The sequence below is a fragment of the Podarcis gaigeae genome (genome assembly GCF_964106915.1).
Source record: "Podarcis gaigeae genome assembly, chromosome: 16".
Lineage (NCBI taxonomy): Eukaryota > Metazoa > Chordata > Lepidosauria > Squamata > Lacertidae > Podarcis > Podarcis gaigeae.
In genome coordinates this window covers 6,372,560-6,495,363 of record NC_139693.1, presented here as the reverse complement: position 1 = coordinate 6,495,363, position 122,804 = coordinate 6,372,560, and the positions used below count along the sequence as shown (strand labels likewise).

The following is a 122,804-nucleotide window of genomic DNA, read 5'->3' as shown; positions in this document are numbered from 1 at the left end:
CCGTTCATTCATTGTATATCTCAACCTTCCTTCCAAAGGAGTCCAGGGCAGCATAATATCACTTCTGCTTTCCTTATCAGACCAAAAACTCACCCAGCCCAGCATCCTGGTTTTTCACTGTGTCCAATCAGCTACCTTTAGGGAGCTCACAAGGAGCGCATGACTGCATTAGCCTTTTGAACAGGATTTTAAAATAAGTAGGTAGATAAATCTCCCATATATTTGTAACAGACATCACTCCCAAATTAGTTTACCAATCAATCCCTTTTCACAGAGAACTCTGGGAATCATAGTCCTCTTTGAGGGGAATAGTGGGGGTTTCCTAACAACTTTCACGCCCTACAGCTCCTAGAATTATTTGGGGGAAGTCATGGCTGTGAGTTGTGTTTTGGGGTTGTTGATTTTTTAATACTTTAAATGCATGGTGTGAATATCGCCTCTGTTGCGCTGTCATCCTTCCGTTTTTGAAAAGAGTGGGTGTGATGTAAGTTGTTTGAGCACAAGGTGGCACTGTGCAGGATGGTTAAGAATACAGCAGTACCTTGGTTCTCAAACTTAATCCGTTCTGGGAGTCTGTTCAACTCCTAAAACCATTCAGAAACCAAGGCGCGGCTTCCGATTGGCTGCAGGAGCTTCCTGTGCTTAGTTGGAAGCCACGTTGGGCATTCGGCTTCTGAAAAACATTTGCAAACCAAACTTCTGGGTTTGGGGCATTTGGGAGGTGATTTGTTTGACAACTAAGCCATTCAGGAACCAAGGTACGACTGTAATAGAATCATAGAAACCTAGTGCTGAAAGGGACCACACGGATCATCTAATCCAACCCTCTGCAATGCAGGAAGCTTTTGCTCAAGAGTAGATCCTAGGAAAGTTCAGCCTCCACCTCCTCCTGCCCCCAGAATACCCTATTTGGGGGCTTTTGCCAGCTTCCAGAGGCAGAACTTTCACCCACCTGAACATTTGCTAGGTGGAATAAGAATATAAGAAGAGGCTGCTGGTTCAGGACAATGGCCCATCTAGTCCAGGATCTGAGCACAAGAACATTCTCCCCTCCTGTGGTTTTCAGCAGTTGGTATTCACAAGCATTACTGCATTTACTTGTTTCTCTTGAAACAAGTAAAGTCAGTGTCTGATGACCCCATCTTTGAGCATAATAACCTGGCAAGACACGTTGCATTTTGGGTCAAATAAGGCCACAACTTTTATTGATTACAGATGTGAGAGGTTTGGCATAGGCATTGGGTATAACAACCATTAACAACCAGCCCACCTGCTGGAAGTAGGGTTTAGACTAGAGTTGTGGAGGACATTTGACCTACTTCAAATAGGCTTGATCGCTGCCTTGCTATGGCCATAACCCCCACCTGGTTGTCTGGACAACCAGGGATTCCTCCCAGATCCCTTTAAAAGGATATACCTGTCCTTGGAGGGGCAGGCAGAGGCTTACAACCTCCCCTCCACCAAGACTAAGGCCAACCTAATGCCTAAACTGGCCAAGTTGTGACAATTGCTATGAGGTATTCAAAACCCTCAGACAGGGCCAATTAGTCTGAGGGAAAATTCCTGCCTGGCTCAGAATACAATGACCAACTTTGTCCACAACAAGCTCATTCATGAAATATAACATTAGGATAAAAGGGGAGGGTTGGTGGGACATCCAATGAGGAACTGCACACGACAGAAGGAGGAGGGCCTCCATATGCTTGAGGAGCAGACCTAAGTGAAGCCTGCTAGATCAGTTGGTCCTGTCCCTCAGCGAACACCCATCCTTTTGCTTGCCTGCCGTTGGTCAATGACACCCCACAACAGACGCATGGTCTGTCCTGTTTGTTTTCCGCACATAAATGGAACGGTGTGTAAAAAGCTGGCTTTCAGTTTCAAAACATTTTTGTCCATTTGTTTCAAAATACCGTATTTTTTGCTCTATAAGACTCACTTTTTCCCTCCTAAAAAGTAAGGGGAAATGTGGGTACATCTTATGGAGTGAATGCAGGCTGCGCAGCTAACCCAGAAGCCAGAACAGCAAGAGGGATTGCTGCTTTCACTGCTTAGCGATCCCTCTTGCTGTTCTGGCTTCTGAGATTCAGAATATTTTTTTTTTCTTGTTTTCCTCCTCCAGAAACTACGTGCGTCTTGTGGTCTGGTGCATCTTATAGAGCGAAAAATATGGCATATCAATCATATTGCATCTCTTGAGTGCCTTATTTGTCCTTGTGAGGTGTGCCTGCTTCTAGGGCTGGGGCAAGGGAGGGCTGTGAACTGAGTCACCGGTGGAGATTAATATTTGTCGAAGTGATCCCAAGCTCCTCATAGCTAAGACAAAGGTCAGCATCAGCAACCCAGAGCATGTTGAAAGTGGTTAATATTGCTTCTTAAGGTTGCCACCATGTGGTTGCAGCATGTAGATGCAGCAGCAGAATGCATGGCTGTTGAGAGTATGGAAATAAGTTGAGATCTGTCTGTTGGGTCAAGCCAAGGCCCATAGCTGTCAACTTACAGATTTGAAAATAAAGGACCAGCAACCTCGAAAATAAGGGACCAGCAGCCAAAATAAGGAATTTTCCAAGCACAGGTATGTTCAACTTCTGAGCCCCTCCAAGCCAAAGGCAGAAAGCCCAGCCAGCAGCCAAACGAAGCCTCAAGTGGTGGTTCCCACAGCGCAGCAACCCGGCAAAGGGGATGCAAAAAGAAAATCCACCGTCACCTCTCCGCTGAGAAGCGCTGAGCAAAGACGAGAATCCAGGCAACGCAGACGATTTGATTGGCACAAGGCATGCAAGCTCCACCCCCCAGTCATTCTTAGACTCCTTATTGGGTGAGCAACACAGCCAAGCAACACAGTTGGAGCCTCCCTGCTCCCTCGCAGGCAGGGAGGGAGGGAGAGGAGCTGCTTCCTTTGAAACTCCGGAAATTTAAGGGACATCATCAATAAGGGACAGCAGCGGGACACAGTGCTGGGATAAGGGACTTTCCCGCCAAATAAGGGACGGTTGACAGCTATGCAAAGGCCCACTTAGATCAACTTTCTGTTCTCCATGACCAAATGCCCCAAAGTATCTAGGAACTTACAACAGACTGCCTCTGGACCTGGAGGTCCAGTAAAAGAGCCTAGCTGCAGGATCAGGCCAAAGGCCTGTTTAGTCCAGCCTTCTGTTCTCAGAGTGGCCAACCAGATGTCTCTTCTAGAAAGCCTACAAGCAGAAACCGAGCACAGCAGTGCTCTCCAGACCCAGATATGAATCAATGTGCTTTGTGTCAGAAGAAGAGCACCTCAAACCCTACTTCCCTGGATCCATTTTTGTTTGAAAATCTCTAGGGCAGGGATGGGGAGCCTCAGGCTCAGGAGCTGAATGCGGCCCATCAAGGCTCTCTAGTTGGCTTCTGGGAGGCTCTCCAAGTCACACCCACTTGCCTTCCTTCTCTACCCCCAGCTTCAGTGCTCCAAGGCTTCCCTTGGCCATCTCTAATGGAGGTGGTGACAGCAACAGTGGCAGGTGCCATTTTCTGTTTTGCCTCATGTGTTCTAAGCTGGTGTGGGAGGATACTAAACTTGTGAACAGCAGCATATAGATTCATTAAACAAATAGATGAGAATACATAGATGCATCCCCATTTGCAGAATGCTCTCTCCAGGGAGACTCGCCTTGTGCCGTCATTATACAGTGGAACCTCGGGTTAAGAACTTAATTTGTTCTAGAGGTCCGTTCTTAACCTGAAACTATTCTTAACCTGAGTACCACTTCAGCTAATGGGGCCTCCTGCTGCCACCACACAATTTCTGTTCTCATCCTGAAGCAAAGTTCTTAACCCGAGGTACAATTTCTGGGTTAGCGTAGTTTGTAACCTGAAGCGTCTGTAACCTGAAGCGTCTGTAACCGGAGGTACCACTGTATATCTTTAGGCACCAGGCAAAACCTTTTTTTAAAGCACGTGATTGTTTACTGGCCTAACAACAAATCAGTCTTCTCCAATCTGACGTACAGGTGGAGAACTATAAACGGTTCCTATGCAGGTATATAAGGGACGCGGGTGGAGCTGTGGTCTAAACCACTGAGCCTAGGGCTTGCCGATTGGAAGGTCGGCGGTTCGAATCCCTTTGATGGGGTGAGCTCCCGTTGCTCAGTCCCTGCTCCTGCCAACCTAGCAGTTCGAAAGCACGTCAAAGTGCAAGTAGATAAATAGGTACCACTCTGGAGGGAAGGTAAACAGCAATTCTGTGCGCTGTTCTGGTTCGTCAGAAGCGGCTTAGTCATGCTGGCCACATGACCCAGAAGCTGTACGTCGGCTCCCTCAGCCAATAAAGTTTGCTGAGCGCTGTAACCCCAGAGTCGTCCGCAATTGGACCTAACGGTCAGGGGTCCCTTTACCTTTACCTTTATGCAGGTATATAGGAAACTGTCTTATATGGAATCAGAACATGGGTCTGACCAGTTCAGTTGTCAGTGACTGTCAGTAGCTCTCAGGGATTACAGGGTGGGGACTTCCCCAGCCCTACCTGGAAATGCCATCCAGTAACTTCTGTATGCAAATAAGATGCCCTAGCACTGAGTCATAGTCCTCCTCCTAGGTGGCAATGCCCTAGAAGAACTATGATGTAGATTTACTACACAGTCGTACTTTGGATCCCGAATTCCTTGCAAGTCGAACATTTTGGCTCCCGAATGCCAAACTGAGTGTTCTGGTTTGCAAATGTCCTTTGGAACCCGAACGTCCGATGGGGCTTCTGTGGCTTCCGATTGGCTGCAGGAACTTCCAGTTGGAAGCTGTGCCTCGGTTTCCAAACGTTTTGGAAGTTGAACAGATTTCCAGAATGGATTTCGTTCAACTTCTGAGGTACCACTGTACATCGTTCTTGTACAATCGAAAATGCACTTGTAATTTTGCTGCTCCATCTTGGAACCTTGGGACCCTCTGCATGCAAAAATAAATAAATTCCCGCAACTTTTTAACTTAGTCCCCTTTTCCTTAAAAGAGAATGGAGCAAACATCTCAAGAACGTTCTGGAGGCAAAGTCGGCTGGTCCATCCAGCTCATTCTGGTCTACAACAGGCATGTGATCCACCACCTTCTGAGGGTGGATGGGTTCTTCTTCACTCTAGGTCTCCAAGCAGAAGCTGCACTGCCATCTTTTAAGGTCTGGATTTCCTTCATTAGGAAGGAGGTTGGATACCTTCTACTCTTGCATCCAGTGTGCCCTAAATAACTGCTGTTTGCTCAGTTTGCTATGGGTGTTTGGAGGGGATTTGGGTGGAACTCTGTGGTTCTCTGAAATAAACTCATGCAATTCATTTTAAATCAAGATTTTTTTTGTTCAGCTAATGATCTTTAACCCACTATCTTCCTCCTCTAAAGGGGAATAAAATGCAGAAAGATCCAGTGACTCAGTTTACCTGGAAGGTTTCAGTATACCTTGTGAATAGGCCCCCATGTGGTAATGGCTGGAATTGTTTTTTTTTTACAGACCAGCTTGAATTGAAGTGGGTGCAAAATCACTCTCAAGTGGAACCCTCATTTGGGTGCCCTTGAATCATTTAGTTCCTTGTTCGTGTGTCAGCCCAACCTGCCTATTTTGAAGTATGATGGGAATACAAACTAGACAGGAGGGAAAATTTTGTGATGCAAAAAAAAGCTTTAATGACAAAGAGAATGAAGAAACAGCAGCATTTTTTTTCGGCAGGGAAAAGGGTGATAAATTAGAATGCAATTGATTTTTCAATCTGCACTATTGCTTCATTGGTTGCGGAAACAGAGGTTTCACAATGCTTCAGTGGGCACAGTTCAAGACATTTAAGAATCTCTTCAAACAGGACATGCAAGTGCACGGTTATGTGTTGTTCATCATCAGAGCGGAGAAAAGGGGTGGGCTTATATGCTCTCCCCCACGCGTTTCAAGTCATAGTCGTAAAGTTTGTAGAAAGCAACATAGCCTGGAAAGGATATTACTGTGAGTTATTTCTTCTTGTGTGCAACTGTGGAACCAAAAATGCACACAGAGTTCAAGTATGGATTCTCTGATCATTCAGTTCACGAAGCTTGCAGCAGCAGGCGACAGAAGGCGGAGGGTTTCCCCAAGTCCACTCCTGCAACTTCAAGCTTTGGGTTCATCATCTTGTGTTTCTGCGGTTGTCCCGTGAGCTCTGGGTTGTTTCCTCTGGGTTCAGTAGCAGGTGTAGCATGCGGTACTAGGCAGCAGCGCCAAGCTTCCACCATAGGAGCCGCCATAAGACCTGCTGCTGTAGCCACCTCCACCATATCCGCTTCTGCGGCCTCCAGAGTATATAATTCTTCTGGTGCCATAACTTCTGCCACCATATCCACCGCTACCGTATCCACCACCATAGCTGCCGTATCCACCACTGCCATATCCGCCCATGCCATATCCCCCACTTCCACCATATCCTCCACTGCCGTATCCACCACTGCCACCATATCCGCCACTGCTGTATCCGCCACTTCCACCATATCCACCGCTGCCATATCCCCCACTTCCACCATATCCGCCACTTCCGTATCCGCCACTTCCACCATATCCGCCACTGCTGTATCCACCACTTCCACCATATCCGCCACTGCTGTAGCCACCACTTCCACCATATCCGCCACTGCTGTAGCCACCACTGCCACTGTATCGGCGTCCCCCGCTGATTCGGCGTCCTCCTCCTCCACCACCCAGACTGCCTCCAATTCCACCAGTGCCACCACCAACACTACCTCCAGATCCACCAAGACCGCCACCCGTGCTGCCACCACCTATGCTGCCTCTACGTCCGCTCACACTGCCACCACCTATGCTGCCTCTACGTCCGCCCCCGCTGCCACCACCTATGCTGCCTCTACGTCCGCCCCCACTGCCACCACCTATGCTGCCTCGACGTCCACCCCCAGTGCCACCACCTATGCTGCCTCGACGTCCACCAGATCCACCCATGCTACCCCCACCTAAACCACCCATGCTACCTCCACCTAAACCACCCAAGCTACCCCCACCTAAACCGCCCCCACCACGGCCCCCCATACTTCCACCCCCATAACCACCACCAATGCCCCCATAACCTCCTCCACCGCCCAGACTGCCACCTGCACCTAAACCACCAAGCCCACGGCCTCCCATACTTCCACCCCCATAACCACCTGCACCACCAAGGCCTCCATAACCTCCTCCTCCACCCATACCACCACCCATGCCCATGCCGCTTCCGCTACCAATAGCACGGCCCCCCATTCCTCTGCTGCCTCCATATCCACCGCCATAGCCTGCGCATGGGTTGTATTGCTCAATGCCAAAGTTTTGGTCAGGGCAGTAGAGTGCTGGTCCTGGGATATTTAGGACAAAGGGTGGTGGCTGTATTGTCACTGTGGATGCAGGACAGCTGGCATAGCACATGTTCCCACCGCCTCCGACAGACATCTTTGCAGGGTGAGAGCTGTTTCTGAAAGAGCACAACGAGAGATCAATGTGGTATGCAACATTTAATTCAAGAAACACGTTTCAAATCCCTACAGATTAAGAGAGAGGCAGATAAAGTCATGCCCTCTGCTGCAGCTCACACAGGAGTCCATGAACCCCACAGGTGGATTTATCCAATGGCCCATCGAGTCCTCTTTTCACATTGGCCAACTGGATGCCTACAGAAAGCCCACAAGTAGCCACTCTCCCCACTTGCCATTCCCAGAAACTGGTATTCAGTGACATTGTGCCTCTGGCAGTGGAGAGTGAACACAGTCATTGTGGCTAGAAGCCATTTATATCCTTCTCCTTAATTAATTCAATGGTTCTAGATTGCAACTCCCACCAGCACTGGCCATTGGCCGTACTGGCTGCACGGGCTGCTGGAAGGTGACATTTGTAAGAACATCAGAAGAGCCCTAAAGACTCTGGTCTATCTAGTACAACATCCTGTTCTCACAGTGGCCAATTAAATTCTTCCGGGCATGAATTTTATGTTACCCATAAAAAACATAAGAAGTACCTGACTGCTGAATCAGGCCAATGACCCATTTAAACCAACCTCCTATTCTCAAAGTGGCCCACAACCACTGCAACAACACTCTGCCCATTTATGATACCCAGCAACTAGAATACATTCTATTGTAGAAGCAATTACCTGCCAATTGCCCAGCTGGCATAGTTTACTTAGGTCACATATTAAGGAAATTAGGAGCAGTCTAACATGTTGGTCATGAAGTCACTTTGGAACAGGGTTCTTTAACCTTCAGTCCCCAGAGGTTCTTGGGCCACAGCTCACATCATCTCCAACTAGTTTAGTGAATGGTCAAGAATGATGGGAGTTGCCCAACGACATCAGTGGACTGATGAACATCACTTTAGACCTTAATGCTTCATGGCAGTATCTAACAGTGCAAACTATCATTGGCAGACAGCAGCCTGTGGAGACTATAATGCCCATGCCCTTCTTCTGATTGGCCGACTGTGGGAAACAGGACATTGGGTCTGGTGGACCTTTGGCGTGATAATCCAGAAGGTTATACAAATCTATGCTGTGGCCACGTTTGGAATACTATTTCCAGTTCTGGCTACCTCAGCTCAGGAAGGATAGTGTACATATCAAAAGGGATATTTGTAGAGCTGGAAAAGCTTCTTGAAAGTGCAACCAAAATGATCCAGGGGATGAAGGACAGGTTTGTCCTTTGAGGAAAGGTTGTAGCATTTGAGTCTTCTTAGATCAGAGAAAAGGTGACTAAGAGGTGACCATGATAGAAATTTATAAAATTAGACATGGCATGGAGAAAGTAGATAGACAGAGCTTTCTGTCCCTTTCTCATAACAGTAAAACTCATGACTGTCCAATGAAGCTAAGCATTAGTAGAAAATGCTTCTTCACACAGCAAATAATTAAAACTATGGAGCTTGCTCCTGCGGGAGGCCATGATGGCCACCAACTTGGAAGGCTTTAAGAAGAAATAATAGAGGATAATGTTACCAATGGCTACTAACCATGATGTGTTTGCTCTGCCTTCATGGTCAGAGGCAGTAATGCCTCTGAATATCAGTTGCTGGAAACCACAGGAGGGGAAGAGTGATGGTGTGCTCGAAACCCACTTGTGGGTCCCACAGGTGTCTGGTTGTCCACTGTGTGGACAGGTTATGGACTAGATGGGCCATTGGCCTGATCCAGCAGGCTTTTCTTATGTCTATAGGGATCTGACAGACTTTTGGTCTGATAATCCAGAAAAGAAGTTCCTTAGACAAAAGCACTGCGTTTAGTGGTTCTTGAACTGGGGTCAGATGAAATATATTCTGAATTAGTGCCATGGGAGTGGATTTGGCCAGATTTGTCCAGGTTTCATTATTTAGTCATTTGTTTTGGAAAAGGATTGATGAAGAAGACCTTTTCAGGTGGCAGTTATGATCACAGGGATATTTGTGTGGGAAGCAGGGATGGAACACTTTGGAAGGAAAATCAAGGGAGTTGGCTGCTCAAAGCCCGAACAAAGCGTCATTACTCAAAAGCAAGCCTTGCTGAAAACAATGAGTTTCCCTTCTAAGTGAACAGCCCTAATTTAATTGGCCATCAGTCTTCAGGATGGGGCGATCATCTTAAGCAGCACTGCAAGATGTTGCAACTTGCCCTTAGGTAAGCATGATGCAAATCTGAAACCAACTAAATTGACAATGAGTTTTAATTAAAACCATTAGAGTAATCTCTTAATATCTGACCCTTTAGCTATGTAGTGCTTAATGCAAAAAGAAGAAATATCTTGCAAACCAGCAGCTCAGCTCCCAAGCCCAGAGGTTCCCTACCTTCCCAATAGACTTGACTTAATGATAGGAGATCTCTTGCCTGGCTCAGGTTCAGATGGTGCAGAAAATAAACTGAATTACTCCCCCGCTGTCCCCAAATGGGAAACTGTAACAAAAGGCCATCACAGCCTATATTCCTGTCCTGCTACCAATGAAAGAGGATGAGGACTGCAGAACCCTCTCTTTGTGTGGTTAGAGGACTACCATTGCATTAGCTGCTAGGTTTTGTTTAAATGGAAGTGGATTGAGATTAGAGCGGCTGGTTGGGTTATTCTCTGGCTCAGATTTCAATTAAGAATTATGGAACCTTACAATACCCTTATTTTCTTTGAGGTGAGGATTCTAAGCATGCAAAGCTCATATCTCGTTCCAGAAAGCTTCATCTGCACCTGTATTTTGTATAGTCAAAACTGTTTCTCACAGAAGTGATTGTACCGTTTTGGGTAATGGCAAGCTCCTCCACATAATATTAAAAACAACGAGCACGTGTTGCACCTAAATAGCAAACAAGTCAACATGGGTCAATCACTTTTGCCAGAAACATAGTTAGAAAGCTTTCAGAACTCAAGGTTTTCATTGTGCGTGTTCTGCTAAGGTAGTCTCTCAGTATGTTATGAGCTAGGGTTAACAAGCCAACTCATTCCACTTTCAATCACGTATATGGAACTGAATACACACACATTCATTTGGGTCAAAACACATTCAGTATTGGTGCTCGCAATGTCTTGACATTAGGGATGCCCCCACAACATTCCATACCCAAAATTTAGGAAGGGTCATAAGATGCTGCTTTATACTAAATGGGACCATTGGTCCAAAGCAATAATCTGCAACCTAATCCTTTCCAGATGTTATGGATTTCAACTCACATTTGCCCCAGCTGAAATGATTGTGCCCAACTGAGTTGATGGGAGTTGCAGTCCAAAACATCTGGAAGACCCCACGTTGATGAAGTCTGAGCAACACTGATTGGCAATGGCTCTCCAGTATTTATAGCTTTCCCAGCTCTTCCTGAAGATCCTGAGACTTCTGCATGTGAAACATATTCACTACTACTGAGATTCATTCCAGGAGGACATTGTAATGCCACTGAGCTATGTTCTTTTTAACATAAGAAACTGCCTCACATCAAGTCTGACCACTGTCCATCGAGCACAATGTTGTCTAAACTGATTGACAGCAGCTCTCCAGAGTTTCCGACAATGGTTATCCTAGCCCAAGCTGGAGATGTTGGGGACTAAACCCAGGTCCTTCCACATGCAACTCTGAGAAACAATCCCTTCTCTGATTTTTTTCCTCTGGATTTCTGAGTCCCCGATAAACTCACCTTGTTTTGCAAGAAGTTCCAGCGAAATGAGAATTAATCACTGCTCTTCTATTGATCTCAAATATATATTGTATTGTTGTGTGTGCATTTTTTACACATCATTTGGTTCACTCAGGTTTCCCACCCTTCCTTTAAGGGTGGGTATGCATCACACCCCACACAGAAATAGGGTCAGTTTAATGGGGTTGGATCAAGTGCCTTTGTGTACATCGTTTTCTCAAGGTGCAGCAGCAAATTTTGCTCATTGGTGAAAACAATGTACAAAAGGAATCTTGATGTACAAGCCTGCAGTTAGACTGTATTTTGTTCTTTTATTTGTTTGCAATAATTTAGCAACACACATATACAATTTCAGGATGTGGAGAGGGATAATGCAAAGGAAGTACCATCTGCAGCAAATTAGGCATTCCAATACTGGATAACTTGCAACGCGCAAGTAAGTACTTGCATTACTGCAATGCACTCTACATGGGCTACCTTTGAAGGTGACCCGGAAACTACAACTAATCCAGAATGTGTTGCTAGACTGGTGACTGGGAGCGGCCACCAAGACCACATAACACCAGTCTTGAAAGACCTACATTGGTTCCCAGTACATTTCCAAGTGCAATTCAAAGTGTTGGTGCTGACCTTTAAAACCCTAAATGGCCTCGGCCAGTATACCCGAAGGAGCGTCTCCACCCCCATCGTTCTGCCCGGATACTGAGGTCCAGCTCCGAAGGCCTTCTGGCGGTTCCCTCATTGTGAGAAGTGAAGTTACGGGGAACCAGGCAGAGGGCCTTCTCGGTAGTGGTCCCACCCTGTGGAACGCCCTCCCATCAGATGTCAAATAAATAAACAACTGTCTGCCATTTAGAAGACATCTGAAGGCAGCCCTGTTTAGGGAAGTTTTTAATAACTGATGTTTTAATGTATTTTTAACCTTCTGTTGGAAGCCACCCAGAGTAGCTGCGGACACCCAGCTGGATGGGCTGGGTAGAAATGTTGATGATGATGATGATAATAATGATAATAATGATAATAATGATAATAATAATAATTATTATTATTATTATTATTATTATTATTATTATTATTATTATTATTATTATTTCTAGAAATTCTCCATATTAAATCAGAACTTGAGAGAAGTCTATTGCAATGTGGAAAGAATCCATGTTACACCAAAGGGACAAGGAAATCCTTTCCTCCCTAGTTTACTTGCTAGCTTAGAAGATATTTTGGAGTTCTGAATCATTCATTCTTTCCCCTGCTGCATCCTTTTTATGACTTGCTTATAGCCGTGCTTCTCTGTTATGCTATGCAGGCAAGAGGAGATTGCATATGGATAAGAACTTAAAAACAAAAGAATTGCAACAGTAAGGCTGGGAGGCAGGACTGGTCTCAAGGAGGGGCATAGGCACCTGCAGAGGGCCTCCATCTGTGGAGAGAACTTTCTTCTAAATGCTTCTCTAACTGGTAATGTTGATGGGAAGAGCCAGTGGTAAAGCTCCTGAATAGCATGCAGAAGGCTGAAGATTCAACCCCCAGCATCTGTAAGTAGGGTTGGGACAAACTCCTGTCTGAAATCCCAGAGATTTCTTGCCAGTCCATGGAGAAAATGCTGAGCTTGATGGACCAATAACTTGGCTTGGTAGAAAGCCACCTCTCCTATGGAGACTTCCAGCAAGTGGTCACTGCACTTACTGGAAGTGAGAAGATACTGAGACAAGACAAGGTGCTTTAGGTGGGTTATTTTGCTCCAAGGCCCACCAAAACCTGAAGACAGCCCTGGTGGCGAATTCCACTCTGCAGATTCCACGGCCTCAGAGTTCTAACCTCTTCTACGGCTCCACAGGAATGGGGAGGCCCATATGTGTGGAATTCAAGCTTGAAAAGAACATTTTCAAAAGAAGCCATAATCTTGTTGATACGGTAAGTTCTAACTTAACATTGGCATATTTGCCAACTTTTTAAGTTTCTCCACCCTCTAGAAATACTTGCACCTGTTTCCTTGATTCATAATGTTTAGCAGACAGGCAGAACATAAGGACATAAGACCATAAGAAGAGCTTGTTGGAACAGGCCAATGGCCCATCTAGTATAGCATCCTTTCCCTCACAGTGGCCAATCAGATTTCTCCAGGAAGCCTACAGGGAGAGCAGGAATGCAAGAGTCCTCCCTAATCCTTACCCATAAGAACATCAGAACAGCCTGGCTGCTAGATTAGGCCAATAGTCCACCTAGTCCAACATCCTGCTCACAGTTGCCAAGCAGATGTCCCAAAGAGAAGCCCACAAAGCAAGAACAGAGCACAAAAGCACCCCCCCGCAGTTTCCAGAAAGCAGCAAACAGAAGCATTCGTGCTTCCAACCATGGGGGCATTGCACAACCATCATTTGCTTTGCATGCAGAAGTTCCCAGATTTGCCCTCCAGCATCTCCAGGTAGGGTTGGGAATGTTCTTCAGCTGCAACCCCTGTTGCCACTCAGTAAAGCTCACACTGAGCCAAGATGGATCAATGGTCTGAACAGCACAAAGGCAGTTTCTCATGTTCCTAGGATGAAAATTCAGATTCAAGCAACATTAAATGGAGGGGTTGTTTGTGGGCATAATCAAGCTGAGAGAATCAGCATGAAGAGCTTAATTCCTCTCCAAATTCATTTCAATTGCAATATCAGCTCTGAAAGACACCCGCTTTGACTTACCTGCGCTTGTTATTGGAGGATGGAAAGAGTCAAGAGAGTCGATGAAGGCAGTCCTTGGGTGCCGACCTTTTTATACAGTTACATCCACCACCAGGTGAGTATGACACACTTTTGGGTGTGAATTAATCCATTGACACCTCCATGGAAATTGCTCTTAAGTAATCACCCACTCCCCATACTCTCCAGTGGTTGATTATCAAGCCGATAGGAATAATAACCTTATTGATTGTGTTTACTATTTTCTTTCCTGCGACTCAGCACACTATGGACTCCACCCAACAAGGTTGCCAAATTGAGGTTATGAACTCTTGGTCTTAATACCTTAAGTGGAAAGAAGTCCAACCTATGAACATCTGTGTAAACACTTTGCACACTGTTCCAAACGTGGAATCACATGCCTTGCTTGCTTGCTCCAGTTGTCCCTAATTATCAGGGAAGGTCCCAATGTTTGGGATCCTGCCTTGGAATATATATATAATCACTCTCTCTATTTTGTCCATAACCTAATGGGGTCATTCAACGAAACTAAATATTTCCCAACACATAGTTAAACTTTGGAACATGCTTCCATGAGAAGTAGTGATGGTCACCAACTTAGACAACTTTGAAAGGGGGCTAGACAAGTTTATAGAGGATAATATGACTATCATGGGACGCTGGTGGAGCTGTGGTCTAATCCACTGAGCCTTGGGCTTGCTGATCAAAAGGTCGGTGGTTCAAATCCCCACTACGGGGTAAGCTCTCGTTGCTTGGTCCCAGCTCCTGCCAACCTAGCAGTTGGAAATCATGCCAGTGCAAGTAGATAAATAGGTACCACTCTGGCGGGAAGGTAAATGGCATTTCCGTGCACTGCTCTGGTGTCAGTGTTCCGTTGTGCCAGAAGCGGCTTAGTCATGCTGGCCACATGATCCAGTAAAACTGTCTGCGGACAAACGCCGGCTCCCTCGGCTTGTAAAGCGAGATGAGTGCCACAACCCCAGAGTTGTTCATGACTGGACTTAACTGTCAGGGGTCCCTTTACCTTTAATATGACTATAAATTTCCAGAAATCATTATGGACATATGTACTACCTCCAAAATCAGAAACAGCATGTCTCTGAATACTGTTTGCTAGGATTCAACAGTAGTAGATGGCTACTGTATTTGCAGATTTTTTGGAGGCATCTAGATGTTCCTTGTGCAGAAAAGGTTGCTGGCCTAGATTGACCTTTAGTCTAATACAGCAGAGATCTTCTTACATTCTTAAAATCAGACTGTTTGTGATCTGAACAATTTTTGTATATGTTTTACTTCCACTACCTACAGAGATGGAAAAATCTGTCCATTTTGGTTTCTCTCAGTTTCTCATTTTTTCTAATCTTTAATTCAGTTTTTTTCCCATTTCCACACCGGTAAACGGACACAAGTCACCACTCACTGGACAGCTGGCCAATCTACACTCAGTGTTGACACACGATACATTCAGATACCATTGATTCTGTTTCTCCATTGTTTCCTCACCTGATGTCCACATTTTATGTGATCTGCCACATGACACAAAAATCACTTCTGGAAATCCAGTGGAATATAGTGGAAGTTTAGCCTCATTTCTGTATTAACTGTTTTCAGAAAAAAATCAATTTGCAAGCTCGTAAACCTGTAAAACCACAAGAGTTTTGCACTGAGATTTCCCCTTGATTTTCATGTATTGTGCTATGCAATGATATATGGGGTGGTGTTCCAGCATCTAGTTCTTCCTGCCATTTTCATGGGGGAATCATGGGGTGCACTTTAAGCACAGTGACTTGTCCAATGCTGTCTGTTGCTGTGTTATAACCATGGCCAGTGGTGTGAATGAAACTCAGCACAGCATCGAAAAGCCACAGTTCCATAAGGCAGCAGGCAATGCAGTATAAAAGAAATGTTAGGAACATGGGCAGTGTCACAAAACCGTGGTAACTTTGCTCTTTTTAAAATCCAGAGAGACAAGTGATATCCCGTATGCTATAGGACTTTCAACAAGACACGTTGGAGACCATATCTGGGTTTACACACCTTTCATGTAACATTTATTTCATATAGTCAAGTATGCATTAATACATTGGTACCAAGAGGTTCCAATGGGACGCGGGTGGCGCTGTGGGTAAAAGCCTCAGCGCCTAGGGCTTGCCGATTGAAAGGTCAGTGGTTCGAATCCCCGCGGCGGGGTGCGCTCCCATTGCTCGGTCCCAGCGCCTGCCAACCTAGCAGTTTGAAAGCACCCCCAGGTGCAAGTAGATAAATAGGGACCGCTTACTGGCGGGAAGGTAAACGACGTTTCCGTGTGCTGCGCTGGCTCGCCAGATGCAGCTTTGTCACACTGGCCACATGACCTGGAAGTGTCTCCGGACAGCGCTGGCCCCCGGCCTCTTAAATGAGATGGGTGCACAACCCTAGAGTCTGTCAAGACTGGCCCGTACGGGCAGGGGTACCTTTACCTTTACCTTTATCTTTACCAAGAGGTTCAAACACTCATCCATTCATCCGTACTCACAAGGCCCTTCATGTGGGTTGATCATGCCTCACACAAGAGTTGTGGCTGTCGAGCTGTAGCGCTAGTCCCGGCACACTGAGGTCATGCAAAGCGGTCCTTTTTATAGTCTTCTTTCCCATCTGCCAGTGGGCTCACCAATGGCTGAGTGGCTATTTGAACACTGATCTCCCAGGTCTTAGTCCCACATGTTAACCACTGCCCCACACTGGCAGATGGTGTTGGCTGCAAATGGATTTCACGATAATGCACCCTACCAATACTAACCAACCCTGCATTTCAAATCTACAATAAACAAGCAAGCCATTTCTAAAACATGGGCTGCAAGGAGATATTGTGCCACATCACACACATATATTCAAGAAGCATGTAAAATATTGCAGTGGGTTAGCTAACAGCCTGTTTTGCTTTGGGCTGTTAATTCTAGTTATAAACTCTATCAATGAATAGAAATTTCTTAAAATACAGTTATAAGAAAGGGATAGGATAGAGAATATATACTGGAGAGAGAAAGAAGGACAGGAATAGAAAAGAATGAGAAAATGTGTGTGTGTGAGAGAGGAGTGCCAACTTGGCCCTGCAACCATGGGTGCCTGGGGCCATGGGTGCCATGCAGGATACATGGCCCTGTCATCGAAATTTGTGGCTGTCCGGTCCATACACTGGGAATTTTGTGGGTGCTCAGGCACCCAGGGCCCCAGGGAGTTGGCACCTATGGTGTGTGTGTGTGTGTGTGTGTGTGTGTGTGTGTGTAGGTAGGTAGGTATTGAGTTCAATTTCTAGCATCTCCAGGCAGGGTGAGAATGTCCCCTGTCTAAAACATTGGACAGCCACTGCCAATCAGAAGAGACAATACTGAGCTAGATGAACCAATGATAAGACTCAGTATAAGGTATCTTCCTCGGTTCCTATATGTTCAGTACCAGGAGAACTGTAACCTTACAATTATTTTTCAGGGAAATGCCATAGCTCAGTAATTGAATAACTTTGAATGCAGAACCCCTTGGGTTCAATCTCCAGCATTTCCAGCTAGGGCTGGGAATGTCACCTGTCTGTAACCCTCAACAGCATTGCCAATCAGTAAATAAATTATTGAGCTTGATGGACCGATGGCAACTTCCTCTGCTCACCAACTGCACACATGCTTATAGACACAAATGATAGCAGGGACACTTTTGTAGACATCCCCCCTTGTTTATATATTACAGAGATTCTTCTGCCTGCTGTATTCATTCACTTTGCAGAAGTCCGCCTTGCCCAGGCTTCTGAAGCAAAAGATAGCTAACATAGTGATCAGAAGAGTTTTCGAAATAAAGAAAAAAAGCTTAAGAAGCATTTAATGCAACATGTAATCTCTCTACAAATCTAGTTGTGCTTATTTAATCACCGGGATGCTCAGTCAGCAGCATTTACTACGCTGAGGTTACAGGAGAGGAGGGAAGATGTATCAGTGCATAGTAATCACATTTTGCCAAAAAGGATAACGAACAACTCTTCCCTGGGGACAAAGTGGTCATGATGACTATGCTCTACCTCCACACTCAGAGGGAGTAACTTCTGAATACCAGTTGCTGAAAGCCACAGGAGCGAGTAGAGTGTTCTTGTGTCCAGGTCTGGCTTGAGGGCTTCTCAGAGGCATTTGGTGGACCACTGTGAGAACAGGATGCTAAACTCTCTGGGACATTGGCCTGATCCAGCAGGCTCTTCTTCTGTTCTTCTGTTAGGCTCCAAATATTTAAGGGACTCCCTCAGGTAGTTAAGATCAGCAGAGGGGGCCCTATGGATATTTCCACCACCCTCAGAAGTTTGAGTTGTAGCCTGGGAGAAGGCCTTCTCTGAGGCACCCCCTAAGTCCTCCCTCCCCACAAAGATGCATCTGACAACTTTGCTGTCCAGCTTTTGGTGAATGCTGAATATATACCACTTTGCCCTAGCATTTCACATCTGAAATGTTTGTTTTCAGAACCCACTTTATGCCTGTGTGACTACAATTTGTTTGAACAGTGGTAGAGTGTCAGGTTAAATGGTTATAACACACCCTGGGACTAGGTCAGGGTTTCCCAAACTTGGGTCGCCAGCTGTTTTTGGACTACAACTCCCTTCATCCCTAGTTAGCCAGACCAGTTGTCAGGGATGATGGGAGCTGTAGTCCAAAAACAGCTGGCGACCTACGTTTGGGAATCCTTGGACTAGATGATCCACAGGGTCCCTTCCAATTCTATTACTCTATGCTCTGGTTTTTTTTATTAAGAAAATAAATGAATGTTTAATTATTTTTAAATGCCCCCCTTATGTTTATAGCTGTTCTTATTTTATCTGCAAGCTGCCTTAAGTCCCCGACAGGAAAAAAGTTGAGGTAAAAAATAAATACATAATAAAACAAGTGAATTCTTTTTTCTTTAATGAATCCCAATGAACCAGGCCAGTCAAAGTTCCATCTTTTGCAGCCCTGTTCTCAGGCTGATCAACCGGATGCCCTGTTGTGAAGTCTGCAAGCAGAACAACTTCCATCTTCATAGTTCTAGCCTCATGAGAGAGGAAGAGAAACTTTTCTTTGCCATGTCATGCGTGATTTTTATAATATATGGGCCTTTTCTCTAAGCAAAACAGCCCAAATGCTGTCTAAAGTCTACCTAATTTAGAGCTTTCAGCCCTAGTTCAGGTGGTCCCTATGGTATGAGGTTTTGCTCGTTTATCTCAGTTGGCCTAGGTGGGGCTCTAAACAACATGGTTTACACAACACAGATCTAGTCCTCAATGAAAGGAAGATGTTGAAAAACACCCAGATCACCTGCCTCGTCTCTCAGGGTGAAGCCGATGGATGCACACGCCTTTTCCAGCTGCTATGCCTTTCGGCATGAATCAGCTGATGATTACAGCTTTATCTGAACAAAGCGATGCAAACATTAAAAGAAAGAACGAAGACAGGAGGACATGCCATGACCCAATTAAACCCATTTCCATTTTGGCACACTCGTCTCCACCCTTCCGCCAATAATTGGGTTTTGGGACATATCTGTTCACAAAAGTCCTACAATACAAAACAAGTCAGGCTGAAAGAGGTTGACCCATCACCATCCTGTTGGCATTAAGGCCTTGTTTATTTGTAAGCCTTTTCACCTGATCCAGCAGAGCTTTTTAAATTTCTAAAGTCCAGCACAGTTTCAGAATTTCCTACTTATCAACAACAGAAGAAAGGTACCAGTAGTAACAACTTTATTGCCCAGGCAGATGCAATCTGCGGCCTTGAAATCAGTGCAATGACTGACACGGGACACAGGTATTGGGTGAAATCAGGCCAGTGTTGGCAAGTTAAATTAATGGAATATGCTGAAATGGCAAAACTGACAATGAAACTAAGAGGAAGAGACGACAATGAATTTAAGGAAGATTGGAAGATGTTTATTGCATCGATACAGAAGCATTGCACACAGGTTAATACATTGAGTTTTAAGATTATTTGTAATTTTGTTATGAATGGATAATAGCTCATTTAAATAGGTTCAAAATTTAATAATGGGCATGCCATATGATGATAAATAATAGAACCAAGGAAGGGACTAGAGGGGAGTCAATTTGTTTTGTTTTGTTCTTGTATTGTTGTTTTTCTTTTTTGTTATTTTTGGAAAATTAATAAAAAGTTATCAAGAAGAAAAGAAAGAAATCAGGCCAATGGACTAGGGTGATTTCTTCATTCCCCTCTGCCCCTGCTGGTGGAGCACCACTCCACTTTGTTGGGGAAGCAATGTACCCTTAAGCAGGACCCAAGCACAACAAGTCTTTCTGGGTGACTGAGGTGAGAGATTCCAGGCAGACAGATATCCCAACCCAAGCTCAGGGTGTGGCATTGGTGGACTTTGGTCTTTGAAATTTCAGCAGCGCCCTCTAAGATGCAAAAACTCTGTGTCTCCCCTGCCTTGCATCTTCTGTTGTTGCAGTGCCCATCTTGGCTTGGCACTCAGTGCTCCTGAGAATCAGCCCTCTAGTCACAACCTGTTTTCTCCCATAAAGTTTGCCTGCCCCATTCCTAATGGTTCTTCCTCTTGTTTATGCTGAAAATGTGATGTTTAGCTGCTTTTTTTAAAGCTGCTAACAGCGTTTTATAGATTGTATTTTTAGGCTGAGATCTTTGGATGAAGAGTGGTATATGCATTTAATCAAGAAATAAATAAATCCCAATGGGAACCAAGGGAGGACTTGATAAACGTAGGTTTCTTCGCACCTTTAAGATTTATTGATTGTGAAAACCAAAAGAGGAAGGAGACAGGGAAACGCATAACAGGGTGAGGCTGCCCAGAAGAGAAATGTTTCAGAAGTGTGTTGGTTTGTTGGTAAAGCACCTGTTTTGCATGGAGATAGTCCCAGGTTGAAATCCTGGCATCTCCAAAAAGATTCCCTTTCTGAAACCCTGGAGAGCTATAGCCAGCCAACATGGGGCAATACTGAGCTGAATGGACCAAAGGTTTGGGCTTGATTAATAAGAACATAAGAAGAGTACAGTGGTACCTTGGGTTACAGATGCTTCAGGTTACAGACTCTTTTAACCCAGAAATGGTACCTCGGGTTAAGAATTTTGCTTCAGGATGAGAACAGTGCTGGGAAACTGTGTACGTGCAGCTACTCACACAGAAGCAATTAAGGTTTGGCAGACAGCCAGAAGGCAATCTGAAGAAGTAAGTTTGCCTGGTGGTAGCAAAGGTTGACGGATTGTAACCATCCTCTGCTACCACCAGGTAGACTTACTCCTTCAGATTGCCTTCTGGCTGTCTGCCAGAAATTGCGTGGTGGCAACGGGAGGCCCCATTAGCTAAAGTGGTGCTTCAGGTTAAGAACAGTTTTAGGTTAAGAACGGACCTCCGGAATGAATTAAGTACTTAACCCAAGGTACCACTGTATGCTGGATCAGGCCAATGGCCCATCAAGTCTGGAATCCTGTGCTCACAGTGCCTAAGCTGATGCCTACAGCAAACTCACAAGCAGGACACAAGGACAACAGCTCTCATGTTTAAAAAACACTTTTGTTTTAAAACCAGAAGCCTTTTTTTTATTGGGTACAATCGATAGGGAGATACCGAGACAAGAGAAAAAATTGTTCTTATACGCAACAACTGCGGCAAGACTTTTGTTAGCCCAAAGATGAAAACAACAGGAGTTACCAACAAAAGAAGAGTGGCAGATGAAAATGATGGACTTTGCAGACCTGGAGAAACTGGCGGGAAGAATCTGGAAACCAGCGTGACCAAGCATTCCAAAAGGACTGGAACAAATTTATATTATATTTGAAAGACAACTGTAAGCAATTAACAGCATTTGCAGGGTTATCTGAAGATTTGTAAGATGAAACTGCTGCCTGTTCAGGTTGAGTAATATAATATTTTAAGTAACAATATAACTAGGAAACAAAGCAAAATGGAACGATGCAAATTTTAATTTTGTAAACCATCAGATGGGAGGGAGGGAGGTCATTAGGCTCAGTTGAGCCAAAGAGATAAAATAAGAGGATATGATGTTACGTAATGTGATTATATGTGAAACTAATAATAATAATAATAATAATAATAATAATAATAATGACAACAGCTCTCTTCCCTGATGTGGTTTCCAGCAACTGGTATAATGCAGCTTCTTGTTTTCCTTTGGGGACGGGCTATAGCTCAGTGGTAGAGCATCTGTTTAATATGCAGAAGGTCCCAGGTTCAATCCTTGTCATCTTCAGGTGTTGTTGTTGTTTAGTCGTGTCCGACTCTTCGTGACCCCCTGGACTAGAGCACACCAGGCACTCCTGTCTTCCACTGCCTCCCACAGTTTGATCAAACTCATGCTGGTAGCTTCGAGAACACTATCCAACCATCTGGTCCTCTGTCGCCCCCTTCTGCTTGTGCCCTCCATCTTTCCCAGCATCAGGGTCTTTTCCAGGGAGTCTTCTCTTCTCATGAGGTGGCCAAAGTATTGGAGTCTCAGCTTCAGGATCTGTCCTTCCAGTGAGCACTCAGGGATCACTCAGGGCTCATCTCCAGGAAGGTCTAAGAAAAGACTTGCTGTCTGAAACCCTAGAGAGCTACTGCTGCTCAATGTATGCACTGCTGGCCTAGGATGGACTCGTGGCCTCACTCAGTATAAAAGTTTCCTATGATACTGAACTGGGTTGGGGGATGAGGGTAGTCTCTGTAGAGGACAGAATATGTGTATAGATATAGATATAATAATAATTAAATCAAAACATTAGTTTTATTGTTTTGTAACAGCACGTTCTACTGTTGTAACCCTCCCTAGGGCCTAATGGGGAAGGGGTGGATAAGAAACCCCATTCATTAAGTAATTAATTAGAACTATTGCTCACTTCCTGCTTCAGGCAACGAGGGTAGTAGTGACTCACATATGGAAACATCTTGAAGGAACCATAGTAGAAGCTTGACACACTTAGGTTTCTTTTCCTCTTGATACGAGAGAGATAAATTGGAGCAAAAGTTTTGCTTGCTTAGAGGCCAAATAAAACAAGGCACATTCCGTTCAGTGTTATTTGGTTTACATAGGGACGGGAAGAGTTTTGGAAAGGGCCAGTACGATAGGCACCCTTGTGAAATGGATGGTAGAGCCAGTTCTTTATTCCAGAAATTGTGTCAGAAAAGAAGGAACATATGCATACCAGCATAGTGTGCCAGGAAAAAAAAAGGGACATCCTGGGGGTTTTATGCGCATGATAGCAGTGGCCATTTGGGATGCCTTGCTATTGCTGCCCCATAAACCTGTAAGGAGCCTTAACAACTCTTCCCCAGAAAAAGGACTTGGGGGGGGGGGCATACCGCACAAGATCTCACACTGAAAAAGTGCTTTTTCGGGGTGGGATCACAATGCAGGTCATGTGAACTGACTCAGGAGCTCGTCCCAGCAGACGTGTGTCCCATCTGTTTATCTAAAAAAGTTGGACAGTATGCACATGCCATATGCAGCAAATACCCTGTGAATAGACAGGGTCTATTCCTGCATTGTAGGTTGTACCACACCCTCCAACATTTATCTGATGAAAATAGGGATGTCCTATTCAATTATTTGTATTTGTAATTTTACCTCACTCGTCTGACTGGGTTGCCCCAGCCACAGTGCAGTTTCCAACATACCGTATTTTTTGCTCTATAAGACTCACTTTTTCCCTCCTAAAAAGTAAGGGGAAATGTGTGTGCGTCTTATGGAGCGAATGCAGGCTGCGCAGCTACCCCAGAAGGCAGAACAGCAAGAGGGATCACTGCTTTTCACATCGCTGCAGGGATCCTTCTTGCTGTTCTGGCTAATGAGATTCAGAATAATTTTTTTCTTGTTTTCCTCCTCCAAAAACTAGGTGCATCTTGTGGTCTGGTGCATCTCATAGAGCGAAAAATAAGGTATATAAAAAAATTAATAAAACATTAAACAACTTCCCTATATAGGGCTGCCTTCAGATGTCTTCTAAAGGTTGTCTTCTAAAGGTTGCACAACTCCATACCCTACAACATTTCTCTGATTCTGTGTCAGTCCCTCAGTTGTGGCAATCCCTCCCCACAGCGGTGCAGCTGGCTTCTTCACTATCTGGCTTTCTGCAAAATGTTGAAGACACACCTCTTCCACCGGCCCTTTGAGACCTGAGATATGAATTTTCGGGAGCCACCCTATTCCCGTGATTGCAATCTGTTTTAACTGTCTATACTTCTGAATTGTAAGTTCTTGTAAGTTCTTGTAAGCTGCTCTGGCACCTGCTGGTGAAGGGCAAGAAATAAATGCAATGATTACAGTAATAACGATAATAAGAGTAGAAGCACGTTGTGTGTGTGTGTTTGTTTTAAAGAAAAGCTGGGCAAAGACATCTGTTTCTGAAAGTTGAAGTCAGCAATACAGTTTTGAGGTGCAAGGAGAATCATAAAATCATAGAATTGTAGAGTTGGAAGGGACCACGAGGATCATCTAGTCCAACCCCCCTGAAATGCAGAAATATTTTACCCAATGTGGAGCTCGCCTAGTTAGCATCACCTAGGGTACAAAATAGCCTGGTGCTGGCACAGTCAGGACCTCAAGTAGCTTGCAAGAGTGGACCAAGCTTAAACTGTTCAGTATACCAGTCCATATCAAATATGTCCATTTCGCCAGTTAGCATCATTTTTCTAAGCACCTAAGATTGGGCCCTCCAAAACCTTCTGGTCCACAATTCATGTAAGAGTCTTCTATCTAGTATAAAAGTAAAGGTAAAGAGACCCCTGATTAGGTCCGGTCGTGGACGACTCTGGGGTTGCGGCGCTCATCTCGCTTTATTGGCCGAGCGAGCCAGTGTATAGCTTCCAGGTTTTGTGGCCAGCATGACTAAGCCACTTCTGTTGAACCAGAGCAGCGCACGGTAATGCCGTTTACCTTCCCACCGGAGCGGTACCTATTTATCTACTTGCACTTTGATGTGCTTTTGAACTGCTAGGTTGGCAGGAGCTGGGACCGAACAACGGGAGCTCACCCCGTCACAGGGATTCAAACCACCGACCTTCTGATCAGCAAGCCCTAGGCTCTGTGGTTTAGATGACAGCGCCACCCACGTGCACTAACCTAGGCCCTTGTTAAGTAGAAGGGAGTGAATTTCCAACAATATTTGCAGAAAAAGGGGAAACTGCCTTATAGCAAGTGAGACCTTTGGTCCATCTAGGGCAGTATTGGCCATACTGAGTTGCAGAGGCTCTCAGGGTTTCTGGGGTCTCTTCCAACCCTACCTGGTGATTGAACCTGGGACCTTCTGAGTGCAAAGCAGGTGTTCTTCCACTGAGCTACATCCCCATACCCTCTGGAGCAGAAGTTTTAGACGTTCATAGGGGTTTAGTTGAAAAGTAGAGTCGATAAGGTCATCCCCAAAACTCTTCTGCTAGTGAATGAAACTGCTGGATCCAGAGTCCTTGCATGAATGAATATAATTTAAGAATGTTGGATAAGGCCAATGCCCTTCTAGTCGACCATGCTGTTATCACAGTGGTTGCAGTGGCGGAGGAAGGGGTGGAGGAGCGGCTCATCCCAGGGGGGGGGGGGTGATGAGAAGGCACTCTGAGGGGGCTCGCCCCACCGCCCTGGGTGCAGTGGCGCGAGCCACCACCACCGCAAGCCGCAGTCACATGTAGAGGATCCTTTGCTCGTGGCTGCAGTGACGGCAGAGGGATTCCGCCACCATCATTACGGCGCTTGAGTGGCTCCATCAGCAAACTGCCGCATGGCATATGTGCACCGCTGCTATGTGCTGTGCATGCGTGCTGCTGCCACATACGGCACACATGCATGCGCAGCACGTAGCACCACCACACATGCAACGTACATGCGGCGCATCCACATGCCCCGCTGGGCAGTTTTTCCCACCCCCGACACCCTGGACCGGGTGCTGGTTAGCCTTCCTTTGCCCTTGAGTGGTCAACCAGATATCCCAATGTGAAACCCTCCAGCAGGACCCAAGCGAAAGGGCAATCTCACCTCCTGTTCCTTCCAGCAACTGATCCAGCCTCTGACTATGGAGGCAGAGCAAAGTCATCATGGCTATGATGAGAGGGGGGGGGGGAAATATGTTGGAGAAAAAAGCTAACAGGAACATTGATGACAAAGTTCTCATCAGGAATTGCAACAATCTCACCTTCACAAATAAAGAACCATATAATTAAAAGCCACTACTCCCTTAAAAGTGGAGTAAACATTTTATTAAATCTTGTTTGGGTGGCAATTAATTGCATTGTGTGTGTGTAGTGGGGGGTGGCTCATATCCTTGATGCTGCCCCCAAAACAGTATAAAAATGCAGGTGACTCAAAACACTCCAGAATCTTCATCTGATTCCATTGCGGCTTCTACTTGCTAGATATCAAGGTAAGAGAGTAAGCAGACCAGCTTCTGAAATGCTCCTTGGTGGCTGCTTTTATTTTTACTTGGTTTAGGTCTGGATTCAGAATTAGAGTTGTGCAGCCCATTGATGCTAGAGAATAGCATAACGAAAGGGTAGTAGATGTGTGTGTGTGTATGTATGTATGTATGTATGCTCATGTTATTTTGTCAGTTACGTATCTATAGGTATCTTGATTTTCTTGATTCAAATACGTTTTTGGAAGCTCAGGTCTCTAACATCTCAAGATCTAGCACTGTAGCTAAGTTTTTTTACTTTACCTTGTTTCCTTATCTGATTTCTCCCATTACATATATTTATTCTACTACATCTGCATGGTAGACAGCATAGTGCTTTCCAAATGATGTTGAACTCCCACCACCATCAAGTATCTAAACCCAAGAACTGGAAGATAGGAGCAAATGAGCTACATTACACCAAATCATACCATTGGTCCGTCAGATTAGGCATTGTCTACACCTGGGATGGTGAGCCTGTTCCCTTCCAGATGTTGTTGAGGTACAACTCCACTCATCCTTGGCCCAAGGCCCTTCTGGCTGAGGCTGATAGGAGTTGGAGTCCAACAACACCTGGAGGACTTCATATGGGCTACAGCAGTGGTTCTCAACCTGTGGGTACCCAGATGTTGTTGGACTACAACTCCCATCATTCCTAGCCAGCATGACCAGTGGTCAGGGATGATGGGAGTTGTAGTCCAGCAACATCTGGGGATCCACAGGTTGAGAACCACTGGGCTACAGGCTTGCTCTGCTCTCCAGTTCTCTTCTACAGAATTCTCGTTTAACCAGGAAAGTGCTGGGAATCAATCCCACAAATCGAGCATGAACAGGCCCAGAATGATGGGATAGATTGGGCTGTGGCCCCTTCTAAGACTGGCCAGGTGGTGATGGCCACCAACTTGGATGACTTTAAAAGAAGTGTAGACAAGGTTAAGGAGGATAAGCTACTTCAATTGCTGGTAGCTATATGCCTCTGAATACCAGTTGCTGGGAATCACAAGCAGGGAGAGTGCTGCTGAGTTTGCCCCCCTTGCAGGCTTCCCATAGACATCTGGTTGGCTACTGTCATGAGCCACATGGAGATATATTGACCAGACTAGTCTGACGGGAAGATGAAAATGGGGAATTGTTGACACTGGACTCTGGTGAGGGGCCCTGTAGGCTTGAGGGAATTGATTCAGACCCCAGGAAGGTGACAAGTAGGCTGTAAGGACCTTGGTGCCATCAGACACCTCAGATGCTGCACCACCTTTTCCTGACGCAGCACCAGAACTATTTCCCATGCCTTCTCCCACTGAGGAGGTTCCTGCAGATAGATTACACAGTGAGATGGCCGAGTCAGTTCCACCTCCATCACCGAGGATATGGAGATGACTGTGCCCAGTTGCATGGCTTTGGATACCACCCACACAACTGACTGTGCCCACCTCACTTCGAAAGAAGAGCCATGGGGTGTGTTACATGTTGGGACAACCGCAGCCCCTGTTGTACCTGTTGAGTGCCGACCAATGTGCCTTTTAACCTGACTTTAACCTGAAGGCCTTTGTCTAAAACAGAGCTGAGATTTTAAGTACTGTATCCACCAGTGAGAACAAGGACAGCCACTGTAAAAATGGGATGCTGGACTAGATGGGCCATTGATCTGATCCAGGTGCAGGACTTTTCTTACGTGCTTACGAGTAACAGTGAGGTTGGGCTCTTGCCCTCAAGCCCTGCCTGTGGGTTTCCTGGAGGAATCTGGTTGGCCGCTGTGAGGATGGCAGACCAGATGGGCCATCTTCTTATATTCTTGATGTGGCATGAAAGCAGAGCTTTGTTGTGGGCAAAGGAGCTAAGGTAAAAACTAGCATGTAGAAGGAGAGAGAGGGAGTCAGAGGTGAGGCTGAGAGTGATGCAGTCAAACCCTGGAGTTCTTCTGGTAATATCCATGAACTCATTTTTTTCCCCTATAGTTGGGATCTCTTTTGCATTTTTAAACTAATATCAGATTGCTTTGAACCTTTTCTCTGCACATTCACTGCTTAAAAACACTTATGGGATCCCCGTGGGGGAATGCTGATTTTGACACAACCTTTCATTCCTTCAGTTCATTTCGCCTTCCTTTTTTATGACCTGATGCACATTGATAAAACACTACGAAAAGCAATTACTGTGAGCAGATTGTCTTATGAGTCTTCTTGTGTAGAGTTTAATCATGCACACATCCGTTCCTGCAGATCAGGAAACCCCTGGACAAAACATTAATCAGATTCATTCCTTTGTAGTGAATTATCAAAGCCTGCATGAGTATTGCTTATGTAGGGCAAAGATGGCACACAGGTATTGAAAGCTCTAAGGAGAGGGCCTTTTCAGGGGTGGCAGTCCAGCTCTGGAATGTTTTTCCAAATTCTCACACCTGGGGGTCAAATGTGGCCCCCCATGTCTCTCTATCTGGTCCTTGGGTCGTTTTCCAGGCCACATCCTTCACTGGTCCTGCCATGCACCCTGAGTGTTTTTGTCTAGCTCGAACGTGACCTTGAATTCTGATAATGTATCTAATTTGCCTGGTTAGAAAATAAAGAGGGATATTTGAGTCAAATTACATTTCTTGCTTTGCCAATTTTTGCTTCTGGCCCAACACAACACTGGTTCATGGCCTATGCTAGATTGTCTAGAAAAAAATGTGGCATTCAGCCTGAATGTTTTCTAGCCCCTGTCTTAAACCTTTAAAACCTTTAAAATATGTTTAAATCTGTTACTATATGGCTTTGTGGTAGTAAGCTTTTGTAAGTATCACCCAATGGCCATTGGAACCTCTCAGATAATGTATTTTTTTTAGGAATGCAAACGGGGAAAAAAAATAAATTCCAATATATGTAAATAAACATTTCTGCAAATTTTAGCCAGAGATCAATGAATTGGCTCCTGGGTAAGGTAAATTTGACCCTTTTTGAAATCATTGGGGCTCCATCACCAAGTTGAAAATAGTTTTAAGGTTAGAGGTTGTATTTCAATATTTTGTGAATATTCACAGAGTCACCCAGAGATTTTTTTTTTAGTGGGCACACACATGGAAAATAAATGGAATGGAAGGCAACAGGAAATTGAACGTCATGTGAAGAATTCTGGAAATGTATTTCTATATTTAAACTGATTACTCCTCCTGCGTTGGTTCCACAATGGAAAGAAGACCAGATAATTTCAAAATCTAAGAAGAAAATAGCTGAGAATAATTACAGAAGATTTCTAACCATGTTTTCCTTACTTGCTTTCTTCCTTCGCCTTCTCCTTAGCTGTGATTCATACAATGCAGGGAGTTGGTCTACATGACCCTTTTGGGTTCTTCCAACTCTATGGTTCTAATATTCCTGTATGCATCTAGCTCCTCTTCTCGCCATACCCTGGAGTCTCTACATCAATATTTCCGATGCCCTTCATCTGAAGGCCCCCCTGATCTTAGCTACCCTGCAGAATTGTCTCCAAAACTAGCTAACCTACAGAATCACCACCAAATGGGGCCTGAATTCAACTTCTGTAGGACACTTAGAGATCATGGGGATTGCAACAGCATGACTAAAACATTTTGATAAGACTTGTACATTCTCAAGGAGGTACAGTGGTACCTTGAGTTACAAATGCCTCGGGTTGCAAACGCTTCATGTTACAAACTCCACTAACCTGGAAGAGTTACCTCAAGTTGAGAACATTTGCCCTAGGATGATAACATAAATTGTGTGCCGGCAGTGCAGCAGCAAGAGGCCCCATTAGCGAAAGCACGCCTCTCGTTAAGAACAGTTTCAGGTTAAGAATGGACCTCCGGAACAAATTAATAACTAGAGGTGCCACTGTACCTCATAGCTATATAGGTCACCTGCCTCCTTGTGTTGCTTCCCAAATGGTTTTTCCTCCCTCTACAAACTCTGTTTTGCACCTCCCTCTGCAATGCTGCTTTGTCTCATTCTACTACTAACACCCACCCATTCTGGAAGTTAGAATGCTGGTAGACATTCTATAACTTCACAGCAACTTTGTCAGTGATGGGAGCATCTCAGCATGAAGACAAGCATGCCCCATATATTTTACTTTAACCACAGATTTAGAGGGAAGACACTTATATCTAGATGGAAGGATAGATAAGTCTAGGCATTGCCTTGACTAAGAAGGATTAACAACAATTTCAAAATTAGACAATGTTTATTTCTGAAACATTTTATTTTCAATGCTTTATATGGTCTTGAAGCAATCCCACGAGGCAGATGAAGTTTAGAGAGTGTGATTAGCCAATACCCACTATTGTAGTTTGGGCAGAAAGTGGATCTGAACTAAAGTTGCCTTGCTGGATAGTGGCTCACCATTGACTGGAAAAACAACAACAACAAAGTGAAGAAATCAGAGAAAGTGTATTAGCATTATGTTCAATGGTCATCAGCTTTCTAACTTTTGAAATCTTACCAGGCATTGTCTGTGTAGCTTGATAGCCGACTACGCGGGATGCGGGTGGCGCTGTGGGTTAAACCACAGAGCCTAGGACTTGGCAATCAGAAGGTCAGTGGTTCGAATCCCCGCAATTGGGTGAGCTCCCATTGCTCAGTCCCAGCTCCTGCCCACCTAGCAGTTCGAAAGCACGTCAAAGTGCAAGTAGATAAATAGGTACCTCTTCGGCAGGAAGGTAAACGGCATTTCCGTGCGCTGCTCTTGTTCACCAGAAGCGGCTTAGTCATCCTGGCCACATGATCCGGAAGCTGTACGCTGGCTCCCTCGGCCAATAAAGTGAGATGAGTGCCACAACCTCAGAATTGGCCACGACTGGACCTAATGGTCAGGGGTCCCTTTACCTTTACCTTTACTCAGCAGCCTTCAGTGTTAGAAACTTTAGTTTTCAAATTTGATATTCCCAAAGGTAGCCCAAATGCTGTCCCCCAAATACTAAATTTTAGATGCTTTAATGAGTGCAAAAAAGGTCCCCCATATTTTGATCATCCACGTTTACTCTTTTGCCTGGTGTCTTGTTCCAGCGTCACCTTCATCAGGAAACAATATGTCCGGAAGACACTCATGCCATGCGTCCTGTCCTGCATCCACGGTCAGAGTACAGCCACCACCCTTTGTACTGACCATCCCGGGACCTGCTCTTTATTGCCCAAACCAGCCTTTGCGCATTCAACATCACAACCCTTGTGCTCGTGGTGGTGGGAGATATTCTGCCTTTTTCTATGAAGCTCCCTTCGAACTGGAAGCAGAGGATGAACCGACTTCTGGATATGGTTCAAGCATAGCAATGCTGTACCGCTCCAGGATGGGGCTGCCTTATTCCTGGCTCTAAGTGAGGAACAGAGGAACCCAAGGAAACAAAGGAAAAAAGAAAAATGGATGAGCTATTTTGCATGGACTTCTGGAAGCCCCCTGCAACCTCAAGTTATGTCATCTAGAACTGTTGAGGGCTAAAACTTCTGAAGTTCAGCTTTAAACATAACAGATCTTCATGCTGTTTGTAATTTGAAGGTTCTTTTTTCTAATATGGCAGATCCATATTAATTATCCATATTAATATTTATGGGCACTAATTCTAAGTTGTTCTTTCATGTTCTTTTACATATATGCTTTCTTAAATAGAGGTATTTTACCCATACACGATAAGACTGCCCCTTCAAAAAGCACCCCTAAATTCTGAGAACCTAAGTAAACTACTGACCAGTTGTCAACCTCCCTTTTTCAGGCAAAATTCTTGACTAGATCCCGGTGCTCTTGGGGGGACTATATTTCTAGATAATAAAATCCTCACACAATCCTATTGGCAATTAAAAGATCCAGTCTACATTCTCATAAATTTACCCCCTAAATATATACTACAAAGAAACTTGAAAAGAGCAGTTGACCTCATGTTTTGGCATATCTCAATACTATTCGTGTTGACAATGTTTTAGAAGGGCATGGACCACTTTTAACACACACCTATTCTTAGAAAAGAGATTTTTGGTGATATCCTATCCATGGCTACTCAGAAGTAAGACCCATTGAGATTGGTGAAGCTAGTGTGTATATAGAATTTCAGACGAAAGCATGTGCTTTCTTCACTACGGTGAAAATGGATTTTATCCCTCGTTTTCATTCGTTGGCCACAAAAATCTGATGCAAAGCCTAATGTTTTGAATGAGGGGGAAAAATGAGATTACATTATTCATACTGTCTCTTATAGCTGATTTATGTCTGATTTGTTGTAAAGCTTTGTGGTTGAAAGTGTAATCTGATGTGTAATCATACCTGCCTGTTCTGTTCCCACTTCAGTTTCAAGGGTCTATGTTATCACTTGCTTACCACTTTACTGTATATTAAACCTTGCAATGCATCATAGAAGCTTTGTGTGTCAAACAGTGCTTCTTACTTAGCATAGCAAACTGCTTAATAATAATAATAATAATAATAATAAATTTTATTTATATCCCGCCCTCCCCAGCCGAAGCCGGGCTCAGGGCGGCTAACAACAATCAACAATCAAACAATCAGGCTCTAAAAAACACATTCTAAAAATATTTCATTATAAAAATCAATTAAAATCAAATTAATGGCAACTAATTAAGCAAGATTCTAAGCAGGTTGCCAGAGGAGGGAGTCAGGCTGCGCCCTGGCCAAAGGCCTGGTGGAACAACTCTGTCTTGCAGGCCCTGCGGAAGGATGTCAGGTCCCGCAGGGCCCTAGTCTCTTGTGACAGAGCGTTCCACCAGATTGGAGCCGCAGCCGAGAAGGCCCTGGCTCTAGTTGAGGCCAGCCTAACCTCTCTGAGGCCTGGGACCTTGAGGATGTTATTATTTGCAGACTGAGGTTGCAATCTTTAAGCGCACATAAAAAGGAGGAAGTCTCAATGAATGCCTAGGATCACAGAATCAGAAATCTGGGTCCCCTGGAAAGAGGTACTTATTATTAAAGCACTCTTGGCACCCTCCGCAAACAAACATCTTCCAGTATTCTTTGAGAGAAGCCAGGAATGTTACAAATATTCTGAATGTATAAAGGTAAAAAGGTAAAGGACCCCTGGATGGTTAGGTCCAGTCAAAGGTGACTATGGGATGCAGCGCTCATCTTGCTTTTCAGGCCGAGGGAGCTGGCGTTTGTCCACAGAAAGCTTTCTGGATCATGTGGCCAGCATGACTGAACTGCTTTTGGCACAATGGAACACTGTGACGGAAACCAGAGTGCACGGAAACGTCATTTGCCTTCCCGCTGCAGCAGTATCTATTTATCTACTTGCACTGGCGTGCTTTCGAACTGCAAGGCTGGTAGGAGCTGGGACAGAGCAACAGGAGCTCACCCCATTGTGGGGATTCAAACTGCCGGCCTTCTGATCGGCAAGCCCAAGAGGCTCAGTGGTTTAGACCACAGTGCCACCCTCATCCCATACTGAATGTATAGCACAGATGTGGCCATTATCAGATGTGTTGATCCCCATTTAAAACCACACATCTGCCTCTGTGGCTTCATGTTTCCCAATCAAAAGTGTCAATGAAAGCCATTCTGAATCACTGGTCCACAATCGGCTTACAGGCTGTATATTAAATGGCTATCAATTCAGAGGTTGGGACTGGGGTGCACATCGGTTGTTTGTTTGATACAATTATCTGTGAAGCCAGTTTCTATACATACACATGCACCCCTCTCGCATGTTCCATCCAAGAGGCATTATCTGAGTTCAAGGATATTCAGATCAGGCCAAAAAAATTCAAGGAAGGTGCAAAGCAGAGCTGCTGAGGGTTATGGTTTAGAAAGAGAGTCCCAAGGGCAAGACAGAGAGGTCTTTTGACCCCCAGGTCTACACTAATTCTCTACACTAATTCTACCTTTCACACTGCCTCTCCAGAGCTTCTGAAGTAGCTCCATGTTATAAATGATTTCTGCAATTCGTTGCAGCTGAAAGTTGGAAGATTCAGGTCAGATAAAAGTAATTCATGCAGTGCATAGTTCAGCTATGGACAGTGGCGTAGCGTGGGGGGTGCAGGGGGGGCCGGCCGCACCAGGCGCAACACCTGGGGATTAGGGTTAGGGGGTGCAAATCCACGGGTTAGGGGGCGGAAATCCACGGGTTAGGGGGCGCAAATCCACGGGTTTGGGGGTGCAAATTACTTGCCTTGCCCCGGGTGCTGACAACCCACGCTATGCCACTGGCTATGGAACTTGTTAACCCCAGGAGGCAGGGATGGCAGCCAATTTAGATTACTTTGGAAGAGGATTTGACAAAATCATGGAAGAGAAGGCTATCCCTGACTACTAATCCAAATGGCTAAGCTCTGCCTCTGCGGTCAAAGGCAGCAATGCTTCTGAATACCTGTTGCTGTAAACTGCATGTGGGTAGAGTTGATCTTGGGTGCAGGTCCTGCTTGTCGGTTTCCCACAGGCATCTGATTGCCACTGTGGGAAAAGGACGTTGGACTGGATGGACCATTAGCCTGATCCAGCAGCATCTTCTTATGCCTTATGCTGTTCTTCCTTCAGATGAAGAACCAGAATCTGCATGGAACGAAACACTGGGCTCAGGTGTTGCTTTGAACACCGTGGTTTCATCTTGACGTGTTGTCACCTTAGATAACTCTTGTGGTTGCCTATCTGGTCTAGGCAGCCAGGTGTATGAGCATGATGGTGCTCAGATAGGCGTTCCTTTGAAGTTGCCCAATGATTTTTCTTCCAGGCCTGGATTAACTTCAATGGGATTAATTTCGGGGAGAACCTGAGATCTTAATCTTGCCCAATTTTTGGTGGGGTGGAATTTAGATATGGTTAAGCATTATTCAGAGGTGAATCTATCCTGTTAGATTTATGAGCTGTCGTGATCTTAGATGAACCTGCACATCAGGATAAAAGTTCAGCAACGATTAATCACGTCAAATTATCCTTCTTACCAAGCAATTAGGAATTTGAGTGGGGGAAATAACTGGAGACATGGAAATTTGCCATCTGAAAATTGTCATTTGTCATCAGGGCAAGGAATTAGGATGGCCCTGGGACAATTCATGTTTGCATACCTATAAAAGGAGGCCATTTTCAATGCATGACTAATAATTTAATACTGAGTGCAGTGTTGTTGACCTATTGTTGTTGTTTTTAGCATTAACATTTATTAGCATTAGCATCTGTTAGACATAGGCCCAGGCTATCAGAAGGACCATAATCTCCCTTCCAAACCTGGCCGGGCTCTAAGATCTTTAGGAGTGGCCTTCCTCTCAATCCCTCACAGGTATGCTTGGTGGGGAAGTGGGACAGGGCCTTCTCTGTGGTGGCTGCTAGATTTTGAACCCCCTTCTGAGAAAGGCCAGACCTAACTATCCTTCTGCCTGTGAAGACTGTTGTATTGTAGGAGGCTTTGAAGAACTGGCTACTTTTAAGGAAAGGGCTTTTAAAAGCACTGTGCTCTTTTTAATGCCTCTTTTTAATATATTTGTCTTCACATCATTTTAATTCCATAGTTTCATTACATTTTAAGCATTATATTTTATATATTTTAACTATCTGTGTTTCTTCTAATTTTTGTGAGCTGTCTTGAGTCCCAGTTCTGGAGTGAAAGGTGAGCTATGAATAAATGAAATAATAATAATTAGTCACTTTACACAAACAAATTCTCAAAGCAACTTAACAAGATAAAATAAGAACAATTAAAAGCTAAGCTAAAGCTGTTTTAAGTGGTATCATTTATGGTGTGAATGTGGTCTCTCTCACATACCTACACATACACACTGTATTTTCCCATATCAGATATTTATTATTTATTTATTTATTTATTTATTTATTTATTTTTGTAGTTGTTGTTGTTGTTAGGCTTGCCACACAAGGAGTCTCACAACAAGTCACAAATATAAGACAGAACAAAATGGGGGGGGGGAGCAACAAGGAGAAAAATACTTGCAATAACTCATAAGATAGACTCAATGAACCTGCAGCGAAGTCGAATAGGGTTGAATCCAGCTAAGACTTACTCAGAGCAGGCCCGCTGGAATTCATTGATCTAAGTTAGTTGTGTTTCTGAATTTCAGTTGGTCTTCTCTGAGTAAGATAAAATTGGATGCAAGACATAATCATTAAACTGCAAAATAATCCATCAAATGCCTGGGAGAAGCGATGTGTTTTTACCTGGCACCAAAAGTGTGTTAATGATGGTGCTAGGTATGCCTAACTGGGGAGAATATTCAACAAGTAGGGAGCCACCACTGAAAAGTACCTTTCCGTTGTCATCACACTCCAAACCTCCCTCAGCTGGGCCACCTGGGATGGAGTCTCAGATGAATACTGAAGGGTCTGGGTAGGTTGATAGAAGTTAGATATGAATCACGTACAGGCAAAAGCTTTCCTCATATATTTGCCTTCCAACTTTGGAGAATGATAACTGCTTCATCTCTTTGCTCTCTAACTCACGAGGAGTGGGAGGGAGGAGTTAACATTTTTGTACCCACCCACCCCCTTCATGCATTGAGTGAGCTTAAATTTAGAATGTCAAAAGACAACAGAGTGGTTTATCCATACCCCACCTTTTCCAGACTGGGACCCAGAGCAGCTTACACAAATTAAAATAACCATGATAAAATGCAAAAGCTAAAAATGTCTGAAAAATAATTGTTAAACATAGTTAAATTCTAATAGAATTAAAATAATTTACAAACCAAATCTATTAAAATACAGCTCTTTCCTTTAAAAAGCGGTCAGCTCCTAAAGTCCTGTTAGAATAAAACCACCAGGTTTAATATTTCGGGTTAAGAACTTAATTCATTCTGGAGGTCCGTTCTTAACCTGAAATTGTTCTTAACTTGAGGTACCACTAATGGGGCCTCCCGCTGCTACCGCTCCACCGCTGCGCGATTTCTGTTCTCATCCTAAAACAAAGTTCTTAACCTGAGGTAATATTTCTGGGTTAGCGGAGTCTATAACCTGAAGCGTCTGTAACCCGAGGTACCACTGTATTCACCTACCAGCAAGACAACGAAGATGGAGCCAGTCTACAGTCTACAAGAAAGAAGATTCCACCTAAACATTAGGAAGAACTTCCTGACAGTAAGAGCTGTTCGACAGTGGAATTTGCTGCCAAGGAGTGTGGTGGAGTCTCCTTCTTTGGAGGTTTTTAAGTAGAGGCTTGACAACCATATGTCAGGAGTGCTCTGATGGTGTTTCCTGCTTGGCAGGGGGTTGGACTCGATGGCCCTTGTGGTCTCTTCCAACTCTATGATTCTATGATTCTACCTTCTCTAGGAAGGAAGTTCCAAAGTCTGGGAGCAGCCACTGAGAAGACCCTCTGCTACTATTCATGTAAACATATCAGAGCAGCTTTTTAAATATATATATATATATATATATATATATATATATATATATATATATATATATTAGACCATACAATGAGGGGAAACACATTAAAAAGTTATAACCAAAAATCTCCTATTTTGGAAAGATGTCTTCTTAATTGCCTGCATACGCCTGATGGAATATACAATTTTCAGCCAAAGTTTACAGCACAAAACATAACATCACTATATAAACACATAATATGATATCCATACTATACATAAAAAGAATCAAAACAGTTATATAAATACAATTTGTAACAATAAGCAATACATAGTACCTAATCCACAATGAATATAATGAACACATGCTAAGTAGCAACGTCAAAGGATACACAATAGCACCCCAACAATAAACTTGGTGCACTTGTCAGTTGCTGAGTCTTGTAACATTAAGTTATTACCTACTTAACTCGCGCGCAGCTATACAACATAATGCATATCAAACAGCAGCCTCTGGAAAAATAAGGGAGGGGAAAATCAACAGTAAGGTATCTGAAGTGCCCAAATGGTGTAGAATTACATCATCTTCTTTCTGTAGAAAATTTAGTCTAAATTTCCACCCCCCCAAAAAAAGGACAGACCTTCTCAATTCTCTCCTGGGACCTTTTCTTATCTTTCTCAGTCTCCCACCCCAGGAGAGCAGGTCCTTAGCCTTTAGTTGTTCCATGGGAATCTCACGGTCATCACTAGTTTTTAATGTTTGATTTCTTATTCTTTTTAATATTCTGTTGGAAGCTGCCCAGATTGGCTGGGGAAACCCAGTCGGATGGGTGGGGTATAAATAAGAAAAATTATTATTATTATTATTATTATTATTATTATTATTATTATTATTATTTTGAGGGAGGTATTCAAGCAAGAACCAGAGCTTCAGATCTGTGCCCTTAAAGTGGATTCAAGCACTCTGACTGCATTCACATGGTAGCTTATCCCATTTCCCCAATATTTCCCTAATTGTTTTATCTCCACTTTATATATGAGTTTTCCAGTGGAAAACTAATGGGGTGCAAGGCCTGTTTGATGCTCGCTTCTGTGTTACATGACTCCAGAGAAAACAAACCCATTTGCAGGACACTTAGTTCGGAAAATCGTGGGAGCAAAGTGATGAAATTTGGGGTTGTATGCCAGCAGGCAGTTCTTCCCTGCCAATTTCATGGGAGAATATTAGCCATGTCCTTCAAATTGATTTGGGGCCAGATCCTGTTTGGATGTTCCCAGGTCAGCTTGGGTCATGATGGTGGGGTGCATAGCCCTTGAAAAAAACTAATCCCATTATTCATTTATAAATCACTGTTGTTGTTGTTTGGAATTGCTGAGCAACGCTGGTTACTTTTTGCTAGTGATCAATAAACGGGCTGCTAGTGATCAATAAACAGTTCTGTGATGCTATGATAGGTCACCTGAAAGAGCCCTATGAGTGTGAAGAATTCAATCGGTAGTGTTTTGTTGTTGCTGTTGTTGCTTGTCTGTTTTTAGCCACCTGCTACTGATGCATTTTTTTGGTGACAGCACAGGAGTCAGTGACCACAACAAATTCACTTATTCCATATTTGTGGTTTGACCTTTCTTCTTTGTTTTTGGTGGCATGCCAGTGAAAGAAGGTGTGCAGAGCCAGCAACTGACTCATTTGCTAAAAATCTTCCCGGAATCACTACCTGCATTACAGGTCACACAGGTTCTGCTGTTGGGATCACGCTGTCGTCTTCTCTCACCCCCTAGAGAGGGCACTGTTCCCATGCACAGCAGAGCAAGCAAAGCGATGGAACGCATCTATTCCTTTCTTACATAAAGAGCCTACCTGTCATTATCTCCCAAACATCAGCAGCAGCTTTCATTTGCAAGCAGATTCTCTGGAGGCTGAGAAATAATGAGCATGGCATTAAATGCGCTGAGAGCAAGTCAAATGGCTTATTGGGCGTGGGAGGAAGATTACAGCAGGGAGACACAAGTTATTGAGAAGGGAGATTCTACGGAAGAAAAAGAATTTTGTATGCCGAGTCAGGTACCTGGTTTATCAAGTCTACAGACTGACGGAAGAAGCACTTTGGCTGAGGTATGTCCTACCCTGACTATCCGAGATCCTTTTAACTCAGTGAAAGAGGGAATGAAAGCTTACCCCCCAGAGGCCCTGGGATCTTTCAGCAAGTGTCTGGGGTGATTCCCCCATTTCCTGGAGGAAGAGGGAGGGTTCTCTGCTTGGCACGGAAAGCTCTGTCCTTCCAGCTCATATTCTTAGTGAGTGGGTGGCTATGGACAGGGGCCTTTGGGCATGACAACCTATGAAAGGAAGCAGAAATCTTTGGTCCAAGGGATGAAACTGGGTGGCCATGCCTCTTAATCTGGCACCTAGCATTTTTTCAGGGAAGGTGGGGTATGAGTTGTGCTTGGGTGTCCAGAGAAGCTGGCAAAGACAACAGGAAGGGCTTTGTGTGCTTCAAGGTCCTAAAGCATCATAGCATTGTGGAGTTGGAAGGGACCCTCAGGATCATCCAGTCCGACCCCCCGCAATGTAGGAATATGCAGCTGTCCCATAAGGGGATCGAACCTGCAACCATGGCATTATCAGCACCACTCTCTAACCAGCTGAGCTATCCAGCTGATCATTAAGGTCACTCAACATACTATGTTCAAGCATAGAGGGTGGAGAAAGATGAAGCATTTAATGGGAGCTTCCATCTAGAGATGTTCCTCCCACTTTTCAATCTCCTCTCCTGGTTGGTTGGGCTTAGGAGAGATGACCTTTTCCATGTACCTACTTCTGTAAAATTATTTTTGATTACTACTAGTAGTGATGGAGTTCATATATGTGGTTGTGTAGCAAAATTATGCAAAGTTGTCTGCTAAAACAAGGGCCAGTAACTGCCTCTCAGCCTAACTTACCTCACAGGGCTGTTGTGGGGATTGAGTATGAGGAGAACCATGGACACCACCTTGAGTTCCTTGGAGAAAAAGTGAGGGGGAAATGTCATCATTATTATTATTTATATAAAACAAGCTTGGGATATCTTATTCATCTGAACTATGACATTCTCCATGTGAAACATTTTTCTCATACCCTGGTCTTGATTGTCCTCATCCAAGCCTACTATACTAAAACTCAAAGACACCCTGGTTGTAACTGTCCAAGGATTCCAGCATCTGGTCAGTTCCAGGCCAAACCAAATTCCTTTTAGCTCCCCTGAGGGAAACAGGTTTTGTTGCTGTTCTAGTCCATTGAATAAAATAAAAGTGGGTGCAGGGGGAGAGGGGGAGGAACAAATTTTGTCCTTTTTTCCTTTTTGGGGAACAAATAGTACAGTCTAGCTATTCCTCGATCTTCATCAGGTGCATTAAATGCATGGTGAGAATGTGATCAAAATGTCACCAAAGCTCCATGGAATTCACCCACAACCAATAATTAAGCATATCTGTGATGGCTGACTGACCCAACCCAAAGAATGCTAACTAACGGTTTCTCGTCATCCTGGGTGTGGGGGGGAGTGTCAAGTGGGGTGAGACAGGATTCTGTCCTGGGTCTACTGTTGTGCAACATCCTTATAACATGACTTGGTCGAGGGAATTGAAGGAGTGCTCATGTAATTTTCAGATGGCACCAAAATTGAGAGAGGTACCTAATTCTACAGAAGACAGAATCGGGATCGAAGATGACTTTAACAGATTGAGGAACCAAGTCCGAACTAACATATTGAATTTCAATAGGGGCAAATGTAAGGTTCTGCACTTAGGCAGGAACAACCATCCCCTGAGGCGCTTCTTCATGTGCCTCCTCTAGGAGAAGTCTGAAGGGCCTTTTCTGCAGTGGCTCCTTGCTTGTGGACTGCTCTCCCCAGGAAGGCTTGCCTGGTACCTTCATTACATATCATTAGGCACCAAGCAAAAATGTTTCTCTCTAACAATGCATCTGACTTGGTATCTGAAGAAGTGTGCATGCACACGAAAGCTCATACCAAGAACTAACTTAGTTGGTCTTTAAGGTGCTACTGGAAGGAATTTTTTTTGTTTTGAATGCATCTGACTGATTAACATTCTGTGGCTTTTAAAAGTATCTATGGGGAGGGGGTGTTATTGATTTGTTTTTGTTTTATTATGTATTTTGTATTCTCGTTTTGCGTTTTCTGTTGTGAACCACCTTAGAATATTCGGATGAAGGGCAATAGGCAATTTAATTAATAACCAGCAGCACAAACATAAGACATGCGACAAATATAAGATAGTAGACCACAAGCTTCACAAGAGTCAACAATGTGATACAGCAGCAAAAAAGCTAATGACAAGAGGGCCAAGCCCCCGCCATGTGCGAATGTGACAAGGAGACACCGGAGTCGCTCCAGCACATTATGTTCACTTGCCCCCTGTTCAATGTGCCACGGGCAAATTTGTTGGGATCAATCATACAGAAGCTAGAGGGTACCCCACCAAAATTCCTCCTTGCCCAAATCTTGCAGGATAAGGATACTCATACGACCCTGAAAGTGGCAAGGTTCCTGGTCGCTGTCCTTACCCAAAAGCGACGCCAAGGAGCACTACAAGCTAACTAAGGCGTAGTATGCCATTCTATCTTATAGTATTTTATTGTTATAATGGTGTTTTAGCGGCTGTTTTTCCCACGTGCACAAGTTGTTATTTATGTGTCGTTTTTACCTGTATGGGCCTATGGCCGTAAATAAAATTACTTACTTACAAGAGTCAACAGTGTAATAGAGCAGCAAAAACGTTAATGCTATTCTATGCTACATCAACAGATGTCTAGCGTCCCAATTAAGGGGAGAAATAGTACTGCTATATTCTGCCTTGGTCAGACCACACCTGGAGTGCTGTGTCCAGTTCTGGGCATTACAATTTAAGAAGGATATTGAGAAGTTGGAGCATTTGCAGAAGAGGGCTAGTAAAATTATCGATGGTCTGGAAACCAAGCCTTATGAGGAACAGTTAGAATAATAGAATTCTAGAGCTGGAAGGGACCCTGAGGATCATCTAGTCCAAACCCATCGAATGCAAGAATATGCAGCTGTCCCATACAGGGATCAAACCCGCAGCCTTGTTGTTATCAGCACCATGTTCTAGTCTAACACTTGAGGGAGCTGGGGGTGTTTAGCATGGGTAAGAGGAGACCGAGAAGAGTTGACCCATCTTCAACTATCTAAAGGGCTGTCACATGAAAGATGGAGCAAGCTTGTTTTTTTCTGCTCCAGAAGTTAGGACCAGAATCAATGTCTTCAGCTTACAAGACAGGAGATTCTGACTAAACATCAGGAAGAATTTTCTTTTTTTAAAAAATAATAATAATTATTATTAACCGGCCAATCAAATCACATCACATAAATTCCGAATTACAAAGCCGAATTTTAAATTTTTGTTGGGGGGACCCATATTTCAAGATCCGAAGGGGGATTCTGATCATCTTCTTGCTACTGCGTTCATGTCCAAATCAATCCAAATCAGTCCAAACAGAGTTCATAATTCTATCCAGTCTTATCTTGCTGTTTCCACATCACATCTTGTTCATATATTTTCTCTTTTTTCTTTATGATCTCTTCTGATAGTCTCCTTAAGCCGATAAACACCAATAATAATCCTGTGTGATTTTTTCCGTTCTTCCAATCCTCAAATCTAGATGGTTTCCATATATCATCGCCTTCATAGATAACAGCGCTCTTTCCATCATTAATTTCAGAACTGTCGTTCTTAAGTCCCACTGAGGAGTTTCACCCACAATATAAAAACAGCTCTATTTCTCTATTTCTCCTCTCAGACTTAAGTCCTCTGACAGAACTTCCCAATATGGAGACGGCACTTTTAACTGCGTCATTCCAAAGCCCTTATACATTCCACGCTCTTCTCAAAACATGCTTTGGTTTGAACGTTTATCTCCACACAGCCTTAAATCCACAGCTTAAGTCCTTAAAACGACATTTCTGACTGGGGGGGTCTTGTTTAATCACATATAAGAAAGAAAGTAAGGTGTTTTCCCCCTCCCCCATCAGTCCCTTTGCCATACCGAGTCTTGGCGTATCTTCTCGTGATTTATACTTGCTCCTTCGACTCTTCTTGTTTTATCAGAGATCTCTTCTGTTAGCAGTCTTTACTCTCCCTTCTTCCTTGAAATATGTGCATTCGCTTCATCCAAATTGTTTCTTTTGAAGTTCTTGTAGCTAGTGGCACGGATCAGAGACGGCGTCCAGGAGTGCCGAAATCCCACAGGATGGCATTGTGCCTAGTGCCCCCATCCCCACAAATTTGGGGGTGGTATAGGGCACAGCAGGCAACGGCAGTCCCACCCCACAATCTGGGGGGGGGGGGGTAGGGAAGCTATTTACTCCCATCACAGCCTCCAAATTACCTCGTGTGGGTCGGAGAGATGTTATTGTCAACCATCTTCTGATGTGTCCCCTAGTGGCCCCCAACATCAGGAAGAACTTTCTGATGGTAAGAGCTGTTTGACAGTGGAACAGACTCCCTTGGGAGGTTGTGGACTCTCCTTCCTTGGAGGTTTTTAAGCAGAGGTTGGGCGGCAATCTGCCATGGATACTTTAGTTGAAATTCCTGCATTGCAGTGGGTTGAACTGGATCAGGCTTCCTCAACCTCGGCCCTCCAGATGTTTTGAGACCACAATTCCCAGTATCCCTAACCACTGGTCTTGACTAGCTAGGGATTGTGGGAGTTGTAGGCCAAAAACATCTGGAGGGCTGAGGTTGAGGAAGCCTGAACTAGATGATATTTGGGGTCCCATCCAACTCTACAATTCTATGATGGAACAGAAGCGCACCTGCAGAAATAATTTGTTCTTTCCTGCCTCCCATAATTGGCTTTCCCTAGACAGATGCCTCAGTCACCATGTGCCTTGGAGACCTGTTGTCTCCCAGCCCTTGAATAATAGGTACGTCTCCCTAAACCATTAACTTCAACTCACTTTTTTGCTCTTGGCCCAGATGTGGTAATAATATACTAGACAGCAAGTTCTCATTTTCTTTCTTCCACGAAGACTGAAGTCAGGTGATTCATCAGAAAACTAAGCAAGATGATTCCACATGAAAGCCAGGGTGGAGTTTAAATAATTATAAGTAATTACATTTTTATCCTAGTCTTTCTACAAGGAGCTCAAGAAGTACCAGGTTCACAGTCTTCCCACCACCACAATTTTATGCTGGTGACAATCCTAGGTTACCGGTAGGTAGAATAGTGACTGGCCCCAAGTCACACCCAGCTAGCTTCACAGCTTAGTGGGATTTGAACCCAGACTCACCACTGCTCATCAGGCTCTCTAACCACTATTGATAGACTACCACAGGTATAATCCTTGAATGAAGGGAAATTTTCTACTCTTAAGGCATATGGCCTGACTTACTGTTATCTTGATGTTTTGGAAACCATAGCTCAATGACTGAGCACATGCTCTATACTGTATGTTGAAGGTGTAGTAGTAGTAGTAGTAGTAGTAATAATAATAATAATAATAATAATAATAATAATAATAATAATAATTTATTTATACCCCACCCATCTGGCTGGGTTTCTCCAGTAACTCTGGGCAGCTTCCAACTGAATATTAAAAACACAACACAGCATTAAACATTAAAAACTTCCCTAAACAGGGCTGCCTTCAGATGTCTTTTAAAAGTAAGATACTTGCTTATTTCCTTGACATTTGATGGGAGGTATCTAGGTATCTAAGGTATCTAGATAGGATTGGAAAAGACTGACCACTGTCTAAAAATCTGGAGACTCAGTGTAGATAGGCAACCTGTGGTCCTTCAGATATTGTTGGACTCCAACTCTCAGCCCCAGACAATAGGGCCATTGGTCTTGGATGAAAGGAGTTGTAGTTCAACAATATATTTGGACTCTCCATCTCCCATCAACCCCAGCCAGCATGACTAATGGTCAGGGATGAGTGGAGTCATACTCCAACAACATCTGGAGGACCCAGGCTCACCATCCCTGGTGCAGACAGTGCTGAGCTTGGTGAACCAATTGTTTGATTTGGTAGAAGGTAGCTCATTTGCTCCTATCTGCCAGCTCATGCATTTAGCTGCTTGTAGCAGTGGTGGGGCAGCATAAACTCTACTGTCAGGGGCAGAATTCTAGTTACCAGGAATGGTGAGTGGGGAGAGCACTATTGCACTGAGGTTCTGCTTTGGGGCTTTCCATAGGCATCTGATTGACTTCTATGAGAACAGGTGCCATTGGCCTGATTCTTATGTTATTCACTCCAACCATGCCTAATTCAACTTGAACTTGTTGTGGCCATATGCATTACCTTCTCTCCAGTGGCTGGAGGGAAGCCCATGGCTTGGATCATACCACACATTATACTGAAGGTGTAGCAGGCAAAGGGGCTGCTTTGGTGAGTGTACATGGAAGCGGGCCATAATTACCATGGGCGATTACGTGTGAGTACAGCTCACCCATTTTAGCGAGTATTCTTGCTACACATCCTAAATTATACTCCACCCTCCAGCAGCTAAATGAAATAGAACATATGTGGGAGTTTGTAGTGTGCAATGCAGAGCTTAATGGGCTTGTATCCTTCTAATAGACCTGATGTCTCATATCTTGGTTTGCTGTAGTTACTGGAGAGATATTCATTTTTAATATGAACCCACCTAGTTGACACTTTCTCAAATGCAGCTGTGCTGTGAGATTTCCACCTTTCCAAATTTCCCCCCTAATTATTTCCAACCCCATAATTAGTACAAAAAGTTGTATGTTAGAGGAGGAAGTCGTATGCCTGTGGTATAGTGTTTAGAGTGTTGGACTAAGAAGTGGGAGATACCAAGTTTCAAATCCCTGCTCCACCGTGAAATTCACTGGGTGACTTTGGGCCAGTCTTTCGACCTAACCTACCTCCCAGAGTTGTTTTGGGGATAAAAATGGGGAGGAAGGGAGCGCAGTGACCACATTGAGCTCCTTAGAGGAAAAGAGGTAGATAAATTTAATAAAATAGTAGTCATATATTTGTGAAAATAACATGAAAGGGGGCATTCAATTGAAAATAATTGCTTGCAAAAATGAGTCTGCTCAGCAAGGGAGGAGCACTGTAATACCATCTGCAAATGGTGTGATCCTTTCTCTGTAAATTTAAACCTACAGCTTTCACATCTCTCTTTTGTCTGTTTGGTCTTCCTGCCCCCTCCATATTGCCAATGCAGATGTGTTCATTGATAAAAAGCACTACAGCAAAACAATTGCTTTTGATGTGTCCGCGTACACACTGTTGCATCAAGATCGCTTCTTTGTGCAATGCTTACTGGCTCGCCTGTGAAATTTTGTGCATTGAGCAACCACTCTTTGCAGGGAGGGGATAAAAGTAAAGTAGCAGATATGAAAATTGTTCAGTGTGGGGTTTTTTTTATCCCTAATGTGCAGGGCATTGGTGCAGATCTGCATCAATGAAATATTCCCACCACTCCGCTCCAAAACAAAAGCCATCTGGTTCTGATCATATGCGTCATTGCATCAAGATTCTCTTTCTATAGTGTTTTGTCCAGGACAGATCATTCCATTAGAACGGCAGTTTCCAATACATTTGATATGGTGAAACATGCATTCAATTTCAAATTCATTATTCATTACTGTTTATTTATTACATTTATATATGTCACAGACTGGTTGGATGCAGAAACAACAACAATAGAAACAATAAAACAACAACAAAGCAATAATCCCCTCTCCCACGTCACATTTCAAAGAGCATTGGGTGTCAACCAGCCAATCAGCCAAAGGCCTAGCTGAAGAGGAATGTTTCTGTCTGGCATCTAAAGATGTATAATGAAGGAGGCAGCCAAACCTCCCTGGGGAGAGCATTCCACAAAAGAGGAGCCACTGCAGAGAAGACAGTGCTCTTGTGCTGCCACCCTCCAGACCTCTCATGGAGGAGGCACACGAAGAAGGGCCTCAGAGGATGATCTCAAGGTCTGCAAAGGTTCATATGGAGAGAGAAGGTCCTTGAGGTAGTGCAGTCCTGAGCCATTTAAGGCTTTATACATCAAAAAACAGTGCTTTGAATTGGGCCTGCTAAGTACTTGCAAAGTTATTCATAGTTTCTTTTATGGGGATATAAGATCATCACCATTTGATTGCAGGATATTGCTTCATAAGCTATACATTTTTTATTCTCAGACCAGATGACTTTGCATCAGAGGGATGCTGTAACAGTCACTCTAAATAACACTCTATATGAGCACCTGGAGTTGAATTGTCACCTGATTATTTATTTATTTATTTAATTAATTATTATTTCCTACCCTTCACCCAAGATCCCAGGGCATATTACAACACTAAAAGGCAATTTTAAAAACGTGGACAGACAACATGAATACTTGTCACTCTAAAGGGCTTCCGACCAGGATGTTAGCTGCAACTAGAATTTCAAATTTCCAGCCATAGAAAACCTGGAAAGAAAATGTATTTGGCTATTTCACACAAGAATATGGGGATTCATATAAACTGTGTGTTTCCAGGAAGTTCAAAAGATCCAGAATGGTTTTATGAAATCTGGTGGAATTTTATTTCCTATGCTTTGGATTTAGATGTTCATCATTCGCTATCCATTCCATCTTCAGAAGCAAGGGTGTCTTGGTTTATATTGGTTTCTTTCTCTTGTCATTTATTTATTCTTTGCTTTTGCTTATTTAAGGGGTAGTCAACCTTTTTATACCTACCGCCCACTAATGCATCTTCCTTGAAGGTAAAATTTCCTTACCGCCCACCAGCGCTCAATGGAAGGAGGATTCAGCTTGTGCCGTAGAACCCACGACCACCCACCTAGAATCCTGAAATGCCCACTAGTGGGTGATAGGGACCAGGTTGACAATCCCTGGCTTATTTTGTTGGCATCTGTCTGGGAGACAATGGAAGAGTGTGCCATTGGTGGTAAAGTCAAACTGTTGCAGACTTACAGCACCTGCTGTGGCTGTAGAGACCAATATGGGATAGATATATTTTGTTGCAGCTGGGGTAGAAGAAGGCATGTGGTTTCTCTTGTACAGTTGCACCATGCTCCTCCCATTCCTTCTCTGGTTATTACTGTGGATACAAGAACTGACTGTTTGTCTCTAGGCACTGCAGTCGTCTAGGCTGGAAGGGCTAATGTTGCCAGCCTTCATGTCATGACTGCAGACATCTTTGTAATCAGGGCTGTCTTAAGCATATGCTCAACTGGGGTGCAAAGATCCGCTTAGTGTTCCCCCTGGTTGCCCAGTCCCAGGCACGCAGGAGGGCAGAGCCAGCCAGCCTCCTCAGCGTCTCACTGGCTCGGTCACCCCCAAACTCGCAGCGCAGAACCGCCTGCAGCAGAAGAGCCTGCCACGGTGCTCCAACCAATGGGCGGGCTCTTACCCAGATTCAATTCTTGGGCCCCGGACTCTGGGCCTGGCACCCTTGAGAGCCCAGCGTCTGGGTGTCCCGCACCCCTAGTGCCTATGGGTAAGACGGCCCTGTTTGTAACGCAAAGTTGGCCTGCCAACAGGCCTAGTCCCTGAAGCCCTCTCCTTGTGAAGCACATCCTTGGGGATCCTGCCATCTTCCATTCTATGTACATGACCAAGCCAACTTAGATGTCTCTAAGACAGAAGTATAAACATGCTGGGCATGTGGACTTGGAAGAGCACATCTTTGTTTGAGACTCTGTCATGTGATGCCCCAAATCTTCCTGATGCTGTATATATGAAAGCCACTGAAGTATCACTCCTGGTGGGTGTCAGTTGCCCACAACTCGCTTCCATAAAACAGTGTGCTCAGCACGCAAGCCCAGTAGACCTTCATCTTGGTATGAGAGCTTCTCCATTTGCACATTGGGGAAACACAAATGTGCTGCTTGCGGGTTTCCCATAGGATCAGTTGGGCCACTGTTAGAACAGAACACTGGACTATGGTGGATCTTTGGCCTGATTCAGCAAGTTCTTCTGATGTGCTTCTGTTTCTGGTGGTGGTGGGGATATGCAAAAGAACAGAAGCAACCCAAACCTGTAGCAACCTGCAGATGCTCCCATTACATAATTAACGTTAGAAAATTTTTGTGGTTTGGTGAGGATTCAGGCAGTGTGGAATGTGGGACTGAATAAATTAGAGGAGGCAATTAAAGGAACAGGTTGAGGAATGGCCTTTCATCCCAACAGTTCCTGTGCTGACATTTGCAATGGCTCCTCACCCATTCCTCTCTACGTTCTCCCCAAAGGTTTTTGCTTCTCTATTTCTCTTCTCTCCCCGACACCCTTTCTTGCCTATCTCCCTGCCCAGTGGACCACCAGTGAAGGGACAAGATCACTCATGCAAGAGGCCTGATCTGATCTCTTGCCCAGAGCTCTTGAACATCAACCAAGAGCCACAAGTTGCCCACCCTTATATTAAGACTTCAGACTGTGTCCTGAATTCACATGTGGTGGAACATTCAGAGACCGCATGAAGCTTAATGTAGTGGGGAAATGGAGTGTCATTTGAATAATCTCTCAGATGTGGTTGAAAAAAATTAATGTGGCTGGATCAGGGAGTTTCTGGGAATCAGTTTTGCTCAGGGGTATCTTCTGAGTTAGGCAAAAGAAAAGCCTATGCAATTGACTTATGATTCCCATAAAGAACACGAAGGGCCAATGCACTGCGGTCAGAGAGCTCGCTTTGAGGTTAGGCTAATAATAAAGCCCATGAAGCAATGTTTTCTCAATTGTTCCTGACTATAAAACAGCCACAAGTGTAAGACAAACATCACGTCTCATCCAAAGAATAAAAAAAGCAGAAGATCACAAGCAGGTTTCCCGACAATTAGAGCAAATTGAGCCGCGTGGAGCAAATTTTGGCCGGGATATAATTAAGACCTTTGTGTTCAAAGGCTGCCTCATCCCCTTAAGGCTGTCTGAGAATCTTTATAAAAGCTTGCCATGACTCTTAAAAAGAGCTTATTTGAATCCAGCCGCGGAGGGAACCAGGTAAGCCTGATATAACATGAGCTTGCTTATGATGCTTCTGTGACTGTTTCCATTCTGAATTGCCCCACACACCCCAACAAGGAGCCCATCTAGGACCAGCAAATTTTGTGAAAAGTCCAATTGACTGAAATGGATTAAAACAAGAATGCTTCTTCAAGCATCTTGAATGACTCAGACAGAGTACCTGTTGTGCAAGCAGAAGGTCCAAGGTCCAAACCCTGCCATCTCTAGGTAAGGATTGGAGGGACCCCTGCCTAATATCCTGGAAGGCAAGTGCTACTCAATGTAGACAATATTGACCTAGATGGACCAGTGTTCTAACTCAATATAAGGCAGCTTCCTCTATTCTTGTGTAAGCGCACTTCTTCTTTGTAATGCTTGAGTTGATAGTCCAATTGTTTGCCCCTTTATGTCCTTTCACATCAGTCAAAATCTGGACCACTGACAGCTGTCTTTGTGTCCATGACTTTGTTTAATTGTTTAAGGAAGGGACTTAGCACTCATAACTTCTGGATATTACTAGATTCCATGGGTTTGGACAAGATAACTCTTAGGATCCCTTCCAACTCTCCAGTTCTGTGGATCCTAAGATTAGATACCTTAAGGAAACTCAAGGAATAAAAGTTGTTTTCCTATCCCACCTCCTGCACCCCCTAAAAACTTCTCCAGAGAATCAGAGAGGTCCTCCTAGGATGGTTTGCTGGGTTTTGCTGGGGGAAGAGAGATTGTTTGAAACCAGGCTTAGAATCTAAAATGAGGTGAGTAAGGTCATGACAAGGAAGCTTCCCATTGCTTCCTTCATTCATGAACCTCCTTCACTTCACAATGGTCTGGAGGCCCACCTCCCCAGATCACACGTAGCATCAGAGGGGACAAGGGAATAGAAACTTTCCTTCTGTGAACTTCCTTCACTAAATGCATCTTGGGATCCAAGCCACTAAGGCTTAAATCTGAGTAGGCATGCATGCGTTTTGCTGTACATGACTGTCTGTTGGTGTTCACTACAATTGGCAGCGGGGAAAAGTCAAAATTCAGTGATGCTTATGGGAAACCATAGGATGAATCTTTGCAAACTTTTTCTTCTTCTTAATACACCTGCTCATTCTTATTCTTCTCTCTGTAGTTGTTTGTGGTGATCAAGTATAGCTGAGAAACAGGGATGGGGAGAAATTCCAGTAAAACCACATAAGTAATTCAAAGAAGGAATCCCCTGTTGGATTCTGAATTTCGCTTGCAAGGATCTTTTGTCAACAATTCCATCGTTCCAATGTAGTCTTCAGTCCCCTCTCTGTATTTTAACTGGAACCTAGGAAGCTGCCTTCTACTGTGTTTGACCTCTGGTCGATCTAGCTCAGAATTGTCTACACTGACTGGCAACTTCCTTTCTCAGCCCTACCTGGAAATGCTGGGGGTTTCACATGGGGCTGCCTGCGAAGCTGATGCTCTACCACTGAGCCACCTCCCATTCCCATCCCCTCCCTTCCTGATAGCCTCATCCTGCTATGCTCTCTTTCTGTCTCCTTCCACTTTTGATTTTCATGGCTGAAAATCAAGATACCCTTAATGGCACAAAGACAACCACCTTTATCAATTCCTCCATTGATTCCCATTTGGCTAAAAATTGCACCCTGCTTTGGAAAATACAAATTGAGATGGCCTGCCATTCATATTTTCTTTTTCTTTTTAAAAATTCATTTTATTCGCTTTCATTTTTAATAATTATCATCATACTCAAATCATAATCATTTTACAAGTAGGATTATCAGAATCCCAAGATTTCCCTCCACCCCCCCCCCATGGTTTCCCTAAATACTCTTTTCAAACTGCATCGTATCATATGCTCCATATTTTCTAAAAACTCAGTTGTAACTATAATTCTCGCTTTGTTGCAAGTTTTTTTTTTTTTACAATCCTGCCAATGTTTTAAATTGTTTACAGTGTTCTTTCAAGTAACTTCTAAAATTTCCCCATTCTATATTAAATTGATTGTCCTCTTGATCTCTGATCAAGTTCCATTCATATTTCAATATAGCATTAGTCAATAAATAGGTAGGTAAGTAGATATCATATTCAGGTTTCCAAGAAACTGACTCTAGACATGATTGGGAATGGACGTAGATCTGGGGCCACTTCAGACTGGTGTTTTTTGTTTGTTTATAATCTATTTATTTTGGTAGTTGTGTTCTGAAACATGTTATTGATGCAATAAGAGTGCAATACTGGTGACTTATACTGTGGCATTAATCTGCTTTATGAGCTGTTCTGTGGTGTTTCTCTATTGCTACTGCATTATCTGGAAGGAAGGACACTCTCATGCTATAGAAAAGAGGAGCAAAATGTAAACAGGAACATCTGCAATGCAAAAACTTACAGGATATCAGCAAGAAGGTATGGGCTGTGTACTAGTTGGAAAGAAATCTATATACCCACCCCTTAAACTCTTGCTGGTGTAATTAGTATCGAAAGTGAATAATCACCCAAATAATCACAAATTGGCAATAATAATAATAAGGGCCTCCTGAGGAGACTCTGGTCAAGGATGGAGAAACTGTGGACCCCAAGATTTTTCTGGTATCCAAATCCCATCAGTCCCGGTAGCACAGTGAATGGCCAGGGATGCTGGGAGACACAGCCCAACAGCTACTGGAAAGTCACATATTCCCTGTTGCTGACTTGCACCCAGTTCTTTGATGTCAACCCTAGTACAGGTTTTGCTGTTAGTAGTCTAAAATTTATAGGAAGGTCTTAAATGGGAGTGAGGTGCAGTCACTTTAATTAAAAATGAGCAAGGAACTGGTTTACATCAAGGATACTTGCAGTTTCTCCCTCTGGCAAATATATCCCAGTAAATACAACAGATGAATCCCGTGCTCTGTATATTCATTTCATCCCAGGCTTCTCCAGACCGACTCATTTATTTGTTCAGAAGTCAAAGTGTTGCTTTTGGAAACCCGCCTAAACTGGTTCTTGAGATGATGAGACTAGCCCTTTAGCAATTAAGATAGCTTCTGGAATGCCATCCACATCCTGCTCACCACGCTCTCATTTCTTTCAAATGCTCTCTGAATTGTCAAGTTAGCTTCCCTTTCGACAGATGAGTTTATTTTACATATCCATCTATTTATTTTGATCAATTGTATACCACTTAACTACAGTCATCCGTGGTATGCTAAAGAAATACCATTGGGATAAACTCAGAAATGACTTAAGAAACCTGCTGATTTTTAAGAAGTATTTTTTCCGCAAGGTGGTGGAAGTTCAACAGGGAGGTGGCTTGCTGATCTCAGCAGGGAGGGAGCGCCATAGAACTGGTTCCACCATAACTGAACACACAGCTCCTGATGGATTCAAGCCACACATAATTTGCATTTTGCAATAGATAGCGTAGAAAGGATTTGCATTCTTATTTCTGTGAAATGGGTACGCAGATATTTCCCCCTTCCCTCTTGCATCTGTCACAATTGTGTGTGGGCATCTCATTCTCATCTTTCACTCCAGTAGTGCATGATTCAGATAAGCGGACTACACCCATCTTGGAGCTTACTCAAAGATTCTCTCCTTTGTGTATTGCTACACCTCTGCTACCCGTGCCCTCATTTCACAGCATATATCAAGGTGTGCAGCCTGTTAGGTAGGTTGCCCCCAATCACAATGGCCTTGCTCAGGAATAATAATAATAATATATTTATTTATTTATTTATTTATTTATTTGTACCCCGCCCACTCTGGGCGGCTTCCAACAAAATATCATAATACAATAGTCCTTCAGATATTAAAAGCTCCCCTAAACAGAGCTGCCTTCAGATGTCTCCTAAAAGTCTAGTAGTTGTTTTTTTCCCTTTGACATCTGGTGGGAGGGCGTTCCACAGGGCGGGCGCCACCACCAAGAAGGCTCTCTGCCTGGTTCCCTGTAACTTGGCTTCTCTCAGCGAGGGAACCACCAGAAGGCCCTGGTTGCTGGACCTCAGTGTCCGGGCTGAATGATGGGGGTGGAGAAGCTCCTTCAGGTATACAGGACCAAGGCCATTTAGGGCTTTCAAGGTCAGCACCAATACTTTGAATTGTGCTCGGAAACGTACTGGGAGCCAATGTAGGTCTTTCAAGACTGGTGTTATGTGGTCTCGGTGGCTGCTCCCAGTCACCAGTCTAGCTGCCGCATTCTGGATTAGTTGTAGTTTCCGGGTCACCTTCAAAGGTAGCCCCACGTAGAGCGCATTGCAGTAGTCCAAGCGGGAGATAACTAGAACTAGGAAGGAGAGGGATGCAGGTTCTCAGGTTCCTCCTTGATGTCTTCCTGATGAGACTTCTGTGCCAGTTACACCGTGAGGCAGTTAAGCAGCTTCAAGTTCTAGGTTTCATGGGGGAGGAAACTCCTTTTCAGAAGTTAAGTCACTTCTGATGTATTGAAGGCCTCTTCTCCTCATTAAGACCATTAGAAGAGTCTGGCTGCTGTAAGGGGTCAAAGGTGAATCTCATTCAACATCCTGTTCTCATGGTGGCCAAGCAGAACACAGGAAGATGCCATATACCAAATCAGAACATTAGTCTAGTTTGCATGCCAAGGCCCCTGTCCCTGCAGTTCCTTTATGTAATAAACATACGGACGGGAATATTTTAGATTAATGGGATAAAATAGGCCACAACTTTGATTTGAGTGGTTTGGCTTAGGCATTGGGTGAAACCAGACTATATCCTGACTCCTGCCCATCTGCAGGGAGTCTCACTAAGGGTAAACCACCAGTAGGGGGAGCCCTATGACAAACGTCAAATAGGGGCACCCCCAGGGTCCCCTATGGGGTCATGGCATGGCCCTAGACTATGCCCAGGCTTTGGACAGGATCCACACCCCTAGATCCCTTTAAAAGGATACCCTTATTGAGGAGGGACAGCGAAAGGAGGACAGCCCCCAGCCAATAATAATAATAATAATAATAATAATAATAATAATAATAATAATAATAATTTATATCTCGCCCATCTGGCTGGGTTTCCCCAGCCACTCTGGGCAGCTCCCAACAGAATATTAAAAATAGAATCAAACATTTAAAAACTTCCCTAAACAGGGCTGCCTTCAGATGTCTTCTAAAAGTCAGATAGTTGTTTATTTCCTTGACATCTGATGGGAGGGTGTTCCACAGGGCGGGCACCTCTACCAAGAAGACCCTCTGTAGCCACCACCCCCCCGGGCCTTCCGATTGGACAGCTGGGGGTGTGACGCGGCTGGGAGTCCCCATGACACAGGTGTCATCCCTCCATCCTCCAGCTGGGTCACTGGGAGGTCCCAGATGCTGTGCCGCAACACCGCCCACCGGGGAAGCGGACTTGTCTGCAATGAGTGTCAGTGGCTCCCCAGAAGTTGAGACTGGGTTTTCTTCCAGCCCTGCCTGGAGATGTTGCGGACTGAACTTGGAATCCTTCTGGATATAACACAGATGTTGTACAACTATGGATCTTCCCTCAAAAATAATTCTAAGATTCTAGTCCTCATCGTTCTGAAGAAAGAACTGTCATAAAGAGAAATATGAAAAGCTGCATTAGTCCAAGTCAGACCATTGATTTAGTTCAGTATTGTCTACACTGACTGCCAGCGGCTCTCCAAGATTTCTGCCTCTTGTAACCATCCCTGGAGGTGCCAGTGATACAAATTGGGATGCATTTTTATGCAAAGCAATTTCTTTCCCATCAAACTTTGTTTATTTATACTGGATTTTATGTTGATGTGTTTTATTGTTTTACATTTTTAGACTTTGTATTGGAAACTGCCTTGAGATGACAGTGTAATGAAGGGCAGTCCATAAACTGGGTTAATAAGCAAACAAAAGAATTTCTTGAATTTATGAGCCACCCTAATTAAACAATAATAATAGTTCTACAGTATGGGCGTTGTGCTTGGGAAAAGAGTTAAAACTAAAGCATGCCATAAAACAACTCAATGAAATCATTGCATGAATAAAAACCATCTCTGCAACAGTAGAATTATTACATTCAGATGTAAAACTGAATGTTGACACACATCAAGATGTCGTCATCCAATCTAACAAGACGTAGACCATCTATGAAAGCTAAAAGCAGCCGGATTTTAATTATTCTGTACAAACTAATAAAAGAAAAGAAAACAATAGCAATGAATGTTAAGAGATATTAATGGATCTTAAATAGGCTGGCATTCTAAAAGTAGAAGCTTTGTGTTGGAGAACATTCCACAGGTAGGAGCCAGGCTGACTCAGAACATTTGGGAAAATACACAAACATTCCATATAGAGAAGTGGGCTATCTCACCATTGGCAATGGAATGTCATCCCCCACAGAACCTGAGGGTAGCAGGTGGGTTAGGAACTGCCTTATATCGAGTCAGTCCCTTTGTGCATCTACTGTAACTCAGCTTGTCTGCAAGGACCAACAGTGGCTCTCCAGGGATTCAGGCAGGGAGTCCTACCTGGAGATGCTGGGGATTGAACCACTGAACTATGCAGCCCTCGCCTTCAAAATAACAGGGAGATCCCAGTCCTCATGGTTCTGAGCAAAGGTCTGGTTTAGAAAATAGGGAGACAACAAGCTTGTTTTCTCCAGCTCTGGAGGGTATGGCTCGAACCAATGGCTTCAAGTTACAAGAAAGGAGATTCAGACTAAACATCAGGAAGAACTTTCTGACAGTAAGAGCTATTTGACAGTGGAAAGGTCTCCATCGGGAGGTGGTGGGCTCTCTCCTTCCTTGGAGGTTTTTAAGAAGGTTGGATGGCCATTTGTCATGGATGCTTTAGCTGAGATTCTTGCATTGCAATGGGTTGGACTAGATGACCCTTGGGAACTCTTCCAGCTCGAAAAGTCTATGATTCTAAGCTAGCTTATGCAGAGTCTAACCATTGGTGTCTATATTGATTGGCAGCAGCTCTTTGCCCAACATAGAGAAATCTCCTTTACACCAAATCAGGTCATTGGTCGATTTAGGTCAGTGCTGTGTCTAAGGTGGCTGGTTGTGATTCTCCAGAATTTCAGACAAGGCGTCTTTCCCAGCCCTATCTGAAGATGCTAGGGACTGAACTTAGGACCTTCTGCATTCAAAACAGATGTTCTACTTCTGAGCTATGGCCCTTTCTTGGGTTGTTGTTTAGGGGGGCACCTGAGGGCTACCACTGCCAAGCATCACCCCATAATGGTTGCTGCACACTACCTCATGGTGGGACGGACCCTGCAGAGTGTGGAGGGCACAGTAAATGGCATTGCTGATTTAGCTCAAACTTTGGTGAAGTTTGCTGAATTGAACTATTTTCTTGGGGGGTTGGGTAATTTAGTCTTCTGTTTGAAAGCCCGACTGGGGAATTTCACCCTATCATTTCTTTTGGAGTCCAACCCTTAATATAGACACACCTTTTCCAGCCTCTAATTTAGAAACCACAAATGCTTCTTCTTCCCCTTTGACTTGTTTCCTCATTGTAGAAACACCCATCTTGTAGATGACTTTCCTCCCCTAACCGGTCTGTCATTGCGTCTATTTCTATGATGCATCCCTGATCTCATCTGGGCCTTTCAAGGGTTGCTGCTTGGGCTGGTGAGACATAATTAGAAATGCTGAGAAAGCTAGGGAGAGAGAGAGAGAGAAATAATAATCAGGGAGTGCCTGAGCTCTCCTAACACATATAAAGCCAGGGGCAATAGCCCTGTAACTCCACATAGGTGATGAGTTCCTTAGTGTCAAGCAAGAGTGAAGCAGGTATGTACCAAATTCACAATGCTCCTCCTTGAATTGGACTCTCAAAGAAGTCAAGGAATCAGAGGAAGGAAGGAAGGTAGGAAGGTAGGAAGGAAGGAAGGAAGGAAGGAAGGAAGGAAGGAAGGAGAAGGGGAAATTGTGAGCAGGCAAAGGGACATAGGGAGGACAGTGTACCCTTTGGAATGTGACCTGCACCCAGAGGAAAGGATGTTTCCAAAATGGCCATGGGGCTGCTTTATGTAAGCAAGTCAGCATAATAACCAGCCATGCAAGCCAAGGCAGAAGGAATTCAAACAGGTCATTAGGAATGTCACAAAGAATCCCAGGCAGGCAGGAAAGGATTCATTTGGAGCAATTGAGGCAGGCTGGTCAATTGTGAGCAAGTGCAATTGCCATTTCCAGCGGGAAGTGAGTGACAGAGAGCCATGGGCCCTGGTTCCCTAGATTCTTCCATGGTCCCCCCAAAATTGCAAGAACAGCCAGGCACATGAAGAGTTTGTAATGAATTTGGAGAGTCTTCCTTTTGTGTGGAGTTTTTGAAGAACACAGATGGAATATTATTTATTAATGCATTATTTGTATTCTCCTCCCCACCACCAACTCACAACACAACTTCTCTAGATGATCCTTATATTCAAGGATGGAAAAACTGTGGCCCTTCTCAAGATGCTGTTGGACTCCAACTCCCAACAGCCCCAGAAGCCAGTCTGGCCAATAGTCAGGAGTGTTGATGGGAGTTGTAGTCTAGGAAGATCTGCAGGGTAAGACTATTTTTGTAGACATGGATGTAGGTAGGCTATTTTAGAAGCTGGACTTGATAACCTTATAGGAAAGCAAGTAGGGAAACTGGTGCCCTCCAGATGTTGTTGAACTCCCATCAGGTCCAGCAGCCAGCATAGCTGATGACCAGGGACCATGAGAGTTGTATTCCAACAACATCTGGAGGGCCTAAGGTTCCCCGACCCTGTTTTAAGCACACAGACAACAATGGAAGAGGTTGGAAGAGGGTCTTCACATTCCTGTTGACTCTGAACTTGGCCAAGAGTGAAATTCCAAGGTAAAATTGGGGGCTTTGAGGTTGTACAAAGGCATATGGGGAATTGAGAGAAAAGCTACAATCACTTCTCTGAGACTAGTGGACTTTTAAGAGGATGGAAGTATGGTGGCTCCATCTAAGTATGTCCTTTTTTAAATAGCCTCAGAACACCAAACTAACTCTGCTTCTCCCTGATCTATTTTTTGTTTCCAGGCTGAAATCCATCCCAACAGAATGTCCACATCGGGTGTGAAGTGCGTCACCACACCATGCGTTACGTCGTGCCCGGATGCAAAAGTGGTGATACATCCACCACCTATGGTCCTCACTCTACCAGGACTGAGCCTCACCACAGCCCCTAACCAATGTCTGGTGGAAACCCAGACATCGTGTCTCACCAATGGCTCGGAGCTGTGCGGTGATGGATCTTCCAAAGCAATTGTCACTAAATCCTCTGGTCTGCGTGCTGTTTCCGGTGGAGACACCCCGTGTTGTACGACCACCTGCCCTGACTCGCAAGTGGTGATACAACCGCCTCCTGTTTGCATTACAATCCCAGGAGCAGTCCTCACTAGCTACCCCAATGAATGCCTCATCCAGACCTCAAACCCCTGTGTCCCTAGCGGTTCCCAGCCACATGCCATTGCCCGCTCTACGTCAGTTTCTGACTGCTCGCTTACCCCACAGCGTATGACTCGTTCTACCTCTGTCCCATGCGGTCTCAATAGCACACCGGCATGTGTGACACAAGGTCCTGGTTCCAAAGTGGTGATATACCCACCACCGATTGAGGTCACCATCCCTGGCCCTATTTTGGAAATTGCTGCAGAGGAGTGCACAGTGGAGGTCTACAACCCATGTGACACTGCCGGTGCCATCACCAGTGGTGAAGAGCGATGTGCCATCACCAGTGGCGAAGAAGGGGAAGTCAAAGCCCTGACGGCACGTGCCTTGTCCTGCACTAAAGTGTGTGGGGTGTTGGGTGCTTCTTCTTCATGCGTCTCCCAAGGACCAGAGATGAAGATTGTCATCCAGCCCCCTCCTATTGAAGTTGACCTTCCTGGACCAATCCTCCAAGTCTTCCCAGAAGCGTGCAAAGTGGAAACACTTACCCCATGCGCTCCTGAGCCACAGGCACTGTGCAGCAACAGTGATCCAGCTACCTCAACAGCTCTTGCCACCAGGACCAGCTCGCTGTCCACCATTAAACGTCCTCTGCCTGATATGAGAAGGCCTGCCCGCCCTTGGGCTGAGATGTACAGCCGCTCCATAACTCCAAGGAGCATTTTGGCCAAGACTTCCAGATTTTCCAAATACCACCATGGCTTCAGCGCTTCAAGCTATCAGTCATCTTACTGAATTCCTCCATGCATATTGTACAAGAGACAGCTGGAAGAAAGAGGTGGCCTTCGTGGCTTGGCTGATGAAGAAGAGCTTTCATCCCAAACACCTATCAAATAGATGGACAATATTATTTTCCCTTAAATTCTTTGAAAGACATAACTAAGATGTGCTTTCTGTACTATTGTGCCCAGTTAGGTCCCACAGGGACCTAATTGTACACTGTCGAAAACCCTGCATTCCATTGATTGCAGTGTTTACATGCCCTTAATTGTAGCCTTTGTCTTTGGTCTTGTTTCTCTTGACGGGGCATCACAAATGAACAGAAGAAATGGTGCCTTATCGAGAGACCAGGGTGTGTCTCTGAGTACCAGGTACTGGAATCAAAAGTGAGGAAAGTTGTTGTTTCACTTAGGTCCTGCTTGTGAGTTCGCAGAGGCATCTACATGGCCACTGTGACAACAGGAAACTGAACTAGGTGGGCCTTTGGCCTGATCAGCAGAGCTCTTCTTATGTTCAGCCCTGCTATTGTAGTGTAAATGGACCCATAATCTAATGTGAAATCAAGAGGCCGGGATCAGGTATCATCACTAACTATAGGTGATGGGTGGCCTTCAACTAATACTATTACATCATTGCAAGGATTTTTGCTTGTGCGATGAGACTTGCCTTCCTCTGTTCTGCCCCCCAGAACCTGTTCCAGAGGATTGGCAGAAGAACCCACTGGTCAGATTTAGGGGACGAAAGGGGCAGAACATTCAATTGCACAAGCAGAAATCATTGAGCTAAAAGTAACATTCACACGGCACTGTAATGGATTCAACCCACGAATCCTAAGCATCCTCACAAAAGAGGAGGTACTCTTCACCTCAACAGCAGTTACTTCTGAGTAAACAACAACAGAGCCACATGCTGCATAAGAGGTTCAATAGTCCATGCAGTGGGAGGAAATAGGGACTGGAAGATTTAGCTCATAGGTCGCATTGCATTTTTAAATACTGATATATTTAAAATAATGTTTATCATAATTTAAAGAAAGCCTTGTTTGGATCATGTGTGAAATGTGTTTTGTTTTTAATTTGGGGGGGAAAATCCATTTGTCAAAGTGCATATTTCTGTAATAATAAAGCAAACGATGACTTCTCAAGCTGGTGTTTTTTAATGCTTTGTGCAACCAGGATGGTGGTGGGGTTTTGGAAACCATGCCCTATGGGAAGTGGATGAAAGACCTTCCTTTCTTTAGCGTGGAGAAGAAAATGGTCTTCTTATAAGGGACATCAGTCACACAGAATATGGATCAGGCTTGCCCTCTAGAGGGCAGAACTAGATTGTCTCTAGCAAACTGAGATTCCAACCTGTCTGAAATTTCCCCAAAACAGGTAGAACTGGATCAGGGATGGGGAACTTCAGGTGCAGTGGGACAGTTGCAGCCCTCGAGATTGTATACTGGGCTCTTGGGACTCAGTCCAGGTCACACATCCTCCAGAAACATATACCCTCCAGCATTTCTCAGATGAAAATAGGAACTGGTGGGGAAAATAGGGGCATTCCGGGGTCAAATCAGAAGCTGCATTGCCTTTCATAATTCTGCTTCTGTCCCTGGAAAATAGGGGCACCTGGAGTGTATGGAAACCCACCCATCACTGACCCTGTTTTGCAACCACATTGAGTGTTCCTATCTGACTGGAATGTGCCTTTGAACTCTGGTCACACTGGGTGGAGGATAGAGAGGGATGTGAGAGTGTGTGTCTTTTAGAAACTGGGATGCCTTACACAGGTGTCAGGCTTCAGGGAATTGGCTCCACACACACACACAGGGGCAGTAGTTAAGCAGAACAAAGGAAAAAGAGTCTTCTTACCAGTTAGAAACTTTAATAATCACAATGAGAGAACAAAGAACCTATCTCCTAGAATGGCAGTGCTCCCAATTAAGAATTCTACCCCCTTACGTCCCTATTTTAACCACACTGCAGGAGGCTGTGGAAGACAGAAGTGACTGGTGTGTTCTGGTCCATGGGGTCACGAAGAGTCAGACACGACTAAACAACAACAACATGTCCCTATTAATCCACTTCACTTCTGTGTGTTGTAATCTGAGCTTGGAGCCTCTGTGTTTTCTGTTCTGCCACTTTCTGAGCTCTTCTTGACCTTGGGGAGAGCAGGGGAATACTTTCCAGAGACAGTGAATCTCTCTCTCCCAGTGTTTCTTCTCCTAGCTGTTCCCCGTCCAGTATTTCCCAGCTTCTGCCTTCTGAACTGTGTCCCTCTGCAAACCACTGTTCCAAATCTATACTGTCTGCCTGCTCCTCGGAAGATTCAGGATCGGGAGCAGGAGCAGGGGAAGAGGGAAGGCTCCCATTCCACCTCAGTGCTGCCCTCTTCAGCACAGTTCCTGATAACAGGTGAAATTTAAATATTCAGAGTGGTTTAACAATCAGTCCCTCTTCCCAGGGAACTCTAGGAATTGTAGTTCTCTGAGGAAGAATGTGTGGGGGGGGGGGGACACACTACTAACAACTCTCAGCAACCTTACCAAACTATGGCTCTCAGTATTCTTTGGGGGAAGCCATGACTGATTAAAGTGGTATCTTAGGCTTTAAATGTATGTGGGTGAATGGGTCCAAACATTCTTAAAAGACTGCACTACACTGGCTTTCATAACAGCATAGCCACATATGCAAAAAAGCTACCCTGCATTTAGATCAGGGGTCGGCAGCCTAAGGCCCATGGGCCACAAGCAGCCCATGGGGGTCATTTAACTGGCCCATGGACACCTGCCGCTCACTCGGTCGCAAAGCAGATTGGGGACTGCCTTCCGCGATGCTGGCTGGCTTCCCATTGGCTGCAGGAAGCTCCTGCAGCCAATGGGAAGCTGCGCATGCCTCCTTCGTGCCAGAAGGAGTGTCGGAAATAGTGTTTGTGCATGCACACATACACTCCAGCCCACCGCAGCGTCTGCAGGACTATGAACTGACCCAAGCCACAAAAACTTTGCCGACCCCTGATTTAGATGGATGGGATCTGCAATGAAAAGTTGCAGCTGAGAGTGCATTGGTTCAAAACGCCAATCAGCCATGCCTTTTCCAATGCTACACAGTTCTATGCTCCTTTTCCTTCCCCTGCCCCCTCAACAGTCAGCCAATATCTCACATTGAATTAGCATGCTCAGTCTTCACAAGGCTATTTCTTGTTTCTTTGCTCCATTTCAAGTTACACCCTATTTATTTATTTATTTATTTATTTATTTTTGTGCTTCTGTAAACTTTGGGACCCCTCCCCATAAAACTGTCTAATCTCTCCCTCTGGTCACTTGAAGGTGGCAGTCACATTGGTTCCATAAAGATCCATACTCAGAGGATGAGTTTACTATTAGTGTACTTTCCTTTTTACTTAAAGGTATTGGTACACTGTAGTTTGCATGGCCAATAGGGGGGTCATATCAATTGCAGCAGAAGGATTGGAAAACAGGTCCAGGTGAGCTCTTTAACAGAGTGGAGGCGGTGCTGTGAAAGGCCTATCCCCTCCACTAAATGAAATCTGTTGGGAAATCTTTAATATTAGACACACACACACACACACAGAGAGAGAGAGAGAGAGAGAGAGAGAGAGAGAGAGAGAGAGAACGCCAGCCACTCCACTAAGTGCACCACCCCTCCTTTAGGCTTGGGGAGAGAGGGAAGGAGTAGCTTGGGGTGAGCTGCATGAGGAATGGCTTGTGGTGTATTGTGGACAAATAGGTGAGCGGGCAGCAAGGTGTAAAGGAAGAGAGGCTTGGTCAGGTGTGAGAGAAGAGCAAGTAAGAGGTGACAGAAGTTTATCTGAAAATAGAGATGATGTACATATTTTTGTGGGACGCAGGTGGTGCTGTGGTCCAAACCACTGAGCCTAAGGCTTGCCGATCAGAAGGTCGGCAGTTTGAGTCCCACCAACCTAGCAGTTGAAAAGCACATCAAAGTGCAAATAGATAAATAGGTACCACTCCGGCGGGAAGGTAAATGGCATTTGGTTTAGTCATGCTGGCCACATGACCCGTAAAAACTGTTTGCAGACAAACGCCAGCTCCCTCGGCTTGTAAAGTAAGATGAGCATCACAACCCCAGAATCGTTCGCGACTGGACTGAACTGTTAGAGGCCCTTTACCTTTACTATATACTTTTGTAACCCAAGAAAATCATACACACAAACACAGTGTTGATGATGATGATGATGATGATGATGATGATGATGATGATATATTTATACCCCGCCCATCTGGCTGGGTTTCCCCAGCCACTCTAGGCGGCTCCCAACAGAATATTAAAAATGCAATAAAACATCAAACACTTAAAATTTCCCAAAACAGGTCTGCCTTCAGATGTCTTCTAAAAGTCAGACAGTTGTTTATTTCCTTGACATCTGATGGGAGGGCATTCCACAGGGCTGCCGCCACTGCCAAGAAGGCCCTCTGCCTGGTTCCCTGTAAACTCACTTCTCACAGTTAGGCAACTGCCAGAAGGCCCTTGGCACTGAACCTCAGTGTCTGGGCTGAACGATGAGGATGGAGACCCTCCTTCAGGTATATTGGGCCAAGGCCATTTAGGGCTTTAAAGGCCAGCACCAACACTCTCTCTCTCTCTCTGTGTGTGTGTGTGTGTGTGTGTGTGTTCTTAAATAATAAATTTCATTATTACTTTGAATTGTGCTCGGAAACGTACTGGGAGCCAATGAGCCAATGTAGGTCTTTCGGGACTGGTGTTATATGGTGTTGATGGCCACTCCCAGTCACCAGTCTAGCTGCTGCATTCTGGATTAGTTGTGGTTTCCAGGTCACCTTCAAAGGTAGCTCCATGTAGAACACATTGCAGTAGTTCAACTGGGAGATAACTAGAGCATGCACCACTCTGGCGAGACAGTGGATAGAGTTTTGACAAAGTGGATAGAGACAAGTTTTTCCTCCTACTCTCAGAACACTAGAAGTCATGGGCATCCATTGAAACTGAATGTTCGGAGATTCAGGACAGATAAAAGGAAGTTACTTATTCACACAGGGCATAGTTAAACAATGAAACTCTGTCCCACAGTGGACCATGTTGGCCACCACCTTGACTGACTGTAAAAGAAGTTTAGATGAATTCATGGAGGAGAAGGCTGTTAAGGGCTACTAGCAATGTTGGCTATGCTCTGTTGCCATGGGTGGAGGTCATAATATTTCAGAATACAGTGGTACCTCGGGTTACATACGCTTCAGGTTACATATGCTTTAGGTTACAGACTCCGCTAACCCAGAAATAGTACCTTGGGTTAAGAACTTTGCTTCAGGATGAGAACAGAAATTGTGCTCCGGTGGCACGGCGGCAGCAGGAGGCCCCATTAGCTAAAGTGGTGCTTCAGTTTAAGAACCGTTTCAGGTTAAGAACGAATTAAGTACTTAACCCGAGGTACTTAACCACTGGAAGCTGCAGGAGGTGAGAGTGGCTCTTGTGCTTGACTGCTGCTTGCAAAGCTACCCTGTGGGTCATCTGCTTGGCCACTGTGAGAACAGGATTCTCATCTAGAAGGGCCATTGGCCTGATCCCAGAGGTCATATTCTAAAGGGCAAAGAGTTAGCAAATGGGACAAGTGGAAGAAGCAGCAGAAGGAGTCCTTAACAGTAGTGTGTGTGTGTGTGTGTGTGTGTGTGAGAGAGAGAGAGAGAGAGAGAGAGAGAGAGAGCACACAGATAGAAGCAGAAATGAAACAGGAAATAATTCCCCCATCTCCATTTCTTTCTCCCCTTGCAAAAAAGAAGGCCACCTTGCATATTTTTCTCTGAATTTTCTCCACCACTTTCCTTGAGTGGTGGCTACCAGAACTTCCTCCTCCTCTCCTCCTATTTCTAGGGAATTGTGAAGAATTCAAAATGATAGCCAGTCTGATAGCACAGTTTTCCCCTACCCCCTGTATTTTTGTTGGAAGCTGCCTAGATAAATAGATAGTAAATAGATGGGTACAATAAATGCATCATCATCACCATCACCACCATCATCGCATTGCCAGTGATAATGATGTGAACCACCCTCAACAAAGTGTTGGAGAATTTTTCCTTACTCCAGAGAAATTTCTCTGCCCACAAATAAGGTGGTTAATTTTGAAAGGACATTTGTGCACAGCTCAGATAAATATGTGTGCAGAACATTGGTCTAATAAGCCCAATGTCCTAGACCAGATGTGGGATGGTGGAAATTGTAGTCCCAAAACATATTGAGGGCCAAGTTAGCCATCAATAGGTTAAGTCCATAGAGTAAGCTGTCCTGCCAACCTTAGCTAGGTCTCATCTCTTCACCTTGGAAAGGTTATCAAACTCCTTGTTCTGTCTGTCTTCCACCATGTGAACACTACCAGGAAAGGGGATCCAAGTTTGGACTGTGCTGTGTAGCTTAAGCAAGCCATCTTTATGTTTGTATACAAATAATTTAGAAACATTGGCCACTTTTAGAAACTAAATTAAACTGTCCATCTTTAGCTGCTGCTGCATGGAAAAGCACATGAATCTGATGTTTGAAGAGTTTGTAAGTAAACCGTTTTAAACTTACAAAGCATATGGTCCCTTTCTATGCTAAGGAAGTTGGGACATATGGAAGTACCGTAACTTAAGGTCTAACAGTCTATATTTCCACACTTCCCTCATATTCACTTTACCCAAGAATGGACACAGATTCATTCTTCTCCATGCCTCATCGAAAAGGAAAACAAACTGATAAATGAATGAGAGGACAAAATAGCATTGATGCATTGAAGTTTTTAATGACAAAAGATGGAAAATGGATACAATTGGAGAGTGAAAAAGAATGGTTACAGAGTTTTAAAACCCTAACATTGTTCATGTTTCAGTACAATCAATCACCTTCTGAGTGGAAGGGGGTAGGCACTTACAATGACAATATATGAGTAAACAGTAGCAAAAAGTAACTATAAACAGTAAACAATAGAAAAAAGGAAAAGTATGAGGTAACTATTGTGATGAGGAGGAAACTGAGGGAGTCATATCCAGGGAAGGTAGACCCAGAGGTCAAGGACCCAACAATCCCACCAAGATGGCAAGAGTGAAAGATGCTCAACCCTCTAAGAAGACAATCCTATTTTGGCTGGTAGCATTGCATGGTCTCCGTAATGACTTAACATGGACCACATTCACAGCATGAAGTGTTGACATTACCACAGTGGGCAGTGCTGCACATGAATGCTCCTGGCATGATCACATCATAGCATGGGTAGCACATATCGACTCTCATGCCTGGGCCATAGCCTCCATGAGCCCCATGTCCACCCCCATAAGACCCAGAGCCACAGCAGGAGGGTGGGCAGCATTCGGAAGCGCACACACAGTGGCAGGACACTCTGGGGTCACAGTGACAGATGAGACGGGGTCCTGGAACTGTCAGGGAGCAACCGCCGGGTTGGACGTTCACGATTGTGGTGTCACCAGTGTCAACCAAGACTTCGCCACTGCCGGCACCAGCTCCGCCCCCACCATATCCTCCGTGTCCGCCACCATATCCGCCGCCACAACACAATGTTCCACAGGAGGCCATCTTGAGAGAGAGAGAGAGAGGGATCTGAAACACACAAGAGACGGACAGTGAACAAACAGGAGAGCATTGGATGGATGGGCCTCAGACATACTTTCAGGCAATCCATGATGAGAACCTTGATTGGAATTCCAAAGGCAGATGTTTTCTCTTCTGTGTGGATTCATCAATTTTGGCTACATATGGACCCAGACTCGAAGAGCAAGTTCACTGACAGTATGTAGTAGGGATAGAGTTCCTGTGGAGTTCTCCCAGGTTCTGAAGTGTCTCTGCTCTGGCCCTGTTCCCTGGAGCAGGTATAGGGAACCTGTGGCCCTACAGATGCTGCTGGAATCCAACTCCCATCACCCCCAGCCAGCATGGCTATTGCTCACGAATGATGGGAGTTGCCATCCAGCAATAATCTGAAAGACCATAGAGTTCCCCATTCTTGGAATGTATGAATACATGAAGATGGTTTGTGCAATATCTCCCCTATGGTCTCTATCCCTACTTGGAGACACCAGGGATTGAACCTGGCACCTTCTATAGGGACCATTGAGCTATGGTCCAACCCACATTCTATCTGCTCGCATATAGAACAAATCAATGTCTTCCAGGCCTTTTAACATGCAAAGAAACACAATCTCCCAGGGCAAAAGTATTATAGAGATTATCCCTTCCCTCAATAAGAACCAAATTACTGTCAAGTCGGATGGATGAAGGTCTGTCTATTCATTGTCCCATTTCCAGTAATGGAAGCCTGAAAACAGCAGCTAGCCCTTGTTTTTCTAACACCTGGCCATTGAAGGTATAGCATCAAAGTTACACCCGGCCAATAAAGCTACATTTTGCCAAATAAACAAGGTGCAACACATTACCTGGTTTGCTGAAGGTAAGTCTTGAGTGTGAAGTCAACTGAAGCTGATGAAAAGGCTCCTGAGCTCTCGGTGCTTTTATACAGACCTGGCCAGCTTTGAAAAGCTGTGACCTTTTTACATCAGTTGCTAATTATTGACACCATGACACACCGCTATGTATGTCAATTTCCCAAACAGATTCTTTATTCACTGCCTGTGGTCTTGTGTCAGATCCATATAATAAAGCATCTCTATTCCAATCCATGGATTCCTTTCTTTTTATAATTTTAATGGGGAATGGGCAGCCAGGTGATGAGGAAATTAACCTGGCTTCATTTCTTCTGTGAATCACCTCAGCAACAACACGTTCGACACACAACTCCTCACATAAATTCAGCTTGACTCAAGATATTCCAAAACAATTCTGATGTTTTTATGGTTAACTGTGAGAGGGGCTTGTGCGTTCATGACCTACCTGTTGGCTTTCTGGAGCAATTTGATTGGCCATTGTGGGAATAGGATGCTGGAATAAATGGGTCATTTGTCTGACCCAGCAGTCTTTCTGACACATTTTTAGGAAGTTCAATGCTTAAGACACTTGTCAGTCAATGTAGACATTGGGAGGTTTCCAAGATGGCCACCATGTAAGGTTCCTCCTTCTCGTTCTCTCCGACCTCATCTCCTGATTTGGATTTTACAACCTTTGGAGTAAGTTATTTACTTTAGTTTTGCATTTTGCTAGACAAGTAATGACCGCTCCCCGCTTAAAACGGGGGGTGCCCTTTGCGTAGATGCGTGCAGCCCCTAGATCTGGAGCGGCTCCAGCAGCATAGGCTTGGCTTTGCCTTCCCTCAGGTGGGATACCTGGAGGTCTCCGCCTACCTCAGTCAGGTGTCCAATCCCACCTGGGGGAAGCGTTGCCAAGGAGACCAGGCCAGGTAGGGGAGGGATTACCTGCCCACACAATAGAGGGAGGATCTTACCTGGAAATCCTCACTTGGCTCCAGAGCTTCTCCCACCCTACCCACCCTCAGTTAATGTCTTATTTTGCAGGTTAACTTTTCTTCACAGGTATGCGGGCGCTGTATGTTAAGGTCGCTGTTAAAGGACCGGAAAGGAATTTCCCTGCATTGACAGGTTTCGCCTTTCCCGTAGCAAAACGTCACAACTTTGGCGGTATCAGGCCTTGGGCGGAATCCTTTAGTCCATCTTCCTCTTTGCGGCGGCGATACCAGGGTTCCCCGTTAAAGGGGTTTCTGAAGGTCGTCATTGCTCTCCCCTGCAGCGGCTTGAACATATGTTCTCCAGAGCCGGCCCATCCCCCACGCACACACTGGATAACCCTGATGCTCCCTAGGTCCCCGGCTGGGGACTGGGGAGGGAGAACACCCAATGCCTGAGCCAAGGTCTACCCACATTTGAAATTTAATAAAGTTGTGGCCAATTTAATCCCATAGCATGTTGTCTTGAGTCGTTATTCCACATGACGGGGGGGGGGCGCGGGATCTGGGGACTCCGCCTGTCCACGCAATTGCTGGACTCTCCACTGGTGTGATGCCAGATTTTAATTAAGTTTGACAAAGGAGGATTGCTTTGGATTGATCTGGGCATCTAACCTTGTCTTGATGGCTAAGAAAAAAAAAGCGGCAGCGGCAGCGAGAGCCCTCCGAGTCAAGCCACTTAACCAGATCAAACAATTAAGCTTGACAGACTTCTCGGACTGGGCAATTGCTGAAATTGCACAAGATGTACCTGATTGGCTAGAAACAAGGAGGGGGGAGCATATGGAGCAGGGGGGCAACGGGCACGATGACAACCCACAGTCTCCTCACAGTTCTAAACAGCAGTTAACCAGCTGTTTTGAAGACACCCCCCCTCACAAGCAGCCAAAAGGCCCAAGGTCAAAAGGCTCAAAGAAAAACGGGACCACAGGAAAGACTACGGAGATTAAAGCAACCCAATTAACCCATGCCGCTGCCCAAACAACACCTCAAAAGCTATTTTCACCGTATGGAGCTAATGAGGAGATTTTAGCTGGAAAATTCCTAAGTTTGTTAGGAGAACAAAGCTTACTTACTGGAAGCTCATTGGTACTGGTTCTTTGAAAGTTGGAGAACATCGAGAACTTTGTGGTTGGTGGTCAGGGGGCAGAGAGCCTGGTGCTGTCCACCGAGTCCTGGGGGAATAATGCTGAGTGGGTACCACCGGGCAGGCTGGAGCCCCCTAATCCTTCCAGGGAGAGCCCCCAAGCTGCACAGCCCATATATAATCTCTGGAAGGAGCTGGATCAGATAGTTCTAATTATCCAAAATAACTGGGAGAACAAAGGGCATTGGATCTTCAGACTCAGAGTCTGCCTCTCCTTATCTGAACTTTTGAGATTCACCCCCTTCGTTCTGCCCGGACGCTGAGGTCCAGCCCCAAGGGCCTTCTGGTGGTTCCCTCATTGCGAGAAGCTGTAGCTACTGGAAACCAGGCAGAGGGCCTTCTTGGTAGTGGCACCCACCCTGTGGAATGCCCTCCCACCAGATGTCAAAGAGATAAACAACTACCTGACATTCAGAAGACCTCTTAAGGCAGCCCTGTTCAGGGAAGTTTTTAATGTGTGACATTTTAGTGTATTTTTGGTCTTTGTGGAAGCCGCCCAGAGTGGCTGGGGAAACCCAGCCAGATGGGCGGGGTACAAATAAATTATTATTATTATTATTATTATTATTATTATTATTATTATTACTCTCTGGACTTAAGGACACTGGAAAAACTGCAGAGCCATCCAAGAGTAACAAAGCTACTTCTCAATTTTCAAAGTCATGCCATCCTCCTGCTTCTCCCTAAAATGTGTGGCTTCTTGAGTCATTTCCACATTACAGTTAAAAGGGTGTTTGCAGACTTGGACGCTGTACCTCTACTCCCAGCTATACAGAGGCCGGCAAGTCGGTTATCCCCTGAGCAACCCCCGACCCTAGCTTCGCACCACCTTCAAGGTTAAGCCAACGTGGAAATCTTCCAGTTCCTCTGACTGATACTAACACAGCTGCAGCTAATATAGAAGGCCTCAAAGAGTGACTCTAAAGAAATCTCGGCTCCTTAGGAATGTTGAGGAAAGAGCAATGATAAACATAACCCCAATTAACTCCATACTAGAGAAATTGAAGAAATAACAAATAGTATTCAAGTTTCGATGCGTGACCTCAACAAGCCTAGGCCAAACCCCCATAAACCTGCTAATGTGGGCAGCAGGAATACGAATAATGTTAGGTGTGGAAAAGAGGAGATACTGGCCTTTCTACGGGAGGAATCCCCAGTAAGGGACTCACCCAACCAAGAAAGGCATTTGCAGACCAAGGGACTGGATCCAACTGTATGCTGAGTTAGCATCTATGACACTATAGAAGTTGGTCACCCTGAGCGCTGAGCTGCAATTGCCCCCAGTTGAGGACCATCCAGAAACTTTCCTGATAGGTAACATAATGCCTAACCTGCCGGATGTATCACAAACTACCAATCAACCTATTCTCCCACCTGTGTTCCAGGACTGCCTCAAAGCCCATCTTCAAGAAGTTAATATCTTAGTACATCAACCTTCATCTTGCCTCGCAAATGCTGACTTGGTTATGTTGGCACTAGAGGACACCTCAACAGAAGAAGAAACCCCGGAAACAATTTCTGGAATGCAAATCCCCATCGATGCTCTCAGTCCTAGCAATCTCACCCGCAAACTGGCTACTCGATTTTGAACAGGGACTGACAGCAGATAGTTCAAGAAGCGTCGACACCAGGGACCATGGTCTAACAACTGGCTCCCCTGAGGCACTAGAGGAGATGCTACAGGATCCGCCCGGAGCCCCTAGTGATAGCCAGTCTAATGACACCTACTTAGATTGACTTTGTGCCAAGGCGGGGAAACCAGTGCAACACTCTTCCCTGAAGTTGCTATCATGGAACGTGGCAGGATGGTCCTCAAAGTTATGCTACCCTGACTTTGTTAAGCTAATAAGAGAGCATGATATAGTTTGTATACTTGGTCGACATGGCACATTGACTTTGTTTTTTTAATAAAAAATTTATTACATTTTCAATTTACAGGAAAGGAAGAAAAAACAAACCAGAAGAAAGAAAAAAGAAAAATAATCCAACTTTCAAAATGCATTTTTACATTACTAACTGGACTTCCCCACATCTCCCTCACCCTGCATTCTTTACAATAAACATATCAGCAAATTATTACCTTGTTTCGTATCTTTTTTATATCTTTCAAAATGTTTTACTTCTAAATTTAAAGTACCTTTTGTCAAATATTTATACCTTAAGATAATACATAAAATAACTTTAAATTTCAATTTTTTCTTACTTATAACTTAACTTTCTATTTTCCCAATCTAGTTGCAGGAACTAAAATTTCCAAATCATGCAGATTCTTAACATTCGTACAACTTATAATGTTTTTGTAAATAGTCCTTAAATTTCTTCCAGTCCTCTTCCATTGTCTCTTCTCCCAAATCTCGGATTCTGCCAGTCATTTAAGCCAGTTCCATATAGTCCATCAACTGCGTCTGCCACTCTTCCAGCGTGGGAAGATCTTGTAACTTCCAATATTTTGCAATGAGTATTCTTGCTGCTGTAGTTGCATACATAAAAAGTGTTCTATCCTTCTTTAACACCTTTTGGTCCACAATGCCCAGGAGGAAGGCGTCTGGTTTCTTAGGAAAGGTGTACCTAAACACCTTTTTTAACTCATTGTAGATCATTTCCCAGAAGGCCTTCACTTTTGGACAAGTCCACCAAAGGTGAAAGAATGTCCCTTCAGCCTCCTTACCAACATTTATTATCAGACCGATGGTATATTTTTGCAAGTTTGACTGGGGTCATGTACCACCTGTATATCATTTTCATAATATTCTCCTTCAGAGCATTACATGCCATGAATTTCATTCCAGTGGTCCATAACCTTTCCCAGTCTTCGAACATAATGTTGTACCCAATATCCTGAGCCCATTTTATCATGGCTGATTTGACTATCTCATCCTGAGTGTTCCATTTAAGCAGCAAGTTATACATTCGAGTACCTTGGTCTTGGGTTCTAACAGTTCTGTCTCTAATTTCGATTTTTCCACCTGGAATCCTATTCTTTTGTCCAACTTAAAAACCTCTTGAATTTGAGCATAATGAAACCAGTCTTGCACCCTATTCTTTAATTTTTCAAAGCTCTGCAGCCTCCAATTGTCTCCAGTTTTATCTATTATTTCCCAGTATTTCGGCCATCCGACCTCCATATTGAGTCTTTTTCGAGCCTTGGCCTCCACTGGTGATAACCACCTCGGGGTCTTACCTTCTAGTAAGTCTTTGTATTTTGTCCAGACCATAAATATAGCTTTTCTGACAATATGGTTTTTGAACATTTTATGAACCTTTACCTTGTCATACCACAAATATGCATGCCATCCAAAAGCATTATCGTGCCCTTCCAGATCTAGGACATCAGTGTTCTCAAGGAGTAACCAGTCTTTCATCCAGCAGAAAGCCGCAGCTTCATAATATAACCTTAAATCTGGCAGGACAAACCCCCCTCTCTCTTTTGCATCCGTTAATATTTTAAATTTTATTCGGGGCTTTTTGCCCTGCCAGACAAACCTAGAAATATCTTTCTGCCACTTCCCAAAACATTCCACTCTGTCCACGATCTGTAGGGTCTGAAACAAAAATAACATCTTCGGCAATACATTCATCTTTATAGCTGCAATTCGACCCATCAAGGAAAGTTTCAATCTTGACCAAATCTCTAAATCTTTCTTAATTTCTGACCAACATTTTTCATAATTATCTTTAAATAGATTCAAATTTTTGGCAGACAAGTTTACCCCTAGGTATTTTACCTTTTTAACAACATTTAACTCTGTCTCTTTCTGAAACCCATCTATTTCCAAAGGTGTCAAGTTTTTCTCCAGAACCTTAGTCTTTTGCTTGTTCAATTTGAACCCCGCTACCCGACCAAATTCATAAATTAGTTCTAACACTCTCTTCGTACTAGATTCTGGCTCCTGTAATGTTAAAACCAAATCATCTGCAAAAGCTTTCAATTTAAATTGTTTCACTCCGACCTGTATTCCTTGTACCAACCGGTCTTCCCTAATCATGTTCAAAAGCAACTCCAGGACAGAAATAAATAACAGAGGGGATAGGGGGCATCCTTGTCGTGTTCCTTTTTCAATTTTAAACTCTTCTGTCACCACATTGTTTACTATCAATTTTGCTTTCTGCTCTGAATAAATTGCCTCTATTCCATTTTCAAACCCCCGTCCCACTCCCACCCCTTCCAAATTTTTCTTCATAAACCTCCAGGAGATGTTATCAAAAGCCTTCTCCGCATCAACAAAAATTAACACTGATTTTGTATTGATGTTGGTTTGCAAAAGTTCCAAAATGTCAATAATATTCCTAGTATTATCAGACAAATGTCTTCCTGGGAGAAAGCCTGCCTGGTCCTTATGGATTATTTCATTTAATACTTTTTTAAGTCTACTTGCCAAAATGTCTGCAAAGATTTTGTAATCCACATTTAGGAGTGAGATGGGACGGTAGTTCTTTAGTTGAGTCTTTTCAGCTTCCACTTTAGGGATCAATGTGATGAAAGCTTCTTTCCACGATTTCGGTGCCTTCTTCCCCTCCAAAATCTGGTTGCATACCTCCATTAATGGTTGTATCAAATAGTCTTTCAATATCTTATAATACTTGGAGGTAAGCCCATCCGGACCTGGAGATTTGCCTAGTTGCATATTCTGGATGGCACCCTCTATTTCTTGTTGTGTTATTTTATGATTCAGGATTGTTCTCTTTTCCTGAGCAAGTTTTGGTAAACCATTTGTTTTCAAAAATTGGTCTATCTCCTTCTCCTCTTGTGGCCCTTGAGTGTAAAGCTTTTTGAAATATCTCTGGAAACACTTCCTAATTTCTTCGGGTTTCTGGATATCTTTCCCATCAATCTCTAGGTTGGTGACTGTATTCAATTTTTGTCTCTTTTTCAATTGCCATGCTAATAGTTTCCCACACTTATTAGCTGATTCAAATGATCTTTGTTTCATTTGTTTAATTTTCCACTCAACTTCCGGAGGCGGCGCCAAACAGCAATAGCGGTCCTCTTCGTGTTCTGAAGAGGGGCTCCGCAGGAAAGGGTCACTCGCTGCGGCATAGCGGCGACCCATCAAGAAAAACCACGGGCAGAGTGAGCTTGTGGCCGTGGGACTCGGCGGGCGCCAGAAGCCCCCCCAGAAACGGAGAAGGAACCCCGTAAGGGGCTCCGGAACGTGAAAGGGGGAGCGGCGCTGTGAGTTCATCGCTCTTTCTGCGGGAAGCAAAGCCGTGCGGCTGCTGCTGATGAGCGCCGACCTTTCTTCTTGGAACATCAGATTTGCAACTACAACCCGTGAGTAAGGGGACTTAAAAATTATCGGGACCAAAGTATCTTAATTTGGCTGAAAACGGGAAACGTAACCAGGAAGTCCGTCTCCCGACCATGCTAAAGAGATCAAAGCAAAGTTTTGACAAGCGGGAAGCGCTTTGAAAGAACTATAAAAAAGATTGGATTATCGTGCAGACAATTGAACTTTTGGCAGAAATTAAAAGAGACAATTTCGGAGTATCTATGTTGGCTTTTTTGACTGGATCTCCCTTCTTCCTTTGGGATTTATAAATAATTGAGGAAACCAAATCTGTAGGCTGCCAGGGTAAAGAAGAACTGTCAAACTGTCAAACTGCTGATATTGATTTTGATGTTGAAAGTGTTGCATGCAAACGTTACATTTTAGAAGAAATAGGGAAACTGTTTCTTGCACCTTTTCTGAGACTTTGTATTAATCTGGGAAAGCTCAATGCTAAAAAGAAACTAAAAGACTTTTGGAACTTCAGTTGTTTCTTTTTTGGATTGCTGGGACTGCAAAGAAGGAAAGACCTCTTTCTTTCGGTTGAACTTTATTACTCCCCCTAGAGGACTTTGGATTTACAATTCTCTGGGAACTACATTTTGTTTTGATTCTCTGCTGCCTGGTTGTTTATACTTTGGAACTGTCTCTCTCATGGGAACACATACAGTCTGACCTTGATACACAGACGGGATTGGAATGAGTGACGCAGGGAAAACAAGGGTGGCTAAAATAAAGGCAAAACAATTGGTACAAACAACGTTGACTTCCCAACCACGCAGATCATCTGTCCCAACTGTTCTAGAAACACAAGAAGGGGCTGTTGAGCAGACATCTACAGGAGATATGGCTTCAGGAGGATCTGAAAAAGTTTTAAATCAGATCCTAGAACAACTGGCAATTCTAAATAAAAAGGCGGATGAACATTCGACTAAAATTGATCAAGCCACATCCTCAATAAATAAATTGACTGACCAGGTGGCTCAACACACACAAGCAATTGGGAATCTTCAAGAAGTAACGGTAGAGAATCGCAAACTGGCTGAGGAAGCCAAACAAAAAGCAGAGGAAGCCAACTTGAAAGTTGAGGCATTAAAGGTGGAGGTGAAGCCGTTGCATAAACAGATTAGTGAGCAGCAGGCCTACTGGTCGATGACAGAATTGAGAAATCGGGAAAGCAATCTTAGACTTAGAGCTATTCCAGAACTTGAGCAGGAAGATATGATTGGTTATCTGACATTAGAATTTTCAAAGTTCTGGGGTACTGAAGAGGATAAGGATTTTAAAATTGTGACTGCTTTCAGATTGGGAAGAGTGACGAGGAAGGATAAACCTAGAGACTGTCTGATCATTTTAAGATCTAAGCAAGAGAGAGATAAAATATTAGGCCTTCATTTTGGAAAATCGCTTGACATCCAGGGCAACAGAGCTGAAATTTACAGAGACATACCAAAACAGCTTTTGGACCTTAGAGCGACGTATACAGAACTTGCAAAATTATTGAGAGGTAATTCAATTCCCTATAGGTGGGAGTTTCCTCAAGGACTATCTTTTAATTTTAAAGGAAAGAAAGTCAAAATCAGAACAGCAGAAGACCAACAAAAGTTTTTGCACGACCACGAAGAGGATCTACAGAAAGGGACAACAGGGGCCTGGCCGCCACCACTACCTACACCTATACCGGCACCTGCACCCTCGGGACCAGAGGACCAAAAGAAAGGGACGCCACCACAGGACCAATAGATTGATCCAGGATGTCTCTGCAGCTTCTTAGTTGGAATATAAATGGCGGAAATTCCCCAGAGAAAAGAAGAAGAATTTTTCATATATTGAAAAAAGAACAATTGGACATTATTTGTTTGCAGGAAACACATGTGACCAGGCTCCATAGAAAAGTCTTGATTAATAAAAGATTAGGCCAAGAATTTATATCATCGGATAAAGTAAAGAAAAGAGGAGTGGTGATTTATGCAAAGGAGAGCCTGTCACCAAAACTTTTATTCAAGGATGAGCAAGGAAGAATTTTAGCTATTGAAATACAGGCCCAAGGAGAAAAATTTTTGCTATTAGGAATTTATGCACCGAACGAGGGGAAATCAGAATTTTATAGGAAACTGCATGAGACAATTCTGGACTATTTGGACTACACCAACATCATTATGATGGGAGACATGAACGGAGTGGTCTCCACAAATATGGATAAGTCACAAGACCTAAGTCTAACAAAAGATGGCAGACTACCCAAAACTTTTTTTGAACTAACTGACAATATGGACTTAATTGATATTTGGAGGACAAAGAACCCCTTAGGTAGAGAAGGAACTTTCTTTTCTGAGGCCCATCTGTCATGGACAAGAATAGACCAAATATGGACAACTAGAAGGCTGGTACCTATGATTAGAAAAGTGGAAATCTGCCCAAAAACTTGCTCCGACCATAACGCTATGAAAATGGAATTAAGACTTACTCCAATCGGCTCCTTTAGATGGAAAATGAATGACACCCTATTAAGAGATCAGGAGATTGTGAAGAAGGCCCAAAAAACTTTGAAAGATTATTTTGAAATAAATTTGAATACCACGGTGGAAAGGAGAACAATCTGGGATGCAAGCAAAGCAGTTATGAGAGGGTTTCTGATACAACAGAACACGATAAAGAAAAGATTCTGGAATGGGAAAAAAGATAAGATTCTAGAGAAGATAAGAGATGGAGAGAAAAAGTTGAGATCCAAGCCAAAATCGAAGGAGATCTTGAGAGAAATTAAATTTTACCAAGCACAGTACGCGAAATTGATAAATCGACATGGCACATTGACTTTGCTGGCTATAATGCCTATGCAGTTCTGGCAGTCAAACTCCACAAGAAAGGCAGGTCCTCAGGTGGTTTGTTAACCCTGGCAATTGCTCATATAAAATGCGAACACATTCTCTAGGCTAATGCAAATTGCAAACTTTTAGCAACAAAGATAGAGCTGGAGAGCCAGGACATGTTACTGGTTAATGTGTATATTCCTCCCACCTCTACTGTCGTAGCCAAGAACCATCAATGGGATCTTCTTGCACACATGCTCGAGAATCTGGACACTATTTGCCCCTATTTACCCATTGTCTTGACAGGGGAGTTTAATGCCCACCTAGGCCAAGGGTGGGAGGTATATACAAAAGCTTGGGAGATCTTGGACTCTACTGCCCTCCCTGACTTCTGCTTAAGGGAAAGAGAATCACGGGACTTAGAAATCAACCTGGCGGGCTTACGGCTCACCAAGCCGACTACCAATCAGGGCTTTGGTGTGGCTTAATGGGAAGGCTCTGGGAACTTTACCTTCCTCTCCCCACAAGGAAATGGTGTGGTAGACTATATTCTGGTCCCCACTAAACTGCTGCCACATGTGGTTGAGTTCCACATAGGTGATCCTATGGTTAGTGACCATCTCCCTTTTCAATGTAAATTTGTCTTTCCATAGAGAATGCCAGAATATATAATCAATCCACACCCCGAGGTACCGCATCCTCAGTACACAAGGATTTGAATTAATGAGCATACGCTATTGTATTTCCGAACCTTGGTGTATTCTGATTGTGTGATTCACTTGATCTCATTAGGGAGTGGTGAACTTTCCCCAGTACCTAGAGTCACTTGGTTTGAGGAGCTTATGGGCATTCTAATAGCCGAATTGCCCCATTCACACTTGCACAGGCCACCTAAGAACCCGTGGTTTGGTGAGTGGCATGATAACAAAATCAAAGGCATTAAAGTAGAGGTTAGGAGAATCTACAGAGAGTCTAGAGAGGCAGGCAGCTCCCGATTACCTGATACATAGTTCTTTAGAACCAGGCAATTTAGGGAGTCTATCCAGCTTAGCCAGATAAGATACAACCAGGCTTGCTGGGATTCACTGCTTTCAGCCATCCTTACCAATGATCATAATAAATTTTGGAAGGTTATTGCAGCCCCCCTCACAGACTCCAGATTATCGGCTGACATTGATTCCATCTATGCTATGGGTAGAGCATTTTAAGGTGATCTTCTACGACAATTGTATTCCATCAGACAGCCAAGATCTTGCCCCTTCTTCGACCCTGGTTGAGTGACCCCCTGTCTCCATTACTGAAGTCGCAAACTTAATTTCTCAGATGAAACTAGGCAAAGCTGCAGGCCCTGATGCCGTCCCGTCTGAACCACCGTCCCAGACTGGTGGGCTCCGATTCTAGCGGAACTATTCACTGTGGTGGATAGAACTGGAATTATGCCTAATTCATGGCAGAAATCCATAATTATCCCAATCTTTAAAAGGGGGGACAAAAAGTTACCGTCCAACTATCAACCAATAAGTCCATTGTCAAATATTGGGAAATTGTATGCAAAACATCTATTATCCAAATTAACCATGTGGCTTGATGTGAACAACATCATAGGCCCAGAGCAGGCAGGGTTTAGGCCAGGGAAATCCACTTTACGTAACTGTATAGTGTTATCCCATTTAGCCATCAAGTACACGCGGCACCATAAAGAAGGCCTATATGTGGCCTTTTTAGATCTTAAGGCTGCTTTTGATTCAGTTGATAGGGGGCTGTTATGGTTGAAACTGGAGTCACTGGGCCTAGATCCTAGGTTACTTTACCTGATTGAAAAGCTTTACTCAAATAATACCTGTTGGATAAAAATAACCCCAGGGGATGAGGTGTCAGACCCTGTTGTTATAAATTGAGGGGTGAAACAGGGCTGTCTTCTTGCTCCCTCTCTTTTTAATCTCTTCTTAAATGACCTTGCCGCATTATTAAAACTGGTGGATGCTCACAGCCCAAAACTCAATGCATCAAAAATTCCCATTCTCCTATATGCAGATGATATGAATCCGCTCTCAAGGACAAGAATTGCCTTAAAGCGTTTGTTAAATGCCTGTATTGACTATCTGTCTAGAATGAAAATGAGCATGAACTTCAATAAAAGCAAAATAATGGTTTTCAGGAATTCTCGTAAGAGCTATAGTTGGGGTTTTGGTGGGAAACACATCCAGCAAGGTATTTGAATTCAACTATTTGGGGATCACTTTCCATTACAGGCTCCGGTGGTCTTCACACTGCGCAGTGACGGTAAACGCCAGCAAGCTGTTTATGCAGGCCATGATGTGCTTCTTTGCAACAAGAGGTAACTAACACATCCCTTCTGCCCTTAAGGGTTTTAATGCCAAAGTTAGAGCTCAGCTGCTCTATGGAATTCCAATCTGGATGTCAGGGTTTACCCAGTCAGTGGAACGAGTGAAGGCAGCCTTTCTATTTAAGATTTTCACTGTCCCACGTTGTGTACCCTACGCAGCCCTGTGTCTAGAGCAGCATTTCTCAACCTGTGGGTCCCCAGATGTGGTTGAACTACAACTCCCATCACCCCTAGCTAGTAAGGCCAAAGCTCAGGAATGATGGGAGTTGTAGTCCAACAACATCTGGGGACCCACAGGTTGAGAACCGCTGGTCTAGAGGTAGACCAACATAAGCTAGAGACAGTTGCCCGGACAACTTTTATTTTATGCTGGCTAAACATTTGTTTTTCAGCAGACAAAGATACTTTACTTAGTGAAGTTCTGTCACACTCCTTCCCATCCCCAGGGCTACAACTGTTTTGTGCAAAGATATGGCAACTTGGGCTTTCAGAGGATTTCCTGGGTGCTGTGGCTTTTCCAGTCACCAAGGCCATGTTAAAAACTAGGCTGTGGGACATAGATTGCCAGGAACAAAATTCACCTGCGGAAAAAACATGTTCCCCTCTCTATTTTTAACTCTCTTGGGCACAGGAATTTAACCTCAATTATCTACAATGTTTGTTTAACCTGCAAGAAGGGCTTTTTCGCTGGCTAGGTTTAATTCTAATCCTTCTAACCTCCTTTGTGGTAGGTTCGCAGGTATGGCAGAAGGATTTGCCCATGTGATGCCGAGCTGGTGAAAACTCTAGCTCACATGGTCCTTAAAGATAAAATGTATGATGATCTCCATCAATAATTCTTAGACCAACTATGTATCCCAATATGGAAACCAGAGACAGAGGTCATATGCTTATTATTACAGGGGAGAGACCAGGAGCTCACCAAGACAGTAGCTAAGTTCCACTATTTGATTTTTTGCTGCCAAAGTACGCTAGCTCTCTCCCCTAATAATGAAGTTTCTTTGTCTTATCATTTGGATACCCTTAAAATTCCTTGCTTCTTTTGCCTAAGGAGGAGTGCTAATGGGACTGAACAGAAGAAGAGCCCTGCTGGATCAGGCCAAAGATAAATCAGCTTCATACAGTCAATGTGTTTAAATCTAATTAATGCATGAAGAGGAAAGGAGGGATGTCACAAGCTCGGAAGAGTTAAAAGTACATATGTGATTTAATGTATTGTACTGTAAAAGAATGTAAAAGGAAAATAATAAATGCATGAAGGGGTTAAGTCAGTGATGGCCAAACTTGGCCCTCCAGTTGTTTTTGGACAACAACTCCCACCATCCCTGGCTAACAGGACAGGTGGTCAGGCATGGTGGGGATTGTAGTCCCAAAACAGCTGGAGAGCCAAGTTGGCCATCACTAGGTTAAGTCCATAGAGTAAGCTGTCTTGCCAAGCTTAGCTAGGTCTCATCTCTTCACCTTGGAAGGGTTATCAAACTCCTTGTTCTGTCTGTCTTCCACCATGTGAACACTTCCTGGAAGGGGGATCCATGTTTGGACTGTGTAGCTTAAGCAAGCCATCTTTATATTTGTATACAAATAATTTAGAAACATTTGCCACTTTTGGAATGTAAATTAAACTGTCCATTTTAACCTGCTGCTGCATGTAAAAGCACATGAATCTGACGTTTGAAGAGTTTGTAAGGAAACCATTTTAAACTTGCCGAACATACGGTCTCTTTCTATGCTAAGGAAAGTGGGGACATTTGGAAGCAACCTAGAAGGGGATCTTTTAAAGCTCTAACAGCTTACATTTCCACACTTTACTTTGTTGTGTGATTTGTGATTGGAAATCTCGGCTGGCACTCGCTCAGCAAAGATTAGTAGCCCCAAACTTGGATTTAAGAATCCAGGGAATCACCCTTTTAATAGAACTAAAAGATTTATTCATTTAACCAAATACGAAACAAAAACCATCAAAAGACCCAACTTTTCCAGCATCTTGTTCTCAAAGTTGCCAACCAGATACCTCTCCTGGAAACCTGCAAGCAGGAACTGATTACAGCAGCAACTTTCCCCGCAGGTGATTCTCAGAAACCAGATATTCAGAGGCAAGAACATAACTAGAGTGTCTAGAAGCCAATGATAGGTTTATCCTCTATGAATTCAATCTATATTTTCCCTGATATTCACTTTACCCAAGAATGGACACAGATTCATTCTTTTCCATGCCTCATCAAGAAAGAAAACCAACTGATAAATGAATGAGAGGACAAAATATCCATGATGCATTGAAATCTTTAATGACAAAAGATAGAAAAAGGATACAATTGGAGAGTGAAAAAGAATGGTTACAGAGTTTTAAAAAGCTAAGATTGTTCATGTTTCAGTACAATCAATCACCTTCTGAGTGGAAGGGGGTAGGCACTTACAATGACAATATATGAGTAAACAGTAGCAAAAAGTAACTATAAACAGTAAACAATAGAAAAAAGGAAAAGTATGAGGTAACTATTGTGATGAGGAGGAAACTGAGAGAGTCATATCCAGGGAAGGTAGACCCAGAGGTCGAGGACCCAACAATCCCACCAAGATGGCAAGAGTGAAAGGTGCTCAACCCTCTGAGAAGACAATCCTATTTTGGCCGGTAACATTGCATGGTCTCCGTAGTGACTTAACATGGACCACATTCACAGCATGAAGTGTTGACATTACCACAGTGGGCAGTGCTGCACATGAATGCTCCTGGCATGATCACATCATAGCATGGGTAGCACATATCGACTCTCATGCCTGGGCCATAGCCTCCATGAGCCCCATGTCCACCCCCATAAGACCCAGAGCCACAGCAGGAGGGTGGGCAGCATTCGGAAGCGCACACACAGTGGCAGGACACTCTGGGGTTGCAGTGACAGATGAGACGGGGTCCTGGAACTGTCAGGGAGCAACCGCCGGGTTGGACGTTCACGATTGCGGTGTCACCAGTGTCAACCAAGACTCCGCCACTGCCAGCACCAGCTCCGCCCCCACCATATCCTCCGTGTCCGCCACCATATCCGCCGCCACAACACGATGTTCCACAGGAGGCCATCTTGAGTGAGAGAGAGGGATCTGAAACACACAAGAGACGGACAGTGAACAAACCAGAGAGGATTTGACGGATGGGCCTTGGACAATCCATGACGAGAAGCTTAGATGTGGTGTTAGATGTAGTCTAATCCAGCTCTGTCAGTGTCACTAGGAGCACTTTCTTGGGGAGTGTCAGTACTTCAACCCAATAAATATGCATGTACGGCAGGAAGATTCAGCTTTAGAAAAATAAGACATAGGACTTGATACAAATTTTTGTAGTGTGGAATGATCTTCTCAAGCTCCCAGTCACCCATGATCTTTTCAATGATACTCCACTGAAATTCCACTCCCCTACCACCCTATTCCATTCTTCTCTCCAAAAGTCAGTGGGCTTTGCATGCCCACTGAGCACCCTTGATTTTCATTGGACTGTTTTTATTGCGCCTGCAATATGTTTGGTTTAAAAAACAAAACAAAACTTGGAGTTCCAAGTAAGGCAGATGTTTTCTCTGCTGTCTGGATCCGTCAATTTTGGCTACATATGGACCCAGATTCAAAGAGCAAGTTCGCTGACAGTATGTAGTAGGGGTGGGCTTCCTGTGGAGCCAGTGTGGTCCTGAAGCACCTCTGCTCTGGGCCTGTTCCCTGGAGCAAATATAGGGAACCTGTAGCCCTACAGATGCTGTAGGACTCCAACTCCCATCACCCCCATTGAGTATGTGTATTGCTCAGCGATGATGGGAGTTGCCATCCAGCAATAATCTGGAGGACCATGGAGTTCCCCATTCTTGCAATGTATGAATACATGAAGATGGTTTGTGCAATATCTCCCCTATAGTCTCTATCCCTACTTGGAGACACCAGGGATTGAACCTGGGACCTTCTATAGGGACCACTGAGCTATGGTCCAACCCACATTCTATCTGCTTGCATACAGAACATATAGAACAAATCAATGTCTTCCAGGCCTTTTAACATGCAAAGAAACACGATCACTCAGTGCAAAAGTATTATAGAGATTATCCCTTACTACAATAAGAACCAAATTACTGTCAATTCGGATGGATGAAGGTCTGCCTATTCATTGTCGCATTTCCAATAATGGAAGCATGAAAACAGCAGCTAGCCCTTGTTTTTCTCTCTCCACTACCTGGCCATTGAAGGTATAGCATCAAAGTTACACCTGGCCAATAAAGCTACACCTTTGCCAAACAGACAAAATGCAACACTTACCTGGTTTGCTGAAGGTAAGTCTTGAGTGTGAAGTCAACTGAAGCTGATGAAAAGGCTCCTGAGCTCTCGGTGCTTTTATATACACCTGGTCAGCTTTGAAAAGCTGTGACCTTTTTACATCAGTTGCTAATTAGTGACACCATGACACACAGCTATGTATGTCAATTCTCCAAACAGATTCCTTATTCACTGCCTGTGGTCTCGTGTCAGATCCATATAATAAAGCATCTCTATTCCAATCCATGGATTCCTTTCTTTTTATAATTTTAATGGGGAATGGGCAGCCAGGTGATGAGGAAATTAACCTGGCTTCATTTCTTCTGTGAATCACGTCAGCAACAACACGTTCGACACACAACTCTTCACATAAACTCAGCTTGACTCAAGATATTCCAAAACAATTCTGATGTTTTTATGGTTTACCGTGAGAGGGGACTTGTGCGTTCATGACCTACCTGTTGGCTTTCTGGAGCAATTTGATTGGCCATTGCAAGAATAGGATGCTGGACTAAATGGGTCTTTTGTCTGACCCAGCAGTCTTTATGTCACATTTTTAGGAAGTTTAATGCTTAAGACACTTGTCAGTCAAAGTAGACATTACAAAGCCTGGCAGAATCTCCGGGTTACATCCAGTGTTAGCCCTACTCAGGGTAGACCCATTGAAATGAATAGGCATGACCAACTTTGATCTATTAATTTCAATGAGCCTACTCTGAAGGAGAATTGATTGTATACAACCCTGTGTGTTTATTTCCCCCTTTAAAAAATCCCACCTTTTCTCCATCATGGAACCCAAGTTCTTATGTGGTTCCCAGGATGTCTACCATCCAGTCCCTTACCAAACCTAGATCTGCTTAGGTCCAGCAAGGCAGTCACCTTGTATGCCTTTAGTCCATGATCTGTGTGCCTTCAGACAGAGACTCACTGTTTTGATCTTTTATTTGTAGTTCGGATCATCTAGTCCAGCCTTCTGCAATGCAGGGATATGCAACAGCGCCATATGTCCAGCAAGGCAGTCACCTTGTATGCCTTTAGACCAGGATCTGTGTACCTTCAGACAGAGATTCAGTGTTTTGCACTTCTATTTGTAGTTTGGGGACAGAATCAATAGAAGTACATGTACTCTTGCAGCACACTTGCAAAAGAGCACAGGTATTTGTGGGGTGTGAAACACAAGAGCAGCTAAGTACAACATCCCTAGAGTGGACATAAAAGGGGATGTCTGGACCAGCCAGTCAGGACTTCCTGTTTCTCCTAGGCTGGGACAGAATTCCTCTGCATCTGACTAGATGTGGGAGTGACCTCACCTGCTCAGGTAACAAAAGAACAGGACTGGTCAGCCATCTCTCTCTCTCTGACCACATTCGTTGAAGAAGCAACATCTGCTTAGCCTAAGATCCTCTCTGGGCTTCCAGCCAAGAGAGGACAAAGGGACTGTCTCATTTTGGGATAGTTTCCATGTATATTACTTTTCTAACTTAAGTCTGCCTTCTGGGATCCATTTGTGAACAGAATGTGAGTGAGTAAACACTTTTTATACTTTTATGGAAGACTGTGTCATGTCTATCTTTTTATGGGGGACTAAATGGGGAATTACCAAAGAAACGTATTTTAGAGGCTTTAGCAAGCCTGCGCAAACACATCTGCTGTTCAAGTTTAAAAAGGTGAATGCTACTCTGCTAAATTGTAGAACTTGTTAACACAAGTTGGAAATGATATAATCAAGCAATATGTCCTCTCCTGCATCCCTGAACATTCCCACCTTATTGTCACCAGCATCTCCTGTTCTCAGATGCCATGCGAAAAGAACCTGCTCCTTTACCTGATATATTGGATGCATGTTGCTAGTCAGAATAGAGAATATTGGTGAAGTGGAGCATGCACCATGATATTTAGAGGAACATTCTCCAGGTGTCAACATCAGGGAAAGTCAACCATGTGCTACTACAAGAGAGAGTTTACAGTACAGTGCACTATTCATGGAATTCTCAGAATTGGGATTCTAGATGACCTCAACAGATTGGAGAACTGGGCTGAAACTAACAAAATGAATTTCAAGAGAGACAAATGTCAGGTTCTGCACTTAGACAGGAAGAAGCAGCTACACAAATACCGGCTTGCCAGTAGTACATGTGAAAAGAATCTAGGGCTCTTAGTAGACACCATGCTTAACACAAATCCACAGTGTGATGCAGCAACAATGGAAGCTAATGCTATTCTAGGCTGCATCAACAGAAGTAGAATAATAGACACTGGCTTGCCATGGAGGAGGCTGGAATTGCATTGCAGCCGTTCACATGGCTATTTAGAGGCTGAGATGGGGGGTAAGCAGCCCCCCAACTCCCCCAGGGTTGGGGGTGGCAGTCACATCTGCAGTTCACCCAACACCTACCACCAAATAGGGAAGGAATGAGGGGGCAGGGGGCGCTGGATGGAAAGCACCGTGCGTTTCTTGGCAACTCTCCAAAGTCGCCTCCATGAGCAACAAACTTCCATTTCTTAAGATAAAAATTTGGATTTAAGTAATGGACATGCTCTGAACGAGGGGGGAGAAATGACTCTGCTAATCAATTCAGCCACTGAGGTGCTAAAGGATTTGAGTGGAAGAAGGATTATCATCTGCGTGGAGATTGTCTATCTGAACGGAAGGGCCTTTTCTGAGCCTTTTTTGTTTCACTCTGATATTGCGTTTTGCTATGTTACTTGGCAAAATCTCCTCTGGTAGGATGGACTACCAGATTATTTATGAAGCAAGTGAGATTGGAGAGTATTGCATTTACTGATATAATATGGTTCTAAGAATCAATAAAAATAATAATTAATAATCCACACAGAAACATATTGTTTTGATTTAACTCGCTTGCTGGACGAACTCAGAGGCTGCTAACAATGAAGGATTAACATCAGAATGACTTATGGGAATTATGTGAAATGACTATGAAAAGTAGCATAGATATGAGATGATTAGAACCCCCCAACCTTGGAGCATGGGAAGTCCTCCAAAAATTTATAATCTGGTACAATATTTGGACTGTTTGATTATTGGATAATTTGTATAATTTGGAATGTTTATATTGGATTGTTAAAATGGAAAACTTAATAAAATTTCATTTTTTAAAAAGAAGAAGTAGAATAATAGAATCATGGAATTATAGAGTTGGAAGGAACCCTGAGGATCATCTAGTCCAAGCCCCTGCAATGCAGAAATATGTAATTGCTCCATATAGGAATTGTTTTTGGGTTTTTTAAAAGATATTTATTGAAATTTTCCAAAAAAACCAAGAAATTAAAAAATATATTAAAAAAACATAGCATTTACATTCCTTATTTTCAATAACATCTTTCCCTGACTTACCCACACCTCCCCTTCTTGTATTCCAATTCCAATTATTAGCTCAGCAAGTTCTTGTCCCCAAATTTTGCCTTATTGTATTTAATTCGTTTTAATTAACCAGTTTTAACTTATAAACCTCAATTTCATATAGTTTTAACTTATAAACTTACAGTTTTAACTTATAAACCTCAATTTCAATTCCATATAGGAATTGAACCTGCAATCTACCTGTTATTAGCCTCATGCTCTAACCACTTCTGCCCACGTTGTTATTACTTTGGTGCCAGATTAAGACACCCTTGTTTACTATGGCATTTTAAGGATTTTAAAACAGCAAATGATACAGCCCTCCCTGTTGCGGTGGTATAGTTTGTTTGTTTTTAGCTCCCTTTATTTGTTCTCTTGGAATGGCACCGGAGAACCTTCTAATGACAACCTGGAGATGCTGGTGAGAATACCTGTGTTCTTCTGCAAGTGTACTGCAAGTGTACATGTGCTTCCATTGATTCTGTGCCTGAACTACCAATAGAAGATCAAAACACTGAGTCTCTGACTGAAGGTACACAGATCCTGGTCTAAAGGCATACAAGGTGACTGCCTAGCTGGACCTAAGCAGATCTAGCTCTGGTCAAGACCTGGATGGTAAATCTCCTAGGAACCACATAAGAACTTGGCTTCCATGTTGGAGAAAAGGTGGGATTTTTTTTAAAAAAAAAATGGGGAAAATAAACACACAGGGTTGTATACAATCAATTCATCTTCAGAGTAGGCTCTTTGAAATTAATAGATCTAAGTTGGTCATGCCTATTCATTTCAATGGGTCTACCCTGAGTAGGGCTAACACTGGATGTAACCCGCAGATTCTGCCAGGCTTTGTAATGTCTACATTGACAGACAAATGTCTTAAGCATTGAACATCCTAAAAATGTGACAGAAACAGTGCTGGATCAGACAAAAGACCCATTTAGTCCAGAATCCTATACTCACAATGGTCAATCAAATTGCTCCAGAAAGCCAACAGGTAGGTCATGAACACACAAGCCCTCTCTCACTGTAAATCATAAAAACATCAGAATTGCTCATATGGTATTAGCAGGAAAGGCAATGATAGCTTTAGGTTGGAAAGACAGAGGAAAATGGAAGGTAGAGGCATGGAAGGGGCGGCGGAGGAGAAGGAAAAATCGTACGGGAAACTTAAAAATTGGAAGGAGATGGTATAATGTATGTAAAAATCCTGAAATAAATTTTTTTTAAAAGAAAAGAAAAAACAAGGAGCTCATCATGATCTCTGTGTGCAACGTGTTGTTGATTGAGGTGATTCACAGAAGAAATGAAGCCAGGTTAATTTCCTCATCACCTGGCTGCCCATTCCCCATTAAAATTATAAAAAGAAAGGAATCTATGGATTGGAATATAGATGCTTTATTATATGGATCTGACACGAGACCACAGGCAGTGAATAAGGAATCTGTTTGGGAAATTGACATGCATAGCCGTGTGTCATGGTGTCAATAATTAGCAACTGATGTAAAAAGGTCACAGCTTTTCAAAGCTGGCCAGGTCTGTATAAAAGCAGTGAGCTCAGGAGCCTTTTCATCAGCTTCAGTTGATTTCACACTCAAGACTTACCTTCAGCAAACCAGGTAACATGTTGCATTTTGTCTGTTTGGCAAAGGTGTAGCTTTATTGGCCAGGTGTAACCTTGATGCTATACCTTCAATGGCCAAGTAGTGGAGACAGAAAAACAAGGGCTAGCTGCTGTTTTCAGGCTTCCATTATTGGAAATGGGACAATGAATAGGCAGACCTTCATCCATCCGACTTGACAGTAATTTGGTTCTTATTGAGGGAAGGGATAATCTCCTTAATACTTTTGCACTGAGAGATCGTGTTTATTTGCATGTTAAAAGGCCTGGAAGACATTGATTTGTTCTATATTCAAGCAGATAGAATGGGGGTTGGACCATAGCTCAGTGGTCCCTATAGAAGGTGCCAGGTTCAATCCCTGGTGTCTCCGAGTAGGGATAGTGACTACAGGGGAGATATTGCACAAACCATCTTCATGTATTCATACAGTCCAAGAATGGGGAACTCTATGGTCTTTCAGATTATTGCTGGATGGCAACTCCCATCATCCCTGAGCAATAGCCATACTGGCTGGGGGTGATGGGAGTTGGAGTACAACAGCATCTGTAGGGCTACAGGTTCCCTATATTTGCTCCAGGGAACAGGGTCAGATCAGAGACACTTCAGGACATGGGAGAAGAAGAAGAAGAGTTTGGATTTGATATACCGCTTTATCACTACCCAAAGGAATCTCAAAGCGGTTAACATTCTCCTTTCCCTTCCTCCCCCACAACAAATCTCTGTGAGGTGAGCGGGGCTGAGAGACTTCAGAGAAGTGTGACTAGCCCAAGGTCACTCAGCAGCTGCATGTGGACGAGCGGAGACGCGAACCCAGTTCCATATTTTAGGAGTCCACTGCTCTTAACCACTACACCACACTGGCTCCACAGGAACACCACCCCTACTTCATACTGTCAGTGAACTTGCTCTTTGAGTCTGCGTCCATATGTAGCCAAAATTGATGAATCCACACAGAAGAGAAAACATCTGCCTTACTTGGAATTTGAAGTTTTGTTTTGTTTTTTAAACCAAACATATTGCAGGCGCAATAAAAACAGTCCAATGAAAATTAAGGGTGCCCAGTGGGCATGCAAAGCCCACTGACTGTTGGGGAGAAGAATGGAATAGGGTGGTAGGGGAGTGGAATTTCAGTGGAGTATCATTGAAAAGACCATGGGTGACTGGGAGCTTGAGAAGATCACTCCACACTACAAAAATTTGTATGAGGTCCCATGACTTATGTTTCTAAAGCCGAATGTTCGTGCCGTACAGGGATCACTAATTCTAGAATCATAGAATCATAGAATCATAGAGTTGGAAGAGAGTTGGAAGAGACCACAAGGGCATCGAGTCCAACCCCCTGCCAAGCAGGAAACATCTAAGATGTATACTAATAATTACAAAACTACTTGACATATATATGTGGGTGGGTCTTCAAATTTACCCACTAAGGGAGTGATGCATGCAGATGTTGCTGGAGTCCAAATCCTAGCAGCTCCAGCAGCCAGCATGGCCAAGAGAGAAGCATGATGGGAGTTATACTATAGCAATATGTGGAAGACCACACATTCCCCTCTTATGATATAGTGTCTCAAGGAGGTCATGGGTCAGAACAGCGACCTAGGCAGTTACTGAGTGAGAGCTTTCAACTAGGAGTGAGATCCAGTGGGTATATCTGTCCAGGCACAGTTACAGTCAGATCTAAATGACTTTGTAGTCCTCCTGTATTGCTAAAAAGCTCTCCAGCCTGTAGTTCTGGTTGTTCACCGCATGTGGCCAGCAACACAGGGAGCTCGTGGTGATAAGTCCTCTATTATTTATCCCTGCAGTGGATTATCCATTGCCTGTCCATGTCTGAACTTTGTCATGCAGCTTAACATGTCAAAAGCCCAACAGATCTAAAATCAAGGATGGGGAATTTCTGCCCTCCCTGAGAAGTTGGTGGACTCCAACTCCCATCAGCCCCAGCCAGCACAGCCAATGCTGAGGGATGATGGGAGCTGGAGGGTTTCAGGTTCCCCAGAACTGAAGCATGGTGTACTGTGCTCTAAACTGGACATTGAATGGAACAATTTACAGTATTTTTATTTTCCAGTTTTGATTTGCAGACTCCATCTATTATTTGTGCATGAGAGCAGGGGTATTTCCAAGATAACAGGGATTGTGAAATGTATTGTGGATAACCTACCCCAACCACAACTGTTTAAAATTTGGATTGATTGATCTCTTTGTAGTACAAAGCAACCGCTGGACCTCCAAATATTCCTGAACTAAAACTCCCACCAGCTCCAGCAAGCATGGCCTATGTTCCAGGCATGAGAGTCGATATGTGCTACCCAGGCTATGATGTGATCATACCAGCAGGATTCCTGTTCAGCACTGTGCACTATGGTAATGTCAACACTTCATGCTGTGAACCATGCTATGGTCCATGTTAATTCACTCCGGAGACCATGCAACGTTACTGGACAAAATAGGATTGTCTTCTCAGAGTGTTGAGCACCTTCCACTCTTGCCATCTTTGTGAGATTGTTGGGTCCTTGACCTCTGTGTCTACCTTCCCTGGATATGACTCTCACAGTTTCCCCCTCATCACAATAATTACTCATCCTTTTCCTTTTTGCTACTCTTTACTGTTTATAGTTACTTCATCCTTTTTGCTACTGTTTACTCATATATTGTCTTTTTAAGTGCCTACCCCCTTCCACTCAGAAGGTGATTGATTGTACTGAAACTTGAACAATGTTAGGCTTTTAAAACTCTGTAACCATTCTTTTTCACTCTCCAAGTGTATCCATTTTCCATCTTTTGTCATTAAAAACTTCAATGTATCATGGATATTTTGTCCTCTCATTCATTTATCAGTTGGTTTCTTTCTTGATGAGGCATGGAGGAGAACGAATCTGTGTCCATTCTTGGGTAAAGTGAATATCAGGGAAAATATAGATTGAATTCATAGAGGATAAGCCTGTCATCGGCTTCTAGACACTCTAGTTATGTTCTTGCCTCTGAATATCTGGTTTCTGAGAATCATGTGCCAGTAAAGTTGCTGCTGTACTCAGTTCCTGCCTGCAGGATTCCAGAAGAGGTATCTGGTTAACCACTTTGAGAACAAGATGCTGGACCAGTTGGGTCTTTTATTGGTTTTTGTTTCGTATTTGGTTAAAAGGATAAATCTTTTAGTTCCAATAAAAGGGTGATTCCCTGCTTCTTAAATCCAAGTTTGGGACTACTAATCTTTGCAGAGAGCAGCAGCAGAGATTTCCAATCACAAACCATGTGGTACTACAATAGAGAGTTTTCAGTATAGTGCATTAGAAGTTCATAGAAATCTCAGAATTGGGATTCAAGATGACCTCAGCTGATTGGAGAACTGGGCCAAAACTGAATTTCCATAGAGACAAATGCCAGGTTCTGCAGGAAGAAAGAGCTACACAAATGTAAGATAGGTGACACCTGGCTTGCCAGTAGTAGTAGTAGTAGTAGTAGTAGTAGTAGTAGTAATAATAATAATAATAATAATAATAATAATAATAATAATAATAATATTTATACCCCGCCCATCTGGCTGGGCTTCCCCAGCCACTCTGGGTGGCTTCCAACAAAATACCAAAATACAATACTTCATCAAACATTAAAAGCTTCCCTAAACAGGGCTGCTTTCAGGGTCTTCTAAAAGTCTGGTAGTTGTTTTTCTCTTTGACATCTGGTGGGAGGACGTTCCACAGGGCGGGTACATGGGAAAAGGATCTAGGGGGTTTAGTAGACACCATGCTTCACATGAATCCACAGTGATGCATCAACAAAAGAAGTGAATGCTATTCTAGGCTGCATCAACAGAAGTAGAGTAATAGAATCATGGAATTCTAGAGTTGGAAGGAACCCTGAAGACCATCTAGTCCAACCACCTCAAAGGAAGCCATATGCACCTGTTCCATAAGGGAATTGATCCTGCAATCTTGCTGTTATCGGCCTCATGTTATAACCACTTGTGCCCACCTTGCTATCACTTTGGTGCCAGGATAAGATGCCCTTGTTTACTATGGCATTTTAAGGATTTTAAAGCTGCGAATGATACAGCCCACTCTGGTGCAGTGGTATAGTTTTTTGTTTTTTGTTTACTCCCTTTACTTATTTTAGATATTTCGCTGTTTTATAAATGATTAAGTTTTTTGATGAAGGTTTGGGTTATGTATATATCTTGGAGAATGTGCACAAAATCCATCCACAAAAAGGGCATTTCACACATTTCCTGGTCCATATGCAGTGTGGGAAAGGTGCATAGATTGACTGAATTTTGGACAATCTCTGGTCATTATGCATAATTTCCATCAAGCCTTGGGAACATGCTTGGCAATATTTTGTAGGTCCTTCATCCAATATGCACAACCCCCAACTGGCTTGATGAATGTGGTTGTTCGTGATGTACGTTAACCACTTTCCCTCTGTTACTAATCTACCTCACTAATGATGAGGGAGCAACATTGAAGCTGGAAAGTATTCACAAAGACTGCCACCCTTAGGAAAACTACAGGGAAATATTTACAGCAGCAAGTTCCTTCACAAGCATCAGAAGAAAAAGAAACAAGGACATTCCTATTTCTGTTATAATTAGGTCAAGACGTCCTCATAAACTTATAAAAAGAAAGGTATAATATTCAAACCTAATTATTTGGGGAGAAGAATATTTCACAAGGAATGTGCACAGCAATTAAGTCTGCTCCAGAGAGAGAGAGAGAGAGAGAGAGAGAGAGAGAGAGAGAGTGTTTGGGAATTTTCATGAATTTTGGGGAGAGAGAACGCACACAGATTGAAGCAGAAATGAAACAGGAAATAATTCCCCCGCCGCCGTTTCTTTCTCCCCTTGCAAATAAAAAGGCCACCTTGCATATTTTTCTCTGAATTTTCCCCACCATTTTCCTTGGGTGGTGGCTACCAGAACTTACTCCTCCTCTCCTCCTATTTCCAGGGAATTGTGAAGAATTCAAAATGGTAGCCAGTCTGATAACACAGTTTCCCCCACCCCCTGTATTTTTGTTGGAAGCTGCCTAGATAAATAGATAGTAAATAGATGGGTATAATAAATACATCATCATCATCACCACCACCACCATCATCGCATTGCCAGTGATAATGATGAGAACCACCCTCAACAAAGTGTTGGAGAATTTCTCCTTACACCAGAGAAATTTCTCTCCCCACAAATAAGGTGGTTAATTTTGAAAGGACATTTGTGCAAAGCTCAGATAAATATGTGTGCAGAACATTGGTCTAACAAGCCCAGTGTCCTAGACTAGATGTGTGCATCACCTCTCTACCCTAATAATGATGTTTCTTTGTCTTATCATTTGGATACCCTTAAAATTTGCTGCTTTTTTAGCCTAAGGAGGAGTGCTAATGGGAATGAACATAAGAAGAGCCCTGCTGGATCAGGCCAAAGATACCAGTAAATCAGCCTCATAAAGCCAATGTGTTTAAATCTAATTAATGCATGAAGAGGAAAGGAGGGATGTCGCAAGCTCGGCAGAGTTAAAAGTACATATGTGATTTAATGTATTGTACTGTAAAAGAATGTAATAGGAAAATAATAAAAAATTATGGTTAATTAATGCATGAAGGGGTTAAGTCAGTGATGGCCAAACTTGGCCCTCCAGCTCTTTTTGGAGTACAACTCCCATCATCCCAGGACCAGTGGTCAGGGATGGTAGGAATTATAGTCCCAAAACAGCTCGAGAGCCAAGTTGGCCATCACTGGGTTACGTCCATAGAGTAAGCTGTCCTGCCAAGCTTAGCTAGCTCTCATCTCTGCACTTTCAAAATCTTTCCATCTTTCCATCTTCCACCATGTGAATACTATCAGGAAGGGGGATCCAGGTTTGGACTGTGTAGCTTAAGCAAGCCATCTTTATGTTTGTATACAACTAATTTAGAAACATTGCCCACTTTTAGAACCTAAATTAAACTGTCCATCTTTACCTGCTGCTGCATAGAAAAGCACATGAATCTGATGTTTGAAGAGTTTGTAAGTAAACCATTTTAAACTTACAAAGCATATGGTCCCTTTCTATGCTAAAGAAAGTGGGGAGATTTGGAAGTAACTTAAGGTCTAACAGCCTATATTTCCACACTTCACTCATATTCACTTTACCCAAGAATAGAAACAGATTCATTCTTCTCCATGCCTCATCAAGAAGGAAAACCAACTGATAAATGAAAGAGAGGACAAAATATCCATGATGCATTGAAGTTTTTAATGACAAAAGATAGAAAATGAATACAATTGGAGAGTGAAAAAGAATGGTTACAGAGTTTTAAAAAGCTAAGATTGTTCATGTTTCAGTACAATCAATCACCTTCTGAGTGGAAGGGGGTAGGCACTTACAATGACAATACATGAGTAAACAGTAGCAAAAAGTAACTATAAACAGTAAACAATAGAAAAAAGGAAAAGTATGAGGTAACTATTGTGATGAGGAGGAAACTGAGAGAGTCATATCCAGGGAAGGTAGACCCAGAGGTCGAGGACCCAGCAATCCCACCAAGATGGCAAGAGTGAAAGGTGCTCAACCCTCTGAGAAGACAATCCTATTTTGGCCGGTAACATTGCATGGTCTCCGTAGTGACTTAACATGGACCACATTCACAGCATGAAGTGTTGACATTACCACAGTGGGCAGTGCTGCACATGAATGCTCCTGGCATGATCACATCATAACATGGGTAGCACATATCGACTCTCATGCCTGGGCCATAGCCTCCATGAGCCCCATGTCCACCCCCATAAGACCCAGAGCCACAGCAGGAGGGTGGGCAGCATTCGGAAGCGCACACACAGTGGCAGGACACTCTGGGGTTGCAGTGACAGATGAGACGGGGTCCTGGAACTGTCAGGGAGCAACCGCCGGGTTGGACGTTCACGATTGCAGTGTCACCAGTGTCAACCAAGACTCCGCCACTGCCAGCACCAGCTCCGCCCCCACCATATCCTCCGTGTCCGCCACCATATCCGCCGCCACAACACGATGTTCCACAGGAGGCCATCTTGAGTGAGAGAGAGGGATCTGAAACACACAAGAGACGGACAGTGAACAAACCAGAGAGGATTTGACGGATGGGCCTTGGACAATCCATGACGAGAAGCTTAGATGTGGTGTTAGATGTAGTCTAATCCAGCTCTGTCAGTGTCACTAGGAGCACTTTCTTGGGGAGTGTCAGTACTTCAACCCAATAAATATGCATGTACGACAGGAAGATTCAGCTTTAGAAAAATAAGACATAGGACTTGATACAAATTTTTGTAGTGTGGAGTGATCTTCTCAAGCTCCCAGTCACCCATGATCTTTTCAATGATACTCCACTGAAATTCCACCCCCCTACCACCCTATTCCATTCTTCTCCCCAAAAGTCAGTGGGCTTTGCATGCCCACTGAGCACCCTTGATTTTCATTGGACTGTTTTTATTGCGCCTGCAATATGTTTGGTTTAAAAAACAAAACAAAACTTGGAGTTCCAAGTAAGGCAGATGTTTTCTCTGCTGTCTGGATCCGTCAATTTTGGCTACATATGGACCCAGATTCAAAGAGCAAGTTCGCTGACAGTATGTAGTAGGGGTGGGCTTCCTGTGGAGCCAGTGTGGTCCTGAAGCACCTCTGCTCTGGGCCTGTTCCCTGGAGCAAATATAGGGAACCTGTAGCCCTACAGATGCTGTAGGACTCCAACTCCCATCACCCCCATTGAGTATGTGTATTGCTCAGCGATGATGGGAGTTGCCATCCAGCAATAATCTGGAGGACCATGGAGTTCCCCATTCTTGCAATGTATGAATACATGAAGATGGTTTGTGCAATATCTCCCCTATAGTCTCTATCCCTACTTGGAGACACCAGGGATTGAACCTGGGACCTTCTATAGGGACCACTGAGCTATGGTCCAACCCACATTCTATCTGCTTGCATACAGAACATATAGAACAAATCAATGTCTTCCAGGCCTTTTAACATGCAAAGAAACACGATCACTCAGTGCAAAAGTATTATAGAGATTATCCCTTACTACAATAAGAACCAAATTACTGTCAATTCGGATGGATGAAGGTCTGCCTATTCACTGTCGCATTTCCAATAATGGAAGCATGAAAACAGCAGCTAGCCCTTGTTTTTCTCTCTCCACTACCTGGCCATTGAAGGTATAGCATCAAAGTTACACCTGGCCAATAAAGCTACACCTTTGCCAAACAGACAAAATGCAACACTTACCTGGTTTGCTGAAGGTAAGTCTTGAGTGTGAAGTCAACTGAAGCTGATGAAAAGGCTCCTGAGCTCTCGGTGCTTTTATATACACCTGGTCAGCTTTGAAAAGCTGTGACCTTTTTACATCAGTTGCTAATTAGTGACACCATGACACACAGCTATGTATGTCAATTCTCCAAACAGATTCCTTATTCACTGCCTGTGGTCTCGTGTCAGATCCATATAATAAAGCATCTCTATTCCAATCCATGGATTCCTTTCTTTTTATAATTTTAATGGGGAATGGGCAGCCAGGTGATGAGGAAATTAACCTGGCTTCATTTCTTCTGTGAATCACCCCAGCAACAACACTTTCCACACACAACTCCTCACATAAACTCAGCTTGACTCAAGAAATTCCAAAACAATGTTTTTATGGTTAACCATGAGAGGGAGCTTGTTCGTTCATGCCCTACCTGTTGGCTTTCTGGAGCAATTTGATTGGCCATTGAGAGAATAGGATGTTGGACTAAATGGGTCTTTTGTCTGACCCTGTAGTGTTTCTGTCACATTTTTAGGAAGTTCAATGCTTAAGACACTTGTCAGTCAAAGTAGACATTACAATGCCTGGCAGAATCTCCGGGTTACATCCAGTGCTAGCCCTACTCAGGGTAGACCCATTGAAATGAATAGGCATGACCAACTTCGATCTATTAATTTCAATGTGCCTACTCTGAAGGAGAATTGATTGTATACAACCCTGTGTGTTTATTTCCCCCTTTAAAAAATCCCACCTTTTCTCCATCATGGAACCCAAGTTCTTATGTGGTTCCCAGGATGTCTACCATCCATCCCCTGACCAGACCTAGATCTGCTTAGGTCCAGCAAGGCAGTTAACTTGTATGCCTTTAGTCCATGATCTGTGTGCCTTCAGACAGAGACTCACTGTTTTGATCTTTTATTTGTAGTTCGGATCATCTAGTCCAGCCTTCTGCAATGCAGGGATATGCAACAGAGCCATATGTAAATTGAACCTGCAATCTTGCTGTTATCAACCTCATGCTCACCTCTGCCCACCTTGCTATCACTTTGGTGCCAGAATAAGACACCGTTGTTTACTAAGGCATTTTTAAGGTTTTTAAAGCAGGAAATGATACAGCTCACTCTGTTGCAGTGGTATAGTTTATTTTTTTAGCTGCTTTTATTTGTTTTAAGTGTTTCATTGTTTTATAAATGATTAGGTTTGTTGATGAAGGGTTGAGTTATGTATATATCTTGGAGAATGTGCACAAAATCCATCCACAAAAAGGGCATTTCACACATTTCCTGGTCCATATGCAGTGTGGGAAAGGTGCATAGATTGACTGAATTTTGGACAATCTCTGGTCATTATGCATAATTTCCATCAAGCCTTGGGAACATGCATGCCAATATTTTGTAGATTCTTCAGCCAGTATGCATAATTTTCTACAGGCTTGATGAATGTGGTTGTTCATGATATACATTAACCACTTTCCCTCTGTCTACTGATCTCCCTAGCTAATGATGAGAGGGCAACATTGAAGCTGGAAAGTATTCAAAAAGACTGCCACCTTTAGGGAAATCACGAGGAAATGTTTACAGCAGCAAGTTCCTTCACAAGCATCAGAAGAAGAAGAAACAAGGACATTCCTATTCTAATTAGGCCATCTGAAGTCAAGAGGCCCTCATAAACTTATAAAAAGAAAGGTATACTGTTAAAACCTACTTATATGGGGACAGGAATATTTCATAAGGAACGTGTACAGCAATTAAGTCTAGGGAGAATATGCACATAAACTATGACCTATCATGATGGATCAATTGATTTAGGAGGTCATGAATCAATGGTGGATCACTCCTTCTCAGCTAGTGAACTTGAATAATAATTGTGTACATTTGAAAATGTGGGCATCATTAAGATGAATTCAACAGTGTAAATAAGTTTTGATGGATGCAATAATGGAATACTGAATGGTATAGTTTTTGTAAAATATGCAGGGATTTATAGTATGTACAATGAACCGTGGAAAGAGAAGAAGGGAAGTCCTGGCTATCTTAAGGATGTAAAATGAGTATTTTAAACTGTAAAACAGAAAATTTAATAAAAATTATACACACACATGCACACACATTTCATACTGTGAGTTGCTGGAAACAGCGTGAGGTGAGAATGCTTTTGAGCTTGGGTTCTGCTTCTGGGCTTCCCGTTAAGGCATCTGGTTGGCAGGACTGGTGCATCCATGAGACAATGTGAGGCGACCACCACAGGGGTAGCAGATCTGGCCTCCAAGGACTGAATCACCTGCAGTTGCCACTGTAGTGGCAGTGACAGCTGTGGCAAGGCATGTTCCTTGGAGACTGTATCGGCCATCTCCTTGGCAGCCATCCCACCATGCTGCCTCTACAGCAGCCTGTTGGTGAGTAGGAGGCACTGCTAGTCTTCTCCCAGCCTTGTTCCTAATGTAGATCTTCACTCACCCTTCCTTCCCTAATGGGGAGGAGGCCATATAGCAGTCTGCCTTAGGTGCCAAAATGTCTTAGGCCAACCCTGTGTTGGAGATTCATTCCCTGTGTCTGCAGTCATGGGATTGTTGTCTATCACATGACGGTGTATGTTTTCATTCCAGAGAGTGGGAAGTAACGGAGACAGGATGTTTGTTTACTGTGTTCTGTTCTATGAAATGGGATTATTGTCCTTTGTTCTTTCTCTTAGCTGTCTGATGAGAAAGGGGAAGGAGTTAAGTCAGAATGCTCCGAGTGTTTTATATGTAAATAAAGTAGATTAGCCAAAATGCTGAGTTGCTGAGGTCTGATAAGTGAACTGCAAATACTCTGCGGATCCCTGAGTGTGCTGATGTCTGTTGGCATCAGTCGCTGTGATGTTCAGTCAGAAGAAAGCTTTTGAAGCTCCTGAACGATCGACCAGGAGGGAGAGAACATGCCAGTCAGGCATGTGTCTCTGCCAGGGTTCTACATGAGAGTAGGACGATCCTAACACCCTGCTGGCTGGCCACTGTGAAAACATGATGCTAGACTTGATGGGCCATTGGCCTGATCCAGCAGGTCTCTTCTTATCTTTTTTTTTTTTTTTGGAAATTTTACATCAAAGTTACATTATTCCCCCTTGTACTTTTGATACATTTACTTTCACTGTTCTGTTTTCTCTGTCTCTCCAGATACCCTTCTCCCTCCCAGAATATGGCCTGCTGCCCACCATCATTTATTTGTGTCAGCCTGGCTACAATTCAAGACATATCTACCCAGTTGTGGTCATATTGGCTGAGCTGTCCTGTGGTATCTCAATGTATCCCTACAGAGCACCTGCTTTGCATGCAGAAGGTCCTAAATTCAATCTCTATCTAGTACCTCAAGGTAGGTCTGCAAGGATGCCAAGTTGGCTACTCCTATCTCAGACCATTGGATATCTTATCCACTTTATACTTGACTGTGACATGTATAAAGATATTTGTCTTCAATCCATTTTTCCATTACAAGCTTCTAAAATGGGGATTATCTTCCAGAAGACTATACTGTGTTGTTATTTTCTGCTAATAAAAAGCTGGTTGCATTCCATGCCTCCTATGTATGTGCCTGCCCTGTGGTTGACCTGGCTCACTCGACAGCTCCTTGAAAACATCTGACTCTGGCAATGTTGGAATGCAGCCTACTGTACATAGATGAGTTGTGTCAATTGCTCTGCCCACATCTGCATTGGGACCAGCCATTTGTCAATGGGGAGCTGTGACTTTTGATCCTACTTCAACCCACTGCATTGAAATGAGGTTTGAGCAACGAGGACCATCCATTTTCTTCCACTTTTCCACTGCAAAGGCCATGTGTGCATTAGTTAGACAGTCTGTCAGTGTAGTTTTGTGTCTCTGAGTCTAAAAACATTTGCACAAGTAATCAATTTTATAGGGCACCACAGGTAGAGTGGTACCTCGGGTTAAGTACTTAATTCGTTCCAGAGGTCCGTTCTTAAACTGAAACTGTTCTTAACCTGAAGCACCACTTTAGCTAATGGGGCCTCCTGCTGCCCCTGCACCACCGGAGCACAATTTCTTTTCTCATCCTGAATCAAAGTTCTTAACCCGAGGTACTATTTCTGGGTTAGCGGAGTCTGTAACCTGAAGCGTCTGTAACCTGAAGCATATGTAACCCGAGGTACCACTGTATATGTTTCTTGGGTTCACTTATCCCTCTGGTTCCTCTTCTTCACACTGTACATGAAATTCTCTTCCACAAGAAGTAGCAATGGCCACTATCTTGGATGGCTTTAAAAGAGGATTATCTAAATCAATTCATGGAGTAGAAGACTATCAATGACTATAATCCACAATAGCTATGTTCTCAGAAGTGCTGCGTCCTTTGTTAGTGCCCAGGGTGTGCGCCCACACATGCGCCTACACCAGGCAAGACCAGGGGATGGGTGCGGAGGGGGGAATGAAACCCACCATGCCAGCCCAAACCTTGCCACCGCTGCCAGGTAGACATGGGGCATGGATGCAATGTGTCCTTGAACCCTGATAATGCTTCTTGCTTGCCTGAATGGAGGATAGAGAGGGGTGCGAGAGTATGTGTAGAAATTAGTCTGCTGCAGAAAGGTAAAATTCACATTACTCAGGGCTCCTTTCATCAGCTTTGCTAGAGGCCCAGCTCCACTTGGTATCTTCTGCCCCTTAATTGTGTCAGCTGGTCAATATGGGAATAACTGTTTAGAAATCAAAACTGTTTTGGCTTTGATATTTGTATTTGCTCCTTGTCCCTTGTGTGTCATTGGTTTTTATTTTAGATTGTAAGCCTGCAGGTAGAGACTGTCTTGTTTTGATGGTGTGTAAGCCACTCTGGGAGCCTTTTTGGCTGAAGAGTGAGATACAAATGCTCTGAATGAATGAATTGAATTGAATGAATGAATGAATGAATGAATGAACCAGAAATAGTTGCTCACAAGGCAATGTGGCCCACATGTAGGAACAGTTCCCCCATTCTTGGGATAAATGATGCTCCGAGACTGAAGTTTTGATGCTGTGTGAAAGTTTAATACACAAAAGAAACTAAGAGAGCAATTACAAATTTCAGAATAGAATAAGCAATACATCCATGTAATAAGCAAGTAAGCATTGTGAGTGTCTCCCCCTGACAGTGGCTCCATCATCGCATGGAGATGCCTTTTGGAGTAGCCCACAGAATAATAATAATAATAATAATAATAATAATAATAATAATAATAATATCTTTATTGTCATTGCCCCCTCTCGGGGACAACGAAATTACTTGGCTGCTCCATCCACCCAGGTAGGGCACTCCACACAAAATCAAAAACAACTATAAAAACACTAATTAAAACAATACAGTATAATACAGCAAGGAAGATTAGATGACTTTCAAAGTCCAGGCTTCCCATTCAGGGCCGAGATCGCTCTGGAGAAGAAGCTGTTCTTGAGACGGCTCGTTCTTGTCTTCATCATCCTGTATCTCCGTCCCGACGGCAGGAGCTCGAAGAGACAGTGACCAGGATGCGATGGATCTTTTACTATGTCCAGTGCCTTCCTATGGCACCTTGTGGCATAAATCTGCTCTAAGGTGGAGAGTGGGCAGCCAACAATGCTCTCTGCTGCCTTAACAACTCTGCACAACCCCATCCTGTCCTGGGTAGTACAGCTTCCGTACCACACACATAAGCCATAAGTGAGCACACTCTCACTGGCACAGTGATAGAAGGCAAGCAGCAGTTTCTGCGGAAGATGGTTTTTCCTTAGAATTCTCAAAAAGTACAGTCTCTGACTGACACATCCTTCTCCCCAACTCTTTGAATATCATTTACAGTGGTGCCCTGCAAGACGAATGCCTCGCAAGATGAAAAACCCGTTAGATGAAAGGGTTTTCCGTTTTTCGATGCGCTTCGCAAGACAAATTTCCCTATGGGCTTGCTTCGCAAGACAAAAACGTCTTGTGAGTCTTGCGATTTTTTTCGCTCCCCCCCCTTTTTCTAAGCCGCTAATAGCCTTTTAGCCGCTAAGCTGCTACGCCTTTAATAGCCGCTAAGCCGCTAAACTGCTAATAGCGCTAATCCGCTAAACCGCTAATAGGGTTGCTTCGCAAGACAAAAAAACCGCTAGACGAAGAGACTCGCGGAATGGATTATTTTCGTCTTGTGAGGCACCACTATAGCTGCTTTCAAAACCAGGACAAACCTTTAAACCCTTTATCAAATTCTTTTGCTTTCTATTAGAATCCCCTAGCAACCGTGTCCCTGGAGACAAAAGAACAAGCAACGCCAAATCTATCATGTTGAATGGACAGAGCATGGTAGAACATCTGCTTTGCATGCACAAGAACCCAAGGTCATTCCTCAGCGTCCCCAGGTAGGAGGTGGGAAGGAACCCTTCCTGAAACCCTACAAGTTATGCAGTAAATAGAAGTGCAGCTTAAATGGTTTCTATGACACATTTAAAGAAAGCTATTGCAATGAGTGTGTGCATGTGTGTTTAAGAGGACACATCAATAAAAAAGAAACTGGAGCAGATATGTGGATCAGTAGGTTAAGCAGAGAGGAAAGAAAGGATGATGTTCAATGTATGGTGAGATATTCTGAAAGGAGAAAGAAATCCAGAAATGTTCATTGCAGTCTGGTTTCAATAGGATCAGTATGCAATCATCCCCTCTGGAGGTTGTGCCTATGATCATTGTCGTGTGTCCATGCCTTGCATTTCACATCCCGGTTGCTCCATGATTCCATGCTGAGGTTTAGCATGGCCCACAGCATGGTTCACAGCATGAAGTGTTGACATTACCACAGTGGGCAGTGCTGACCAGAAATCCTCCTGGCATGATCACATCATAGCCTGGGTAGCACATATCGACTCTCATGCCTGGGCCAGAGCCCCCATGTCCACCCCCATAAGACCCAGAGCCACAGCAGGAGGGTGGGCAGCATTCGGAAGCACACACAGAGCGGCAAGACACTCGGGAGTCGCAGTGGTAGACGAGACGGGGTCCTGGAACCGTCAGGGAGCAACCGCCGGGTTGGACGTGCACCATTGCGGTGTTGCCAGTGTCAACCAACACTCCGCCACTGCTGGCTCCAGCTCCGCCCCCACCGTATCCGCCAGATCCGCCACCAGATCCGCCACCACACCCGCCACCACACGAAGTTCCACAACAGGCCATCTTGAGTGAGTGAGAGGGATCTGAAACACACATGAAGGTTAACAGTCAAAGTACTTCAGAGGGGATGATTGGATACATGGACCTTGGACACACTCGCAAGCCATCCATGAACAAATCTGTTCAATGCATTGATGTGCGTCTCTCTGAAATAATCCTAACATGCTTGTCTCACCCTTAACTTGTGCATTCACTGCAGGGGTAGGAAATCAGAGCACCCCCATGAAGCAAGTAGGCTTGCCTGCCAACCTTTGCTATTCCTGACCATTAATCTTCTGTCAGTTGAACCGTCATACAAGATGCACAAATCCAACAGCTACAGCTTTCTTACACAATACAAGTTCCACGATGGGAAGCTTCAGCTGTTGGATGCATGTCTGTCATTCCATTTTTTTTTTTTAATGTGTTGAAGTCTAGGTAAGGCATACGGTGAAATATTACCAAAGCAGAACACCTAGCCATGCCTTGCCACTTCACAGGAGAAGACTGAATGAATTGACCTGGGGCACAATCCCAAGGGACGCAGGTGGCGCTGTGGGTTAAAGCCTCAGCACCTAGGACTTGCCGATCGAAAGGTCGGCGGTTCGAATCCCTGCGGCGGGGTGCGCTCCCGTTGCTCGGTCCCAGCGCCTGCCAACCTAGCAGTTCGAAAGCACCTCCAGGTGCAAGTAGATAAATAGGGACCGCTTACCAGCGGGAAGGTAAACGGCGTTTCCGTGTGCGGCTCTGGCTCGCCAGAGCAGCGATGTCACGCTGGCCACGTGACCCGGAAGTGTCTCCGGACAGCGCTGGCCCCTGGCCTCTTAAGTGAGATGGGCGCACAACCCCAGAGTCTGGCAAGACTGGCCCGTACGGGCAGGGGTACCTTTACCTTTTTTTACAATCCCAAGTGATCCATGAAGAAAGTATCTCACAGGAGAAGGTTGGATGAGTAGACTTTAAGTCCAGCATCCTGCTTCCCCCAATGGCCAATCGAGTGTCTCCAAGAAGCCCACAAATTAGAGAATGGAGGAAACAGCTCTCTCCTACTGCTGCTCTCCAGCTATTAAACACTGGAGGCATAATTCCCCTGAGTTTGGAGGTTGCATGTAGCTTAGAAGCAAAAGGAAATGTATTCCACAAAACTCACCTGGTTCCACAAGAAGCACAAATTCAGAGGATTGAGTGGAAGAGGATGTGATCTGTTGGGAGAGTTCTGAGTTTTGAGCGTTTATATATACTTTTAGGGTGTCACATAGAATAAATGCCTGCCTCCTCTGGTTCTCCTAAACCATAACCTACAAACCACATATCTCTCTCCCTTTCTCTTTCTCTCCCTCTCAGTATTATTACTAGCAATAGTAGTTTTTCTAGAAAACTCCTCTGTTTTATTGGCTACTCATGGTCTATTCTCAGCCCCATATAATAAGGTGTAGACATTGGACACTCTGAAGAGTCCTTTTTTAAAATACTTTTTATGGGATCTAGTCTGTCGGGACACGGGTGGCACTGTGGGTAAAACCTCAGCGCCTAGGACTTGCCGATCGCATGGTCAGCGGTTCGAATCCCTGCGGCGGAGTGCGCTCCTGTTGCTCGGTCCCAGCTCCTGCCAACCCCGGGTGCAAGTAGATAAATAGGGACCACTTACTAGCGGGAAAGTAAACGGCGTTTCCATGTGTACTGTGCTGGCTCGCCAGAGCAGCTTTGTCATGCTGGCCACGTGACCCGGAAGTGTCTGCGGACAGCGCTGGCTTCCGGCCTTTAGAGTGAGGTGAGCGCACAACCCTAGAGTCTGTCAAGACTGGTCTGAAAGGGCAGGGGTACCTTTACCTTTACCTTTTTATGGGATCTAGTCATTCCAAGGAGTGAAAGGGAAAGCAATTGTGTGTTCAGGTGCAGCGCAACCACACGCACCCCCAACCTGCTGCCTCCCACCACGCACAAAGATACACAGGACTACGTTATTGGATTAAAAAAAAGGCTACAACTTTACTGATTACTGGTGTAAATTATTTGGCTCAGGCACTGGGTAATTTCCCATTCAGTCAACCTGCTTGCTGACTGCTTCCTAGGGGGTCAGTTCTGGGAAAGAATTGCCCTATGACTTACATCAAATAGCAACAGCCCATCAGAACAGCCCTGGGGAGTGTTATGGCCCTCAACCCAGATCTCCTAGGATGGGAATGGAAAGCCCAGCCTTCCAATTAATTACTATTAATCCCACCCAATGCCCTAACTGCCAAAGTTGTGAGATTGTTAGTGGGAGGCAAAAATCTTGTCTGGAAATAAAATTCCTTCCTGACCCCAAAATACAGCGACCGAAAAATTTCATTGCAAGGTCATTAACAAAACACTAAACTTCAAGAACAAATAAAGCACAGAAATGAGGGTGGGAGGGCAGGTGGCCCAAAAGCCAAGTAGAGTGCCAGGTTAGGAGGCAAGGCCCTTTTTATCCTGAAGGAGCAGACCCAAGTGGAAAGTGGCACAGAGTTTCCACCTGGCTCTGCCCTGTTAGGATTCTTTTCCCGTGCTGCAGTCATGGGATTGTTTTTATCACATGACAGTGTATGCTTTCATTCGACATTGTGGGAAGTCACGGAGACAGGATGTTTGTATTACTGTGTTTCCGTGATTCAGGACATTTGTCCTTTGTTCTTTCTCTTTGCTGTCTGATGCTGAAGAGGAAGGAGCTGAGTTACGATGCTCCAAGTGTGTATGTGTACATAAACGTAGTTTAGCCAAATGCTGTGCTACTGAGTCTGTACGCTGACTGCCTATACTGTGCTGATCCTGAAGTGTGCTGATGTCTCTAAGGTATCAGCCGCTGTGATGTTTGGGCTGGAGAAAGATTTTGATTGTCCTGAATGAATGACCAGGAGGGAGAGAACATGCCAGTTGGGCATGTGTCTCTGCTAGACTCTTACTCGTGTGTAGGACCACCTGACAATGGTTATGGGCCCATGAATTGTGGCCACAGAGGACAGCAGGCTCAGTGCCAGCAGGGCGGACCGGGAGCCATTTTTGTCCCAGTTGAAGGCTCCGGTAACCACTGATGCCTCCTAAACCCCACCCATGATTGACCATGTCGGAATACGCCGGGGGGTCCACACAGTGCCCAAGATGAGACAAACTTGTCTGGGCGTGTTCCTGAAGTTGCACAGCTCTGGGGTGTCCATAAATCATCAGTCCTGGCATGCTCCAGTGACACATAGCAGATGCCTACGTGCACACACACTCAGCAGAGTTTAGCAGAAACAAAGTGGAGATCGGTGTGCTCATTCTAAGCTTTTATTAAGCAGTATATACAGGACAAGTGATCATGGTGTCTCTCACTTCAGCTCTGAGAGACAACAGAAAGTAAAAAGTACAAAAATACAACAGAGTGGAAGAGATAAGGCTTCCGTTCTCAGGCTTTCCAAGCCTAGAAAGTAAACACAGACATGTGATGTAACAATCACACATCCAGAAACAGAGGAGTGAAATGCTAACAGGCCAATCATCAGAAGTGGGTAAATTTGAATTTCCCCACAGAGAAAGGGAGAGAAGAACATCTCCTGTTGGCCATTGGGAGGGTCCGAAATGGCCCGGCACCAGCAGCGAGCTGTGTGGCACCACAACTTTCACCCACCAACAAGGTGAGAGGCATAACTATGATGTTCTCTTGAAACGACTTAATCATGGAAAGGTTCAAGTCATCAGATCCATTCATGGCTCCTGATGTCATTCTTCTCCCCAAATGGCCATGCTGTTGGGCTCCGACTCCCACCAGACCTAATTAACAGTCGGTGATCATAATGTCCAAAAATATATGGAGGAAATTACACTGGCTACCCCTGCAGGATAAGTTCCCGGTTTGAGGGAGCCTTGGGTAAAATCCTCTGCACGCTTACTGAGGCAGATGGGAGTTGAAGTCCAGCAACATCTAAAGCGTCCCCCACCCCTGGAGTAGAGATCCCTCTGGGTGTGATTACCGTGGATAGATCAGGGTCTCAATTCTGATTTAGCATAATGCAACTCATTATGTCAGAGGTGGGAAACCAGCAACCCTCCAGATGTTGTGTTATTCCAACTCCCATCAACTCCAACCAACATGGCCAAGGGAGGTGGAGTCCAGCCACACCTGAAGGTCCACAGCATCCTCCATCCCTGACCTACATAGACCTTAGGAGTTCTATTTTGGTCCTCCAGGACCTACTTATATGTATGAATGACTGGCCATGATAGAAATAGTTTATTGCATTCTGCACCATTTGGCTAGCTTGCTGGAAGCTAATTGCTTTTACTGTGGCTTGGTTTCAGAGCGTTGCCAATAACTGTAGCACAGTCTCCACTTGTAAAGAAGTGACTGAGTTAGCAATGCTACAAATGCCCAGCCTACCATTCCGGGACATCTGATGGATCTACATTAACAGACTCAGGTGCTATAGATTTAGTGTTAGTTATGCAATTCAGGTTAGGTGCCTGGTGAGCCACTATGCTCTACTAAATTTGACTGAGAATATAGGCTACATTTTCACAAGCACTGAATCACACTCCTTTCCAGTAATGGATGCATAGAAAGCATGGAAACCAATTCCACTGCTTAGTTTCAAAGGATGGTTCCAAGACCTATAATTAAAACTCCACATGAAAAGTCCTGTATAAAAGTACCCGGAACCCAGAAGATCGTTCAGTGCCTCTAATAACGTCTGTCCGCAGCTACAGTTGAGAGCACCAGGTAAGTTTTATTTCATTCATTCTCTTCTCAAAGCTCTTATTGGGAGTTGACAAAAAAGGTTGCTCCATCACAGGGGTGGGGAAATCTGAGGGCCACATTCATTCCTGGATAGTATTCTGAGGGCCACATGCCAGTGGTTGGTAGAACCACAGGCAAAATTTGTTGAAGCAACAAATGCAAACTTTACCTTCTGCGCATTAAGCTAGTTTCTACACAGTCTCATATCCCCATCTCTGTTCTCCATCCAGGCTAGCAAGATATATCATCAGAGTTCAAGGACTATGTCTTAGCCAGGAAGAAACGCTCAAGGAGGGTGTGATGCAAAGCTGGTTAAGGAGCATGGAGGAGTAATTCCATAATATTCTTGGATTGCCATCAACCCCAGTCAATGTGGCCTGTGGTCAGTGATGATGGGAGTTGTAGTTTCGTAATGCCATTGGATTCCATTGCCCAGCAGCTTCAGCCAGCATAGCTAGTGTTCAGGGATGATGGGACCTGTAGTCCAACAACATCTGGAGGGCCACAGATGTCCCTCATCCTTGTTTTGCAACATGGGTTCTGCGAATCTCTACTTTCATTCCCCCTCCCCGAGAGTTTCCAAAAGTAGACAATACGGCTTTGATTATTTCATTTCATCCCTCCCTCCCTCTCTCCTTCCCTCTTGTGTTCAGTAGGATCCTGAAAGTCCCACAAGATGACATGCTGCATTTCTCCAGGAGTTTCCAGAGATGGTGGATTTTATGGGAGCAACAGTGAAGTGCTTGTTGACATTGCTCCTGAGAGCAGAGTGCGGGTCCAACCGGGACACTGTGCCCTCACACTCCCTCCAGCCCAAGTCAGCACCACCAATAAACCCTTCAGAATATCTTGCCACTATGTAAGTTATACCAAAAAGGCAGAGATGAAGTGTGTGTGTGTGTGTGTGTGTGTGTGTGTGTGTGTGTGTAAGCAGACAGAGCAACTGCAACTTGATTGACCCCCATCTACAATGTCCACCAATTGTGGCTACTGTAGCCTAGTGTCACGGCTGGAATCTGACACAGGTCAGCCATAAAGGAAGCAGGTCTCCTTGTCAGTGAAGTTAACACTTTAATCAGGGAAACAAACATACAACTCAGCCTAGTGGTCTCAACAACACTTCCCAGTAGGTCTTGCCCCTATGGAGCAGTTGCCAGGACTGAAGGTGCCTTACATTCTTCTCTAAGGTACCTCCACACCTGAATGTTTCCCAAGCAGTCTTAAACTGCACCTGCACACCTCTGACCTCTGTTCTGCTCTTCTCATTACCCTGTGAATTCTTGAAGACCAGTGGGCGGCAGGGGGGGGGGAGCTTGTTGCAGCAGGAGAGGGAGACTTCCTGGGTTTTTCAGCAGTCCTTAGACCTCCTCCTTTGCTTCAGTCTTGGAGTCTGAACTGCTCCCTGTCACAAACTCTTTCTGCTCACTAAACCCTGTTGCCCCTGCGGCATCCAACACCTCCTCCCAATCTTCTCCCTCTGACCTCTCCACGTTCTCTCACCACCAATTCCTTGGCTCTGAGCCTTCCTCATCCTCTGCGTCCAGCCAGTCCATGCCATCTAGTTCTAACAGAGGTGGTAAACATGTGTCTTAAATAAATACCAGCCAGTCAGGGAACCACATCACCACCATGGTGGTGTTAAAAATGTCCAGTTAGTAGACAGAAGAACCTGCTAAAGTTCTAAGAAGAGCCTGCTGGATTAGGCTAGTCACCCATTTATTCCAGCATCCTGCTCTCACAGTGGCTGCCCAGATGCCCCAATGGGAAACCCAGAAGTAGGATCAAACACAAGAGTCCTCTCCATTCCTGTGCTTTCCAGCAACTGGTCTTCTGAGGCATGAGTGTCTCCAACTGTGGAGACAGGGCATAGCCATCACGACCAGCTTAGACTGCAAATCGGCTCATTCCTGAGATCATACCAGGCTATTTACTCCCCACCCCAAGTCAATAACAAACAGGTGATCAGGAAATACTGTACAGCTCCAGAGTGCCTCATGGAGACTTTCAGACGTGCCTGAGTTCTGTTGTGGGGAAGGCACTTGTGAAAGTGCACTTTGCATACCTGAAGGTGGCTCACAGTGAGCTAGACAGCTGATAGCTCAGTGCTAGAGGTCGAACTTCAACAACATCTCCAGGTAGGGCTGTGAATGTCCTCTGCCTGAAACCCTGTAGTCTAAACTGATAGTGCAGAGCTAAATGGACCAATGATATACTGTAACTCAGCATAACGCACTTTCCTAAGCTTCTGTTTAGGCATGAATATTCCAACTCTACAGTTCTATGATTTTATGTGTGGTACTTTTTATTTCTTTATTTAAATGAACCTGGATGCAAAGTAACTCCTGCACAAGGTCAATGGCAAATAATCCAGAACCCAACCAGAATTCTGACTGATGTGGTGAGTTGAGAGACTGACTTGCCCTGGCCTTCCCTTGTTATAGAAGGAAGCCAGCTGCAACATGCTTCCCGCTACGAAGTCTTGCTGCCCCCCAAACAATTGGATGTGTCCTTCTCGTACTGGATCCTGCAGAGGATGGACTGGGTCATCAAGTCTTGGGACGCGAGTAGGAATACAGCCACAAAGCTGTGAAGTGGTTTTCCCAGGGGGATATCTGTGTAGCAATGTTCATAATGGAAAAGTCTCCTGCAGCCAACCCTGCAAACCATGTTAGTCCCCAATGCAGTCTACGAAACACACAATAAATGGGACATGTAAAATGCTCATCTGTAAAGGCTCTGCTCTTATAAAGTGCATGTCATGTAAACTTTATTTTATTTTACTGTATTTTTAGTTGAATTTTCCTTAAGCCAGTTATGGGGAACTTTGTGACTCTCAAGATACTGTTAAATGTCACTCCCATCATTCCTGGTGGGATACTGATGTGAAGTGAATGTCAACAACATCTGCCAGCAGCAGGTTAACTTATTTTTGCCTTTAACTCCAAACCCTATTTCTTTGCACCTGCTTCAATGCCCTTTCCTCTCTTGGGGAATTGGTGCTACTTCTTTCTGGGAGGGGATTCCAACCAATAAGGGATCATGCCATCAGTCCCAACCACTCAGGGATCACAGTATGGTGATGTCACAATGACAAGCCAATTCAGATTTGAACAAGTGGTGATGTAGTGTAGGCATTTGTGTTGTATACCATCTTACTAAACATGGGATGAACTGGATTACCCAGTGTGATATCCCAAGTACCATGACTTTTTTTTTTTTAAAAAAAGTTACCTCCCAGGCAAATCCATCATTGCAGAGATATACCTCACTTTAAAAATATGTAACTTTCTAATGCAAAGATTCCCTGTCTCTCTTACTTGGGGGTATGTATACAACTGAGTGCTTCAATAAAATCCTTGCACTTTTTAATTGCTTTTGCATGTCTAATTCATTCCATGGCTCCTATTCCCTTTCCATTGTGAACCAAATTCATGAAAATATCAGGAATCTGAACATCAATTCCTCACCTTCAGAGCTGCTGGTATTTAAATCTACAGTGTGGGATTGGGTTGGTGGGCTGTGATGCAAGAGGAGGGGGAGAAAGAAACAAGGGGGGGCTGACTGCTGATAATCTTAGTTGGAGGAGAAGACAATGCCCTTTTGAACCACTTTGAGACTCTTTAGGTAAAGGTAAGGGGACCCCTGACCATTAGGTCCAATCGTGACCGACTCTGGGGTTGCGGCACTCATCTCGCTTTATTGGCCGAGGGAGCCGGTGTACAGCTTCCGGGTCATGTGGTTAGCATGACTAAGCTGCTTCTGGAGAACCAGAGCAGCGCACGGAAACACCATTTACCTTCCTGACAGAGAGGTATCTATTTATCTACTTGTACTTTGACGTGCTTTCGAACTGCTAGGTTGGCAGGAGCTGGGACAGAACAATGGGAGCTCACCCTGTCGCGGGGATTCGAACCGCCAACCTTCTGATCAGCAAGTGCTAGGCTCTGTGGTTTAACCCACAGCGCCACCCGCGTCCCCTTGAGACTCCTTAGGGTAGTGATAAAACGGGATATCAAATCCAAACTCTTTCTCCTCCTCCTCTTCTTCTTCTTTTCCTGACTTCAATTGCTTGGAAAGAGGGAGCAGGGATGCCAACCCTTTCCTCCCCGACTCCTGTTGCCCCCAGAGAGGAGAACCTCAGTGGAGGCTCAGGAGAGCTTGGAGCAACTGGGAGGGGGCTCTGGCTGAATAGAAGCCTGAACAGGAGGGTTCAGTCTTGTCACCTAGAACCAGGCATCACATGGGCAGAGAGGAGCAAACCCATCCAGCCCAAAAGAGTGCGCATGTGCGTTCCCAACATTCTCAGAGAGGGCAATCAACTTTTGTGCATGTCAGCACCATGCCTGATTTCTATATATATATATAAACCTTTACAGGCGGAGCATGGAAACTTGAGGTATTAGGAGATGGGTATGGAAGGGACAGAGTGGAAATCCCCCCCCCCCCGGGTAAATAAGCAATTTGTCAGGATCTCAGGCATACACAAGAAAGCTCCGACAAGAATTAAGGAGCCTCTGGCAGATTTATGGTATGTTTATTTACAACAGGGGTCAGCAAACTTTTTCTGCAGCGGGCCGGTCCACTGTCCCTCAGACCTTGTGGGGGGCTGGACTACATTTTGAAGAAAAAAATAATGAACCAATTCCTATGCCCCACAATGAACCCAGAGATGCATTTTAAATAGAAGCACACATTCTACTCATGTAAAAACATGCTGATTCCCGGACCATCCGCGGGCCGGATTTAGAAGGCGATTGGGATGGATCTGGCCCCCGGGCCTTAGTTTGCCTTCCCATGATTTACAATTAACACAGAGAGAGTGGCACTGAGCCATACGCCCTTGGTCATGAATTGCTCACTCTGAACCTCTGCCCCTTCCACAGCATGGAGTGCAGCTTGCCAATGTCACTTCCTCCCTCCCTTGTACTTCCCTTGCATTTTAACCCTTTCAGCTCTCCTGGAGCAGGGGAGGGTGGGTGGACATCTTCTCCACTATCAAACGAAGAGGCCTCCCTTCTGGTTGCATAGCAACCCCCTCAGGGCTGCCTGTTGCCTCCCCCAGCCCACTGAAAGCCTTCTGAGTCTACTTCTCCATCTGCGGCTGGAAACTCTGGAGGACGTGGGGACAAACAAATCCATTCTTGCTCTGACTATGACTGCAATCCCTCATCTCCAGAGTCTGACTCTTCTCAGGGGTCTGACTCAGCCGTGACTCTGACACCCATTCATGTTTTAAGGCTAGCTATAAGAAAGAATGAAAGCCATGAAGTGTAGGAAAGGCCATAGATTAGTTCTTCCAACTTATCATGTTTGATGCCAGCCTCAATAGGTTCCAGATTGTAGGGCTAGGTGGAGAACCCTTTTTAAGTTGCAGGGCTACATAGGTTAATTCAATATTGGATTAATGCAGAGGTTTTCAACCTTTGAGAGTCCATGGCTCCCTTGACTGACATTCTTTCTGCAGCACCTGAACGATGGGGGTGGAGACGCTCCTTCAGGTATACTGGGCTGAGGCCGTTGAGGACTTTAAAGGTCAGCACCAATACTTTGAATTGTGCTTGGAAACATACTGGGAGCCAGTGTAGGTCTTTCAAGACCAGTGTTATATGGTCCCGATGGCCACTCCCAGTCCCCAGTCTAGCTGCTGCATTCTGGATTAGTTAAAACATAATAAAACCCTACAGCACCCAGTATTCCCAGGAGGTCTCCCATCCAAGTACTAACCAGGCCTGACCCTGCTTAGCTTCCGAAATCAGATGAGATTGGGTGCAAGGTAGCATGGGCATAGTATAGTACTGGCGCTGTTACCAGTGTCACACAATACCTATTCTGTATCTGCAATAAATCAATATTTTTGTGTGGTAGCACCAACACTTTGGAACTTCCTATTGGTATCAGGCAGGCACCTTCACTGTACTATTTTTTGGCACCTGATAAAAACATTTGTGTTTAGATAAGCATATCTACATGCAAGATGGTGGGTTTTTTTGGCTAGGTTGTTTTTTGTTTAGAAAAATTGGATCATTTTAATTGTTTTTAGTAATAATTTTATTATTTTATTCTTTTTAAAAACTGCTTTGAGGGTTTGCTTGTTTTTTTACAATCTAGTGGTGTATGAATTTTATAATATTAAATAAATAAATGCCCTTGTGGCAACTTTCCAGTGGAAAGAGAGGTAAAAGTGGACAGAAATGAATGCCAATTTTTCCTTTTGCACGAACACTCTGACACCTAGATCTCTACCCTCCCTCCAGGCAAGCAAGCGGCTTTGTCGGAGTTTAAAGAGATATTCAGGCAAAAACACTTTGGGTGTGTGTGAAGGAGAGCTAGTAAGGGGTGTTAGGAGAATTATAAGGTCTAAGATATAAAATAAATGTTCATAAATGTACCAGGCAAACATGTACATAAGCATATAAACCACATGTCTGAAACAGTACAGGAAAAAAGTCCTGAAACCATTTTGTCTCTCCCAAATTGACTTCAAATGTTTCTCTGCAAGGACAAAGGAAATGAGAAAACCTCTCCATTTCATAGCTGTCAAACGGCCCTTATTTGGCAGGAAACTCCCTTATCCCAGTGCCGTGTCCCGCTGCTGTCCCTTATTGATGATGTCCCTTAAATTTCCCAGGTTTCAAAGGAAGCAGCTCCTCTCCCTCCCTCCCTGCCGGCCAGGGAGGAGGGAGGCTCCAACTGTGTTGCTTGGCTGCATTGCTCACCCAATAAGGAGTCTAAGAACGACTGAGGGGGGTAGTGCTTGCATGCCTTGTGCCAATCAAATCGGCCGTGTTGCCTGGGGACTCGCCTTTGCTCAGTGCTTCCCAGCGGAGAGGTGACGGTTTTCCTTGCTGCATCCTCTTTGCCGGGTTTTTGCGCTGTGGGAACCACCGCTTGAGGCTTCATTTGGCTGCTGGCTGGGCTTTCTGCCTTTGGCTTGGAGGGGCTCAGAAGTTGAACATACGTGTGCCCAGAAAATCCCTTATTTTGGCTGCTGGTCCCTTATTTTCAAGGCTGCTGGTCCTTTATTTTCAAATCTGTAAGTTGATAGCAATGCCCCATTATCTCTGTCCCACGAATCCTTTCTTAAGGGGTATCAGTGCATGAATAGGGTGAGCCTGTGACTTGGATTCAGGAACTGAGTATTTACCATCACAAAAGAATCGCCAGACTGCCCAAGTAATGCAATCAATGATCATTCTTAGGTAACCTGGTAGACAAGTTTTCTGCTGTAGACTGCCTCTTCTGTGATGTATGTATGATGTATTGTGGGGGGGAGGGTCTTGGTCTGCAGGGTGGACCAACACCAGCTGATGACATGACTCCCCAAATCAACACACTCTGTGGAAACTTCACACTGGACTTCAGGCATCTGGCATTGTGTGCCTCCCCATTCTTCCTCCAGATTCTGGGTCCTTGGTTTCCAATAATAATAATAATAATAATAATAATAATAATAATAATAATAATAATTTATTATTTGTACCCCACCCATCTGGCTGGGTTTCCCCAGCCACTTTGGGCGGCTTCCACAGAAACTAAAAGTACACTAAAATCATAAATTAAAAACTTCCCTGAACAGGGCTGCCTTAAGATGTCTTCTGAATGTCAGGTAGTTGTTTATCGCTTTGACATCTGATGGGAGGGTGTTCCACAGGGTGGGAGCCACTACTGAGAAGGCCCTCTGCCTGGTTCCCTGTAGCTTTGCTTCTCGTAATGAGGGAACCGCCAGAAGGCCCTCGGCGCTGGATCTCAGCGTCCAGGCAGAACAATGGGGGTGGAGACGCTCCTTCAGGTATACTGGGCCGAGGCCATTTAGGGCTTTAAAGGTCAACACCATCACTTTGAATTGTGCTCGGAAACGTACTGGAAGCCAATGTAGATCTTTCAAGGCCAGTGTTATGTGGTCTCGGCGGCTGCCCCCAGTCAACAGTCTAGCTGCCGCATTCTGGATTAGTTGTAGTTTCCAGGTCACCTTCAAAGGTAGCCCCACCTAGAGCACATTGCAGTAGTCCAAGCGGGAGATAACCAGAGCATGCACCACTCTGGCGAGACAGTCCAGGGGCAGGTAGGGTCTCAGCCTGAGTACCAGGTGGACTTGGTAGACAGCTGCCCTGGATACAGAATTGACCTGCGCCTCCATGGACAGCTGTGAGTCCAAAATGACTCCCAGGCTGCGCACCTGGTCCTTCAGGGCCACAGTTACCCCATTCAGAACCAGTGAGTCCTCCACACCAGCCCACCCCCTGTCCCCTAGAAACGGTACTTCTGTCTTGTCAGGATTCAACCTCAATCCATTAGCCGCCATCCATCCTCCAACTGCCTCCAGGCACTCACACAGGACCTTCACCACCTTCACTGGTTCTGATTTGAAAGAGAGGTAGAGCTGGGTATCATCTACATATTGATGGACACCCAGCCCAAACCCTCTGATGATCTCTCCCAGCGGCTTCATATAGATGTTAAAAAGCATGGGGGAGAGGACGGAACCCTGAGGCACCCCACAAGTGAGGGCCCAGGGGTCTGAACACTCATCCCCCCCTCACTTTCTGAACACGGCCCAGGAGGAAGGAGCGGAACCACTGTATAACAGTGCCCCCAGCTCCCAGCCCCTCTAGACGGTCCAGAAGGATGTTATGGTCGATTGTATCAAAGGCTGCTGAGAGATCCAGCAGAACTAGGAAACAGCTCTCACCTTTGTCCCTAGCTCGCTGGAGATCATCAACCAGCACGACCAAGGCAATTTCAGTCCCATGATGAGGCCAGAATCCCGATTGGAAGGGATCGAAATGGTCCGCATCCTCCAGGCGTGCCTGGAGTTGTTCAGCAACCACGCGCTCAATCACCTTGCCCAAGAATGGAAGATTTGAGACTGGGCTATAGTTGGCCATACTGGCCGGGTCTAAAGATGGTTTTTTAAGAAGAAGTTTAATGACCGCCTCTTTCAGCGGATCTGGGCGTGTTCCCTCACAGAGGAAAGCATTCACCACCTCGCAGAGCCCATCGCCCAGCCCTTCCTGGCTTGCTTTTATTAGCCAGGATGGGCAAGGATCAAGGAGACAGGTGGTTGGTTTCATGCGTCCAAGCAGCCTGTCCACATCCTCGGAGGTAACGGATTGAAATTGATTCCATGCAACTTGACCAGACAGGGCTCTAGCACTCTCCCACCCCAGCCCTGCTCCTACGGTGGTGTCTAGCTCCTTCCGAATATGAGTGATTTTATCTGCAAAAAAACATTGCAAAATCGTTGCAGGAGATCTTGGGGTCTTTACAAGGCCCGGGTGGTAAAGGTGGTTCCGTTAAATTGCAGACCACCTGAAAGAGTCTCCTGCTACTTTATTCTGCAGATGCAATAGAGGCGGTAAAGAAAGTCTTCTTCGCCGTCGCTATCGCCACTTGGTAGGCTCGACGTTGAGCTCTAACACAGGTCCGGTCAGATTCAGAATGAGTTTTCTGCCACCGACGCTCTAGCTCTCTCAGCAATTGTTTCATCGCCCTCAGCTCCGAAGAAAACCATGGGGCTGTCCAGGCTCCATGCAATCGGAGAGGGCGCTTCGGAGCCAGACAGTCGATAGCCCTGGTTAACTCTGCATTCCAGCGGGCCACCAAGGAATCAGCTGAAAGGCCATCAACATGGGATAAAGCATCCCCTACCACTCTCAGGAAACCATTTGGATCCATTAAGTGGCGGGGGCGGACCATCCAAATTGGTCCCACCTCCCTGCAGAGGGGAAGGGTCACGGAGAAGTCCAGTTGCACCAGGAAGTGATCTGACCATGGCACTTCTTTTGTTTCACTTTTACTTAGTGTCAGATCACTCACATCACTAGAGGTGAACACCAGGTCTAAGGCATGTCCATGACTATGAGTTGGGCCAAACTTATTCAGGGACAGCCCCATGGAGGCCATGCTTTCCACGAAGTCCCGAGCGGCCCCTTGTAAGGTCGTGTTGGCATGGATGTTAAAATCCCCTAGGACAACCAAACTAGGTGTCTCCAGGAGAACATCCGCCATGACCTGAAGCAGCTCGGACAGGGAATCCTTGCTGCAGCGGGGAGGTCGGTACACCAGTAGGAATCCTGTACTGCCCCTATTGCCCAACTTCCAGAACATGCACTCAGAAAACTGGGTCCTTCCAATAGGACACCTGCTGCAAGCTAATGACTTCCTAAAAATCACTGCAACCCTCCCTCCCCGCCCACATGACCTGGGTTGCTGTGCGTAAGAGAAACCTGGTGGGCAAGCAGCGGCAAGGACAGGCCCATCTGCTTCTTCCAACCAGGTCTCTGTCACACATGTCAGGTCAGATCCTCCATCCACAATCAGGTCGTGGATGGCAGTGGTTTTATTCATCACTGACCTGGCATTACACAGCAACACCTTCAGGTCATGTGGGTTTCCCCTGTTGATTCCAGTATCGATCCGGTCAAGGCCAGATCCGGAGGCAGGGATAGTCTTCAAACAATGACTAAACCTGCCTCCTCGGTAATGACATGGTCTGGTCTTAGCGTAACTCCTCCTCCTGCCCATGATCACCGAGATCGGATGTCCCAGTGCTTCCCCCCCTGTGAAACTTGTCCCAGCCATCGTGTTGGCTGGGGCCCCACTCCCAGGTAGCCCTGATCCAGCCCCTTAAAAACAAAACACAATCTATACAGAACCAATAAAACAACAAAAAACAAAAACAGAACAATTATACTAAAATTAATCCCCAACCAAATATCCATTCCACCCACCCACGCCCAACAAAGCAAAAAAGGAAAAAAAGAAATAAAAATTCAAAATGCCACTGGCTGCTTGAGGACATTTTAAACACATTAACCACTTGGAACTGGGAAGCAAAGGCAGAACAACTTCCCACACTTCCCCAAAAGTTTGTTCCAAGTAAGGGCCTGGGCCACACCCCCTGGGCCAGTTGGAAAAGGCCCTGGAAGGGAGCAGGCCCTGCAGTCCTCACCCAGCCGATGGTCCGTGGCCTCACCAGGAGTCCCTTTATAGCTGGAAAAGTAGTGAGGGCCTGATGAAAAGCTGCTTTCATCAGAAAAGAGATTTGGAGAGCCATGTCATCAGCTGGTGTTGGTCCACATGTCATCAGCTGGTGTTGGTCCAGAGTCAACACAGCCATCTACCAGATTTTGGAGCACTTCATGCTTCCTTCCGCAGACGAGCTTTATGGGGGTGCTGACTTCCTTTTCCAGCAGGACTTTGGCACCTGCCCACACTGCCAAAAGTACCAAAACCTGGTTCAATGCCCATGGGATTTCTGTGCTTGATTGGCCAGCAAACTCGCCTGACCTGAACCCCATTGAGAATCTATGGGGCATTGCCAAGAGACAGATGAGAGACATGAGACCGAGCAATGCAGAAGAGCTGAAGACTGCTATTGAAGCTTCCTGGTCTTCCATAACACCTCAGCAGTGCCACAGGCTGATAGCATCCATGCCATGCGGCATTGAGGCAGTAATTGATGCAAAAGGGGCCCAAACCAAGTACTGAGTACATATGCATGCTTCTACTTCTTAGAGGTCCAATATTGGTCTATTTGCAATCCTTGTTTTGCTGATTTCATTTAATATTCCAATTTTCTGAGATTGTTAATTTGGGGTTTTCATCAGCTGTACGCCATGATCATCACAATTATAACAAATAAAGGCTTGACATATCTTGCTTTGCACGTCATGAGTCTATCTCATATATTAGTTTCAGCTTTTAAGTTGAATTACTGAAATAAATGAACTTTTCCACAATATTCTAATTTTCTGAGTTTCTCCTGTATGTGTTTGCCTTGTACATTTATGTACATTTATTTTATAAGACCTTACAATTCCTACAACACCTCTGAATCTCATTTTAAAAGAACCGCCATGTATTTGGCAAGACACCAGGGACAGCATGAAAAGCAAATGCCCAGCTACTGAGAAGGCCAGCCAGAGACATTTTGCTGCCTGAGGGGGATGGGAAAATGGTGTCTCCTCACCTTGCAACCTCTTGCCCATCGTCC

At 44.4% G+C, this 122,804-nt stretch overlaps 2 protein-coding genes and 1 long non-coding RNA gene across 8 annotated transcripts; 2 read left to right on the top strand and 1 right to left on the bottom strand.

The window, feature by feature from the left end:
- Positions 1–5,609: 5,609 nt before the first annotated feature.
- LOC310833298 (uncharacterized protein) lies at positions 5,610–13,933 on the bottom strand. Its single transcript, XM_083715918.1, has 2 exons — positions 13,778–13,933; positions 5,610–7,430 (listed from the first exon to the last, which is right to left on the bottom strand). The coding sequence occupies exon 2, from the start codon at positions 7,406–7,408 to the stop codon at positions 6,158–6,160; it is 1,251 nt and encodes a 416-aa protein (XP_083572044.1). The 5' UTR covers positions 7,409–7,430; positions 13,778–13,933; the 3' UTR covers positions 5,610–6,157.
- Positions 13,934–25,998: 12,065 nt separating this feature from the next.
- LOC310833284 (uncharacterized protein) lies at positions 25,999–61,622 on the top strand. Of its 5 annotated transcripts, none has more exons than XR_014558617.1 (2): positions 25,999–26,136; positions 31,164–32,502. XR_014558617.1 is itself a non-coding variant. In XM_083715896.1 (2 exons), the coding sequence occupies exon 2, from the start codon at positions 59,369–59,371 to the stop codon at positions 60,491–60,493; it is 1,125 nt and encodes a 374-aa protein (XP_083572022.1). In that variant the 5' UTR covers positions 26,102–26,136; positions 59,348–59,368; the 3' UTR covers positions 60,494–61,622. The 5 variants fall into 5 exon arrangements, 4 of the variants coding, with proteins under 4 accessions (XP_083572022.1, XP_083572019.1, XP_083572020.1 ...); XM_083715896.1 differs by lacking the exon at positions 31,164–32,502 and adding an exon at positions 59,348–61,622 and having other exon boundaries at positions 26,102–26,136; XM_083715893.1 differs by lacking the exons at positions 25,999–26,136; positions 31,164–32,502 and adding exons at positions 39,296–39,519; positions 59,348–61,622.
- A 47,940-nt stretch (positions 61,623–109,562) lies between these two features.
- LOC310833042 lies at positions 109,563–113,531 on the top strand. 2 transcript variants are annotated; one of them, XR_014558530.1, is made up of 3 exons: positions 109,563–109,709; positions 111,466–111,668; positions 113,251–113,531. It is a non-coding gene; the product is annotated as an uncharacterized lncRNA (long non-coding RNA). The 2 variants fall into 2 exon arrangements; XR_014558531.1 differs by having other exon boundaries at positions 111,463–111,668.
- The last annotated feature ends 9,273 nt before the right edge of the window (positions 113,532–122,804 follow it).

What these genes read in the sequence shown, in the direction of transcription:
- LOC310833298 (XM_083715918.1), bottom strand. Translation starts at nt 7,408, where the DNA reads ATGTCTGTCGGAGGCGGTGGGAACATGTGCTATGCCAGCTGTCCTGCA.
- LOC310833284 (XM_083715893.1), top strand. Translation starts at nt 39,334, where the DNA reads ATGAGCATGGCATTAAATGCGCTGAGAGCAAGTCAAATGGCTTATTGG. An exon ending in GAAGAAGCACTTTGGCTGAG is followed by an intron (nt 39,520 to 59,347) that starts GTATGTCCTACC and finishes TTTTGTTTCCAG; the next exon opens with GCTGAAATCCATCCCAACAG.